This window comes from Stegastes partitus, unplaced genomic scaffold (genome assembly GCF_000690725.1).
Source record: "Stegastes partitus isolate 25-593 unplaced genomic scaffold, Stegastes_partitus-1.0.2 Scaffold91, whole genome shotgun sequence".
Classification (NCBI taxonomy): domain Eukaryota; kingdom Metazoa; phylum Chordata; class Actinopteri; family Pomacentridae; genus Stegastes; species Stegastes partitus.
The window spans coordinates 257,237-368,992 of record NW_007577822.1 but is presented as its reverse complement, the minus strand read 5'-3'; the positions used below and the strand labels follow the sequence as shown (position 1 = coordinate 368,992).

The following is a 111,756-nucleotide window of genomic DNA, read 5'->3' as shown; positions in this document are numbered from 1 at the left end:
ATTGCACACAAAAAAGAAAAGAAAAGGAAAGTCCGTAAAGTAAAAAAGAGGAGGGAGAAGAAACTGTATGCAATTGCTTCAGACCAACATCGGACATTGGGTTTGCCTTCAGATGGTGAAACTTGTGATGCAACTGGACGTCTGTCACAAAACACCGTTCATATACATTAGCCTTTAGCAGTCGGTGCTGCAGCTGTGTTTTTTAAACAAACAAACAACAAACAAAAACTGTCCCACCAGAAAAATCTTAGTTAACTAATTGCGCCAAAGTTTGGGTTTTTTTGCTGAAAAATTGAAGCAGTCAAACATTTGCATGTGAGAATGAGGGAGAGCAGCTCAGTAAATCCATACTTACAGTAAATCTGTCATATATACAGTAAACAAGCTGCGCCGCCAACAGTTTAAAGAAGCAGCGTGAGAGATTGGCCCAACAGAAAAACAACTGAAGATTATTTTTAGTAATGCGATGCAAAATAATACAGCCAGCGTGATGTGCCCTTTTCTCGCCAATTATCTGATATCCAGTTTACAGTTTCCCTCCTGCAACACGCAGAGTAATCAAACTTGTGAAAGCAAATATTTTTTCCTCAAGAGTGACAGTAATTGCAGTAAAGAGGACAATTAATAGCAATGTCAGTTTATGCCACAAATAATGTCCTACATAGATAAACCCCATTTCATTTAAATGAATGTGCCGAGTAAATCCAACGTCTTATTACCGCCTGCTGATAATTTTGAGTGTTTTCTAAACAATGTGTTGTGAAGCCAGGAGCAGAGCAGAATCTGCACAAATGTCCCCATCAGACCGACACCTTTTTTTTTTTTTATCAACAATCCTCTGCAAGAGCATTACATTTAGAGAGCAAACTTCTATTTCGATAATGACGGTAGGATTATAGAAATAGGAAAAACCAGATGAGTAGACTGGAGGGGACACCGATAATAAAAATAAAAAAACACAAGCACAATAATGTATTCATGTAGAATAGGAGAAGAGCCGGGATGTTGGTAGAAAGAGAAAAGGTGGGAAAAAGGAAAGATAAATCAGAAATTACTTCACACAAAAGGATGGGGAGCGTTCATTAGGATAACTCCGGCCATTTCTCATCCAGACGGAGACGAGCTGATGAGAGCAGCAGAGCAGAGCAGAGACTCACCTGCAAGATTCACAATCATTCTTCTCTCGTGTCTCATTTGCATCACAGTGAGCAGAGATTTACTGTTGATTCGGCTTTTTATGAGAATGTACAAACTGAGTTTTGCACATTTAGACTAATGTTTGTTGTGTTCTAACAAATCACTGCACAGCCTCAGAGCATGCAGTCATGACATCAACACGTCTGAATCAAATCAACGTATCCGACTCGTGAATATTATTAAAACACCTGCTCTCAGGCTCATACCTGATCCCAACTTTCTGATCTACTGCAAAGGCTTTCACAGATCAATAAAAGATGTGAAGTAATTTAATTGTGTGTGTTTTGCTGTCTTTACAGGTGTAGAGGGAGCACTAAGAGAAAAAAACCCACAACACACACACCCCGCAGCTTATTTACTGAGTGCCACAAATTCAACCAAATACGACGCAGCTTTACTCAAAGGCTGTAATCACTGGGTGGTCACACACACACACAGCGACGTGGCCGGCCCGAGTGAATACCCACAGTGCCCTCTACTGGGGACGCACAGACGCACCTCCTGTGTTGTTCTGAGCAGGAGTCCCCAGTTTAGCAAACAGGTGTTCACATCAATGGAAAAGGAAATTGTGTTCCTACCTGTAATTGCGCTGCCCTTTGCCTCGGCCACGCTCTGAGGGATCGGCGTGCAGCTCCACTGGATGCTTAACCTCTGGAGATCTGGAGAAAAACACTGTCCGGGTAATAAATATCACAGTCATTTAAACAATTTGATCTGTTTGTCGTGGCTGTTTCCTAAAATAGAAGAATCTCAGCAGAGTTTACTGTGAATGTCTAGATAATCCTGCAGTAATGTTATTTTTGTGCAACTAAAGCTCAGTTACTACACCATAAATATATATAAAGAATGGCAGCACTAACAGGTTCATACGGGTTCGTTAGAGTTCGTTATCGGAGACGAATTCTGTTCAGAAATTAACGTTGGCAAATTGGGCTCATGTGTGTAGCTTGGACAGAACCAACCATCATCTGTAGGTTTGATACCGATCTCTACAGTTTATATTAAAGTTCTAGCTTAGGTTATAATTATCTGAAAACGCTGGTACGTATACGTTCCTGTGTTTGTTGTCATCTTATTTTAAATCTCCAACAACATAATAAAAGTATCAGCGCATCCTGCAACCGCTCAGAACACAATATTCTGACTGCACAATGTGTGGTCCATTCTAGATGAGTAACCAGCCCGCTCAGAGGAAGGGAAGCTGATGTGTTAGTGAACATAACTATACTTTGACAAGACATCAATATACATAAGTCTATTTTAATGCAGGAGCCGTCTGACAGCTGCTGCCAGCACAGCAGAAGCAAATACCCCGCCCGCAGGACAGGGTGTTTCTCAGATGCTTTAATCTTAGATGTACAGAATGTGCAAAATTATGATCTTATGGAAATGATGCAAATAATCACGCTGCTGCCATCCTCCATTAGTATGTGACAGCCCTGCATTATGCAATGTTATGCATAGTGTTCTGTCCACCCACCAGTATTGCATTCAGAATGCAGAGTGATGGTGTGCATGTCTAATAAATATTGCAGGAGGATACATTTGGACCATCTACCCAACTGCATAAATCAAGAAGCTTTCCAAGCCCCACATTATAAAGGCTTCACTTGGCTGCATGGCTGCTTGGCCCTTCTGCTCTCCAGCAACTGTCAGTGGTTGCTCATAAGCATCTGTGTGTACCTCCGTGTTGGTCTGCTCGTCCTATGGAGTGGTCGCGCCGCCACACTACATAAAGTTCAACGTGCAGTCTGTTAATTTTCTGATTCAATTAAACCATAATCGTTAACTGGCCCATGAATGGACGTGGTGCTAATTTCCCCTCCACTACTTTACCAACTGTTTCAACACAACCAACGAACAAAAGATGAATGACGGATCCTGTAACGAGCAATCTGCCAATCAGGCAGCCAGATGTGACTGAACAGCATCACATGGACACATCTGGACATCCAGGAAACACACACGGCCATTAATGCAGCTTTAAGGAATAAAAGACTTTGTTTTACTCTGGTGTCCTTTTATTAATTCATTTTCTTGTTTTCCATCACTAACCTTTAGTTTGTCCACTAAATTAATTTTCTCACTTAAACATAACGAGCTGCTTCAGTGTTATTTAGCAGAACTTACAGGTTTGTGTTAAAATCATTCACCTTGACAAAACTTTCATGGCACCGTTTGATTCCTCACTGACAGAAAATCTAATATTACAGTTAAATATTGGTTCAGTGTCTCAATAACTAAACAAGTGCACAACAACAGGACAGACTGACAGACTGACTGACTGACACACCTGCAGCTGATTGACGCACCTGCAGCTGATTGACGCACCTGTGGCTCATGACACCAAACGCACCAATAAACTGCTAATGAGGCACATGGACGACACGAATTACTAAAAATATAAAACGCACAATTCACTGCATAAGAAGCCAGCTAGCTAATAACAGTGGACATTATTAACCTCCTTCACATGCAAAAACAATTGTAATTTAACGCACTTACCGCTGTGGGAACTTTATTCATCCACGTGAGATGGATAACTTCGTCACACTGATGCGCGTTCACGAAACTACAGGTGTGCTGTTACATTTACAACATAAATCCTCAGCAGCTCTCACTACATGAACAACCAAAAAAAAATGTTGTCGCTTTGATAAAAATACGTATTTGTCTCGTCCTTCCTGACCTCCTGGCCTCCAATCAACCAGTTACCTCTCAGGTGTGATGGGAGGAAACCGGAAGTAGCAGTTCCGCTATTGTAACATCACAATAAAATGATATCCTGTGACATTTATTTATTTATTTATGGTATTTTGAGAGTTCTATGGAGGTTTGTCATTAGTCTAAGAACATGAAAGGATTTTTGAGGCAATCAAGATGTGTCCCATGAACATAAATGGATTTTCAATACTGGTTCCTTGTAAATGTTCGATTTCCTTTAAATTATGCGTAAATAATGTAAAGTTCATTTTCTCTTCGGGTGTCTTTATGGACGACACTGGCCTTGTTAATCTTTAACTGACACCATTTTACTAGTCGTAGGAAATAAATACTGGTCGGTATGTTGGTGTAGAAACTAGTGCTTTTATTTTGTAATTATAAACATGGTGTGGAAAGTTAGTAGTTTTGAATATTCTAGCCATGCAAACGTCGGATTTCCAATAAATTCTGTACACCCTCATCTAATGCAAATATAAGAAAAAAGCATCATTATCTAAAAGGTTACGGAGATACCAGAGAACAGGTTCTGTAATAAATGAAAATAAATAGAGAAAGTGGAATAAACACAGCAGCTGGAGTGGACTAAACACCATTACATCCTACACACATCACAACAAAGTCAAACACAGCATCACTGTGCTGGAACACCTTTTTTAATTCAAACTAGGTCACAAACATCTCGCTGACCTCATTCATAGCGCCTTCACCGTATTTAGTGACTTTCTCCCTGAAGTGATGGCTGAAGTGGTTTTTGAACAAACTGAGAACCTGAATGCTGAGCTGGAGCTCAGAAAACACAAAGAGCTGCTGATGAAATCAGTCCTCGCCAAAGACGTTGCAGAGCTGAAACCGGCAGAGGCCACAATCAGGTGGATATTAAGACGTGCTTCAGAACGGAGGCAGCCAGAATATTCTTGTGAGGCAAAGCTGGATATTCACACATGTGCCCTTAAATCACCCAATCTACAGAACCTGTGGCAGGAATCTGTAGGAATAGTTCCTGTGTTGTTATTTACTGAAAGGAGAGAAAGTTTTGGGGAGAACTCAGCATTCAGAGGCTTCGTCTGCTGGTGTGTTTGGCATCATGTGTTTAATGTTAGCGGTGCATCAGTGCTCGGCTTCGAGGAGCTACGAGTGGGCAATTTTCTGGTCTGGCACAGACTTTGGCACCACATTGGTTTCCAGGCAGTTGCAGATGTGTAGCTCGTTGCCTGTTAACTGCAAATACATTGAGATGTTTCCACTTGTGGTCCACACGGGAGGCAAAGCTTCTCTGCAGGATCAGTAGACTCTGATACATACGTTGACCTCTCGCAAATGAAATGAAATTTAGATTTTTTTCCCCCACTGACTGTCACAGCGATATATTATCTATGATGCAGCATATTCAGCATGATTATATTCCTTAAATTGTAGCACAGATCAGGGGTTGTGATCTTTTCAGACTCCAACTCCAAAAATAATGGTGTCAGAGACTTTGCAGCCTGCAGCATCCCGGGGAGGTGGTTGAAGCATACAAACACTGTGCACAGCAGCACACATTCACTAACAGGCCTTTACAAAGGAAAAACAATGGGCATAACAACCACAGAAAAGAGCGCGACAGCCCTGCAACAGTAATATTATGTTATACTAACTTAATGTAGTATATCAATCAGAGTAATCTCCATGTATAGGTTATAAACATGAGTAAACAGTTTGCAGGAGCAGCAGACTCACAGATGATGTTTGTGTTTAACAAGACACAGACCTGTTTCTGGTAAAAAACAAACTTCCAATTTTTACTTATTACTATCAGGTCAACATGAAACTCACCTTATGAGACGGATAGAAACTAAACTTGGACGGTTCAAAAATGTATGGCTACTTACTGAAGTATTTCTCCTGCACTTGTGTTATGTAGAGGAGTTGTTTGTGAGCTGGTGTGCTTGAGCTGCAGGGTGCGTGCAGAGAGGAGGCACTTCATAGATCTGCACAGTGTAAAGTTCATGAGAACATTAGTAATATTAGTCTTTGATACACAGAGATGAATTTTAGTGGTTTGATCAACAGCGGGCGGGAGAGGATTTTTAATTCTGGAGGAGGCCACTCAGAGGTCACCCTCCATGTTCAGGTCAGGCTCTGATCTGCATTTAATGACCGAGTCCTGGAAGCCGTCCAGTGACCTCCAGCCCTCTGTGTGTCTCTCGACCTGCTGGGGAATTAGCCAGACATACAATAACAAGACGACCCGCCACTGGATGAGACCGCTCCTCACCAAAGGTTGCGCTCCTGACTCGGGTTTAAATTGGACCTCGACGCAGCCGTGGTTGAAAGATTTGGAAGCTGACAATAAAAGAGAAGCAGATTTATGTCACACAAACTGCAAGTGGAGGCAACAGATGTACAATAACAGCATACAGTGACTGGCAGAGCTCCAGAGCAAGATGCAGACGGAGAACAAAGCAGGTACACGATAATTTTCTTGCAAACACACCGAACACCTCTGGCTGAATTACTCACATATTCCAACTTTCCATTGTGTAGTGTAGAGACAGTGCTCCATCACTGCAGCTAACTGACAATAACAGCCCAACACTGGAGTCTTCTGTGAACGACCACAAGTAGGGATGCACGATATATCGGCGACCACATCGGTATCGGCCGATATTAGTGTTTTTTCCCGATATATTGGTATCGGTCCGATATTAGTGGTTTTCCTCCATACATCGGTATCGGTCCAATGAGCAAATTTAGCCGATGATTGTCTAACGTCAGCGCCTTCGTCTCTACGTTTGATATCGCTGCTATTTCACAGATGTTTGTACTTAAATGGTGCTGGACTTAAATATGTCAAAATATGTTTTAAAATGTTTTACTTTTGTTACGGGGCTTCTTTTGAATAGTTTTCACGTTCTCACAGAGCTGACTTACACTCATTTGTTGGTGTAATCAAAACTGAATATCAATATCGGTAAAATCGGTTATCGGCGATATCAGAAATCTTAATATCGGTATCGGCCAGAGATTTTAATATCGTGCATCACTAACCGCAAGTTAACTGCTGCTTTAGCTTTGATCTGCGGCCTCCTGCTCCTGTTAACATCCCAGATTTACTTCATCGATCCCTGCACCAGCATCTTTGCATCTTCAACAGTAATTTAAAAAGTAGCAGCAATGAAATAATAAAGAGCCGTTATCGCAGCATTATGCATCGTAAGTTTAAAAAACAAAACATAAAGAGTTTAGCCCATTTTGTGTTTATGCAGTTACGGCGCGCCACATTTGCTGATTTCTTTTCATTCCAGACATTGTTTGTGTTAAATCCTGAGCCAAGACGTATTTGACCAGAGACAGAAACACCCGAGTTTATGAAAGTTCAGTCTGCTGAGAAGTGGAACTAAGACCGTCTTCAATGCAGGGATTCTGACTTGGCTCAGCGTCTCTGTATTAAACGTGCCAAAGCATTCAGAGAAAAACACAAATGGAGGTACAAGAAGCACAAAAAAAGACGGTTTTTAATCAAACTGCAGCGCAACTTCCCGACTCTATGCTTCCAGAGCTGTAACTAATGCCGCGTTTAAAGTCCGATGAAAACTGTCAAACGGTGGAGGCTAATCACTATGACACCACGCAGACTTTTTAATCTCAGTATTTAGCGCTATGAAAGTATGAATCACAGCAATATTAGTCAGACATTGCAGCAAAAAAAAAAAATGTATAAGCGCTGTATTTATCTCGCTAGACCTTGACTCAGAATGCCCTGCAGAGGATGAAACAAGCAGATTGTATTTATATGTTGGTGCAGACGTCAAACACTGTTTTCCTGGATGCATCATCTTTAAAAACAAATTAAGATGTTTACTTGAAAAATTCAAGTTTATTTAGGTCGCTCATTGTGTTGCTCTTTGTTAGAATGAATTAAATGCATCTTTAATGCCATTTTACAATGTTTTCAGCTGCACACATGCTTCCTGTTTGCAGTGTTTTGTTATGAGATCATAAGAAGAAAACATATATGGCATACAACAGAGAAAGAGAGAGTTGTTTTTTAGATATATTCCAGGTCAGGTCGCACATAATAAACAGGTTAAATATACGCACGCTGTCATGTCTGTGACATAAATGCAGCTTAACATCTTCAGGCATGAGATGATTTTATATCGCCTCGTTTTGTGTTTCGGTGTTGCGTTACACTGCATTTATCAAAGTCAGAAGTCAAAAACCTCGAACTTAACATTTCCAGAACACAGCACATCTGCTGAGTAGGAACAAAAACGGCTGCTTTACACCTCTTGGGGGAACTGGGGAACTGGCGCTCTTTGATGTTTCAGAGCACAGTTTAGCAAAACATTAGCATTCACTGGTGATGCATGACAGCCAAATGCTATTTTTCTTTACCGTATGAATTTGAGCGGTGCGAGATGTCAGTTTCCATTTGACAGCTCATTTGTCAGACCTTTAGGCTTCTGTTAGGCATCATCCTTTCAGCGTACAGACATGCAAACCTTCCACCTGTCCTCTCAAGTGGAAACATCCCTGGACCTTCGCCCACAGTCAGCCGAGCCTCCACTGCCAGACCTCCTACATGCACTGGCCCAGTAGCTGGGGGCAAACGATGACCATCGAAGCTGATTTTATTTTGTTTACTCTTTAATATGAGCAGACATCGAGTTCGTCCGCTACGGTTGCAGCCAGCCCTCTCATTTCATTGCTTTGCTTTTGCAGAACCATTTTTTTTCCAGCGTGCATGTTCACGGCCTTATAAAGGAACATGTGTAACGCTGGAAATGCATCATATGTTTGCTTTGTGCTGCTAAGAACAGAAAAACACGAATGCTGTGGAGGTTTGTTTGGTGTTAACTACATGCTGTAAAGCTCTAAAAGATCTGCAGAGATTCTAATTGAATCGCTTAAATCTTGATGATAAATGTTCTTACTGTATTTTTCATTTTGTGTTTCACATTTCTGACCAGCTTGCATTGTTCCACCGCTGATCCGGCAGCCGTATTAATTCAGAAACTCGTATTAAACCGCATTGCGATGTGCAATTCTTTTGAAATCATTACAGCTGAAGAGTTTGAAAAGTTTTGTTCCTCTGAATGGATGCATGAGGAGATTACGCTCAGAGAAAGTGACTGGAGCAGCGACAGTGTGCATCCATTCCTCGTGTGAGAACCATAACAGCGTTTGATCTCATTCTCTTGTCGCCTGTCGTCGTCTTTTCCCCTCATATTTGAGAAGCGACTTCACAGAACGCCCCGGGGAGAGCGGTCGGAGCGGGAGGCGCGTATTGTTTGTGCTCGGCAAAGTGGACTTTAGTTTTCTGTGGCCTCGACTAGAATCACTTCAGAGGAAGGAGAGACGCCTCTCATCGCATTCCAGCTCCACAGCCGCTTAATAAAGGCGTCAGAAATGTTGTGTTAGTGTTTTAGCGTTAGGAGGTATTTGCACATCTTAAGCTGTCAAACACAAAAGGAACGGGGACTCTGTTAGCATGACTAAAAACGGAAAAGTCTTTCTAAGCAGCAGTTTACATGATTTATACAAACACTCACATCAGATACAATAATTACAGAGTGACTGGTTTTGAAAAGCCTCTAGAGACTAAAAAAAAAAGAGTTAAAATCCGTCTCCGGTTGTTGATTAAAACCACAAAAACTCATCCTGGGCATCAAAGTTAAACATCTAGAAGAAGTTTGTTCATAGGAAGCGACTGCCTGTTTCCTCAAATGTCGCTGATCTAACTCTACACTTCTTGGTAATGGACACATCTGTGAAGCCCCTTCCTCACTCGCTGCAGCTCCAGATCACCAGCTCACCTGCTCACACGCTGCAAAACAACTTTACACAATAAGAAGCTGTAATACTGGAGTAATCTGTGTTTCTGAGTGAGTACACTGCAGTTTAAATGTAGAAATGTTCAGTCATGACACGTCTTCTATCTATTATAAAAATACCATCTGAACATGTCAACACAGTAGAAATCCTGATTTTCACCAGAGGGCATCTTTAAGGTGGAGCTTAAGGAGCTGAACGCCTTATGAGACCTGTTTGTCTGGATAAATATACTTTTTTTTAAAGATTTATATCCCGATAGAGTGCACTAATCATGCAAACACACCTTCTCTGGATGTGCACCAGCAGCAACTTGGCTTCAGCTCTCACTTCTCTCACACAGATTAATGGCTGCTTAAAGAACAAGGAGACACCAACCTGGTCTCCGGCAGAAACCACCTGAGAGCGTTGGGAGTCCATTTGGAACACTTCAGGACTTTATGCAAAGCATTAGCTGCAGAAGTAGATGTTTTAAAAAAGCTAATTACCTGTTTGCATAGAACCTGCTACGTAAGGGCCCAGTGGTGATTTGTTTACTTGATGTTCTTCTTGGACAGGAAAGTATTCTTTATGTTTGTGTGATTAATGCAGTTCAGTGGATAAGGCTTGTTCCTCTGCAACAGATTAGAGTCTGGGGGGGTTTAGAGACTGGCTTTGGCTCTTGGTCATGTTCCTCAGAGGTTTTTGTGGCGTGGCAGAGCGCGTCGTTCTGCTGGGAGGGGAGGAACATCCACGTTAAGTCCACGGCATCTCAGCAGAACAAACAATGAAACTAAACATTTTATTCACTTCACCCGTCAGCGGTTTTCATGTTGTGTCTAATTAGTTTGCACACATGCGTTCAGAGCGTCCAGAGGTCTTCTCACCTCATACGTGTGAGCATGCATTCTGTTTGCAGAGACAGTTAGCTGCTAATTTGCATCTGTTGCCCTCAGGCAGAAACACAGAAAACAACCACAGAACAACAGGTGCGCTACACAAAAACAACACAAACCCTCAAAGTCCATCAGAGTGAGATAATAAACTCATAAGTAGAGAACATTTTGAGCTGACTTTGGCCAAATCAGGAGTCTTGTTTTAACCACTGCAAAGCTTCCGGCGATGGAACTCCATGATCTCAGGCAGACGTGACGTGGAGACCGCATCCCGACAACAGCTGCTCTCCTTTACAAACCGGCACAGATGCCAAACCAGCACCTGAGCTAATTCTGTGACCTCATTTCCTTTTTCTAGTTGCAGCATGCCTGTAGTGTCGCAGCTTATTACCCTCTGATCAGCTCATAACGTGTGTTCTCCCCCGAGGTTAAAAACAAAAACGCACCCGGTCCATGAAGACTTTCTGAAGACCTAATGGAGACACTTAGGCTTCCCTCATGCTTCCCCTGCAGAAGACCTGTTTTGCTGCACAGAACGTCCGCCGCTAAACACAACCTGTGGAACAACGGCGAGCTGTCAGATCGCGGAGGCTGTTAGTGTACAGGCCTGGAATGGAAACATGTCATGAGAATACAGGGGGCAAGCACTTACAAACAGCCTGATACAGCAGCCACACATCAAACACTGCTGTTTTCTGCACTTGTAAAGCCCCCTGCAGCTCGGCCTATCATTAGAGATTCAGCGTTGTGCTTCAAGGCATTGAAAGAGCCTCTTTTGTAATAAATGTGAGCCAGGTCATGTGGAACTCGATGTCAAATGGACCACACTAATTCATCATTTGTTTGCCTGTTACTTGAGCATGGGGTAACAAAGACGCCTCCAGTTTTCCTTGTTAGAGAAGTAAACAATTAATCTTTGAGTTAAGATGTTTAATCCGACCGCTGGATGCTGTGAGGAGAAGCTCTCTAGAAAGGCTTCAGTGTGAGTCTGGTGTTGTGATGTCGTGTCTTGTTCTCAGTTATACTTTTAAAAGTACAAGTAACTCCAGTTACAGAAGCAAGAGATTATCTATTTTCTTGTATAAGCATCATAGGAGGGCTTTGAGTCCACGTTTTTTTTTTACATTTCGTTGTACTTTTACCGAGTTGATTGTGTCTCAGTTTGAGGCGAGTTGTTCTCCCCTGAAAGGTGCTGACAACAAGTGATGGAGCCAGACGATCTTTGTGAGCGTCCACAGGCTGAGACTATTACTCACACCGCATCCCCGTCTCCACAAAAATACATTCCTACACAAATAAACTGCATTTCTATTTCTGTTTTGAAAGAAACACATTTTCTCCCTGAAAAAAACTGACATTGAAGTAAAGACTTGAGTCCACATAAGAAGGCAGGAGGAGAGGACGGTGGAGTAAGTCAGCAGAAGGACTTTCACCCAAGAGACCGCTGTCCATTATTCTCATATCTCATTTTATTTACTTTGGGTCTGTATTTTATGCTGGTTTGGTCGACACTACCACAACAATCACGACCTGTTAGAAACTAGTTTAGGTACAAAGGCTGCTTAGTTTAGTTTAGATTGAAATATGAGATTTTCACCACAAGTTGGAAGTTTCTGAGTCACCAGGATGATGAGTTGTGTAACAGGGAGACAATAAAAGGCTAAAAAAAAAAAAAATATCCCTATAAAGCCTGAAGCATGACATTTTGTTTTTTTTTTTTTTAAGTGGAATATTTATTGAACCTTCTGGAAAAAAAAAAAAAAAGATTTTTTTTTGCATATATCCATCGATCATCTCTACACCTTAATCCTCACCAGGGTCATGGGGGGCGGAGCCTATCCCAGCTGACTCAGGGTGAAGGCAGGTTCACCTGGACAGGTAACCAGTCTATCACAGGGCTACACTTAGAGACAGACAACCAAGCACACTCACATTCACACCTACGGACAATTTACAATCACCAATTAACCTCAGCATGTTTCTGGACTGTGGGAGGAAGCCGGAGAACCCGGAGAGAACCCACGCTGCACGGGGAGAACATGGAGACTCCACGCAGAAAGATCCCGGCGACCTTCTATCTGCGAGGCGACGGTGCTAACCACATCTGGCATTTTCGGTGCATGAATTACTGATGCATGGTGGATCATCTGTGCACTGCATGTGCTGATTGTATACATTAGAGGTTTTTCTACAAAAAAAAACATCACACTCATGATGTAGAGGTCTCAACAACTCATGTATCAAATATGACGGCGTTAGTGGCTTGAGAAACATCACAAATGTAATCTGGAAGAAAAAATGTTTCCCTCCAAACACAATTGAGAGTTTAGTTGTGTAGGAACATAGCTTTGGTCTGACAGGGATGGACACCGGCTCAATGAGAATGTTCGTTGGTCTCTAATGTGGAGCAGAGGCTTAAAAATCTGCATCTGCCACAAGATAGAAATAAATATAGAGGAAATGAGAATATTAAACTATTAAATAGTGCTTTGTGATTCTATCCTGTTCATATTCAGACATCTCCTTGACATCCTGAACGCTCTTCATTTAAGTAAACACTGTACACTTGACAAGTAATGCAGTTATTCTGTATTAACACTCACTTTAAGAAAAGGTGCCGTCTACATGAGCAAACAATTCATCTCCTTGTCGAGCGTCACATCTCATTTCCAGACTTAGCCTGACATAACAAAGCCTTGCACCAGAACGTGTTGCAGTGTGTCACATCATCCAGACTGATCACCTCTGTTCCTTCATGTCACTGATTTGAAATTCTAAATGTTAATCAGGATATCACTGCATCTCCTCGTCAAATGATGACAGTGAATGAAACGTACAGGCAGCCGGTGCTTAGGAAAGTTTGGAAAGAGAAGCTGTGGCGTCGAGTGTGAGAGCAGACGAGCTCAGATATCTGCTATTTAAAATCCTTGTTGAGGGGACGGGGTGAGGACAGACACTTTCTGGCAGCCGACGTGTCCTCTGACTCACCGAGCTGAGATGCCCTTCACGCAGACAGGAAAGGAAGGATTTGCATCCAGCCTATGTCACAAGTCACCGATGCTGTTTTTCTCTCCTCCTGATGGTGTAACGTCACTCTGTCCTGTATATTTCTGGACTCCCTCCTCTGCTGACCTGCTCAGAGATGAGCCAGACTTCCAGCAGTTTCTCAAAGAGGCAGGATGCTTTAAAAACAGAAACTGGACGAGCTTTCAACAACATGTTGTTATCAGGTCTCCAGTAAGTAATATTGGAATTTAGATTTACAAGCTCGACCCCCGCTGAGAGCCGCTCTCCGCATAAATAAAATGTAAGTCGTACTGTTATGGGAGTGGAAAGTCTATTTGATCTAATGAATTTTTAGGATTGCCTTTCATGTGAGGAGCACTGAGGTTCGGCTCAGTTGATGAGGATAAAAACAGCGTAATGAGGGCCCGCAGACCGGCGTGATGAGGCGGCTTTCTGAAGCAGCCAGGCACCTGAATCAACACCTAAAAGCGCAGTCACATGTGACGCCTGCAAATAAACTCATCAAGAATAAAAATGTACATTAACTTTGTGAGAAGAGACTTGATTAAAACATATTATGCAGCAATTCCAGGATCACAATTTACATCGCTCTTTAATAGATACGCTCGCCGCAATAATTGGAAGAAAAGTACCGAAGTGATCATGAGTGCTCGGGGCCTTAATAAGTAAATGTTAATGTGCGGTATACATAAATTGAAGCCGTTTCTCCTGTGATTGCGAGAGCACAACTTAAGCATCCAACGTTGCAGCTTCTATGGTGGAGTCTGGGGAGGAGCCCCCTGCCAGGTTCTGAAAGGCAGCGTTGCTTGATTGCAATGTAAATCTCATGCTGATTTATTGTCTTCATAGTCAGTTTTTGAGACTAACAATGAAGCTGCTAAAAGGCGTTAATCAGAGTTCCGCGCTAATAATCAACTCTAAACATTAACCACAGTCGGTAGCCAGTAATTTTTATTTTGTCATAATTCTTCTTCTCGTGTTTAAGTAACAAGTCAAGTTCGTCAAGGATGCCCTTGAGAAACAGCACACAGTTCTATAAAGTGTTTTTCTTTTTTTTACACAATATTACATCCAGCTAAATACATTACACTAGTGTCTTTAGTCATTTTACAGTTCGCTAAAATTGATAAAAAACCAATAAAACCCTCTGGCATGACAGCACTTCTCAAGGTGAACCAACATGCATGATTAGCTTTTCTCTAATGCTGCCGACACCCGATGTTGCATAAAGGCTTGAGGACAAATATATAAAAATCTATCTTTCAAAACTATTTAATGAATGCTTCATATATTCATTTCTGACATCTTATATACAGTAACTCAGAGGCAGCGTCGGCGGTCGACCAGCAGCATCCTTCATCGGTGACAGTAAGTGGACGGACGCGTGAGGAAGATTAACTAGAGAATAATTTGGTTTTTGAAGCTGCGGTTGAGGTCTTTATGTGGGAGGACAATCGAGTTCAGTATAATCACCTCGGAGGGGATGGTCACGTTACAACCTGAGGAGACAAAGCAAGGCAGAAATTAAGTGTGTGCAGCGTAGCGCAGTGCCAAGGACAAAGACATTACGCCGCAGCTTCAACTCCAACTTTCACTCCACACATATAGAGGATGTGGAGTATTTTACATTCCTCATTTGTTCAGAATGAAGAAAAAAAATCCCCAAAGACAGGCAGTTACCCTCCCAGGTGCAAAAACACCAAAACACTGGGCTGAAGATGGAGGAAAACGAGACACAAAGCTTCACCAGTGAAAATGTAAAGACGGCTGCATCCATCCACCAATCATCATTCATCTGTGAAGCACCTTCTGTAGCAGGTAAGTGCAAATCAAAGGGCTTCACAGGTGTCTGATGATCTAATTCACAGAGAATTTTGTTGATTCTGCTGCTATGTTCATATACTTTAATGTAAAAGAAATTTAAACATGTTTTAGATCTATAGGTGGACGGTGAGGAAGCTGCTCGTTCTTTGTTTGCAGGAGCGCCGAGCGAGCTTCAAACAAAGTGTTTCAGGCGGGTGAGGAGCAGAGCTTTCTGTGAGGGAGAATAACTTCCTTTGGCACGGACGTTGGAATCTGTCAGTATGCAGACATTTCATACGCACCCACACCAAAAGGAAAAGCGGAAACCCCAAAAAGCATTTTAAATTCATATGCAAATACGAGCTGTAGGTAACGGCTGGAACCGATTCCAGCACGGGCCCGGCAGTAAAGCCTCGTCTTAACAGCCAGGATTTGAAAAACAACAGCGCTTCCTCCGCCGGTCCGGTGTGTTCTCGTTCCTGAGGACGACCGGTAATAATGCTGAAATATGCCTGTTCACGTCGGGGCAGGCTTACCGAGAATAGTAATTGAGGGCGTAAGTTTTCCGTCTCTGAAGAGCGTCTCGCTGTCAATCTTTGCATACGGATCGTTTGGATTTGGGTCGCTCGGGGTTCCTTCCACTCTTGCCCACTTGCCGATGGTGCTGTCCCATCCCACAATGCTGTTCAGAACACAGCAGTGGTCCTTCAGGAAAAACCACAGAAAAGACCGAGAGTTTGTAAATGATCATCAGCAGATAAAGCGTTCCACATACGTTCTGTTAGATTCTGCTCCTACACATGAGGACGACAACGAGGAATGTTTGTTCCACAGAACAGCTCAACTAACAAATTGTCCTTGTAGGCAAGACGCAATGAAAACCAATAAGTCACCAGCTGCATAAATTCATTTTAAAAGGCACCCAGTCATCACCGGAGACACGGGATTAAATTATGCCAGCCTGAAAATCGTTAAAAATGACATCTTTGTGAGAGGCACGGGCAACAATATTTCTGGTGTGACAGATGAGCGTAGAGATAAATCTGAGAGAAGTCACCGCTGAAGTGTGAATAATGTCACTAATAAAATGTAAAGATGTCACCGACAGTGAATGGGGAGATAAATTCAGCTCCGACCCAACTGGTGAGAGGTCCGGTTTAATTCCAGACTTGATGTTTGATACTGTGAAGGAAGTTCAGAGTTATAACGAAGGTTGACCCTCTCCTTAAACCCAAAGCTCACCTTGAACCTGAGTCCGGTGGTTCATACGGAAAGCCAAGGTATGTACAGAACCAGAACCGGTGATAGAAGAGCCCTGGTGCAGCTCAACAAAATGCCACTTCATGAGTATGATAATGCACAGATTTACAACCCTTGGGTGGGTCCTGTTTGACTAGAGAAGGAAAACCTTCCTCCTGTACGTTGTGTAAACTGCTGTATATTAAAAGCAGCTCACCTGGAGATTGGCACCGTGGAGGATGATGGATTCTCGAACTCTGACTCCGGCACCAATCGTCACTCCAGTGCCGATGGAGACATTAGGACCCAGCTGCACACAGAGAAAAAACCTCAGGGTAGAATGGCTGGATTGTGAACACAAACGGAGCAAACAGCTCTGATCTATGTACAGATAGAGAGAAGTAACGGCGTCCTGAGCAGAAACGCAAGCCACAATCTGTAATCTGAGTTTCTCTGTTCAATATTTTTGCAGCTGTCTCGTGCATGTGAGTCCCTCCCTTTGAAACTGTTGGCTGTTGGCCCTACCTGTGCTTCTAAACATGATGAGAGGAACCTCATAGCCCAGTGTTCAGGCAGTGTCCCCCAAAAAAATAAAAACTGTATTTTTTAAAGAGTATTTCATTTATGTGATTCACCTAATGAATATGCTCACATGTCATTTCAGCACAGTGTGAACATCTGTTGCTGCGTTTGCCGTTTACAGGACATGACATTTATATTTTTAGCGTTATGGTGTCAGCGGAGACAAAACACAGAAGAGGCCTTACCATCGCAGTGGGATCAATATTGGCCGTCGGATGAATATAGACATTACCTGGACAAAAACAGGAAAGGCAGCGTAAACAGACTTGTTTGTGTAAATATGAGGAAGGAGCACAGCTGCAGAAGGTTCATAGACGGTACCGCTTATTTTGGGTCCTCCCTCCTTGTTTGAGGCCAGCCTTTCAGCGTGAGTCGTGTGATACTGGTTCAGGTACAATCGACTGGCATAAATAGCAGAGCTGAGAAGAATCACAAAAAGGAAACATGTAAGAAAAAAGTGGCTATGTTTTATTGAATGTGAATTCTGTAAAATCTTGATCTGTAACAGATCAATTTATAGAAAACTATAACAACACAGGACATCTGCTGCATCACTGGACTTCAATGTGTAAAATACTAACTCATACTTTAACACGTCTCGTCTCCTCTGACGTGCGACAGGCTAAAGGACGGCAGCTACAAACGCACGTCCTGCTGCATGTGACGGCCTTCATGACACTCACCCTGCAGACTTAATCTGGCTCCAGAAGCTGAGGGTTTTATAGACGTAGAGTTTGCCCTGTCCTGCAAGGGCAGTGAAAATGTCCTGCTCCAGCCTGATGGCCTCCGCTCGGTGCCAGCCGTTCGTTGGCTCCTCTCTGCAGGAGACAGATCATCAGTTTGTGGCACAGTTACAGACCTTATTTACTAAATTAAAACCCTGAGCACAGAGCTGGTGGTCGGAATGAGAACCGAGACAGACTTTGCATTTAAACAGAGTATATACTTTAACCTATAGACTGCATTTAATTTGCATTTTTGCTGCAATTACTAAACTAAACTCTGCCCCAGTTTTGAGTTGCACACTCTGCCACTAGATCTTCCTATTTTTCCAAACCTCACAGCCTAAAGGTGCATGTCTCAGCCTAAATCTAAACCTAAAAGCTGCCGTACTGATGATGTGCTCCTTTCAAACAGTGATGAGACACTGTTGTCCTCCTATAGCCATGAAAATGGACAGGATGTGCTGCAGCCTCGACCAAACACACACATGTAGAGACTCCCTGTTCTCAGCCTGACGAACAATTCAAAGCGTGATGTTTTAGCATTTTGTGTTTCTTAACAAAAATTGTGCATCTGATGAAAAGAGAGAATATCTTAAGAAGTGAGAAGAACTTGCTGCAGATTCCTCTTTACTCTTCTTGTTTTTTTATTTTTTTATTTTTTTTCTTAGCCGACTTTGAGATTCCTCAAATATTTAGTTGTGTACAACAAAAACCCCAGTAGCTCCATTACCTCAAAAGTCTCCGAAGAAAAACATGAATAAATTACTCCCCAGCCCCCAGAATGAAATAAGAGTGCTGAGTTAAAATGCATCAGTGATACTAACTTTGATGGTGTCAGTGCCGGGCTGAAACCAAAGCTGATTACCTAGTAGTGATCCAAACCTTAAGTAGAAGAGTCTGTGTGTTCCATATTAATCAGGGTCTCTAGCATAGTGTATTGTGAGAGCCCCAAGATGAAACAGAGTGTTAAATATTGATGAAAAGAATATTTTAAAGGATTGCACCCATAATCGAAGTTTTACCAAAAAGGAGGGGATGTGGTTAGAGGCAAAGTAGTCCCTGAGAGACTGCAGTAAAAGCCTTCTCATTTCTATCAAGTATCTCTGATGTGTTCAACAATTTTGCTGATTCAGTGCCCAGCTTGATTTAAGTGCTATTGATGTTAGCAGGTGAATTATGCACAGCGTGGTTTGACCTTTTGTAATATATTTCAAGTGTACTTGCTGTGCTAATTGTTAGGTCAGCGACTTTACAGTGGACATAAAAACACAAAGTGGAAAAAGTGGCAAAAAAATAATTTTAAAAAATCCATATATTGATCCCGTGTGATATTTTAGCTTCTTTTGAAAGCCCAGAGTGCTCCGTGTACACATGCACGCTTTCATATTCAGAAGAGAAGTAAAGAAGAAAAGGTTGTGCAAGCAAGAAACAAAGCAGGAGTCTGAGACATGACGGATCATTACAGTCATCACAAAGTTTCTCCAACTCTCAGCTGCCTAATTAGTCTCCGTTAACTAACATAGAGAGGATTACAATAACCATAAGGGATCAGTAAATGTTCTGGCTGCCTTTAACAAAAATGAACAGACCATAGGAAGATGCATAATGCGATGTCTGACACTCAGGAGAGCATATTACAACAGGGTCGATTTTCCTGGTCAGAGCTGATACAAGGCTATAGATTTTCTTAAAGCCGCGGATACGGATATCAATTTCATTTTGTCCTTACTTGAGGCAAAGCTTGACATCTTGGTAAAACGCATGTTTAATTTCTGGCAGACTTGGGTGAAAAGATCACCACCCTCATTAAATATTAAGCTCCAGCCAGCAGCCAGGTAGCTTAGCATAATGACTGGAAACAAGGAAAACACGAGTATGTCGAACGCAGCCACTCCCTTAATTATGCATAACGTTAAGCCTTAAAACTATTTAAATGGGTGAGTTGTATAAAAAAAATCCCCTCCTGTACAGTTTGCATGATAAGAGAAATTAGCTATGGGGATCAAAACTGTTCCGTGCGAAGCTGTGAACCTGTTTATGGCGGCTGTGAAGTTCTAACACGGAGGTCAATGACGATCAATTTAGTTTTGGAGCTGAACTGCGGTCTTTGGCACTTCTGCAGAGGCTCGGTTTTAAGAAAGCAAAATCCACTTACCAGCACATCCAAAATTCACTAATTAACATCTTCTATCTCTGGAGTTAGATCTCCACATAGAGGTTGTGTGTCGGACTGTGTCTTGGCTTCAATAAGTTGCCAGACAACCAAGAAATGAACCCTGGTAGGTGGAACTTCTCTGCTTCGACAGAGCGAGACTAGCTGGTTGGCCTATTTCCAGTCTTTGTGCTAAGCTAATCAGAGCTAACTATTTGCTGGTTGATCTTCTCCTGTGGCTCTCAGACAGAACGTGAAGATGGGTGTTGACCAAAATGTCAAACCACTAAATTTGCCAAAATACACAACAAGCAAAAATCAACTGAAAAAAAGGGAGGGTGCACAACTTGGGGAAAACGCACAGAAAAGAGTCCAAACTAACATTCACAATAATCCTATGCAGTCCCAGCATTATCACGGGCTTCATGTCTACAGCTCACACCATTCACTAAGTCCTCTATGAACACACCATGCAGCCTAAATGCACCGACTTACCCATCATATGGATATCTGATGATTGTATGAGGAAACAGAAAACATGGCAGGGAGGAGAAGGGGAGGAAAAAAAGACAAATGAAGAGAACCAAAGAAATGGAGCAAATGGTATTGACATGCATTCCCATGAGAGAGAGAGAGCACTCACAGCAGCATGTCCTGCTGGTTCTTCTGGAAGACGGTGCCGATGTGCTGGAAGATCTCTGGGTTAAAGAGGTATATACCACAGTTGATGATGTCACTCACAAATGTGCTCGGCTTTTCCACATAATGCTTGACCTGGATTAAATAGGGGGGATTATTTAGGGTTTCAGGTTTGAACAATAACGAGTGACCATCCAGGGAACGAGACGGAGACGCTTGATTACCTCGTTCGTTTCCTCGTTTTCCACAATGCAGCCGTAATTCAAAGACTGCTTCCTGTTTGCCTGATAAAACAAGTACGTCAGCATCATTTAGAATAAATATCAGATATAGCAGAGATCAAATATTATTTAATATTATAAAACAGCAAAACAAAACCATGAAGCTAAAGTTTTAAGAGTTTTACTTTCGCTGCATTTCACTAGTTCCAGAAAGTACCAGCTGTCAATAATGAAATCTTACCGTTGTCCCAAGGATAACAAAGCTGTTTGGTTCTCCATGTTCTTTCTGGAAGCTGAGCATCTCTGAGAGAGGAAACGCTGAACAAACATCAGCATTCAGTACAAAGAAAGCCTCTGGACTCCCGGAGACAATCTGATCTCTGAAGTGATAGATGCCCCCTCCAGTGCCCAGGGCTGCGTACTCCTGCAGATACCTGTGGTGCAGAGTCAAGAAGAACGGCAGACCTGCAGTCATTCAGCAACAGTGCACAATGGCAAGAAAAGTACTTTTACTGGCCCATAAAAAATGAACTTAAAAAGAACATTGCGACGCCACAGCAACACATTCTTGAACCTCCCACAAGGTCCCAGATATCACTTACATGAATACGTGTCACAGCTGTCAATATCCAACGTGAAGTAAACGTTTGTTTGTTCTTGTTTAGAGAGAAATCTAAGAGCTCTGGTGTTTACCTGATGGAGATTTTGAACTCCTGCTGAGCATTAAACAGGAATCTGGTCAGCTCTTCATTTGGCTGGTAAAACCCGATGAGCAAAATCTCCTTCATGTTCGGTACCTGCACAGAAAAGTTCATTATTAAACGGATTCTAACGAACACTACTGTCTGTGTCACACAACAACCGCACAGGAGTGATCAACACTGAGCAGCAACTGAGAGGAGAAACTCGTTACTGGTTTAACACCCAACCAGTACTGATTAAACTTACAGACACACATCAAAGCCACAAAACAGTTGCAGACAAACAGTGAGCCCTTATTTAACTGGGCTGCAAAGCAACATAATGAAGATGGTTGAAACTAGAATACTTCAAATTTGTTTATCTACAGGAGGACATTTAGACTGTCAAGGACCAACGCATCCCAGCTAAAGTAAAATCTACTAGTTTTCTACAACAACTACAGCATAAATGACTACGGTAGTGAAGTGACACTCACTTTGGCACATGCTTCGATGTGGTGCTGAAGCATGGGAACGCCAGCTACTGGAAACAAGGGTTTGGGGACTTCAAATGACAGCGGCCTGAATCTTGTGCCTGAAATGCAACGGAGCGGATTACTTGATAAACAGATTATGATGTAGATCACTTTTCCTCGTGTGTCTAGTGTGTGTCAAAACCAAGCAAAGCCCTTAGCTATGTTGTTGTGATGTCCTCTCCCCTTTAATATAAAAGGTTTTCTTTTCCATTTCAATTAATCCTTAAAAAAACAAACAACAACAAAAAACTGGCATCTGTACGGACAAGCAGGCACTCCACAAACTACTGGACCCTGGTTGTAGATTAGACACAGAAGTGATCCGATTTGATTTCTGTCAGGTCCCTGCATGGTTTCCACAAGTCTTCTCGAAGTCCAAACTGATTGTAAATTTCTTCTATTTGTTTAAAAAGCCATGTACGCCTCAGAACCTGGGACTTTTCCTCCTAGATCCTCAGACAAAGTGCTGTTAACAAAGCTGTGATCGAAGCTAAAGGAGACGGCAGCAGCTTCATAACAAATACACACACTTTCTTTCTCTGTTTACAGTTTTAAAAAAAATTTAAAAATCTTTACCCCTTGCTTTTTTTAATGGCTTGTTAAAAAAAAAAAAAAAAAAACTTAACACATGCATGTTTTAATGGCTTGTTTCTTCTTTTATTCTTCTAGTAGTGTTTATTATTCAGTATTTAAATTTGAGTTTATTTCAGAAATTTAAATTACAAGTTACTAATCTATTTTGCCTTGTAATAAATATGTTTGTTTTTTTAACAGATTCATTTTACTAGGTTTATCCTGTTTTGCTTTTTCCATATCCTTGTTCCTCCCTGTTTGATAACTTGCACAGTACTTTGGTAAATCCAGGTTGTTTTAAACGTAAATAAACTTGATGTAACGCTGCCTAATTGTAAAGTGCACCAGTATAATTATTTGTTGATCAGTCCAGTGCTGATCTTTAAAGGGTCCTGATGAATGATCCTGAAATACTTTGGAAATATGAGCACGTTGCGTTTAATGACGGAGGAAACAATGACATCACTTAAATTAGCAGCCAATAATAAGGCTAGACGTGGTGCTCGGTGTTATTTAAAATATTCAGAGTATATGCAGAGTTGGTATTTAGAAGGTACCAGGCTGTGCTGTTGTTATAAAATATTATGAGGATATAAACACATGAGTTTGTGTTTGTGTCATCAGCCCCGGTATTAACGTTATGCCACGTCAGTGATATAAACAAGTCCTGTTAGCATTAGCAGCCTAGCTCTACTCTAATCACACACAGTTGACTTCGGGGTGAAAAACAGAAGAAGAGATTCATCCTCACCTTTCTGGGGGCCTCCAATTAAAATGACCGCTTTCAACATTTTGACTGAGGAGCTGTTTTGTGACAGATAAGACCTGCCTGAGAACTACCTGCAAGTGCTCACTGGGTATTTCCGCATCCACTTCCGGTTTGTGACGTTGCCGAGATTACCGTGAAATCCCGGGGCGGATCGTTGTCCTGGAAACGGAGCAGAGAGGAGGAAGACCCGGCTCTGACTAGAGGAGCCGTGTAAATATTGTTCTGTATTAAAGTGATGCTTTCATATCATACTTGTATTTAATGGTGGATGAAACTGGCATTAAAAGGCACTAAAAATGAAAATAAACTGTTTTCAAAGAAGATGGAGCAAGAGCTGCATGGGATTGGACTTTGGGAGGCAAAGTAAAATAATTCAGGTGACTGAGGGAAACTAACAGCAAATGAAATGTGAATTGAAACTGAATGAAACAATTAAAAACAGTAGTCTCTCTGTGGCCTTATGTTCTGATTTTGATTTATAAAATGCTAACTCTCTCACAATCTTCCAAACTGTCTGCAGCTGTTTATCCATAAAATAAAATCAACCTTTTCAGACACTGCAGTTCAGTAAGGATATTCATGACTACTGAGATGTTGTTCTCCCTGCACCTGGTTATTCTGGATGTTTCTTCTTCCTGTTAAACGGGATTTCTTTTCTTATCGTTGTCAACAAGCACTCGGCCAAAGGGAACAGCTGGATTTGTTGAGTTTCTTTTTATTTTATTGCATTGAAAAACCATGGACAATTCCCTAAAATGACATTTGCTGGGAACTGGAACAATATCAGCAAAATGGAATGAAAGTTTTTTTTTACTATTTAAATGTGGAGACAAAGGAAAAGGCATTTGAAAGTCTCTACAATATATAAATGCTTACAGGTGCAGCAGATTTATGGTGAAAACAATTCAGATATTTCAGGCTTTTTGGGAGGAAAAGATCATCATGAAGGGCTCACTGATGGACAATATCACTACCATTACTGCAATCTCAAGGAAACCCACACAACAGGCCTGTGAATGATGTCAAGCCCACCCATCAAAACAAACAAAATACTTCAGTAAATCATAAACCTGCTTCTGTATGAATTGGAGCGTGGATCTAGACGTCTCACACGTATTGTAATGTTGATCGGGAAAAACCTGATCGTACCTGTTTTGGGACAAAAAATAAATTAAAAATACACCAAATCTGTCCCGGTCACCAAACACTGGTCTGTAATCCCACAGCTGGATGTAATCCTTCATTACAGCGATTGGTCGACTTAAAGTTCAGCTCACCCTCCTTCTTTTACGGAGTGTCTTTCGCATCTGCATAAAGTAGGTTATGCTCGCGTTGGAGTGGAGAGAAGTTACAGCAGTGGGGAAAAATAACTCGGCTGTCAGTTCTGCGCGCTTATAAAGACAACAAATAACACATACACAGCTCTAATGGAGGAGTTTACTTTCATATTTCCTCATTAAAACATAACCTGAAGTAAAACAGTCTCCCATGTGGTGGTATTCATAACTCAAACATATGCAAATAAGGTGCGAACTGGCATCAAACAAACAGAATAACATTTTAGTTAACAATCACCAGGGGACAAGGTGCTCTGGCAAAGGCTCCTCTGCAGGAGCAACAGAGAAATCTGAAGCGCTTTCATACCTCCTCAGAACTTTAAACACTCGTTTCTTTTTCATTCTGTCCGTTCGCCGCCTGAAAAGAGGCTGCATTACACTTCCTTTATCAAAAAGACACAAGAAGAAATGTGCGTGAGGAGAGGACCGTGTTTTTCTTGACACAGTTCAGGTTCAATGATATTTTACCAAATCTGTTCACAAAGTTTAACCGGCTTCATTTTCAGCTACATTATTATTATTACATCAGTTAAGCTCTGATCGGCAAAAAGCCAAAAGGTCGACTGTTTTTTGGTGACAGCTATCAACATTAATGAACTAAATTAATCTGAGCAGCAGAAGACGTTGTTGTTGACACATTGAGATAACAGCTGGAACACAGCAGAGGTCCTGATTCGAACTATGAGCTTCATGACCTCCAAGTATTGATCCCCAGCCGCAGATCTGTTCGTAGAGTTATGAAAAAACAACCGGTGGTCACAGAGTGATGTGGCTTCTCACTCACAAACAGCTGCTACAGAACTAACATTAATTAACTAATACGATCTAATCATTTTAACAGTCTGTACATGCACGTAAATGAGATGCATGCGAATGTTTCCAGCATATTTTCAACACAGAAGAAAAAAACAACAACAGCCAATAGATTCACTAAAACAGAAGCTTGGTAACATGTGGGTATTTGTCCTGATCCAGAATGCAACTCAAACGTAATCACAGCATAATCAATCCATCAGTACATTAAAAAATACAACATTTTGGTTTCCAGAGTTTCTATATTGGTCGTAAAAACATTTCTTCCTTTAAAGTGAGAGTCACAGCCGACATCAGGTCGTACGCGCGTGTTTTACAGAAAGCAGGAATCCGATCACCGCCTCGTCATGTTTGTGTCGAGATCGTTTGATTCAGCGCCACCCTGTGAGCTCATCGTCTTCATTATAACGGACTCCATAAGCTAATATTCCCTTCAATGGCAATTCAGTCACGCTTCATCGATCACGACACGATTATCAGTCAAACGTTTTGCAGTTCACATTCATGTTCTTTAAAAATATAGATTTAAATGTGGAAAAATCAGCTCAGCAAAAAATGATTGTGTGAGTGGCACGAAAGAGGTCCAGAGAGCTAGAAAAAATATCCCCTTTGGCCACCTCGTTAGTTTTCTTTTCATGAATTATAAAATAAAAATTGTAGAGAAAACCAAACAGGGCGAGTAGAACAGTCACGCCCGCCTCATGGAGCTGATGCTAGTCACCTTCCTGAAGTAAACACCAAGTTCATTCAGCACTGATTCAGCATTTTAACGTGCAGATTTTGTTTCCAGACATTGTGCTTACTCTAACGCAGAGCATCCACAGCAAAGCTTTATCTTAAATTAACGGCACCTTTACTGTTGAAAATAGCAAATCAAATATTCACAATCAAATCCCAAAGTCTCAAGTCTTCAAGGAGGGCGACGGATACAGCATGCGTACCGCAGATTGTCATGAAAAGGCCTTTTGAGACCGCGTATTACTCGTCGTACCAGCTAGTAAACAACTCAGGACCTAAAGTGCTGAATTATTCCACGTAGTGTTTCACAAACCAGAACTCTGGTCGTACCTACTTGTAAAATAACCAAACCCTACTCATGCAAACCTACAGTGTTTAAAAAGGCAATAAATGAGCGCTGCTCTGTCCATTAACTACTAATTACCAGAATGTACAGCATGGAGAGGTAAGAGGACTAGTATTATGTCATAATGAAGCTGTGATTATGTTCCTAGTGGTCGATGATTCAGGTTAGTAGAGGTCAAAACTGACTTAATGCCCTTTTACGGAACAGACCGGCCTCAGAGATCAGCTGCTTTCGTACCGCTGTCCAGTAAAGCTGAGCTCCCTCCTGTGTTCCCTGCTGTCTGTCGGACTTCTCTGTTTCACTATCTCCTGTTGTAGAGGTCTTTGCGCTTCCGCAGCTCCTCCAGCACCCTCGCTCTGAACTGGGTCCAGTCTTCGTCCTGGAACTGCTGCACGCCCAGAGCCAGGTGCAGCTCGGCGGCGTGGCTGCGCAGGAACGGGTTGTACTGCTTCTCCTCTCCGATGGTGGAGGGACTCTGAGAACGAAATGATGGATGTCAGAGAGGAACCCCGCACAAAACTGAGGCGCATAGTCTGTCTCACATGCCATTCCCTCATTTGCACAGAGGCATTATGGGTAATAAGCGATTCCTGCCAACTTAAATCAGCACGGCTTTGCACTTGTGCATCTCTGTCCCAGTTCAACTGAAGCAAAATGTCTCCTCGCCGACGATAAATCATCTTTTTATCTTTCCATTTTGTGCACTTAGATGAGCAGCACACACAGTGATTGCGGGTCCAGGTGATAAAACTCTGGATCACAAAAGCTAAGACAAGGACTTCAAATGTTAATGGGAATTTATGCAACTCCCTTCCTCCCCACGAAGCAAATACTAATAAACAGGCAATGAATATCCATCCGAAGCAGAATGTTCAGAAAGCTAGCCAGCATCACAGCGAGTGTAGATAAACCACAGTAGGTAATTCAATAGGTAATTATAATAATAATGAACAGAATTCATTAACGTGCATCGGGGTAATTATCAGGATGAGAGGCCTTTACGCAGCAGACGCATGTCACAATAGGAAAAGCACAGGTGTGAACAAAAACACGCATAATATCTGAGTCCCATTGAGCTGCTCCAGTTTCAGGGGTCATGAACGCTGGCTTACCAGCGCCACGGCTTACTGGGACGCTCACAAAGAATGGAGCCACTGGTAATCTCATTAGCAACACCTGTGATTTTCCTGCGATGACAAGCCAGGATGTCTGTCTGAAGTCACATTTTCTCTCCTTTTCCCGTAACGTTCACATGACATGAGCCATCTGGAATCATGTGTGTGTTTTCACTCTGTTAAGGATTTTAAACTGTGTCTGATAGTAATAAAAAAAAGACAGTCGTTGAGTCTGACACCAGAAAAAAAAAATCATTTTTCTTCACTGTACAGTCTGAAATGGTCACCTGACTAATGGCACATTACATCCTGTCCACATTCAGGATTTCAGGACTTAAACACCTTCCTCACTATTATTAGAATTCAGGGTCTGCTATAACATATATATATATAATATATAATTTAGCTCTGCTATAAGGGAAAATGTCTTCAGTGGTTCTCTGTGTGTTTTGTTCTTTGCTGTAGAACCGATCTGCTGAAAACAGAAAAGATCAAAATGTGTTCGAGAAAATCTCAGAGACATGAGTCGAGCAGCACTTCATGTACCAAACATACACGCTAGCAAGAGAAAGCAATAGTCAATCACTCAATACGCGTTGGGAGTGGAAGTTCAGGGAGGCGCAGACTCTTGCCATGCTGCATTGATAACAGATAAAAACTAATCTAAATTCTAGATAGGCACTTGACTGAACGGTGAACCTTTGTGATGCTGCCGACTGTATCAGCGTTGAGCCTCGAGTGTGAGGCTGGAGGAGGAGGAAGCGAGAGGGAAGCGTGCGCTCAGGGCATTGACAGCACATACGCTGCACGCAGGTGATAAGCCTCCCTTCCCAGGTGTTGGACAACATGAATCCTTTCCGGGAAGGCGCACTTGAAAGGCATAACAATGGTGATATATCATTCTCACCGTGCACAGCTTTTGGCCTCGCTGCTGCAGCACCCACTGATATTTGTTTTCCCTGGCAGCGTTGCGTGGCTCAACCTCAGCAGCAAACAGCAGGTTGTCCTCTGCATACTCATGACCTGTGGGATATGCAACATCTTCTTACGCTGTGACTGTACAGTATACGGGTGAATTGCTGCTACAGTAAACTGAAGGTTAAAAAAAAAAAAAGAAAAAGAAAAATCAAGCACATGCACATTCAAACCACATCCACAACAAACGCCTGACACTAAATCTGTGACGGCTGAAAGGACTCTCCTACCAGGCCATAATAAAGTATCATCACTTAAGGATCCGACTGTGTCCAGAGACGATAGCATTGTCGTGGCGCTGCCTTCAAACATCCGCCCTGCAAACAGTAAGAACGTGTTAACAGATGAGTTCAAAAAAGGGCATCTGTAAGTTTTAGGTTATAATATATGTCTGCTACTGTACTGACTCCATCCTCTGGAATCCAAACAGCACAAAAGACTCTGGCATTGTGTATTGCGACCAAAACAACACTGCTAATTATGCACATTATGACAGATTTAAGATCTTAATCTGGATAATTTTGTTTGTGATTCTGCACCCCTGCAGATATGCAGATTTCCTGTGATTAAATTCCTCATAACCTCGAGCAAACTGAGTAGTAAAAACAATGACTATATCAGCGAGAATGTGATTAAAAAAGCGAAACAGAAATCATTTGTATTCTTGGATGAAATAGGAAAAGAGTCGTGTTCAGTAAAGACGTGCATCGGCTGTTCACGAGCCGTGTTTCACTTGTGATGGAGGGCTGGGTGGTCTGTGTGCGCCGAGAACATGACTGAAAGCATCAAAGGAAGGCATTGCAGCCGTGAGTTCAAAAACGTCTTCCTCTATAACTGACACATGCAGGCTGGAATAAAAACATCTGGTCAAGAGGTCGAGCATCATTATTCACAGGAATGCATGTGATGTAGGTAAAACACGGCCGTCTACCCAGATCACATCTTTTCCATCTAAATGAGGCGGTACAGACAGGTCATGAGCCCTCTGCTTTTGTGTTCTCATGAATACACTTTCACACTGACATGTTTTAGCTTTCCGCCAAATAATTATCTCTTTATGCGGAGGGCTCGACAGGAGCTACAACGATCTGTTTAGAAAGATTGAACCCACAGTACGCAGTGCTGCTCTGCTTCCTTTTAAGTGAATGTGAGAATTATCCATCCATCCATCATCTCTACACCACTTAATCCTCACTAGGGCTGGAGTCTATCCCAGCTGACTCAGGGTGAAGGCAGGTTCACCTGGACAGGTAACCAGTCTATCACAGGGCTACACTTAGAGACAGACAACCAAACACACTCACATTCACACCTACGGACAATTTACAATCACCAATTAACCTCAGCATGTTTCTGGACTGTGGGAGGAAGCCGGAGAACCCGGAGAGAACCCACGCTGCACGGGGAGAACATGGAGACTCCACGCAGAAAGATCCCGGGTGTCCTCACCGGGACGTGAACCGCCGACCTTCTAGCTGCGAGGTGCTAACCACCGAGCCACCTTGCAGCCACCGCAAGAATTATTCATACACAAAAAAAACAAATTAGAATAATTCACATTTACTGTGCAACGTACCACATCCTGAGAGAAACACCAGGTCACCAGAGAAGAGGCTAGAAGGGGCGCCGACCGTTTGGCCATCCAGGAGGTAGATCATGTGGCCCACCGTGTGCCCAGGAGTGAAGAGGGCTTTAAAGTGCATACGGCCGACTGTTACTGTGTCTTTGTGTGAAAGAGGGCTGGGAAGAAAAAGAAAACATACACAGCATTGATTTACAACCACTGTGTTGTTACACATGTCTGTATTTTCAGCAGCTGGCAAATAAAACTGCTCTGTGTGCATATATACATTCAAATATAACGAGTTAGAAAACCTAAGAAAAAAAATATTGTCCAGTTCAAGAGCATAGTTAAATCAGTCAACATCTTTTTAAAAAAAATCCCCTTCAGCTAGTTTGGGATGACTCCTATTCTTAGGCGACAACCCTCCAGACGCATCGGATCAGTTCATCACACCACGATAATTTACTGTGAAGTCAGCTGCTGCAAGTGCCGACAGAGAGAACACGACAGGACTCAGAACACTACGAATGATTCTGTGAGGAGCAACGTGCTTCACTGTGCAGGCCGGGACTTACTGTGTGAGGCCAGGAATGTTATCAGCTGCATTTCCATAAACTCGGCACGAGCTGTGAAGCCTTTTCAACCCTTTGTTTCCCCCACTGTGGTCCCTGTGAATGCAGCAGAGAGCAGAGGATTGCCATGGTGATTTGGATATTATCCACAATATTACAAACGCACAACACAATTTAGTATTTTGAAGCATTTTGAACTACACACACTTTATAGTATTTGAACTTCTGAACTTCTAAAATATGAGAAACTGTCTAATGGAGTAAAAACACCATCATACTTCATATATCTACTCCTGTCTCTGTGTGTTTTTAAAGCACAAAATCTTAAAAACAAACCACATATTACAATAAGGAGGCAATTTAAAACCTATCGAACTCACCAGTGCTTGTGTGTACACAGTATTGCCTCCAACATGACTCCCTCTTCCTCAAGGACCGCCTGAAAAACAATAATAGATAATAATAAGACTTTCAATCACCATATGAAACCAACACTTCACCAACACTCCATTCAAACACACACAGCGCTATAAATAATTATGAATTTCAACACAATATAGCGTTAATAGTTTCACTGGTGTTCCTATAATGGATGCTGCTAAGAATGCACTTGAAAAAAAAATGCCCTGCTGAAAATCAATAGCTTTACCAGCAGCAAAGGCATATCAGAACCAGACACACATTATTGATTTCTGATTGTACGCCACCACAAAAAAGATGAAAGTGCATTAAAGGTGATACAGAGAAACCCAGCTAATAAGAAAAAGGGACAACAGTGAAAGGGTTAGGGAGCCTGCAGGGATTATAGAAGTGGTTTGTGGTCAAGAATTACAATCACACACACATACCACCAATATAGATTTAGGTTTTTACCCCTAAATGTTCCCACTACTACTAAAACTAAGTGTGCACTTTTTGGCCATGTCTCATCATTACTGTATAAACATTAATGAAATTGATCTTTGTCTATATTTGATCTCTTTCAGACAAAGTTCAGGTCGAGCCCTGGACAGGACTTCTGTGGTGTGGCACAGCTACTAACTGACATAGAGATAAGGCTTATTTTTAACTTAAATGATGACATCTGGTGAACACGTTTCAGCTTTTCTGCAGCAGCGTGTTGAGCAGAAAACCAATTCTCTCCTGTAAAGTCTGACTGTTTTATTTTAACTTAAATCTGAAACCCACGTACGGTGTGTAAGTGAAACCTACACGTCACACAAACCAGAGGCACACACCTGAACCGTCTGAGGGTCTGCGGGGTCCACAACGACGGCTACGCTGGAGGCCGTGTCAATGACAAGGTAACTGTAGTTGTCTGAGAGCACCGAGATGGGAATTATTTTAATACCTGTGGGCAGAAAGAGAAATTATAGATGAAGTATTCAGTCAATACACTCAGAAAGGTAGAAGAAGGCATGCAGCTATAGATACGATGCAGATATAGTAGTATGGCTTTAAATGTTAGCAACGCATTAAAAATAATGACATTTACTTCCATATGATGTACAGCACATGACACCTGAGACTCTTGCCTACCATTGAACTCCATTGGATAAGAGGTGGAGTGTCCAGCTGGGTAATGTTCCCGGGCTTTCCTCATCTGCCTCTTGTAGTACATGTAGCCCAGTCTGGTCCTGGTGTAGAGTGTGTACCTGAGAAGAGATTCATAAAGCCTATAAATGCTGAGTCTTAGTAGAGTTGGTTAATCGATGTGAAGCCCACGTTTCCCACTAAACAGCCCAAACTACGAGAAAGCTTCACCTTCAAGCTACAATTAGCAATAAGTTGTTGTTTAGCATGTAAACACCTCCTATAATAAAGTTGTAGCCTGTTGTATATACGCCGAATACAACAGTAGCCATAATGGGTTTTAAAAAGACTGCAGACCAAAATGTCAGTGGTTGTACTTTTAATCGACAGGTGACACACTTTTAAATTTGAACAAATCTGAATTGAGTGTGGTGGGATGGGCCTCCCTAATGTGAAGCCGCTAGGTGTTGCTAAGCTACGCTAAAGAGACACGACGGGAAACAACAAAATATTGCGCCATCAAAGGGAAGCCGTGGCGTACATACGCGATTCGGAACAAGGGCTTCTCCGTGCGGGCCATGATCCTGCTGAACACTTTTCTCCACAACACTTGTCCGTACCGTCTGTAACGAACACATAAACATAAGAAACAGAAGAAGGATGCGGCGGCCACCAGCGTTACCATCCAGTCAGGAAGCGCCATGGCGGAGCGTAATGACGTAATCAGCGGTACGCCAATCCCGGAAGTGCAAAGTGTTTTTTTTTTTTTTTTTTTTTTTTTTTTTTTAATTTTTATTTTGTTGAATTTTTTTTTTTACAATTGGAGGATGCCGAGGTCAACAGTCGTACAAGAGGAACGAATAGTAAAATAAAATAGGAAGATGTAATAAATGAATATTACCACGAAAGTAGTACTGAGATAATCATTTCTGCGTTAAACATTAAACATTAGAATCACTTTTCACCCCTCTGTTACTCTATATTAGTACACTTTATTTAGGCAAGCGCTCTTAAACAGATGCATGACGTGGAAAAAAAACAACAACAACAACAACAATAACAAAAACGCAACATGGTAGAAATTTTAGATAATTGCCTTTTTATTTCTATAAATATAGTTTTTTATTTACTTACTCGGTTTAATTTTTCACTTTAAAACTCACGGTATTAATTAGTATTTTGTGATGGAAAAAATATTAAAAACTCACATGACCCAAATGATCATTTTTAAGACTTTAGCACAAACTTTAAAATGCCTTTTTTGTCTCATGTACGATTTAATTTTTTTGTCTGAATTAAGTCATTGAGTATTGCATCACTGTGGAATCGAGCCAAGGTTTGGTCGACTTTTAAATATTTTAACGATTATTAACCGGAGACGTTACAGGGGACGTTCACTTTGGGACACTCAGTTCAAACGGGACGGGAGCATCTGGGTCGATTTAAAGGCAAATAAATGTAATTTAAGGGAATTCGTGTCTAATCAAAGGCAAATTATAATATACGTTAAAAACAAATAATAATAATATTTTTTTTTTTAAACCTTGGAAGGAGTGTGAACTAGATGTGCACACAGCAGTTTGTGTTGTTTGAATTTTATTTTTATTCAACCTGAACAGGATCCTGAGCAAGCAGTCTGCACCAGAGACCGTCTTTATACTCAGTCTGCGGTGTTTCTGAGAAAGAGCAGGAACAGTGTGAGTTTCAGTGAACATATCCAGTTACAACATATCTTGTGCTGCAAGGCTGCAAGCCTCAGAGGAGAGAGAGGACCGAAGGGCACAGCGCTCCCATCTGAGGCTACAAGGCCACAAGGCAAGTACCCTTATTGCTTTTTTTATTTATGTTCATTCATTTATTAAGGTTAGAGTTGATTCATTTTTATTTGTGACATTTTTCTGGTGTGACTGGTGGGAGTCTATTTACAGGGTTACATGTACACAGATGTGATATTTCAGAGGAGATCATTTTGAACAGTGTTTTACAAATTGTTTTGTAGTTCACCATTTTAGCATAATAATGGGATTTTATTCTTAAATTGTGACAATGAAAACTAGACAGTAATATTGGATATAGATGCTATTTGTAGTTAACACATTGTCTTGCTAATAGGTGTCATAATACTATTCAATGTGCAGAATAAGTCTGATGTTTACCACGTATCCTCTCCTCAAGGTGGTTCAGCAAAATAATGACTTCCAAAAATGACAGTCCTCCACCCTACGAGGACACGGTGCACCATCCTAAGTCTGGTAACTACCCCTACCAGCCGCAGCATGGCTCCCATCTTCCCCCACCTCCTTACAGCCCCAGTCCTGGCATGTGCCTCGGCCCGCCCGGCTACCCACAGGCCAGCATGTACGAGGGCCGTGGCTTCTCTCCATCTGGGATGCCCACCACAATACCGACTCTGTCTGCTGGAGTGCCTGCATCCAACCCAGGTTCTGAAGAAATTACACAGATGACATTTTTCACACCTTGCATTATATTTAGATTAGCTCCCAGGTGTAATACGTATAAATTGCCACTTTGCTCTTCCCAATTCTGCAGGAGACATGGAGGATTTTATCAGCGCCCAGTGGGAGAGCACATCTATTCGACATTCTTTCATCAGAAAGGTAAGGATTCTTATTATACATCAAGCCATACACGTGGACTTGTTCTGTTGCATAGACTACCAGTTCATCTCCTCTACATCTACTGTCATGTTCCTCCTTTGTGGTTTTGTGTTTGTGGACAGGTTTACTTAATTTTAACAGCACAGCTTATCGTCACCTTTTCCGTCGTTGCTGTCTTTACATTCGTGTGAGTGTCCTTCCTCATTCCAGTACAATTATTCCAGCTCTCTGCTTTCAGTCCCTGCTCCTCAGTAATCCTGTATATTTGTGCTTCATAGTGACCCAGTGAGACTGTTTGTCATCAGATACCCTGGCATCTACTGGGCATCTCTGTGAGTTGCTTTCTAGGAACAGAACAAAAAAAAAAACACACATATTGACGGTGCAATTAAATCATATAATACAAAAACATATGATTAGAAAACATACCTGGAAATAATTACATTCCCACTGCTGTTTTAAATAATATGCACTAACATTTATAGTGATCTGTCTCTCCATAGTGTGGTTTATTTTGTGGTTTACTGCATTCTCATTTGCTGCAAAGAGCCGAGGTAAGCAACAAGTTGGCACGAAAAGTTGGGAAAAGTTTTACTAATACGATGTCTTATTGAAGCACTCACTTGTATTTGTGTAATTTTTAAAAATGTTCATCTTAATTTCTGTTTAGGAGGCGTTTCCCATGGAACCTTGTGCTGCTGGGAGTATTTGTAAGTATTGATTGTTAGATTATAGCAGCTCTGCTTATGTAGTGAGGAGTTAGAAAACATTTGAGTTGGTAAAGACTAGAAAAATATTAAAAGAAAAAACAAAACAAAACATAGCCAGTAAGACAGACACTTCCCTGAAGAAAAAAAACAGAAAGTTAGATGTCATTCTGATATTCGTGTTTCATCCTGCAGACTCTCGCCTTGTCTTACATGACTGGAACCATTTCAAGGTTTGTGGGTTTTTTTTGGCTCCAATTCTAACAATTCACCCAAATACATTTTACTAACCATGTGCTACACCATGATACACTGTATATGTGTGTATTTCTGTTTGTTTTTAATTGCTCTGTGTGTCTTTTACAGCTATTATGACACCAAAGCAGTGTTCCTTGCCATGGGAATAACAGCGTTAGTTTGTATAGCCGTGACAATCTTCTGCTTCCAAACCAAGGTAGATGGAGATGTAGAGTGTCTCGCTGTAGCTCAGTAGCCTGTGGCTTGTCAGAGGATGTCTTTGTTGTCAGTGTAAAAGAACTCCTTTGTCTCGCATTACAATGGGGCACTGAGTTCCTTTAAATATTTATAACATTTTGGGATAAGATGTGAATCCAACGTCTCTGTCTGATGCAACTCCAGATACATAAGTTACGTTTTGGTACACGACACATTTCGCCTTTTTTATATTTATTTATTTCTTTTTAACCTTATTCCGATCCTCCTTCAAATTATCCTCGCTGCTCTTTCATGTAGCTCGAAGCACATTAACTTCGCTTTCATCCCGTTAATGGTGTGTTTCTCATCACAGGTGGACTTCACCTCCTGCGGCGGGCTCCTCTGTATTGCCGCCGTTTTGCTCATGATCATTGGGATTGTTACGGCCGTCGTGCTCTCCTTCCAATATGTGAGGACTCTTCTGGTCAAATCCTTTAATTTATTCTCTCTCTACTCGTATTTCTCAGTGTGAGCAGCAGCAGCAGCCCAGAAGGGTGTATCTGTGTGACTGATTTCACATTCAGAGGCCTTTCTTATGTCACTCAACAGGTCCCTTGGCTGCATATGCTCTACGCTGCAATTGGAGCCATCGTTTACACTCTGGTGAGTCGACACTGACATGAATTCAAGGAGAGCATTCCAGTTTGGTATTACAGGGCTGTCCTTGAATAACAAGACGCATAATAGTCCCTACACCCTGAAATACACAGTTATTGTGTAGACCAACATAACATGCTGACGACTTGCTATCTCCAGAGTCTTGAATTCATCGTGTTTGTCTTGATGTTGGCTGCTTCGGTCAAATTAAGACCGGATTTCTCAGAAAGTTTCATGGCAGTTACTTTATTAAATCACACACAGGATCTATGGAAGTCACTCTGAACATCATCAGATTTCATGGACATTTCCTCGACCCACTTTGATAGTTCTCTAGCTACACTTCAGGCTCTGCAGGCTTCACTCCATCCACCACTTTGAGGCTGAGATACCTCAGAAACTGCTGGAGGTCATGAAATCTTACAGACATTCGTAGTAACTCAGTCAATGTGATGCCACAGCCTGGTTGATGTTTGTTGTTTTGACTGAAATGTTTTAACATTTTATGGATAATATTCTGTTATTCACACATTCATGCTCCCCTCAGGTCGGTTTGCAATAATGTTGGTCGTCTTTTCGCTTGCATCATCAGAACAATCGTTGATTTCTTTTTTGACCTGTCGCCATTCTTATCAGCTTCAGTTGTACTTTGTGTTTAGTGCTAATTATCAAATATTAACATGGCAACGCTCTCGGACGCTGAACATCGGTGGAAGCTGTAACCTTCAGGTCCCACAGGATTCATTGAGATGGTCACAAACTTTAGAATCAGTGTCAGACGTTATAAACATCTGTTCAGCTATGACGTTAGGATATCTTGCTTGATCAGTGCGCAAGAAGGACTCAACAGTTTTGCCTGCTGCTGTTCAAACCGTTGCTGCTTTGTGCTGCATTTACTGCAGCCCAGAAAAAAAAGCCCACTCCTCCTGTTTCTATGACGATCCTTCTCCTCTGTTCTTAGTTTCTAGTGTACAACACCCAGCTTCTTATTGGAAACCGGGAGCTGGCCATCAGCCCAGAGGAGTACATCTACGGAGCGCTCTCCCTCTACGTTGACATCGTTCACATCTTCCTCTTCATCCTTCAAGTCAGTGGAGCTGCAACCGACTGAGCCAGTGGTCAGATTTGGGCTCACAGGATGTCGTTTGTTGACAGACATAATGTAGTAAATATGTAAACAAGTGTGTAAATCAGGACGCATCATTACTATTTATCAAAGCTCTCAGCTATAGTGTATATAGATTTATTTTTATGTCGGTAACACTGGAGCACTTTGCGTGGTATGAACCAGGGCTGTAGGTGTGAATGAAGAGAGACACTCGTGTTCTGTATAGTTTAATATTTATGTGCATGTTAAACACTGTCTGAACTGTTACCCCTTGTTAAGAATAAACCACCACCTCTGCCCCCAAATGATGGAGACAAAGCAATTAATAGTATAAGAGCTTATTTCTTTGTTTTTTTATTCCTCTCAGTGTTTAATTCTTGTAATTTCTTACAAAACACCTGCTGGACAAAACAATCATTAGTCCGACGTCTGTGCTGGTAGTAGGATGGACTAACATCTGTAGAACATTAGAATTTTTTAACCTCTCCATAGAAAAAAAAGAAAAGAAACCTTAGACAAACAGTGACTCAATTAAAAGATGAATGACAGGTGTGCAGCCTCCCAGTAACCTGCTACAACTTTAATGTGTCTGTTACTGTTTGTTGTTAGAAAACTATGCACCTCCATCAATAAAGGCCTGTTACACCTGCGCTATTCATCCGTCCTCATGGTTAATTATAGTGGCACGTTAGGAGTCGTAGGGTGGCACTAGCTCCTATACTCTCTCTCCCCTTCTTGACTGTGGATTAGTTCTGATCCCCATCACCAGCATCTGTGTGTTAGTCCGGCCGTGGAGGGTTCAAGGCGTCAGGCGCTTGGGGTCGCGTGGGAACATGGAGGTCTGACGCACGTTGTGGAGGCCCAGGTACAGCATGCAGACTCTCTCCAGGCCTGTGGAGGAGGACAGATCGCTCACTGAACACTTTAAATGAAACCTCAAGCCGTATTAATCCTGACGATTGCTACAGGTTCCCCAAACAACACGCTATAGTCCTCACCAATGCCTCCGCCGCCATGTGGTGGAGCTCCGAAGCGGAAGGAGTCGATGTACGACTTGATCTTCTCCAGATCTACAGTAAAAGAGAGGTGCAGTTAAAATTAAAACTTGACAGAAAACTCTACTTGCTTTCACTGACATTCACAACTGTTAATCCAGCACATTCCTTTGTATGTGAAGTGCCACCGTTGGCCAACAGAGGGAGACAAATCATTCACAATTACAGTGACGTCCCTCTAACAGAACCATCTCTTTAGCAGAACCACTTGCTCTTACCGATCTGGTGATGGGTGGCCCTGTCAGTCAGCAGCTGAGCGTCGTGGATCCTTTGAGCTCCAGACAGGATCTCCTCTCCCCTCATGAACATGTCGTAGGAGTTGGAGTATTTCTAGAGTTTAAAAAAAAAAAAAAGACAAGAATAACAATCAGGGTCTCCTCACATCTGGTCATCAAAAGGAGGGAAAAAAAAAAGACATGGAAAGTTAAAAGAAGGACGACAAGCAGACGAGATGGTGTCTGGAAGGACTCGGCTTCACTCAAGAAAGACGATTTGTGATAACCGGCAGAAAAGGGCAGCTGATGTAGGACTGATGTTAGCAGCCAAATGTCATCCTCGCCACTGGTTCTGACATGCAGATTCGACAAAGATAATCGGAACACAATTTAAAAACTTGTGAGCAGTTCAGCAGCACTTCTGTGACACTGCTTCTATCAGGACATCATAAAACGGTCCTAATGTTTAAATTCTGCTCGACTCCACGACATTTTAAGGCCTCAACCACAAACCATCTGAAACGGTTAATGCTAAATTTATTACTGGATATTTGTGTGTGTGTGTGTGTGTGTGTGTGTGTGTGTGTGTGAATAAGCGACAGACTTACGGGGTCGTTGGGATCAGGCATCGTGTAAAACGGCCTCACAGCCAGCGGGTACTTATCCAGCACGTAGAAATCGGTGTCGTACTGAAAAAGGAAAAACAGGAGCTCGACATAAACAGTAAATCGCGGCACACATGAAGACTCAGGTGTTTCCTCTGTTCCTGTTTATGTAACATCACTGTGGGCTTGAATAATAAACGACAGGAGTTTTGGGTTCTGTTGCTGTGTTCTGCAGCTCGGGGAGACGTGAGTCGATGATGTTTGTGTTGCTTATGAAAAGTCTAAAAAAAAGCGCCTTAACTAAGAGCTGTATTATGTCCAGAGATGATGAAGGGTATATTCTGCTGCTGATAAGTGGAGAATTCCCCGTGGCTCAGAGGATTCGATCACCGTAAGTTTTCAGACAGCTGATATGCATAAGTGCTGATGGTCTAGTATGCAAAAAAAATCAATTAATAATGCGGGTTTCTCTATATGCTGACACTATTTTCTACCTCCAGTGTTTGATCGAGCAGCGTTCATATTTCTGAAGTTTGATGTTCAGTGAGTGAAGCACATGTGGACGTACCTTTTCCTTGACAAGGCGGCCGAGCAGCTTCTCATTGGGCGTGCTGCACAACAACAACAGACAATCACGTTAATACTGATGACTGGATCTCACACCTTTAACGCTGCTCCAGCTGGATATTATAGTTGTTTAATTCTCGACTACTTTGACTAATGATCCATGTGTGTTCCAGCTGTACTGTAAACAGTTAAACAGAGAAGCTTTCATCACATGAATTAGCTCAAAGCTCAGCTACTGATCTGACGTTTCACTTCCCTTCATGCTAACTCGTGTGAAAATGCACTTCTGTTTCTATCGAATGAAATCATCTGACATGATGAGTGGGATGTAGGCCACAGGGCGTCCAGAGTGCTCTGACCTGAGGTCGTCCTCGTCACCCATCTCCACGCCGGCCTCGCGCAGCATGGCCACGCCCTCGGTGTACTCCAGCCTCAGAGTGGGCTCCAGGAATTTGAAGGGCTCGCTCGGAAACTGCTTGTTCACCGTCTGGATCTCTGTCTGGAAGCTGCAGCACATAATCGAGTTTCAGTTATTTGGAGGAGACGTTACATCGACTTCAATTAATTTCTTGCAGACTTATTACCATAACGATTCATTTTCTAACCCTGACCCTAAACCGAAACATGATTTTAATTCTCTGAAACGGAGTCCATCCATCATCTCTACACCTTAATCCTCACCAGGGTCATGGGGGGCGGAGCCTATCCCAGCTGACTCAGGGTGAAGGCAGGTTCACCTGGACAGGTAACCAGTCTATCACAGGACTACACTTAGAGACAGACAACCAAGCACACTCACATTCACACCTACGGACAATTTAGAATCACCAATTAACCTCAGCATGTTTCTGGACTGTGGGAGGAAGCCGGAGAACCCGGAGAGAACCCACGCTGCACGGGGAGAACATGGAGACTCCACGCAGGAAGATCCCGGGTGTCCTCACTGGGATGTGAACCGGCGACCTTCTAGCTGTGAGGCGACGGTGCTAACCACTGAGACACCTTGCAGCTCTAAAACGTTATTAAAGTTATTCATGTACGTTCTTGGGGACTTGTTCTTTATGACAACTTAAATAATACAGGTGCTCTAGAACACAGGTACACATGTTATAACCTGTCGTCTACACCCCGACTCACATTTACAAACATGACCGCTCATTTACAAATGACAACGTCCACATTTCATATTCAAGTCCTGAAAGTTTTGCAAAGTTTTTTTGTCTCTAAACTCATTCATTGATCTTTAACTAACTGTGTTCTTTGCAGTTAAATGTTTTTATTTAAAAAAGGGGACAATTCTAACTAAATCACAATAACAAACTCTATCATAAAAGACACAGAAGTTGCACCATTCGAAATCTTTGTTCGAACGATCAGCATTTTAAAATGTTGTCAAAGCAACACGGGACGACAAACGGAGCTCAAAGACGCTGCCGGAACATCAGTCAACAAACACTTGCAAAATAATTTAATACGTCAAAGGGAACAGTCTGGAAAGTCATGAGAATGAAAGTTAAACAGTCGAACCTCCATGAGAAAGAGGAACAGCAGTCACAAGCTGAAACTAGACGGTTACGGCATCACATCAGCTAGTTCGCTTGTAACCTAAGACGACCTCCAGAAGTGGTTCAAGAAGACATTCAGTGTATTTGATGTTTATTTAGGAAGTGATAGTTGTCAGTGGTGCTCGTCTCTTCTGCCTCTCCTGACTCTAAAAACCACCTCCAGGCTCAGACATATGAGGCCTAATATGAAAAGCAGCAGGTTAAGGAGAGAGCGCTACCCAACATTAACACCGGGTCATCGCCTGTTGAAGCTCTGTATGCCTGCAGCTCTGATCTACACCACCAGGAGGCAGTAAAGCCACATCACAACCTGTTCCTGCTGACAGTTCATTAGACAGAGTGCAGGGAGGGCACTGAACTCCATCAGGGCAGGCGGCACAAGGTGACAACACTTCATCTGGATCCAGCTATTTAAATGCTGTTACTCAGACAGTTTGCCATCCACAACATATCAACGCCAGCAACGGATCCTGTCAACATTCAGCTCTCATCTGAATAGGAAGGAGCAACCCGAGCCTCCGTGGCATGTAATTTCCATCACTTTTCATTCATCGCCTAAACGCAGAAAGTTCTGAGAGCAACAAATAGCCTGCAAACTTATAGTCTGAACAGAAAAGCCCAGCGTGAATCCTGACGGTGTCTCACTTGTCTCTCAGGCCCTTGAAGATCTGCACCATGGTGTCGGTGATGGAGTCGATCACCTCGTGGTAGTGGTAGTTGAAGGCCATCTCAATATCCAGACCCACGAACTCAGTCAGGTGACGGTGGGTGTTGGAGTCCTCTGCCCTGAAAACTGACATAATAACAAAGACAACAGAGGAAGAAGGAAAGTTTTGACACATCTGATGGAGAAACGGCCTTTCATGCTGCGTCACTGTGTTTTTGAAATCCTGGATGTGCAGCTGATCAGATCACAAGTCGTTCTAAAGGTTGATCCAGTTCACGGTCTGGCCTCGGAGTTACCCCGTCAGGTTTTAAGAAGCAAGGACAATGAGTTAAAATGCAAATTAGTGCGTCACTGAAGAGTATTTTTCTCCAAAAGGAAAGATAATGCAAATCGAATGCTAATGTCATCGCCGAGAGTAACTGGAGCTACTTTGGTTTTATTGTACTTTTCTCTGTAGCCTTAACTGTGAAGCTTTTAGTGCACTTTGTGTGGATGCTGTAACCCGAATCCTCTCTGATGAACAGTCTGAACTTTGATCACGATTAGGACATGACTGTGCAGACATACATGAGGAGGCTGTGTGGTTACTGCTGCCTCCATGTTGTGTGACTGATCTTTTCTCTTTGTTCTGGTCCAAAGACGGCTGCAGGAGTCTTCGGTTGATTAAGTGTGTTTCTGCATCTGCATGCGGCTGAATCGTATGGAAATCAGACATGTGCACAAGCACACAATTTCACAATGATTGAAATTTATAAAACGCAACCATGCATATAAATAACTTTATCCAAGTGCGTGTGAATCTGCATAGTTCTGCTTTTTGTATGCACACGGTTTTAGTCGTGGGACCTACAGTGTTTTATGTGCGTGACCCCTGCATACATTTCAACACACAGGAAAAAACACACAAACAGAAATGTGATGCTGTTTGCTCCTCTGCTCTACATCCGCCTGCTCCCTGCTGGACCTGTTCGGCTGATTTCAGACGGCAGCACCTTACAGCTGCAGAAGGTAATTTTAAACAGACTTTCACTTCTGGCCAATGAGATTTTGAGGAGAGTTGATCCCAATTCTCCTCAGATGCTGAATCAGTGTGACTGTAACTACGGCAACAGTGGTGAGTATATTGCTGCCTTAGAAGCAGTAATGACCTTAAGCCCTTTGATTTCTCTGGTGGAGCTACACAGAAGCAAACAAAAAAAACCACAGTCCAGCCAGCAGAATACTGAATTGTGCATCCTTCTCCCAAATGCTTGGCTTTTATGTCGGGCGAGGATCCTGCACAGACTGAAAATCAGATCCAAGTGGCAGTCTGAAGAGGACGGCCATGTTTAGGATAAAGACTGCATGTATGCAATCAGATGGTGGCAGTGTTTGCTTAGCTAAAGAGCTGGCGGCTCTCAGACTCTTTTACAAGTCCCATTGTGCCACTAACACACTGAGCTCTACGGCGGCTCTGACCACAGTGAAAGCAACAGAGGGAGGTCTATTAAAGTTTAACAATCTAAACGCATTTGGAGCCATTTTAAAACTGTCATCTCAGTTAATAGGGTCTACATTTTTCATTATACTCTTGCTGCTCATTTTGCTGTTTGCCATAAGTAGTTTGCCGATGTACGAGGCGACAGATGGGCGGCGTTCTTACCTGGACCCACACAGAAGACCTTGTCAAAGTCAGCGCAGATGCACATCTGCTTGTAGAGCTGCGGAGACTGGGCCAGGTAGGCGCTGGTTTTAAAGTAAGACACCGTGAAGACATTTGCTCCCCCTTCACTGGCAGCTGCAAGTGGACCACAACAACTTTTAGAAATGAAATGAGATTTTTACTGCCCCGCAGAAAGAAAAAAAAAAGACCATTAACTACAAAGGCTGATGGAGTTTCTGATAAACACAGCTGCCTCGCTGAGGAAACTTCTCATTTCAAAACCTTGACCCACCTAATGATGATATCTGTCACTCGCTCAGTAGACGTTATCGTTAATTAGCCATCTTCAAGTCATTTTCAAAAACGTTTCTTTCTGGCATACATTTCTCGATTCTCACTAACTTAATCAGAAGTAATTGATTTTTAACATTTCATCAAATAAAAACAAGTGCCTGGCATGTTTTTCAAAACAATCAATATAGGTGTCAGGGTTACGCAACATCGGCCAGACTTATATAACATCTGCGGTTCACCGACGTCAGAGGGATTTATCTGATATTCTCATGCCGTCTACATTCGGGTGGGGGTTCACACGCGCTGAACAAACAGTTCCCCGTATGCACGCTGGGTGTTGGCACGCAGGAAGACGCGGTTTCGCAAAAAAGGACAAGCAGTTCACAGGTGCCGCCAAAATAAAACAAAAAAAAGAGCGGCAGTTTTGAATTCAAAGTCACACGGGAAGTCATCATCATTGGCTCTTCAAGAAAAGAGGAAGCGAGAGCGACACGGGTTTCACTACAGTGAAGTTTAAATTTTTAGAGACACGTGGGAGGCTGAGAAATGCACAAAAAATACAAAAACTGTGTTGTAAGAATAACCAATAGTCTGCGGTCCAAAAAGCTTACTTTCGCTTTTTAACTGTAAGTACGTGTCACAGCTGCTGTCATAAAGTTTCATGTCGTGTGCGTACAATTAGGACATGTGCCTATAAATTACATAACACTGACATTTAACCGTCGCAGTGTGACATGGGCGTTGATCTGTCTGTGAGCTCTCAGCAGCTCATGTGCAACGTATGCATCTCTTCACAGTGGATTGTGGGTCAGAAAGACCAGAAGAGCATGCTGGCTTGCATACTGCAGAATCCAACGGGATGCAGTAGAGCAGGGGTGGGCAGTCCTGGTCCTGGAGGGCCACAGTCCTGCATGGTTTAGATGTTTCTCTCTTCCAACACACCTGATTCAAATGATCAGGATGGTTATCAGGCTTCTGCAGAGCTTGATGATGAGCTGATGATGTGAATCAGGTGTGTTGGAAGAGGGAAACATCTAAACCATGCAGGACTGTGGCCCTCCAGGACCAGGACTGGACACCCCTGCAGTAGAGCATCCTGGTATTTTTGGCATGTAATGGGATGCACATTAACTTCTTCTACAGCTACTGGAACACACCCGTAATCCTCACGTTTGACTTAAAATGTCTGTAGTTGAAGTCATTTAGATCATCTTCCATCCCTTCATATGCAGCCATTTATCCATTATCAACAACATCCACCTCATTTAAATGTGTCTCTGTGCTTTAAACAAGAACCTACACTTCACCTAAGGATTTGAAGATTTTTCACAAGCTTGTCGAGTCTCCTCTAACACCCGATGTTGAAAAAATAATGCCAGGATAAGAAAGACACGATTCAAGGAAAAGCTCAAATAACTGTGTCTTCTGAATATTGGTGAGAAGATTTCTGTCTGATTTTTTTTTTTTTTATTCAGTCTTCCTTTTCTTCAGTAAAGTAAGATGAGGTCTTCTGGGAATGATCTTAAGGAAAGCCTCCCTTGTCCAATTAGAAAGGCGTAGTGGGGAAATGTGAAAGCAGACGGGGCTGATGTGAGAGTTGGTCGATGCATCAGAATCCCCAGTGGGCTGGATTAAAATCCTCATTGGACTGAAACAATAAAATTCTGTCTAATATTGCAATGTCTGTTGTTTGCTTAAAGACAGACGTGCATGACTGTGTTTTGGGCTTTTTTTTAAAATTCGGGAACCGTTTGTGAGCTTCGACTGAACTTCAAGTTTGGTTTCTGATTTGATTTGTAGTCTGGAGCCGTCTGTGGAGGAAGTCAAGCTTACAACTGTCACACGACGACTCCTGGGACACCTGTGGGAGGTGATATGGGAAAAAAAAAAAAAAGTGTGCCTCCGCTGTAATATTTAATGAAAAATGATTCGATACATGCTAGTCTCAGCTCCCTCCCGGGGCTGGATCAATGTGACAGGGAGTATGTTTTTACCTGATATTATTTTAGGGGTCTGGATCTCCACGAAGCCCTTGTTGGTGAGGGTGTCTCTGAAGAGCTGGCACACTCCCGACTGCAGGCGAAAGATGGCCTGGCTGGTGGTCGTCTTTGGGAGGATACACACAAACAAACACAGCCACAAGCGGAGGGTCATTACCACACTCGCTGTGAGTCACTGGATTTATTACACAATCATAACAGATGTGCAAAAACAAGACTGCCAATTTTTTCTTTTTTTTTTCTCTTCTCTCTCTTCAAGCACCTCCCGTCTACACGAAGGGTGAAACGTTTATTTGTTGGCAAGGGCAGGATATGCATTTAACCCCCACAAGAGACAGAACCCATCATTATCAATGCAAATACTGAAACCAGGGCAGGGCGCAAAACTAGCTCAAAGTGAATCAGGAGATTACTGGAAAAACCTAATCCCCCAAAACCCCCCAAAAGCGCTGCAGTTAGGCAGCGAAGCACGTCAACACGCGAGAGGACACTCCCTACAATCCACTGACTCATTTGAAATGGCCACAAGATTTTCACAATTGAGTTTTACGGGCTTTCAGCTCCAGTTATTACACATCATCTCCAAGACAGATCCCGGTCCTTTTGATACAGAACACGCAGGTCTGTGTTAATTAAAAGGTTTCATTTCTTCCCTCCTCGCCATCTCCACTGCTTGTCCGGTCCTGAATAGGCTTCATCTGACGAACAGTTGGCAGAATGGAAAGGTGATAATGTCTAAATACCGGGAAGCTCATTAATCTGCAGACAATGCTTCAGGGCTGTCTGGCTGAAAGTTTTCCTTCATTTGCAATCTGGAGATGTAGCAAAAAAAAGAAGAAGTGAAGAAAAGTGTAAAAAATGTTCTTGCTCAGAAACACTTTTGCCGAACCCGTGAAGAAGCAGCGAACCAAGTGAAGCATTCTTCCCTCACCTACGCCTGTGACTCATCTGTGTCCCGTATTACACATCGGGCTGTACCCCGTGTCAAACATGAGAGAACCAACCCTAAACCAGCCTCTACACGACCACACTCAGAAATTAGAAAGCACTTCCTGTTTACAGCACATGTGCAGCGAGTGGGTGACGGGTAAGAAGCAGCAGCAGCACCGGCTGATGTGTGGGGCCTCGTAAAACGCACCTGAATCTGACACCTCTGTGGCAAACAGGACTGGTTTGAAACCCGGCTGCGGTGGTGGATCTACCACAACCTGGTTTTGAAGCCTAAATGTCATATGTGCCCATCACGAGCTCCCCTCTCTCCCCCCAGTCCACCAGTACGCTTTTGTAACAGTGCGTACGCGTCGACCACATCACCGCTGACATACTTGCTCGTGTACTTTGTGTATATTTAGAGTGTCCCCAAGAGCGAAGGTTAAAGCCTGAACATCCCTGGAACGGTTCTGTTGTGGATTTCTGCTTTTTCAGAAACCATGGTGACACTCGAGGAACTTACGACATGTTGAGATGGCAGAAGAGAAAGTGGCAGAGGTGATGTTGTAAACGGTTATTCAGCTGTTTTAGCTCGATATGTTGACTATAAGGTGGCTGAAAACGACTGACTTCACTTCTCTAATGACTGAGCAGTAATACCAGTTTTCTAAACCAACACTCCTAACAAACACCAGACACTTGATAAAGCCAGGATCCACACACACGCAGTTAAATTACGAGCCAGCAGATACCTTCATCATCAGCTGAACGCTCAGGTTCTTTGTCTTGGGCATTTTGTGTAATGAAGTTTACAGGATATGTGTTCTCAGCGTTTGTATAATGGACTACAAGTCATTAACGGAGGCAATACGACGGCGCTCTGGGATTGCATCAATGAAAATTCTCCCTGTGATAACAAATTAGCCAGAGCCAAAACAATTAACTGATTAGTCAATCAACAGAAAATTAGAAATTATATCGCTGGTTGCAGCTTCTCCACCGTGAGGATTTGTTGCTTTTCTATTGTGTGATAATAAACTGAATGTAGTATGTTTAGATTTTGCAACGTCACCCAAAGAAAACAGGCTTTGTTTTCTACAGATTTATAACATTTCTGACATTTAACAGATCAAAAAAATTAATGATTAATTCAAAGAATGACTTGCAGGTTCACCCAATGAACTACAAACACATTTTAAAGGCTTAATTGCCGACAAAAAAACAACAACAACAAACAAATTTTTAAAAAACTCATCACCAGAAACTACTAAAACAGAGTGATGGAGTTTCTGATAAACACAGCTGCCTCGCTGAGGAAACTTCTCATTTCAAAACCTTGACCCACCTAATGATGATATCTGTCAGTCGCTCAGTAGACGTTATCGTTAATTAGCCATCTTCAAGTCATTTTCAAGAACGTTTCTTTCTGGCATACATTTCTCGATGCTCACTAACTTAATCAGAAGTAATTGATTTTGAACATTTCATCAAATAAAAACAAATGCCTGGCATGTTTTTCAAAACAATCAATAAAGGTGTCAGGGTTACGCAACATGGGCCAGACTTATATAACATCTGCGGTTCACACAGAGGGATTTATCTGACACTCTCATGCCATCTACATTTGGGTGGGGGTTCACACGCGCTGAACAAGCAGCTCCCTTGAGAAAAACAACAACAACAACAAGCAAACTAAAAAAAAAAAAAATCATAGCCACAAACTACTAAAACAGAATGGTGGGATTCTCGACTTTCCTGATGTGACCTGTAGTTTAGTTTTGGACAATTAACCAAATCTAAACTTAAAATTCTAACTAAAATCCCTTTATTCTACATGTTTGATTTAAATGTTTGCCAAAACATAAAGTCTCTAGCCAGATTCTTATAAAATAAAAAAAGCCCTGCTCGGTGCAAACTGTGAGGACAAACATTTAAAAGCACAACATTTCAGATAAACTTTGCTGAACTACAAGCTGTGCCGACACCGAGCGTATAGGAGACAAGTACGGACGAGAAATGAAAATTGAAGTCGTAAAATATGTATTGTGTCGTCAAAGTTTGTTTTTTTCTCTACTATTGCCAAAACCTGTATGCACTCAGAAAAAAAGTTGGACATGTCTATTCCAGTCATTGTAAACTAAATAATGGAAGAAAATCGACCTTTGTTTTGTCTTTCTTATGATTCATGGCATTATAACTCTCCTTTCCAGCACCAGAGTCCTGTTTGAGTCCTCTCTACTTCTAGCCATCGGTGTGCTGTTTCCATAGAGGTGCAGGACTTCATATTGCAGCGATAATCGGTCCACAGTGAGTTAAAACGGGAGCAAGAAGAAACACAGAAATTGCTTGGAGTCCAGAGGGTTAAACCATAAAACAAAGTCCATTAGTTACAGCCCTAAAAAAGTCATACAGCACATTTAACCTGGACTGATGCTTGAAGCAGTGGCAGCATTTCTTCCACTGCTGATACGAAGCACCAACATTCAGGCGGCCTGTCCGAGAAGTCCAGCTGCCTTATGCAAACTTCATAAGCACTTCCACTGTACTTTTGGGGGAAAGTGTCTCATGTTTAGGGAAGGTCGAGTTACAAGGGGAGTTTCATAGCGGCTCAATTATTATTGGAGAAGTTTTACCGTTCCCTTTTGGAGTGTCTGTCTGCCCGCGGTGGGAACCACTTTACAGCTTCACTGGGCTCTTAAGTGCAAAACTGATGACAGACCGGCGTCCGCGAGCTCAAAGTGCTCGGCGCTACAGAAACAGGTGTTGTTGTGAAGCTCGCGAGCTACGTGGCTCTGTGCTGTGGTGTCGGTGCCTTCCTGCCAGCCGCACCATCACCGTGGGAGGCACATATCAAAACAATGAGACACTTTGTGGTTTGGTGTCTTCTGCTGCTCGCGTAAGTTTAGCTCGTCTCCCACACTGCACAGGATTCACAGCATCAGCGCGACTAAATCACAGACCGTCCCTTTCACTTTAAAGGTCTGGAGGTGTGCTGAATCTTTCGACGCACTGAGGCAGCTCGTGTTGTTTGTTTCCTGTCTCTTTACTGTAAAAAGGCTTCACATTAGCTCTGCAAGTGCTTTAACGTTTTAAATCTGATGCACAAGTTTCCCATATTACTGGACAGATTGTTAGTGGCATTGGTCAATTTAAAAAGCATCGATTAAAAAAAACTTCAATGAAAGAAAAAGAATAACTTGCTTTGACAAAGAGGTGTATTTTCATCTTTATCATGTGTCGTACATCGACGCACATGCAGCCTTTTTTTCTTCACTTTGTTTACCTGAAGTCTGTCAGAACTTACCCTGAGATCGATCACCCTGTTGTCCAGCTTGGTGTCCTGGTTCACGGTGGCTCTGCCTTCCTGAGGAGCAAACGACAAACACAATCACGTCACCAAAAGCCTACAGATTATGAAATATTGAGCAGTGTTGAACTGTTCAGCTCCTGTTCTTTACACAGAAGTGTTTCTGATCAGTACATATTTTTAGAGGCTTTTCAAACCTCACAGGAAAGAAAATATATGGCATGTGTAACAGTACAACCCTGAAATACCGACAGCTAAAAACACATCTTGTGACTTTGCTCCATGCAGTGACTACTGCAGGGTCAGCTGCAATAAAAGACATCTGCAATGTGGGACAACAGAGTAAAAAAAAAACACACAAATGAAAAAGTAAATGTTTCATCGCAGGAGGAACCGCTGCTTCCAGGGTCATGGATGTCAGGCTTCCTCAGAGGACCCGCTGGGGTTTGAGCTAATAGCCTGTGTCGCCACATCCTGCTCCAAACAGCCCCACGCAGAGGGACAAAGTGTTAGATGGGCAGACAGTTAGACAGACAGGGCTGTTGAGGCCCGTGTCTCTGGGGAAGGCAGGTGCAGCTACAAATGTGTGACTGACACGCCGAATCCGTTCAGAAAACACCTGGGATGCTGCTGCAGCTGCACAGATTAGCTTACTGGATAAACACGTACGCACTTTCAGCTGTCTTTGGTATGGGGACACCCTTATGTTCATTTGCTCACAAGTAAGATGCTTAATCTGATACTGGATATGATGGAGCAGCAAACAGAGAGGGACACTCGCTGTTGGTGTGTCACATTTTGTTTATTGCATCCACGACACATTACGGATTTAACAGCTTCTGTAGGAATGCTACTAAAACATTTAACCAGCTGTTTAAAGGATGCAGCGCTTCCACTTGCACCTTTAGGGGCTGTAGCTAGTCCTGTTCAACAAGACACAACATCTTCTCATTAGCTTTTAAAAGCTCGATGTGAGCAACACACACTGGGCCAAAATCCACACAACTGGTTCCAAAAGAAAAATAATCATTTGGAATGAAAGAACAAACAATGACACCTAAATTACTAATAAGCCAGAGTTTAACATCCTCAACAGCAGCCTCAAAGTTTAACAACCACCAGAACTGTAGCTGGGAAAAAGAATGGTTAAAACGCATGATGGATTTCCCTAATGATTCAACATCAATGCACGATTTCTTAATTTAATTGGAATTCAGAGAACTCCCTAAACACTGGCTGCTGGCTCTCATAAACACTGCGTGATGAAATCACCATTTGCATGAGTCAAACAAGGTGATTAGGTTTAATTAGCCAACGCTTGACTCTGCCAAAAACACAAATCTCCATCCTCCTCGCTGAAAAATGCTTCACTTCGAAGGGTGACGGTAGTTCGCTGCATGAATATACTTCAGTTTTGCATTCAGATAAACCAGAACTTAATTGTTAATTATTCCGTTATCACTTCCAAGTCAGACTGAAGCGATCCGTGCACACCAGGAGTCTCAGTCAATGGACTCGTGCACAGAGACAGTCAGCTCTTGTTTCTCACACGGAGGGCTGATGTCAGAATTTTTCTAAGCACAGCGTCTGAGAGAGTCTGGAGAACAACCTGCAGCAGCTTTTTTTCTAGCTGAAACTGAAACTGTCTGAGCCGAGTGTTGCATCATAGATCCTTAACAGAAGCGTAATCATCTATTTCAGGTCACCAACGTGTCCTGTGATCGTTCTCGTCAACTCTGCTTCATTGGGCAGAATGAATAAACCAATACTTCACATTAGGGAGAAGCTGGAGAATCTCCAGTAATGAGGTGAGGTGCGCTTTGCATTCCCCCTCATCCATCCCTACAGTCCCCCTCACCTCTTCTCCCTCTCCATCGGGCCTGACAGCGTCTTCCAGCTGCAGGGGGAGACGAGCCTCTGCCTGGCTGACGACGAAAATCTGAGAGTAGGCGAAAGAAAACAAAAAGCAAAAAGTTAAGTGTGAAACAAACCCCCGGTGTTTCCACATTGAGTTCAGAGAATGGAAAGTACCTGGACTTCACATTCATATACACCAAGGAAGTGAAATACAGTGAGAGCCTCGTGTGTTAAAACCTCATCTAAGTGTGAGATTACACGTTAAAACAGGGGGTTGGATGTCAGATAGCATGTGGTGCTGCTATTGACATCTGATTACATTAAACCAAGTTAGCAAAGTGTCACCTGCTGTACGAATACAGGTGATGCTTTGGAGCACCTAATGATCATGTGCTGTGTTAAGTGAAGAGTTTAAAGGAAGAACTAAATGCCGACTGCACTGCTGTGAGGGCGTGTTAATATACATGCATGCTTGTCTGGGTGCTAATACACTGTATGTGCTGGCAGACAAAGCATACAGTATTGTGTGCTTACATTTAGTTGGTGCATAAGACGGGACTGTATTGTCTTCCCTCTGTTTATATCTGTGTGTTAAGAGCTGTGTGTGTTTAAGGAGTGCAGTGAAAGCATGCCAACCCTCTCAATGTGGAGCTCCACGTCCTGCTGGGAGCAGCTTTCGATCTTCTGCTCCACTTTCCTCACCGACGCCTCCACGTCCACGATGCTCTCCTTGGTGATGCTGGCGGAAGCGAAAGAGGGCGGAGTGTAAACAACGCGCAGCACTTAGAAAACAAACTCAATCTGTTTGGGAGGACGACTGTGCAAAACCCACATTTCCATTAAACTATGACCGATGTTTGCAGACAAGCTTCTACATTTTTCATGGTGCGGTGTGCAGGGGGATAGTGTGGGATCTGCGTGAGTGATTTTTAGACTGGGCGGTGTTCTTTTTTTTTTGTTGCTCTGCTTCAATGACATTCGGGTTAGATACTACGAAAGGTTGTGGCTTTCATAACACAACCGATATCCCAGCTTTCCCAGCTCAACACAATCGTGCGTCGACTTTCGTTAGGCTCGAATCAACAGACCGCAAAGGAGCAGAAAACGTTTCGCTGCTTCTACACGTCTTGTTCTAGACAAACGGCCGTCTGTAATGGAACGGCTCATCTTGCTAGAGGAGAAAAAAATAAAATAAAATAGACCATTACACCACAATTTTACCCACTTCAAAATAGATTCCAGGACTCGAAAATGTTTCCTGTCACCACATTATTTCTCAAAGGGTGTCTGTTTCACTTTTTCCCTTTTAGAAAAACCTCATCTGGTGGCGTCACACTGTGATTTCTAGACGTATAAAGGTCCTATTTGGCCCAACTGTCTATCAAACAGTTGAGCAATTAAAGCAGCTAATTTCAAGGCAGATGAGGGGGTGCGGTATAGTAATGTGCACAATTGCAAAAAATACGAGCGGCTTAATAATTTTATATCAGTCACAGGGGACGAGAAGTAAATAAAGAGAAGCAACTGAGCTCAAGGGGGATTTGTGAGCTTTTGAGAAAGCTTGCATCATCCTGCAGCTCCTGGGAAGTACCCCGCTCGCCAACAACAACAAGTCTTATTTTCAGAGCGGGGGTTAGAATTTCCCCATCACACAATCAAGTGAAAGCAAACTGCAGCATTCGAGGGGAACCCGTTTTTAATTCTGTCACAGTGGGTTTCCGAAACAATGCGCCACCTTCCTACGCGGGCCTCTCTGAAACCAGAGCATCATCTGAGACACGAGGAGCAACGCCTACTGTCAGACACTGCAAGGCCAGATGGGGAAACCTGCTGTAATCCTTCACTCCTCCTCATTAAAAGGCAGTAATGAGGGACTGAACGCTGGCGTACTGCTGTCCCTTCAGCTCCACGACAGCTGCCACCATAGTCCTTCTCCACTAGTCGGGGATCAGTTAGATAAATAAATCCCCGCATTAATAACCTCCTCCACAGGGCCCAGAGGCGGGCGGCGACACATTGAGCACAGACTGAGGAGAAAAGACTTATTAATTCAAGTTTGAAATTTGACAATATCACATGGAGGGGAGACGTATGAATCAGAGAGGAACAGGGAGAAACAGGCACCCAGGACAAACAGGATGGTCGGTGATATTGGTCGAATAGTATAGGATAAAAGTTATTTAATACAGTCGCTTTGGATCTCTGGAGAGGAGCAACAGTTTGTTTTATTTTATCATGATACTACACTGGGCTGCAAGGTGGCTCAGTGGTTAGCACCGTTGCCTCACAGCAAGAAGGTTGCCGGTTCTGCGTGGAGTCTCCGTGTTCTCCCCGTGCAGCGTGGGTTCTCTCCGGGTTCTCCGGCTTCCTCCCACAGTCCAGAAACATGCTGAGGTTAATTGGTGATTGTAAATTGTCCGTAGGTGTGAATGTGAGTGTGCTTGGTTGTCTGTCTCTAAGTGTAGCCCTGTGATAGACTGGTTACCTGTCCAGGTGAACCTGCCTTCACCCTGAGTCAGCTGGGATAGACTCCAGCCCCCCACGACCCTAGTGAGGATTAAGCGGTGGAAAGATAATGGATGGTTGGTACTACACTTTGAATTGGTGCGACTTCTCTTCAGTCACGATACTTCAGATTTCTGACACAAAAAGCCCGTTAAACATCAATATCGTTAAATAACGCATGGGCTGAAAAATACGAAGGTTTTATACTTTAAAATGAGAGGCTAACATATACTAAAGTGAGTCTAAGCCGCCCTACTGAGCATAAAATGTCAACTCCACACTATCCTTCGAGGCTTTTACCAGCTGTTCACCCCAACAAAGATCGAAACGGCCAAAAAGAAATCAAAGAACAAAGTGGAAGAAGCCAACACTGGTTTCCCTGTTTCATCCAGGACACCTGCTGTTGTCTGACGCTGGCTGAGATCAGCGCTGTTCTGCAAGACGTGACACGCCAATCACCGCATTCATCATGAAAATTAGTATTATTAAGCTATTAACGGGTCAACACACTCATGTAACTCCTGTAGTTACAGTGAATAGTGTGGGTTTTACACACCAGACACTGCCGTGATTGTTTAAAACGTGCCGCAGACTCTGCATTGAGTCAAACCAGCCGACTGCGCGGCGCACAACACGACTGATGCTATTCCAGTCTCAGCGGCCGGCTCAGCCAGCAGCTCTCATCTGCTTTACACTCGGCACTTTGGAGGCACTTGAGCAGAGTAAAGGTCGCGGCGCCTGGAGATCACTTAATTAAACCGCGTGAGTGAGAGGAGGATGACTTGGACATACAATACATGAAATGACACTTCCTCTGCAGTGTCATCTCTGGCCTCGGCGTGATTATGAGAGGATTTTCTTGTAATCCAGGGTCTCGCTCAGCTTGTCAATCATCACGCCGAAGTGTGTGAAACTGAATGTGGGCCAAGAAGCCACAGGAAGCGATAGTGCCGACTGTTCTCAAAGACAAACATGAAAAGCACGTACCGTTATGACAGGAACAGCAATGTCCAGAAAGCCTCCTGTTGAGCCATTAAACTGCAACGTGACTCTGCTTTTTTTTTTTTTTACTTTTGATGTAAGACACTGTTGTCTTGGCAACTGTGTCATCACTTTCACTGGCTTGCTCTGTTGTTAGGCGGCAAGATTTTGCAACACAATCTAACTGTCCAACCACAACATTGCAGAACCAGATTGAGGAACTGCTGCACATAAAAGAAATCGCCCGTTACAAAAATATACTAACATGTGAGTGGAAACAAAAAGAGCAATATGTTGTGACACACAGCAAACTTTTCCATAATATATTTTTCAAAACAAATCACAGTTTGGAATGACTCGCCCTTCCACGCCACCGCCTTTATGACGCTAATGGCAATAATGGCAGGGGGCAGGTTGTCTCGGTGGCTGTTTAAAGGGAACCAGGGCACAGTCTGGGGTTTGTGACACTTGTTACAAAGTGGGGTCGTTGCGTTCAGTCAGCTCAGGTCAAGACTCGGGTCTGAGCAGCGGTGACCTCGCCCTCATTAGAAAAACCCACTTGTGTTTGGGTTAAGTTCCCTGTCAAGCTGGAAACAGTGCGACAGCCAGCCACGAGGCTCCTCGGGTCTCATTTATGAAACATGAATATAATAAGTGTAAGTAAAATGGTAATTTATGCACATGTGGGTAGTCATCAAACATTTAGTAGCGCTGACTTGTTTACATACGACTCAGGCAGGTGTGTGCATCAACACCGTCATTCATTACTTACCTCTTTCATTAAGGCTGGTGTTTTTCAATAAATCAAGCTGTAGTGAATTAATGCCAATGTTTATATAAGCATTACATGAAATGAATATTTATATCCTTGCTTATGACACATTCTCTGGAATAAAATAGCTTGCTTGTATATTCTCGTGATACAACAGAGTGTTTTGTGGGTAAAGCTGCTCCCCTGATCGCTCCGGAGTGATGAGGGGAAGACAGGAGCTGGGGAGAGACACTTTGGTCAACTCGCAGAGGCACTTCAGTAAAGTAAAGCTAGCGGAGGCTGCTGCATGTGGTATTGAGCACATCTCCGCAGAGCTTCGACGCTGCTCGTGTTGTGCCGTCTGCTTGACAGCTTTCAATCAAATCGTTTTCTGATGCGATTCTCTGAAGGAATAAACCGGCACGCGTGGTGTTTGTGAGCCTGCAGGCCACCAGCAGCAGCAACAGCAGCAGCACTGAAACTCGGTTATGTTTTAAACAGCAGTTATTTCTGCAATCTCTGCATTGCTCAAGTTCAGCATTATCCAATGTCAAAACTGCCGTTTTGGTCTGGCAAATTACACTTGTGGGTGTTACGCTTTGCCAAATTTAGCAATATCGAAGGAGATGCCATTTAAGCAACGCATGATAATTAAGGTCTTCCCCATCAGAGTCACTAAACCCTGGGCGTACTGTAAACCAAATGCTCGTTTTGACACGAATGCGCTGCACGTTTTAGTAAATTACCTGAATTGCATCATGACCGCTCGTCTATGTGAGTTTTAAGTCATAATACTGATTTACTTTCACATGAGAGTTGCGAAACTCTAACAGCAGCCTTAAAGCAGCTATAATATCAGCCTTAGCGGCTTTATTTCTTTTAATAAAGTCCACATCTGCTGATGGTTGAGTCATTCATAGACTACCAGTAATGGGCTACAATTTGGCTGCGAACATGACAAATGATGCTTGGCTCTTAAGTATTTCTTCCTCCTCTGATCCCGACTGCCATATCTGCCATCTCGACAGGAACTGCTCCATTAAAACGCTGCCGTATTCCACCCTGTTAAAAGCCAGTTCTTGCTGTCAGAGTGAAAAATGATTGATTTCCCCACCCTCCACCTCACCAGAATGTGTGAAAATGGATCGGCGGACGATTAGGGCCCAGCATTTTCCCACCATTGTTTCAGCGCTCTCTGACAGGAAGAATAGTCTCTGTACTCACTTTGCGGCAAACTTGACCATCTGCTTGCTGGCACGATCTCCCACTGCGACCAGCGCCTGCACGTTGAACTGCTGCTGACGCAAGACCAAGAAGCATTGCTTCCCTGAAAGCAAAACAACAACAACAAAAGACAGAGCGGGGCTGTTAAGATGCAAACTTAACTGGCTTGTCACAATAAAACCCTGGGCACTCCGTTTGAAGCCGAGGAAGCTCGTTCAGTCAAAGAGACCGTGTGTGTGTGACTCAGGCTGAAGAAAGTATCCCCCAGCTGTAGGGATCAGGTAAAGTGTCAAACATTTGTGAACAGAGCCTTGTCTTTGAAGAGCACTGTGTGGAGAAAGGGTGATTGCTGCCTTCCTATCAAGCATACGCACACACCTAGGAAGAGTGTAAACAAGTTAGCCAACAAAAACTCAGGGGCAGCAGATAGTCGGACCACCCAGGTACTTTGATGTTTGTTCCCTGTGAGAATGGGGGCGGCTGGTGGGGATCATAGCCGCGGCAAAATCCCACCAACAGATGCACCTCATCCCACACTAAATCAGGATGTTATTCTGCTCACACGGACATCCTACAGCGAGCAGAGAGAATGAAGACACGAGTGGAGGGGAAGTGACTCTTGACTCTGGAAGTTATTGTGAAAGGAAATGGCTAAAAGACCATCAGCACTGTGGCCCGAGTTAATTTATAATCACAATTTTAGCACAGCAGAAAGAAGGCTTGATGTTACACCCAGGGGAGTAATAACCAGGCAAAGTGCAGCGGGTTCCTCGTATTCAAATAGAGCAGCTCCACGGCTGCCAGTAGCGAGAACCCAGCAAGACGGGGATATCTGATCTTCCAGTTGGCAGCAACATGCTAGTCTGACAATGATATCAAAAACAGCCTCAGGTTGTCAAACTGCTTAACATGGAAGGAAAAAAATGTGCAAGTGCACACAATCCTAAAAAAAAAAGAAAAGAATCTCAAAAATGTTGCTAAAGTCTTCACAGATCCTACATTTATTCTGGGACTGTTTGGTGTGTAATCTCACAATCAAAGCTGTTTGGTGTATTTTTCTAGTTGCTTGAACCCAAAGAGAATAATGTCAGTCATTTAGGTCCTTGGAAATCAACAACAGCACTGAGGCGAAGCTGACTGCTGCTGCTGTTTGATGTTGAAGAGAAAGGAGCGCTGTGGAAAAACTGGCCCAAGGGCAGATGTTTCAGACTTTTCAGTATCGTATCCTGAGGATTAGAACAGAGGGCATCTAATCTTGGCCGTTCGCCTCTTTCACAGTAAAGAAAGTCACTCTAAGCCAGAAAAAGGTGAACAAAGGGGGGGAGGTCTCACCTTTTGCTCGGCTGGTGTGGACTCGGGCACGCAGCCAGATCAGCTGGTCAGCTTTCTCAGGAGTCAGGTCTTGGACCCGCACCAATTCCCTGTCTGGCTCACACAGACACACACACAAACATTTTATTACTTCAAAAGACTTTTCTTTCTCCATTTCCCCGCCTCTGTGTAAAGAATCCCACCTCCACCCCTCCTGCTCTTCCCTGCGTATTCCCAAAGGCAGAAAGAAATGTGAATAAGCATGCATGTGCATGTGGAGAAGCACGCACAATAAAATACTCAAATTACAGGCATGCCTAATAAATAAGACACACTAGGAGGCCTGCTGAAAGCTGTCGAGCTCACCCATTCTCTCTGGGCTTTATGACAAATTGACTCTAGTTTCACCTGTATCACTCAGAGGCATGCTTACTCCTTATTATCAGCGAGCAGAGGAGGCAGACACCAAGGCTACAGCAGAGAAAACAGAGCCGCCCTTTTGGCTGAGAACTCTGCATCAACCCACATGAAAGCCCTCACCCTTCTCCTCCCCCACGGCTGAGCTTGGCATGCAGGTGAGGGAGGCCCCACTTTGTTTGCTGCCACTGGAGCTGAAAGAGCATCCAGACAGATGGACGACGTCGACAGGTCTGCCTGCTGCCTCATTCATCGGGGGAGCTATCAAACACTATTAGTTACCGCAATTATCACTGACATCGCCATAATCATGACGCAAGATGACACCTCGAGCATTTTTTACGATGTTTATCACTTGTAATCGTGTTAAATCAGCATGTTTGACAGCCAAATGGAGGTCATCTGAGAAGTTCTTGATCGGGATGTCAACCTGTGGCAAACGTTCTATACAGTGAAATACGGCGTTCACGTCTCCATACATCCACGCTCAACCGTGTTCCTCAAGACATGAAAGCTCTTTCTAGACGTGAGATACATGAAATTGCAGATTTAACAGTTTTCTTAAAGTCTTATTTTGTGGCTCTAAACGTCTGATGTTACGTGTTCTGTGTGCTCAGATGCCATCAGATTAGAAGAAAAATGTGCAGAACATCAATGACTTGTTTCTTAACACAACATGAAGACGGTGAACAGCTCAGCAACATCCAGTGCACCTCCAGCATCGTCATCATTTCTTAAACACTCCCACAAACACACGGTCGACTTCACGTTTAGATGAACTACCATCCTGCTAAGAATCAATTAGATGATTTTAAAACACTTGAGTTTTCAGGGAAACTTTTTCTTCTTATCATCACAGGATTGGCAGGAAACTGAGCTGCACACTAAAAAACGTTTTTTTTTGTTTTTTTTCTTAACTTGAAACAGCATTAAAACATCATTTGTTCCCATCAAAGGAAGTCTTGGGGTTTGCTGCACGCGCTTCAGTATCTCACTCTGTGAATCTGTTGTTCACACTTTGTAAATGAAGGCTGTTCTTTCACTGTGGCGACACTTTGCAGACCCGAGTTGGAAAAGAGGCGAGAGAGGATTTACTCAGTTAAATATGTCCGAGTCGAGTCTGATGCACCGACACGGGAGCATGTTCTTGACACACTAAATACCGCTACGTATGAGAGAAAACTGCCCTTTTTACTGTGTGAGCGAGTTCTGGGGTGAAAGAAGCAGCAGCCATACTAACCCAGTTTCTGCTGGGACTGGACCATAGCTGGCACGCCGTACCGGTCCTTGGCAAAGTCCTGAAAGAACAAAAAGCACAACAGCTCAGCACTCGAGATCATTTTACTGAAACAATAAATAAAACGTGACAGCTCTTCAAGCATCTCCACGTGAAATCTCTATTGTTCCAGAGACAGTTTGATTTCGTAAGAGTCCGACGTCTGTCTGTCTGCTACATCTGAGATAACAGACAGACAGAACAAATATCGGGGCTTATCACGATCTCACGGAGGGAAAAAAAAAAAAAAAGCCGTGGAACAGAAAACACAAAAACAAGTTGGAGAGTTAAAGGAGAAGGTATTTGCATGCAAAGGTGCAAATGTGTGAAATCAGAAGGAGAATCAAAGTCTGACAGAAAGCAACTGGTCTTGCAGGACGAGAGCTGTGATCTGTGGGGTATACTTACATCTTCCTCTGTGGTTTGCTGTTCTGCAGTCTGAAACACAAAGAGACAACGGGGACTTAAAGGGCATTGCCAGTAGCCAGGAAACAGCAACAACAACAACAGGACTATCCATTAAATTCAAAAATAAAACATGTTCCAATGGAGCAACTTAAAACGCTTTGCTACAACAGTCATGCAAATTGTGTTTTCATCTCGTGCTATCAGGGATTTGAATAAAATTAATAAATCATAGCTCAGTCATGGAGGCGAGCCTCAGATCCCTCAAATGCACAGCTCCTCCACACGTTGCCCCAACACATCATAGACAATGAGTAATGGCAGCAGGAGATATTGCTTTGTAATAGAAACGGCGTAAGTGGACAGATATTCTTTATCTCCGCGCTGACTTCTAGGCAAATGACTCCCAGAGTGCGATGAGATCGAGCCTTGGCAAAGTTACAGTTCCATTTCCTATGCAAATTGATATTGGTGTATGGAAATGGCTGGTGGCAGTGGAGTGAATTGGAATCACCCATCCTTCACATTATAATCCAGTCACATGATGGATGATATTGCAGCTTATGATCAACCGAATATAGATCTGCCGTAGCCACGGAGCAACCGAGACACATCGGTCCCGCGGAAGTGACAAGTGTTAGCAGGGAAAGTGCACGGCAGAAAATAACACGGGCAACACTCAGTCAATAAACATTCAGCTCAGCTTCCAGGTCTTCCCCTAGGCAATGCTTACTATGCTACAACCGATGCAGGCAGCAGTAGCCAGTGGATTAAACAGTGACAGCGCCGGCTCCCTCCATGAAACATGCTGACTGGGTGAATTCAGCTGGAAGACAGGATTCTTTGCTGCTCTCACCTCGCAGTGCCACTGGAGTCATGACACGGCGACGCACAAGGTGTCAAACCAGATGACACGCTTTCAAAAGATTGCCTCATTTATATTCGGCAGATTTTTCTTTCAAGGAATGCCTCAGGAAAAATGTGGACCCGCACAGATCTGGACGCTGATACATCGTTAGGCTAATTGGGTATCAGACAAACGTTATCAGTCCACATCTCTGATGCTTTGAGCTGCTTGTTGCTCTGCAGGGCTTCACAAACAATTCAAATGAAAGCAGCGCCGAGCCTTCACTGTAAAACCAGGTGTGTTGATGACGTCATCATCACGGTTAGCTCAATAAAGAGCGACTCAGTAGTTTGTATTTTTTTAACGAATGCTTGTGTACATTTTAGCATTTCATCGTGTGGAAGTCATCTGGGCGGCTGTGGCTCAGGTGGTAGAGCGGCTGTTCCTCCAATCGGCCTTCCTGATTTTCCTGATTTTCCTGATTTTCTAGCTTCTTGTTCTATTTGTATGCTTTCTACTTTTATCAACTATTCCGTGTGCTTATTTTATCTCAATTTTAATTTATTCTAATTGGAAAGCACTTGTCTTGAAAAGTGCTCTATAAATAAAGTTCATTATTATGATTATAATCGTGACGTTGGTGGTTCGATCCCCTCCACATTCAAAGTGTCCTTGGGCAAGACACTGAACCTGAAGTTGCTCCCAATGGCAGGCAGCACCGTGCATGGCAGCTTTGTTGGTGTATGAATGTGATCGACTCTCAGATGTACGTCGCGTTGGATAAAAGCGTCTACGAAATGAAACTGTAAATTTAGAAACGCTGCACTGATAAAGAAATATCAGGTTTTTTTTAGTTTTTTTTAACATGATTAATAAAGAGCAGGAGTGATGCGGAAAAGAGGACGGATCTGGTTTAATTTAGTACCTGCAGAGGGAAAAACTGAGGAAATAGAGTCAGGTAAAAAAAAAAAAATAATAATAAGTACATCCCAGTGGAAATCGTTGACTTCTTCATCGTATTTGAACTAGGAAGCACTCCACCTTACAGATAACGGGGATGTACTCAAACCAATGAAGTTGGAATTCTGCAGATATTTTCAGAATAAAAGCTCATTCTCTGCCAAGGCCGATGCCCTATCTTACGTAAAGCGGTGCAGACCTGCATCAGAATGTATTCCTGTGCTCATGCTCCATCCCATTTTATGAAACAGACAAACCAACACACCTCCACCTCGGCTCTGGCCTCGGTAGGGGAATAAATAAAAACCACATCAGTCATTTGGGAAAAACAGAATACTCCTGCATTTATCACACCTTCAAATCCATAAAACTAGAATCAAATGTTCCGTATTAGGTGCCAATAATTAAAACCTCCTCATAGACTGGCAGGTGTAACCCGTCTATTTTAAACTTCTAGGGTCGGGCGTTCTCTTGAAGCTGTTCGAGTGTGTTGCCGAGATCTAAAGAGCTCTCTAAGGCTTTAAGAAAGAAACGGTATTGATGCCTTTGAGTCTGGCGAGAGATTTAAAAACATCTCCAAAAGGTTTAAAACTCTAGTGTAAAGAAAATCATCTACAAGTGGATTTCAAACGACTGCTAATTGGACCGCCAGAAAAGATTCAGGCCCAACACGGACAGACTGACGCAAGAAGTTTTCCAGAACCCCAAAATATCACCACAATGTGCAGGTAACCGCTGGAGTCGAAGTCCATGCACTGACAAACAGAAAGAGGCTGCACAGGTCTGAGCTTCCTGGGAGGGGCGCCAGGAAAACGTCTCCGTTGACCAAAAAGAGCAAAAGTAGAGCTTCAACACAGGCAAAAACCAAAAAATGTGCTCAGTGCAGACGAATCAAAGACAGAGTTGTCTGGCACCAACCAAAGACAGATTTTTTTTTTTTTCTAGAGAGCAACTCGTACCAACTGGTGGAAATGTTTTAGTTTCACTACCTCAGGGACAGTCATTGATTCCACTATAAATTCTGCATCATATCAAAGAGAGTTTAAAATTTCAGCAAGCCGATGTCAGAAACTGGCAGACAGCTATTCACAACGCTTATAAGAAGATATTCCTGTCAAAGAGGGCAACAAAAGCCTTTAAGACCAAACGTGTACTTGCAGAAGAATGTTGTATCTCTTGACATTTTTGTTTATTGCTACGATGGTATTTTACTATATGATGTTTATCAGTATTTACTGTTTTGATGGATGAGATTTAAAGTTTAGGAAACAGACACCACCCAACGCTTGTAAAAAAGAAAATCAGATAAGCAAAGTTTACAACAGTTCAGAAATGTCTGAAACAAGCAGCATCCATTACTGGGTTGAGCAATGTCAGCACAACTGGTCTATGACATGACATTAGAGGTGCAATCTTTAATTCAGCTGGACTGCAGCTCGTAACTGCAGGCGACTATCTTATCAGGCCTGAACTTTGCATCCCTGTTTTGCTCTTCAGCCTTGGCACATGAACCAGTTCTCAACCTGAAGTTCTGGTCGGATCATAACTCCAGCTCACAGCAGATCTACTGGAGGACAGTACAAGGTCTTCTGGTGTCGGAGTCCATCTGGGAGATGAGGACTCGCTTGAGAGGCAGCTGAAGGACATTGAGAACCACCACAACAGCAAACTAACACCGATAGCAAAAAGAAAACAGCCATCACATGTGGCTCAGGTGGTAGAGCAGGTTGTCCTCCAAGGTTGGTGGTTCAATCCCCAGCCCCTCCACAGTCTAAGTGTCCTTGGGCAAGACACTGAACCTGAAGTCGCTCCCAATGGCAGGCAGCACATTACTTTGGATAAAAGCGCCATATGAATGCATCACCATTTACATCTCCTAACTATGTCAAATTTTCCAGGAATGATGAGGCCACAAATTATTTTTTGAAAACTTGGCTGCGTTAAAAAACTGGTAGCATTATAAAAGTACAATTCTACTAAATATCTGTTTTAAAACATTGCTAATACGGTCGCTAAACCTGAAAAATAGTGCTCTTGAGTTTATGATCCAACACAGGACGAGTGAATTTTAGTGTGTGTGTGTGTGTGTGTGTTAATCGTGAGCTTTGCACTCAGCGTAGAAGAAAAAAATAGCACTTTGTTTGGGTGGACATAAACATAGCCAAAATGACAGGAATACTCAAACAATGGACGCCGCTGCCCCCCCGTCGGCGAACCAACCCTGCTGAACCCACAATGCCCAGCAGAGCGGCACGTCACAGCCCAACCAGCTGTGGAAGGAGGTGGCGGATGTAAAACAACGAAACGGAAGAAAAAAAACAAAACAAAACACACTGACCAGCTTGGCCTGTTTCTCGGCCTTCTTCGCAGCTTTCTCTGCTTCCTTCTGCTGTTTCTTCATGGCTTTCTTTGACTGAGCCTGCTGCTCCTCCTCCGTCGCCCTGAAACAGGAAGAAACACACAAAACGTAAACATTTAAGTCCACTTCCACCTCCTATTTCTCCTGCATCCCACCAGGAAGTAGTTGACCGCCTGGGAAAATTAATTCTGAGCCTTCAACACCTCCAGCTTTCAAGTCTGCACTACCTTTAATGCCATTGTTGTTCCAAACCAAACAGCTGTAGCCGGTGTGAATGAAGGGATGGGAGTCTGGAGAGTAGAGGCTTCAGAAAGTAAGATCAACTAGATAAGCGCTAAGTGGTCGTCTGACATACCCTTTCTAATGCATTTGAGAATTTGTGAAGAATACGGATGATCCAGTTATGATAACACGTTATCTTATCTTAAAGTGACGGCGTCTCTATTTGCTAAACAACACAACACAATGTGAGTGCTGCTGATAAGCTTGTGGCATTTGTCAACCAGGGCAACAGACAAACACAACACCACACTCTCATCTAGATGTACAACTACAACAACACAGCATAAACAGCCACGCGTTTACACAAGCTACTTTTTTCATTTGATATTGGAAATCATATTTTAAATCTGTCTTTGAAACTCACTGATTTACGCTGACCCCAAATCAGAGCAACTTCAGGGCAGCGTCTGTAGATTATTGGTAAAAGTGTCACACCTACGTTTTGATCAGAGACCAAAAGGCTGTAAAAGATAATTCAGCAGTAAACCGGCACACAGTGGACCTATTATTACACACAGTCTGAACTTTACTGTAGCCGTTATAATAGCGTATTAAGACTGCAGGTGAATGAAAGAGTGCTGTTTGGTTTCCCCAAAGGCCAGGTGTCCAGGCCTGAAGGAAGCCTCTGAGCAACACGGGAGCTGCTCCTATTTAGTTACAGGAAATAACAAGGACCAAAGGCTGCCTATGAATAGCAATAAAACCTAAACAAGACACAAAAACCACAACATATTATGACTTTCAGGCAGGACTTCAGACTAAGTTTGCACTTCCCCTTTTGCCAAATTTAATAATGACACGACTGTTGTTCCGACAGCTGTTCCAACACAGCTGATGGGAGCACAGCTGTAATTTTCCATAACAGTAAAAATTAAAATGATATTTTCCAAGTTTGGGGAAAAACAAACAATAGAATCAGGTTGTGATGTGATCATGTTCTGACAGCGTCTGCATCTATGGAACAAACCACCTACAACACACAAAGAAGTGGCCTCCTGGCACGACGGGCTTTGTTTTTAACCTCGACTACAACGAGACAGAATGTGAAGTAGAGCAAATAAGATACACACAGGCTGGATTATTTATATGTTCCACCAACTGGTTGAATTCGTTCAACCGGATCAACAATCTGTTTTAGCCCCAGGCAAGTGAGATCAGCCTTTGCTGCAGACGTCCACAAAACACCTCCAGTCGCCAGACAAACCAGTACACAAACAGACTTTGTGGCTCTCCACGCTTTAAACGGCTAATTTAATATGACACACATCAATGATTAAACGTTGTACGCTCAAACACAATCGGCTTATTGCAACTGTCGGTTCAGACACATTTCGTGACGGCACGTGAGCGACAGGTGCAACAACACAACACAACAGAGTCCTTTCACAACTCAGCGGTTACACTATTGTTAACATTTCACCATATCATGAAAGAACCGCAACTGTGACAGCTGAATAAAACACACAAAAAAAATGAGTGAGTAGTAAGAGGCTCGATCTGAAGAACACCAAGGTCTTTGCATTAAAATGCATTCAAGGCTTCAAGGTCTTTATTGGCCACAAACACAGCTATACCTGGTGTAACGTGCAGTGAAATGCGTTGTGCACCTGTTCCACACCGAAACAATAATAATAAGATAAATACGAATAAGGAATAAAACACACAAGAAGTAAAAACATACATATGTATGTATATATATATAGCGAGAGAGAGAAAGATAGAAATAGCAGAAATAAATAAATCAAATTTCCAAACAGTGCAAAACAGGAATAAAACAACTAAACAAACTAATAATAAGATTCTGTACATGTTTATATATGAGGTGAAAAGTGCAAAGTGAGCAGTTGGATTGTTGTTATTCTGATGCAACAGTCATGTCATACATTACGCAAATATTAATCACAAAAATCATGAAACCGGTTGGTAGTTTACGAAGCTTTTGTTTATAATGTTTTTGCATTGGTTTGTATTATATTGTTGGCTACTTGTGAGAACAAAAGATTAGAAATATTTGATATTACACCACAGTTCACCTGCAGGATTGCAGAAAGACAAATAACTAAACTGGTCGCCTTCAACACACACGGGATCATTTTAAGTGCTGCAACACTTGCTGAGTTTTGCATTGCATCTATTATTATTTTCTGTATTTTCAATAGCACGCTAAAGTCTTGTTTAAGTTATGTGAACCACCAAACCAGCTGCTTCCACACAGTCTGGACCTGGTTCATAACAGCAGTACAGATCTGCAAGCTCCATTCATACAACAGAGAGTTTAATAATGTGTTGTATGCGACAAACTTGTAAATGTGAGAAGTTGATGCTGTCTGAATCACAGATTTCAGCTCGACATCTTTGTCAACACACATCACTTCATTCACATTCTAGCTTTGAAAGCGCTTTAAAGAATAAACAGAAGTTATCTCCTATAAATACAAAATGTTTAATGATGCTGTTTTTAACCTCATTGTAAGACCCCGAATTCCCCAGAAACCCCGAAATATCGTGAGCAACATATTGTCATCTTACATCTCCTTAAACTGGGTCACCACATTTGAAACGAGGCCAAATTAAGGGGATTTTTTAATGCACTTTGGTACAAAGTTGATTAGCTACTCAGCATAAGTTGGCCTCCTCTTGTGTTTAGTTGTATGTTGCTGTTGCTTTGTTGTTGTCTTTTGTTTACTTTTCTGTCCTAAGCAGCAGAACTTTGTGATGTCTGTAGTTAAAGCTGTCAGCTGATGCAATCTAGTGCATGTTAAGGTAATGCTAACTAGCTGCTAGCCGCGTTAGCTCAGTCATACTGCTGTAAACGGCGCCGCGGAGTCCGAGCTACGGCGGGAACAACTCCCGCTCGGTCTTACCCCTGGACTGCCTCTTTCGTCATGTCGAGCTATATTCTTGGAAAGTTTGAAGAAACTGTATCACGAGTGAGTGACAGGCAGAAGCAGCACATCAGCTGTTCGCAGCATGGACGGGAACAAGAAGGAAGGACCTGTTTTGACGGAGCACACGATGCCGGATGCGTGGGGTTCCGGCTAGAAACGAAGGACGCAGTGTAGTTCCGGCAGGTTTGTCCTGCAGGGACACGGTGTAGACTAAACAGACCCTATGTCACCACATAAATAAAACATGCTTTGTTTCAGGAGGAATTAACATATAGCGACAGAATCTGACAATTTTCAGCATTTAAAATAAACTCTATCTATATGAGTAAACTCTGTTATAAATGATGCTGAGTGGCACAGAACATATGGCCCCGTAAACAGTCGTCCTCAGATTTATTCATACCCTCCCCTTAAAGAAGGAGAAAAAAAGCTGCCACTGAAATAAACTGAAATTGTCAAAATTTATTATAAATTTTTTTTAGAAAAATGTTGCTTTTGAATTGTGGTTCAACAGAAATATATATTTTTTAAAAACAACAAAACAAGCAAACCAGCATGATGGGACCTGTAGACTAATATTTAGTTGAACAACACTTTGAGCCAATCACTGCAATCAGGTGTTTCCTGTAACTTTCAATCAGACTTCTGCACCTATTTCGCTACATTATAATTTAGCAAATTTTTTATTTATTATTGCTTTTTTCAGTTTCTAGTGATTTGAGTGACTATTGTGAATTTTGCCTTTCCTTAAATGGAAGGGGATGAATACATCTGAGGACGACTGTTTTTTTAAGGTGGTTTGGTGGGTTCTCTAACAGCAGCTTACACGTCACAGATTGGACAGACTGCAGGTTGTGGTTTAAAGTGTCCTAATTCGATAGCAGTTGCTGCTGAATAACACATTTTGCTTCGTACTCATGACTATGATGCTGTTGGGTGAAGACTTTAGTAAGTAAGTAAGTTAACATAACTAACCTACAACAGAAATGCACATGTGATCCCATGTGTAGGCGGTTTTACACACCCCCATAGACACAAACAGAGAAGCTGTCCGTGAAACTGCTTTCACACATGTGGGAGTCCTGCAGGTACCTGGTGCAGAAAAAAAAAAACTTGTGTAACATGAACATATGATGTAAAATTACTTTGACTCTGTAGTAATTAAAAGTATGAAGTAGATATAAACACTGATACTGATTTTTTTTTTAAATAGTTGTGCTGACTGGCATGGAGGTTTGGTATATACAAGGACTTTTTTTATTTTTTTTAGGTATTTTTGTGGGTTTCTTAACATATGCCTGCCATGATATGGACAAATCGCTTGCTGTGGTCTAAAGTGATTTGTGGATTCTTTGCTGCTTTAAAACCTTCTGTACTGGTGACTATTATATATTCTTAAGTGATTGTAAGATTTTGAAATGATGTCATGTGAACTAATGAAATAAGTAAATGCCACAAAATGCACACAAACACACATGTGACCACGGTGTGTGGGCTGTTTTACACGTCCACATGAACACTCAAATGGACACTCCATGAAATTACTTTCACGCCTGTGGTTGAGTGCACTAAGTGCAGTCAGGTATCCAGTGACCTTTGCAGGAGCGGCCACGCACAGCGAGCGCCGGCGCTTTGAATACGGTGGGGGTGTCATCAAAGCCTTTCTCAGGCTGTTGGCCGCAGGAGCTCCTGATGCAGGAAACAACCTTCCTGCTGCTCACTTTCCAACTAAAACAATGTAACCTTTAGTGGAGCGTGTCACCAGCCAAAAGGAGCTCGTCTAATCTGTGTTCCTTTATCTTTAGTTTGCTTTCAAATTATCGCTGCACTTTTTTTTTTTTGGTCCTGTCACTCATGATTTTAATCGCAACACTTAAATGAGATCCTGCACAGATTGCAAAGTGGTCTGCAGCTCCAGTCTGACTCTGGGATGCGCCGAGGTAATGAATCAGCAGAAGAGACAATTTCCTGCCAATTTCAACAGCTTTGGCCTTTAACCCAGTAACTCAAACAAGCAACTCTTGGCTGCTGGAACATACATGCATGTGTTTGTTTTGACGAATATATCAGATGTGAGAAAGGTTGAATTTTCCCATTTCGCAGGAAGAGGATATTTATATTCTGCAAGACAGGGTGGCTACAGTATCATCATAATCATATTAGACAGCTGCAGTTTATATAACATAAACACTTCTGAAAAAGTGATATGACAGAAGAGACAGCACTGGAGATGTGTGTTGACGAACGGTATATTTTTCTCAGCACAAAGAGAGAACAATGCCTTTAATAATAAATGAAAGGGCACCTTGGTACACCCAAGACTGAGTTCCTTTGGGGGTTGAGCACTTAAAATTTATGCACTCAAGTGGACACTTTTTGTCAGTCAGCCATCCGTGTGTCTTTATTTCTAAGATGATGATGCTTAGTATTTTGAAAATGTCTATAAAAACACCCATAAATTCAGTCAAACCCTGTATTAAACTGTAGCTCTGTGTGTGTTTGTGGACCATGTTCTTGACTGCTGCTGTTCTTAATGAGGTCTCGCTGCATTAACTAGGGTGCACACGAGAGGTAGAATCCTGTTTTTGCTGGTTAAAATGATGCCAGTCCAACAACAAAGGCAGCGGAAGATTCATCCGAACCCAACCCAGAGATCTCTCGCTGCACAGGCCGAAGCAGCCAAACTGTTATGCTAATTCTGGATCGTTTGGGTACATTTCCAAGTGAAAAAGCACCTCTGGTTTTATCCTGTTTCACTGCAAGAGGCCGAGTACCCCGACATACCCATTAGCCTCGTAGCCTGATGGGAGCACTTCACACCTTTTTTTTTTTTTTTTTTACATGTAAAGGGATGGAAATGTATCTCCATTGTGGTTTTGAATTGATGCCAGTGCTGCGGCCATTTGATGGCTTCATTCTCCTTGACATGCATTGTTACCGGCTTCCTTTGCTTTCCAACCTTAACGTCAGTCTGTCACCAGCTCAGGCTAAATCTCTCGCATGTGTTGCAGATATAAGATCCCACAGAAAGATTGATGTCTGTGTGTGTTTGAAACTTGTCATCCTGGCACTACATAATTCCAGCAGATTTATTGACAGTGATATATTGCCTGAATCCTCAAGAAAGACAACGGTTGCCTATTTGCATGTTCAGACTATATAGCCCCAACTTTGAATACCATTATTTTTGTTTTGTGAGACCAGGGATGACCCAGTTGACCCACTGACCCGCTCTATGAGCTGAATGAAGATAACACTTGTTTACAAGCTGAACATAATGGAAGCAGTATATCTTGCAAACTGAAGAGAAAATAAAACGAGTCAAAGGAGAACTTAACACGCCGTTTTCTTTGTTAAGGAGACATATGGGTGCTAATTATGGCTAAAGATTTTGGCTTTTGTGCCACGGCTGCTTAAGATGTAAAAGTGCACAGATGTTCTTGCAATTACAGGCCTGTCTGCTCAGGGCTGCTGCTTTTCAGCCAGTTCAGGTGGTGACATTTGTGTTAAGGAGGCATCCCCCCACCCCTCCTCCACGACACACAGCCCGAGGGGAGGAAGAGCCAGTGAAGAGGCAAAGCACACAGCGTTCATAGGAAACAGAATGCTTTTATTGTCACATTAAAAACAAATTTTAAAACGGTAAAAAAAAAAAAAAAAAAAAGCAGCTTGCAGTTTCTTTATTTTACAAACTTCCAGTGTGAAAGACAGAAATAAATAATAGCTTTCAGGTAATCACGCAACTTAAGTGCGAACACACAAATGCTACAAACTATGTACAGGTTTGTGAAAGCAGCTACAGTAAAAGGGCTTTGTACGCCTGAGCTTTGATACAGCATCACAGACTGTAAAGATGAACACAGACATAATGGGTCCTGATTGTAAAGCTGAATGAATGGAAATGAGGCACTGCCTGAGGACACAATCTGCTTTGAGGAGCAAAAATCTGGCATAAAAAAACAAAAAATCTCAATAAAAAAACCCTCATTAAAAACACAATTGCAGTAAACAAAGCAAACAAATCCAAAAGTATAAAAACTCTTTCTTCTTTACATCTGTACAAAATGTAGTAAGTCCTTTGAAGTTAAAGCTTAGCTTCTTTGTTTTCTCCTGAGAGTTTCAAGTCACAGACGCTGAGGTTGGCCGTTAGTTAACTCGACAGAACACTTGAAGACTCGGACTCGGTGGACACGGATGAAATTGGCCCGCGCTTTTTGGTCATGAGAGTCACTTTCTGACTTGATCTGCTGTTGGGTGTCAGGGCGCTCCTGGCTGATTTCTTAAATTTGACTCCCAGGAAAGCATAGAGGATGGGGTTTAGGCAGCAGTGAAAATAGGCCAGCGCTTCAGTAATAGAAATCCACTTCTCCACCGCCTGCTGCAGCTCACAGGTGACGGGGACCACATTCAGCATCATGAGGGTGTCTAAAAAGATGCCAGCACAGTAGGGGAGCCAGCAGCAGAAAAAACACAGGATGAGGATGACTGTGGTCTTCAGCACTTTCTTTTTCAGCGCCTGTCCCTTGGTACCTTGCGAGAGCTTGGCTATGATGATGCAGTAGCAGATGAGGATGACCAGGCCGGGCAGGACGAAGCCCACCAGGATGTGCTGGAAGCGGAATATAACTGTCCACGTGAGGCTGGTTGCCTCTGGGTAGATGCGCTGGCAGATAGTCCTGGCGTCTGCGGTCTCCACACTCTCGTCTGTGAAGAGGAAACTCGAAGACCCCACACTCTGCACCCTGGCAAACACCAAGTCAGGCACAGTGAGTATGGCTGCAGGCAGCCACACACCCACGTAGATCACCCGGCTCGCAAGCAGCTTCCTCGTAGCTTGGCTGTTAGTCGCCCGTACCACTGCCAAGTACCTGTCTAGACTGATGAAGGCCAGGATGAGCACGCTGCTGTACAGGTTGACTGTGTAGATCATGTGCACAGACACACAGAGGAAACTTCCAAAGTACCAGGTTTTGACCGCATCCACGGCCCAGAAGGGCAGAGTGAGGACGAACAGGAGGTCGGCCACGGAGAGATGGAGCCGGTACTTGTCCGTCATGGTCTTGACCTTTTTCTGGTAGCCCATGACAACAACGACTAGTCCATTGCCAATGACCCCCAGGACGAATATTATTCCGTAAACCGTGGGAAGGAAGATTTTGTTGAAGTCGCTGCTCAGAGCGCTGCCACATGGCTCCTGGAAGTCCAGGTCCAAGTCTCCAGACCCCTCTGAGATGTTGTCAGTGATGTTCTCGTCAAAGTCGTACACAAACTGGAAGAAACAACACGTCAAAGTTAGTGAACAGCCAGGAAGGTTTCAAGCACTTAAAAAAAAACATATATTCTGTTAAAAATGTAAATTTCTAAAGTTTTCTAAAAGTTTTCTCCAAGTTGCTCATCTTTGGAGAGTTGTGAAATGTACTAGTATACAGAGAGGTAGAAAATAACTTTAAAAAAAAAACATGTTAAAAAAAACATCCTCATAAAAAAAAAAAACGTGATTAGAAAAAACAAAAAACCGAGAAAACACTTACGTCCATGTTGCCACTCGTGGATAACGCTGTTAGGACCAGAGGTTGTGTGTCTGTGTGAGGAGCTGGGCTATCAGTGGCTGCTCTGGAGCGACCACCTCCATAAATACCGCCGGTGCGTCTGAACCCTCCCCCCGCAGGAGGAGGAGGAGCCGCGGGACGCGCCGCTCGTCTCTAAAAACGGTTTGACTATAAAACCAACTCCTGTGCCTGTGGTGAGGGCGTCAGTTTGTGAAACTTTCTGTCTGTTATATCACTGCGTTACAAAAAAAGAAAAAAAAAGAAATCGTCGTTTCCCATTCTGACTTGCTCACTGTTAGATTTAATGAGGATCAGTTATTCTAAGTTAATAGTATTTTTTTTCTTCTTCTGGTAATTTCATTTAAACATAAAAACAATGGAGCATGATTATAAAAAGGGTGTTATTATAGAGATAGAACACGTAAAAAAAATCCCCACAGATGTCCCCTCTGGGAAAGTTATTTGAAAATTAGAGCAATTGTAAGATTACAGCCTCTCTGCTGCTTCATCATATCTGCGGCTCACCAGCTTCACATTTTGCATGAAGTGAGGCTTGACATTTACATTGGTCATTCAGGATCTTCCTCCCCCCCTCCATCGCCTCAAGCCTTACATTTCTCCCTACAAATCACTTTATAACTGTGTCTGATGACAGTTTTCATCAGCAGAGGCCCAAATCTGTCTTCACCTTTATACACACTCTGTCACTTCTCAAGTGCTGTTATGTCTGCGCTCCCAAGTGCTAAATGAGCCCCGGTGGATTTGAAAAGAGCCACACACACCCTATAATGTGGGATTTCTATCAAACAGCCTTCGAGCTTCAGTATGTAGAACATCCATTCTCTCACGACGTTTGCAACCGTCTCTGATTTCAGTTAAGGCAGTGATGACAGGCCCGGGCCACACGAAACTCCCCGCCCTCCTCTCAGACGACGGCTGTTTGAAACCCAATATCCTCCGTGTGGCGTTCAAATGCTATTTCATGTCTTTGATATGTGAGAGCAGTGATTGATTCAATGAGCTGACCTGCATCATTGATGAACCTTGCGGTTCAGAGGGACTCTCTGTTTCCGTGCATGCAGTCTGGGTTATGACTTGACAGACAGGTGATGTTTTTTTCTATGTCAGACAGAACATTGATTTGTGCCAATCAGCAATGAAGACATCCTTCAGGTGTCCATTGCGGTGTAATCTGAGGGGACGTATGACGGTATTATTGAGATTTGGCGACTCAAACCGCTCCGTTCGGGCTACAGCGTGTTTCAAAAGCAGAAACTCTGCACAGTTTGACAGTTGAGTTGCAAAACATCAGCAGTGAGCGCCTGGATTATAAGGTGCTTATCAAAAGGAGGAAGTTTAGGGAGAGATTGCAGCCACAGATTAATCATAAAAATTTCTACGATTATTAAACCGTGCGATGAAACCGCTGACATCTGCGTTGTGGCGGTGCTGCCGGACTTTCTTATCTCCAGTGCAAAAAACACTGTTTATCTTGCTCCTAGCTTATGAAATGATTCAATAACCACTTCACAAAGCTCGTACGTTTTCTGTTTCACATATCTAAAATCCCCCGGTGTGACAGTAACAGCGCATTGTTCATTTCCAGTTTCCTTGGAGCTTCTGCACAAAGCAGCTGGACTTTATTTCTCGAAAACGTTTCACTTCTCATCCTTTTCTGCGCTGAAGAAGCCTCTTGGACGAGAGGTGAAATGTCTAGTTGTTGTTGTTTTTCACTGAACTCCTGGGATTACCAGGACTCGGATGACTGAGAGTCTACGCTGACACATTCTCAGTTTCATTACAGTACGTGGAAGCGAAATACTTGTGCAACTTGATTGACGTGTAAAAAGTTGACAATGCAAGTGCTGAATTGGAAAAAAGAAAAGGCAGCAAAACAACTGGCAGGCTCAGTGATTACAGCTTTAATATAATAACAACACATTCATGAATGAATACTCTTATAATGAGCAACAATGCAGCGTTTGCAGTCATATTAATCACACGCGACCGGATTGAAATGAAACTGATAAGTATAGTTGGAGGCTTATCCGAGTAGTTGTAAATTAATCCTGTGCTTGTCGTCCTCAGACTCCCCCTGCAGTGGAGCTCCGGAGGAGACGAACCAGGAGGAGGAGGAGGAGGATCTGCAGCTCAGAGAGAGGCCACTGTATTGGTATGATGCTCTTATCAACGCCATTCAGACGCAGACAGTTGCTCCGTTATCAGTCTGCGAGCAGAACTCCTGGATTTCATCTGTGTGCCGAATTACACGCGGCATTTCATTTTTAACATTCTCCAAATCACTTTCACTACAGAGGGGGAATTCCACTGACTCACTTGTCTGATGTTGTTTTTTCAGAAGCAGCCTCTCTTGAAGCAGACGAGTGTTTTGAAAAACTACAAAATTTTCTTTCTCAAATTCCCCCAAGGCCAGTTATTTTTAAGTTCAGCGTTATCTGTCGTGCATTGTGATCCAGCTGCATGGCGTTGGATCACATGTTTATAACTGTGAGAAAAAAAGGTTGTGCATTGTTGTAAACTACCTTAAAAACCACCCACAACACAGGAGCAGAGCATCACAATCACTTCATTGTTATCTTTATCACTCTTTTACCGAGTTACTGGGGTCACACGAGTGCATTAAGCAGATGTTCAGAGATCTTGTAATAATGCTGAAATCATATAGTTCAGTGTTTTGTTAAGAGCATTTCATTATATTTGCATGTCTGTGGTGGATTATGGGAATGAAAGCTGCGTATCTTAATTGTGCTGCGTTTGTAAAAGACCAACTTGGGACCAAATTAGCAAAAACTACCGACTCTTTGTGCAGCGCATCAGCTTCATGATCTGTATTTGAACTACTGTTCCCATCAAGGAAAAGTAAATGAGAATCCTCCGGAGGTTAGTGCATTTAGGTGTGATTTTAATCTAAAAACACAGATTCATCAAAACACTGTCCCCTCTGGTGATCAGATATAAAAAGTTCTGCAAGTTTTCTCCTTTTCTGGGCGTTAAGTTTGCACATTTTTGACCTTAGAACACAAACAGCATCCCTCCTGCATTCGTGCGTCGTCTTGCAGCGTTGAGAAATAAAATGAGACATAATCGGTGCATTGCAATCAGCCCACTTTTGCAATTTACCTTTTCATCATTTGTGGAGTCTGTGTGTACATGGAGCTTATCGTTTTGTCGGATTTCCACTAAAGAGATTTCACTCCTCATAATAAATAAGACCTTTTCTTTTCTTTTCTTTTTCTTTTTTTTCTTTTTTGGGGGCTCCAGGAGGATATCTGCAGCCTCCCATGTCAGCACGGGGATTCAGATTGCTATCAGTCCAGAATACAAAAGATCTGCGAGCTACTTAGAATACAAATCACAAGAAGTGTGAACGGCAGCGAAGGGGGCTCTTCAGTGAAGAATGGCTATTGAAATGAGGCAGAAGAATGCCGCCGAGATAAAGAGAAGAATGAGCAGCGCTGTTCAGTCAACACCAGCCCTCCAGTTCCAACCCATCCCGGCACCCCCTCAGCAAGTCGGCACGGGATAATTTTTCATAATGATAGCTCTGCTCAAATATCACCTTCACGTTTTTTAAAATCACCACATAGAAAATAACATCCAGGCTTTGTTATTGAAGCTGACTTTGGGTGTCGCCTGTAAATGCACAAAAGGTTTTGGGTAACTCAAATACCGTTAATCTCTTGTCTGAGCACTGGAAAGTGGTCGATGTGTATTTCAGCTGCAGAGAGTGTGTGTGTGCTTACAAATGCACTTTTATTTTGTTGGTGAGAGGAAAGGAGGTTTTTTTTTGTTGTTGTAAGGTTTAAAAACAGCGTCTACTTATTAGAATAATGTTGCTCCATCAGATATTGTTCCTCTCGTGTCATTATTCACACTGTCAGAGCCACAGAAACAATCTGCTGCGAGCAATACATCTATTCAGTTGCATAGATTGTGTATTTCTGCCTCTTCGTGAAAGACTTTGACCTTCGTGTGGACCCTGCAGCTTTTACATGACTCAAGACGTTCTGTATGCATCCCTGCATGTTTGCACATACTTACGTTCATTACTCACTTTGGAATGCTTTATCTATCTATCAGTCAGTGCACTATCTGGGTGCCGTTGTTTTTCTGCTCTCGACGGTCTGTTCAAGGCAGAGGCTCTGGCGGTGGGGGCCGGGGTGGTCGGTGGCTCTCGGCCAAGACGAGAGATCCATCCTTCATCCTTCATGCCTCCTGCGCCTTTGTTTGGGTTTTGTCTTGTGTCGGGACAAGATGCATCAGGCCTCAGCGGCTGCAGAAAAATGATACTCTTAACTTTTTCACAAGACTTTAATCATGAATGCAGATACTGTGCAGGAGTGACCACGTCCTCGCTCACATTATTATTTCTTTACTCGAGCGACATGCCGGAGCTGTCATTGCCAGAGGGAAGGGTTTTTGTTGGCAGGGAGAAATATTAATGATTATATTTCCACAGAGAGCATATAAAAATATTTGTAAAAGCATCCGGGCTTGCTTGCTGTTTATGTTTGAGTTTGCAGAAAGAGCACGGATTGGAACAATAGAGGCACTTTAACGACAAAGCTTTCTCCTTATCTGCGGACGGCACCCTCTTAAACTTCCTACGTTGGCGTGGCGAGCGCTGGTGGCCCTTTTAAAACACTCCTTCCTTGACCTCAATCAAGGTCACAGTACCTTGGTGAATTCATTGTGATGTGCTGAAAGTAAAGACAAAAAATACATTATTATTTTTTATTATTATTTAAAAATGGAAAAGTGCCGAATGCCAAAAAGCAAATGAACATCAGTGGCCCCTCTGCGCGGTGTTGTTAGACATCCATAATAGATGATAAACATCATATAATGGCCTGCACTTACAGCCCACTTAAGCCACAGTGATTTAGTTTTATGTGCATTTTTCTTGAACAAATTTCCGCCTTTGTTAACACACAGGATGGATGAACGAGTTTACTTCCCTGGACAGAATTAAACTGCTAATTTAGAAAGTGTCATGGCCCGCCACTTTACTCTGAAGTCTTTTTATTCTTTTCATGCACCAGAAAGTGACACCAGAACCTCAGCTGAACAAAAAAAATAATGTTTTGGATCCTTGGCACACAATTAAAGACGGAGTTTATCCACCTCAGTGGGTTTCAATGGAAGCCTTAAACATGTTTCTGAGTTACTTTATAATATATTTATCATTCTGGCTGTATGGAGAAAGTTAATTTGAGGTCACAGCAGAACCGCAATGCGCGAGTATCCTGCCTTCAACGTGAGGCCCGAGTGATTTATTTTCTTTTTTTTTCTTCCCTCCTTGATACTAACAAGCTTACTCCTCAGCCACCAGTCTGACAACGTTGGTGGGCGACAACTGGAAGCAGGCAATTTTTTCCTCCAGAACATTTTCACGCTGATTACCCTGAATCCTGCTGCTGCCTGTCCTGACATGGAGTCCCTGCAGAATTAGACATAAGGGCATGAACCAATAAAAACTGAAATGGGTGACACTGCCCCGGAGCAGTTAGGGGAGAAAAATATCCACACGTGGCACCGATCCAAAGCAAGTCACAAGGCCGCTTGAGAAATGCGGCTCGTTGTTGCATAGGAAGGGTGTTTTCTATGAGTCCATGATAAATGCAACCAGGGTTCCCTTTCCTTTTTCACCAACGTCTCCACTGTGGTTTTGCTCTGCAACAGCATGAAAACAGTGGCGAGGCGGCATCCAGCGCCTCGTGGCGTGCATCTGATAGGAGCACGCAGTTATACAAAAGCAATGCAAATGTGCATGTTTGGAGGATTTGGAGGAGCGTGTTAATTTGCATGACAGTTTAGACGCTCCATTAGCAGCCGGTTCGTTTAGCTTTTAAAACAAAGCAACAAGGTTATATAACTGTCATCACCCCGGCACACATCAGAGACCTACCATGGCAGGAATTCAAATCGTTTTTGCTGAAAGAGTTCCCTGAGTTACTTTTCTTTTCTCCCGACGCCGGGAGATCCCTCTCCTGCATTTGTATACGACAGAAGATCACAGCGAGTGTTCTTTCAGCCTCTCTGCAGGTGGAGCTTCTCCATCTGGCCGGTGTGGATGCTGAAGGAGACTTAAATGTGAACAGAGGCTCAGCTCGGCCCCGATCACCTCAGATAACAGGGACAATAGGCCAGATGACAGGAGATAAGCTTTCCAGAGTCGAGTGACCAGAGGAGGCAGAAAGATAATAAACCTGCTGCCTCTTCTGTCGCCGCTACAACTTCTACCATCAAAAGTACTGGAGCCTTTCTGGATTACATTTCAGCAGCAGTTTATCATTGCCCAGTGATAAACTACCTCCTTTGACCTCTTATACTTTTTTATGCATCACCATAAATATAATTGGAAGCTAAATTGATTGGATGAATTTATAACTGCAAAGAATAAAGCTGCTGCTAAGCCGGACCACCTCGACTATCACTGCCAGTTTGAACATCCAAAATGTAGAAGAAGAATCTTTTTGAGCTACGTGTCAGCAGCACTTAATCACTATGCAGCTGTTTTTGTGTCTCATCATAAATATAACTTCAAACTAAACTGATTGCATTTATTATGGTACATTTAAACCAAATCTGCACCTCTAATAAAACCAAACAATGCACCTCAACACAGTTTTTTTTTGACAAATGGTGAATTTTCAATCAGAATATTTCAGCGTTTCTTTCGAGGGTAAAGCAGGTGATGTTATCCCATTACTCAGCATATTTTGCACCAGACTAAATATAGCAAAGCTTAAGCACTACCGCTCAGTGTCAGATTGTTGTCGTAAACATACCGTTTTAACCTTTCCGGAGAGGCTATGTGTGTAAAACCTATCGCCGCTGGCAGTTTTGCTTTTAGTGCTGATTTATAGCCCCACTCAGCACAAAAAGATGAGCTTCATTCATTATTTAAACTCACCGATGGAAAGCTGACAAGCCGGATTTGTCCACGCGAGCATCCTCGTCGATGGACAGAGCTTTCCCGCTGATGAGTGACACCGGGCTGTGGTCTGGAGCGAGTGTCCAGCACCAGACCAGAACAAAGCACCAGTGGAGGAACATATATCAGCGGTGGCCAGAGGGAAGCCTCGGCGCCCCTCTGGTGCCTCCTCGTCTGAAAAATGACACCGTCTACACTCACTGCCTGGAGCCAACGCAAAAACAAATAGTTATTTTATTTTTCTTCTTCCTACAAATCTCCAGAAAAGGGCAGCGGGTAGTAAAATACAAAACTGTTTTGTTTTTCTCTTCTCACTCTCAGCTGATGAGTCAGGCAGGTTACTCACCGTCTACTGATCAAGCTGGAGCCTCTCGTGAAGCAATTCAAACTATGTGCCAACTTTCTATTTCACCTGGAGTAAATACAGGTACACTCACTGCTGAGTGTTTTCTCTCCGACGCCGCCGATGTCGGAGCTTTTCGGCTAACACTGAGGATGTGGAAACAAAAGCAGGCTCTTAGTCTGAAATGTGTATTATTTCACAAAAGAAGAGCACCATAATGCCACAGAAAGGAGTCACGCATTGTTTCTACTCATGTTTGCTTCCAGGCAGACAGGGAGTGCCCCTCGTGAATTAAAAAATACCAGGATTTATAGCTAAACAAACCAACCCTCAGTACTCCCTTAGCCCTATGATAGAGTTTCCTCCTCGAACCAACTCTGCGGTTGAATCCTAAAGATGCTCGCCTGGGACCTGCGGCCCTTTGTACTCGGCTGCCTTTGGGTTTATTTTCTCAGCACAATTGAATTCTTTTCTTTTTCTAAGGGCTGTAGATCCCTCCGCTGATACAGTGCTGCCTTTCCTTCCCCCCCACTGCCCCAAATCTGTGAGGATTATTGTGTTTTTGTGTAAACAAAGACGTGGAGTAAATAATACATCAGGATTTTCTGTGCCTACACCAGCATCCGGTCTTCTGACTTTGATTATTTAGCAGGCCCGTGCTTTAGACGTGTTTATGACAGGATGTAGGACGGGCACTGGTCACTCCGTCAGCATACCAATAACACGGCATTCCCACAGGAAGGCTATTGATCAGGATGTGACAGGTGCTCTTTGTTTTACTGTTTGTTTTGAGTCTTACTTCTGCTGGCAAACACTATTGTCTGTTCTCTTTTATGCTTCTGGAAAATTATAATGCGGCATCCCCTCGTCCTCAGCAGGCCCATTTGGTCAAAACACGCTCTCCTCCTCCGACAAGCAGGGAGGCAGGAAATTTCCATTAATGCATGATTTGCAGCAGGTAAACACTGTAGGCCTGAAGAGCAGGATGTGATGAAGTGGCGTCTTAGCGGGGACAGACAGCGGTTTTTCAGGCCTCAGGTGGGAGCGAGCTCCTCTGAACTCATATTGTTTAGACTGATTATTATCTGTCAAGCAGCGAGACACTTAGATATTTGCTTTGAGCTGCGGTGGCCGGAGAGGACGGCCCCCAGGCAGGTGGCAGAGTGTGTCATTATCAGGAGTGTCAACAGAGCTTCTGGGTTATCATCAATAACATCTGTATGACAGCGAGAGCCGAGCGTTTCGGTTAGCGCCGTGCCTCGCTGTGATTCACTGTTTGCTTTGGTCGTGTACCCAGATAAACCTCGTGTGTTTTCAAGTGTTTATTGCACACCGACCGGTAACCTCCCCGTCCTACTTCTTCCACGTGCGAGTCCTTGAAGCCTTTTGTTTTTATTTCGTCCCCATCTTGCCTTCTTTTTTTCTTTTTTTCTCCTGTGATGTTTCCGCCCCGCTGCAACGATTATCCGTCAGTCAAACGCTGCAGATGAGATGATTCTTGCGTCAGTGTTTCTTCTGGTAAACTTTTGGGTTTCCTTTCATACAAATTGCTGGTGCATCGGTGCATCGGTTCCTGGGCATCACAGGGGGTTTCTAAACTTTTCTCAGCCGGCTGTCGGTAACGTCTTCGCTGCAACAGAAAGCAGATTTAGAAACGAAACATAACAAGTCACAAATAGCCAAGCTGACTAAACTGCTGCATTTTTGAGTTATTTCAGTTTTACTGCTACTTACTGTTGTGTTGTACTCTTTATTTCACATTTCTTTGGCTGCTCACAAAATATAACCAGCTTTGGCAAATTAGCTCCACATGGACCAACATTACAGCGCGATAGATAATACGCTATTTTATAGTTCAAAACATTTAAATGATGTGCTTAAATAAAATGCGTAAAGGAGTATTTTTTTGCTGTGTTTTATTGGCACAACAAAATGAGCTGAATTCTTCTTCCATGATTGCAAACAGCCTGTTGGCAGCTCAATTTGTCTGAAACGCTTTGTATGAAAATATGGGAAACGGACAAAAGAGGCTCTCACAGTGGTGGGTACAGTGGGGCTTTTTTTTTACCTCTTCACTGCTGTTTAGGAGATAGATTTGGATTCCGCTCGGTGATTTATTGTTGTGTGTAGGCGGAGAAGATTTCAGACAAGTAACCCAGCCGGCACCACAAATTTTTATTATGGGTAAACAGGAGAAGCTCAGGTAGGGCCGGGGCACGCTCCCCGCAGGTAGAACACTGCATATTTAATAACTGCCGCGGAAAAATAAAATAGTCAAACAGTTTCTGGTGTTTATACGTGTGTGTCCAAGAAGAAACAAAGTCGGCGTGGTAAAATAGCTGGCAGCCCGAATTGTTCCACTCAGTGAATCAGCAATTCATTTCCAGCCGATTTGTACAAAAGGTGATTGTTAGCAGCAGGTCCGGCCTGTCCACTTACAGTTTCCTGAGTGAACCCTCTGGACAGCCATTGCTCAATCACGGTTCACCTCTCTGGCAGAGGGCACGGACGGCCGCTTTCGCACTCACTTCAAATCAAATCAATGTGTGATCCATCATTGGGCCTCTCTGCCTCCGGGGCAGCTTCGGATCTGTAAGAAGTGCTCTCTGTGGTGTCCGCTGGCTGCTCCGTGTCTCGGACTGATGCGTGTGTTTGTGTGCGGTAATAGAATTAAAGGAAGGGCCCCCCGTCCCTCTCGGGAGCTTTCCATCTGGTTTTATATGTTATCTGACAAACTTAGCCCACTTTGACGTATATATTAGCAGATGTTGAGACAGGAAGCTGGGGAATAAGCCTGCTTTGAATACACCCGGCGCTTTAATGCAAAGACTAGCGAGCCGTCATCTGGATGCCGAGAGGAGAAACCGCTTTGCTGAGATGTTGTGGATGACGATGCAGTTTGCTGGAATACCCCTTCTGTCCTGTGACTGTGGGTCTTCTGCGTATATTTGTGGATTCATTCGTTGGAAAACAAAACTGTAGACATGGCACTTCAGTCACACCCAAACCGTTGAACTGAATAAACAAAAACATCAGTTCCTGTTTGCTTTTATAAGCACTTTTCCACGTCTTCTCTGGAAAATGTCACAAGATGAGATGTCATGCGATTCGAATTGACGTCAGGAAAGACTGAAATAATAAAATAAAGTCCGTGAAAACTCCAATCACGTCATTTTCTAGAATAATCTAGAACAGCACAATCATATAACTGACTGAATGATAATAACAACTGACTGAATGATTGTTGTTGTTGTTGTTGTATAGAATATATATTGATTTTAAAAAAAAAAAGTGAGCTTTTACAAGATTGAATTTTCCTTCTGGGATAAATAAAGTATTTTTCATTTCATATAAGATCCTAAACTGTACCATAGAGTCAGGGTTGAGTTTCATACACAAAACAAATCCACCGTATTCTGGAAATCCTTGAAAATTCACAGATATTTGTTGGAGGAACTGAGGGAGGCCCATGCCATCCTGTTCCCTATCATAAAGGAGGACTTGATGTGTCCTTGGCGAAGACAAACAGGAATGGAAGCGCCTTTCTGTTTCTGTTTCTGACGTACACAGATGGCAAAAAAACACACGCACATGCGATGTCACTGTGTTACTTCCCATTTCTATTTAGAATCTAATCATCGTTTTATGACATCGACTCCAATGACCGTGCATGACGAGGTGAGGACAATGACCTGAAGACAATAACCACCTCGATCTGCAGCTCCCCCTCGGCTCGCGGGCTTCGTAACGAGTTTCAGCTCATTGTTCAGCTGTCTGGCCCGCGACCACTCGCTCTGCCTGCTCTCAAAGTGTTTGGAGTCATAGCAGAAAGCCAAGCTAGCGCTTTCCTCCTGCTTCCAGTATTCCTGCCAAATGAGGCTAATTGCCCTTTGGCTGCGGCTCTGTAATTAGGGCGCAGACATGAGAGCGGTATTGATCCGCTCATTTATCTTTTAAGCCTTGCCATGGACTGGCGACCTGTCCGGGGTGCAGCCCGCCTCCTGCCCAGTGTCAGCTGGGAGAGGCTTCTCTAAAGCATGGATCTAGATGATGGATGGATTATCTCTCAGCAGAAAGTGATAAACACATGTCAAACCCTTCCTTGAAAGCAGCTCCGGCTCATCTGGTACTTTACTGGTATTAACGGAGACAAGGTGCTGGTTCTCTGGTTACGTCTGAGTTGGCAATAGTGGATCCAAACTTTTAAGGTTCAGATGGGACTTTGTTCGTCTTGCACAGGATCTTATGTCACAGGCCCTGACAGGACGCCAACTTTCTCCTGCACCTGTAACCTGATCTCACTCACCTTTCTGTTTTTCAGACTTATTATTAGTCTTAGTCACCAAACGTCGTCTGTTGTTTCTGACAGGGCTCCGGTAATGATGACTCATGCGACACCCACTACATTTTACATTTTACCTTCCTGGCACCGCGCGCAGCAACTTTTTTCTTACGGGCTCGACTCTCCTCAGCCCCCGTGATTCATTAGATTTACTGTGCTGGAATGCCCGGCGGCTGGCTGCCATCAGAATAGGTTGAGAAAGATCGTTTCTTCCATCATCAAGTTTCTAAATCATCTGCAGGGCTTCTCTCCTACATAGATAATGATAGTGCGCCTGGCTTTGTAACACTGAGGCAGCGAGACGTCATAAATCAAGCCTTTAAAAGAATCCGTTCTGAATTTGCTCAAATGATATAATGCGTATCAGCGACAACGGCTCCGATCCATCTCCAGCCTGTCGCTCTTCTGTCCTTCATAACAATGTGATTCACACAAGACGCTTTCATTTGAAGCTCTCAAAACATTTGTAAATCGAACCCAAACTTTCCCACAGAGGACACTTATTGAATTGTTGTGTTGGGGGGAAAGTCGGCACCGCTGTTTACCGACGTTACACGTTTTCATATAAGCAAGATAATCTCTTCAACTTCAGGACAAAATCGTTTTACAAATATTCACACATGTTGCCAGCAGTTCGACTGCATCTCCAAAAAATGCAGCAACCCGGCGTTACAAAAATTCTTTGGCATCATCTATGATTTTTGGCCCATGCAGGCCTATTTTCCACCGCCGCGATAATTAAATGATAACTGCAGATGCACCGCTTATCTGCTGGAGTGTTGCTTCTTCTTTTTTTTTTTTTTTTTTGCACAACTCCAGCACAGCTTGTTAACTCCTTGAGTGCAAGTAAACACTCTGGGTTTAAGTGGGGACTGGGAGGAAGGGGGAAAAAGAAAAACAGAAATAGGACAGACAGAGAAAGAAAAACAAGTTTCTAATGTCGGACGGGTTGAGGAACAGGGTGAACTTTTAGTGAACCTGTTTGTCTTGCTTTTGTTGTCTGTCTGCTGCATCACACGTACGCACATAAACCACTGGGCTGCCCTCACTTCCCCTCTCTCACCGCTGACAGGCCTTCTGATAGATGCCACAGATGTCCACGGTGAGATCAATAACCTCCCACTCCTCCACCTCCACCCCCTCTATATCACGAGACGACGGCGGCGGCGGCGGCCATACGCTGCCCGAGTCGCACTTCCCCTCATCTCGGATTGCGTGAGAGGGAAAAAGATGAACTATGGGCTTGTGCAGAGGAGCCTGTTTTTGTCTCCTCACGCTGCCGTGCTGGCGTCAGACTGTGTCAAAACACCAGCGCTTTCTCGTCGGAGCGGCTGAACAGTGTTTTGTCATGAATTCTTACACAACGTACGGTTTCGTGTCTTAGCCAGCGCCGAGTTGACCTTTGTGATGCGTTGCCTAGAAAAACTAAGCCGCAGGTGATTAAGTCATCGGCACCTAAGCGACTCAGCAGCCTTTGGAAACAAACAGACCAGCCCTCTCATGTAAACCCTGGTTGTCACAGCTGCATGCGGTTGCGGAGGCTGCTGGTTGTTTGACAGCAAGAGGCAGCGAATGAATTTTTAACAGCAGAGAAGTCTTGCTCATTAGTGGACTCCTCTGATCTGGTCATTGTGTTGCTGCTGCTGAGGGCAGATGGCCTCTCCTCCTGTAGTAATGGGGGAGGGTGTGTGTTTTCTTTGTGTGTCTTCACTTCAGCCTCCGTGTGTGTGTGTGTGTGTGTGTGTGTGTGCTCTCAGTTCATTCTCATTATGTGCAAACAGGTCAGCGCAGTTCATTGCTAGAATAAAGCTGCCGATAAAGGGTTAATTTCACCAGTTTTCGCCTCTTTGAGACAATTAAATGTTATTTTGCTGATTCCTGGTCGATCTGCCGTATTCCTGCCAACACCGCTACACTCTCTTCTTGTAAATTTCTCAAATGAGGGGAAAATGCACAAGAAAAATGTAGAATTTTGTCACTCCGCTGACAGATTTTTTTCCCCCGTGGTTTCGAGAAAGATGAGCCTTAAATGCCGAATATAACAATAAATGACAGTTTTACATTGTTCAGAGTGGGCGGGGAAGCGGCAGAAGCGTTAATGGCAGCGTATCCCACTCGGAATGTGAATACCCTACAAGCGCCGAGCCCGGTGTGTGCTTTTGTTGTTGCCGACAATACGGAGCCGACAGCACATCTGGCATCATAGCGGGGCCACAGTGTTTGTCTCCCCCACAGGGATATGCTCTCTGCACCATTAGCTGCTCACAAGGCAGGAAAAGACCTGCTACAGTGCCGTCCTGCTGTCAGTCATTCATGATGCATCACTTTGCCGCACTCAGCCCACGTCCCCACCAGTGTGGATAAAAGAGACGTATCCATATTTCCACATCCATGTGTTCTCCGAGTCGGCCATTATCAAGGAAATGACAAAGAGGCAGAAGAGGATCCCTCCGCCGCCGCCGCCACCTGAGGCAGCGGCCATTTCCATCTCGTGGTGCCCGTCAGCTCTGCAAGTTTGGTTCTCATTCGCTTCATTTAGGCAGGAAGTCTCATTTAGCCTAAAAATAATCAACGACATGACCCAGTTTCATGGCACAATTACAGACGCGGCAATTAAAAAAATCACAGCCACAAATGGAGTGCAAACAACAGGATGTGCCACATCGTCAAAAATGTTCAAAACACACCACAGCGCCATTAGATTACATCCACACCGCAGCACCAGACGTACACTTTTCACTTGTACAACTTCGCTTACATCCTGTAGCAACAGGTTTTTGGATGCCAGCAGGAGCCAAGCGGAGCCAAATTTATCCGTGCAATTAGGTTGTCACAACAAAAGGTGCTGCATTCATTACTCCAGTTTTTATTTTGTCTTTGTAACCATGAGGTGATTACTCCACCGCTGCTTCGTTTGACTTGTTTTGTTGTGTTCTTGGCTGCCACTGCAATTGAAAACCTGAAGAGGCTCACGCTGAACGGTGCCACTTCAAGAACAAAGACGTGTTTTTTTCTTTCTCCTCCTCATCGAAATAGCACAGCTACCCATTTTGTTCACCGACAAAGGTGAAATGTCAGCGACAAAGTGCTAAATACAGAAATACAAACACAGCACTGTTGATTATTGCATAAGCTGCTCCTCGTCGCTCCGCTTTCCCCCAGAAACGAGTCTTTTAAAGGTAATTTGGGACCTTTGGGTTAATTGAGAGCCCTAATCCAGATTTAGGCTGATGTGCGTTTGTGTCAAATCCTGTGTTAAGGGCCCTTCGAGCAAACAAACAGAAGTGACCCCTTAGTGAAAGAGGGAAAGGAGAGCTGTGTGACCTCCTCTCTGGCTGTGTTTGTTCAGGGAATTCCAGCTCATTAAAACCCTAACAAGCACAGAGCAGCGGCGATCTGATAGTGAGCAGTTAAAGTGACCAACATCTAATAGCTGAGAGGTGGGCAGACATTCGGACAATGACTCTGTTTGGTCTTTTACACAATAATTGCCAACAAGCCGCTGCAAATTGTTACTGGGCTCAGAGCTGAAGTCTATCAGGCGCTTAGGATTCGCTGCACGGGCCTATCAGGTGCAGTTATTTCTCTGTAATTTCGAAGTGATGCATAACCCCTTACGGCAGTTACACTGACAAAATACAAAGCAAATTGGGAGGCTGATGTGAACAGCACTCAGCAGCTACAGCCTTATTTAAATTATTAAGGCATCCTCAGGTTTATATCACACATTATTACCGAAATGGCTGAAAAAATGCAATCACATTAGCTATGAAACATCATGAAATATGTCGGCGTAGAGAAAACCTCCTCACCTCCGCTGCGGTTTTTACTCTCCCAGCACACAGATTTTATGGCGTAAAACCCAACATTGTGCTGTCACTACATTCACCAAAGTGGCTGGATTTATTGGCCAGTAAATTTTGTTATATGCTTCCCTCCAGAAGCTTCCTGGTTTCAACATGTGACATTAGCAGCATGAATAAGTGCCGCTGTGACCCTTGTCAGACTATTATATCTCTTACTGGGTAACTAAGACAGATCAGGGTCAGAGATGCTTGTTTGGCCCACTGCTGATAAAATTAGAGTCCTTTAAAAGCGGCCGCCTCGCTTTTCCTTCAGCGGGTCACGCCGGCGGACGCCCACGGACGCACGCTTCAGTGATACGCTTTTGCCAGCTGGAGAAAACCGACTGTCACAAAGTCAAGTGTTTTCGTGTGCTTAATCATCCATGCTATTTCTCTCTTTCTATAAATAGAGCCCAAACGGCGCTGAAGACCTAAAGGCTGCTGCGGGTGGTGTTTTATTAGCCGGCATTGTGTTGTAAAAGGGAATCCTGTGTGAGCAGCTAGTGACCTCTCCCACTGCTGCAATAGAGCCTCATTACAAACACAACGCTCGTGGAGTTTTGTGGGTTTTCTTCCTCTCATCACACGCAGAGTGAATTAAGGGCAACTAAGGCCATAAAAACAAAATCCACCAGATGGTGCTCATCACTTCCTCATTTGACTCGTTCTCGCTTTTCATATAATCTTTTATTAATTTCAAGGCGAGCATCAGTCTCACCTTGCAATCCCTCGTCTTCCTGCGAGCGGCTCGCACTTGAATCGGAGACGACCGTGATTGTCAGTGTTCTTTTTTCTGGGTCTGCATGTCTGCTTTAATGACTTATTGATGGACGACTGCCTTTCATCTGAGTGGGCCTTTCTTGCCCACTCGAGTGTCCAGCCGTTCCCATGTCTAAGGTTTCGCTTCGGACTTTCTCCTTTTTGATCATCCCCCGGTCTTTTTCCATCTATTTTAAGTCGAAAACCACCTCCCTGCTGCAGAGCCTCTTTGAATTCTCCGTGAGGATAAATGTGTTGAAAAGAAAGGGGCTCGAGGAGGGCTGACAAGCTTGTGTTACCGGAGAGAGATTTACATGGGGCCATAAAAGCCAGGGTGAAAGGAGAGGAGATATAACCTATATTAAAGGGTCAGTGTGTGGGGACACGGAGGTAAACTGACCCAGGCGGGACGGAGGCTGAACAGCCCACACACACCACCTGCACACACTCCCATTCACGCCCTGCCCTCTGGTCGGTGACTTTTCGGCTTTGGACGAAACTCCCCCACCCAGCTACCCGCCGCCTCTCACTCACTTAGCTGTCTACTGTTTCCTTCAGGAGACTGTTCGGCTTCTATGTTATTTTATTATTGTCTCCGGCCCATAAATCACCAAGAGAAATGGTACCAGCTCCACCAGTACTGCTCAGCTTGTGCCTTGAAGCCATGTCAAGGCTGAGCAGTCCTCTGACACCCAGTATCCCCATCTGGGCCAGTGTGGATGAATCCCAGAGTGCCACGCTGCCAGAAGAGACAAAAGAAACCTTGTAGTATAGCGAGCGAGAGCCCACAGGCTGCCATGTGAGGGTGGGGGGGTAAAAAAAAAAAGAGGCGTTTAGCTCTGAGATGTTTATGAGAGGCCTTGGGAGGGAAATCCATCATTGCAGAGAGAACAATTTATGTGCAGCACGAGATACAGACTGACATCTCCCATCCAGCAAAGAGACTTTCTCGGCTTCTCAGCGTGTTGAATTCGTCTGCACAGGCCGCCGTTGATCCGGGCGGACGGCTGCAGGGAGGCTGTTCTTGCCCACGAGCAGATTATTACAAGTTGCTCAGCGAAATGATTTCAATATCAAGCCCTAAATGAGAAGTGCGTGTGATGCAGTCTAGTGAGCAAACCACTTCCTCAAACGGAGAGAACATATTGTGCTCGGCATTACACTGCTGTTGTTTTCAATGAGCGAGGGCTATTTCTGACTTACTACGTAGTTTGTGTTGTTTACATGCGAGATGCTGATTAAAAAAAGTGTTGCCTATACACCACCCATAGCGGCACATAACTCTACATAAATTAAATCTTTCGGGCTCCCGTCGAATAACTAATTGGGGTCTTTAAAGGTTAAGCTCTACCACCAAAATTCCAAACAGCTTGCGACCTACCGCAGCTATAAGAGTTCTTTATAGTGCGTTTAAGACAAGAAATAGCACTGCAGAGTAAATAAATCTAACGTGTTAATGTCCACATCAGGAACAACTGGCCTGTAATTACCGGCTCTTTGAATTAGACGACCATCTGCCTTTGAGCTGAAATATGGACTCTATGGAAACATTTCATTTTATTGTTCGTTTATTATTTTTTTCTTCCCGTTTTCTGGGATAAGAATTAAGCAGCAATCAGATCAAGCGCTAATGAAACATGACTTGTGAAGAGGCAGCACAGCTGGGTGCAAGGGCCATCTAGTGGAAACATGCACGTCATTACACAGATGGATTGTCTCACAGATTACAGATTCACAGTTAATTATTTTTCACTTTACAAACACGGTTCCGTGTGAATGGCCATTCAAAACGCAGCCACTCGCCGCGTCCAATCGCTCCATTTGTGAACCTGCAAAGCGATCGCTCATGAAATGTTCCACGCAGAGAAAATAAATCCACGGTTGTGTTTTTGTCACAGGCCATTGTTGTCCACGGGGTCCAATCATTTCAGTTTTGGAGGGGATAATGGTTTCCAAGTGTGCGCTGGCAACGTATGAAGGTTTGTGATAGATGTAAAGTGATTATTTTTGTTGTATTTAGGTGGTTGCTAATTAGCGGTCCCTCCTGGGAACAATATCAATTAAGAGCAAACAAAAGAACACTCAGATTTTCAGAACAACTGCTTTGCTTTATGGAATATAAACACAATACCTGCTTTATAGTTTAACAAATGCTCCAACAGCACCAACTGGTGCATGTGTCTAAAGTAAGAAATACATGATGGTCTGTCTCATGCATCCAGCGCCCGGCGCCCAGCGGAGGACCTGCCTCTGAATTATACAAAAGTTTTCATTGTGTGAATTCGTTGCCTGTGGACACGTGCATTTTAAAATGAAATGAATTCAGCATAAATGATGCAGTTCAGTTTAGATTTGGACCTGTTTTAGCAGATGAGTCATTCATCCAGAGCACAGTAATTTCTTTGGCTACCCATCATTTGCTCTTGTTCTCTGGGAGGATTTTCATCATCATTTCCAGCTCAGGTTCAGATAGTTTATTGCCAAAAGTGCATGAAAAGAGCTAAAAATGGTTTCTTCAGTACCAGTGCATTCACAAAAAAACAATAATTTTACCCCTTAATTATTCACAGAATAGATTCCCCAGAATGAGCAGACCCGATGAAAACTGGTGACTGGCTGCTGAGTAAATTATCCAGCACAACCAGGACACCGGTTGTGGAAATGAAGCTCGCTGTTAAAGTATTAAAAAATTGTTTTTTGATGCTGCGAGCACCACAAATTAAATTTCATTTACCTCTATTGCCTCGGGGTAAAGACAAATCTCAGAGAGTGATGTCTGTAAAAGCTGGAACGAAACGTTAGTGAAGCATCAGTGGGGAAGTTCCTCGAGTTTAAACTGGGAGAAGTTGCCCTTTAGGTCATCAAAGCAGGAGTGATGATCTGGGATGGATGCTACCTGCACCGAAATGTTCTTTTTTCTTCTTCTCCAGTGTATGTCTGAAATCTTTAATGTCCTGCTTTCTTCTTCCATCTAGAAAGGAAAGGTAGCGGACTGCCTCTGAAATCACTGCCATGTTTTCAGGAAATATTAATCAGGCTTTGATGGAAACGTAAGAAGGACAAAGTCAGCATTTGTTAAACATAACTTGCATCAAAAGTGAGATCTGTAGGAAAACTGCCAGCGCTAATGTTAGACGGCTTAACGCTCTGAAAAATTCAACACGCGAAGCCGGCACGAGAGCGTATATGATTACATTAGCGTAAATTGCCAGTGGTAGACATCTACGTGCATGGCGTCTCCTAGCAACGCTGGATCTAAGTTTTTACATTAGCAAAAATTCACTGCAGAGGAAATATGTAGATGAACATGACAGAGAATGGCCATTTTAAATGTGTGCAAAGTACTCAAAGACATCCCGTTTTTCTGTTTTTGCTTCTGTGCTGGAAGAGGATTTAAAGGAATCGGCCAAACTTAGAAAAAGATGGTGGTCCCAGTAAGATGGCACCACCCAGAGTTCAGTCCGTGTCTCCTGTAGTGTCAGCCTACTTCCTGCTTTGCCACTGATTGTTGTGTGAGTGGCGACATTCTGCTTTTTTTCTTAATTTTTGTCCGTTTGCTCTAAATAGAGGATCGAGACACTCAAACTGCAATCCATCCATCCATCATCTCTACACCTTAATCCTCACCAGGGTCATGGGGGGCGGAGTCTATCCCAGCTGACTCAGGGTGAAGGCAGGTTCACCTGGACAGGTAACCAGTCTATCACAGGGCTACACTTAGAGACAGACAACCAAGCACACTCACATTCACACCTACGGACAATTTACAATCACCAATTAACCTCAGCATGTTTCTGGACTGTGGGAGGAAGCCGGAGAACCCGGAGAGAACCCACGCTGCACGGGGAGAACATGGAGACTCCACGCAGAAAGATCCAGACAGGAACCGGCGACCTTCTAGCTGCGAGGCGACGGTGCTAACCACCGAGCTGCCTGGTAGCCTGACAATCTGCTTTTTCTCTCTTCATTTGTATCCGTTTGCACCAAACAGAGGATTGGGAAACTCAAACTGCAAAAACAAGTTTGGCTCAGACCCACTGCATTTTGCAAATTAGTCAGCACATCATGAGAAAACATATGACTAACATATGACTAACATATGACTAACATATGACTGAGCAGACACGATTAGAGATTTTGTCTTTCAACATATTGACAGGAGTCTGAACCCAAACCAAATCCGTAAACGGGTGTCAAAATGAAGCCTGCTCGCTGCTCTCCGGTGTTGTCTCCGTCTCTCTGATCTTTCTGGTTGTTTGGCTCTTTGCATCAGTACATTTGGAGCTCCAGGGGCTTAATAAACCAGGATAAACAAGAAGTGAACAGTCTTTTCTTCCCGTCCCCGCCCACACGGTGTGATTGACGAACCTGTTTGTAAACGGAAATGCAACGGGAGAGTTTCATTTGTACTCAGAGTGGATAAAAAGCAATGCAGCAGTAATCATGTAAGCTGATTGGATTATTGAAAAACTTCTAAAACAAAAAGATGAAAATGAGAAGTTAATTAGCTATTTAAATTTCTGATTTACTTTTCATTGCACTATGTTACGACCACGATGACAAACTGGAGCCTTAACGTATACCGTAGACAGGATTGTATAATGGATTCGGTTTATTTTAATATTTTCACACCTAGAAGCAACATGCAACTGCTGATCGGCATTTCCAGATGACATTATCACAGTTCCACAACGGGCAGCGAGGAGACATCATTATTTGTTGCTCATTAATTCATTTCGATGTCCGCTTCACGCCGGCTTCTGCAGACTACATTTGTCACTTGGACAGTGCGCTGCAGTGGGAGGAATTCCATCTTAAGACAAAAAAAGCAGACAAGGTTTTACAGCGCATTATGATGAAGTATTACCCAGCTGCATCGCAAACATCAACAAAGCCTAAGTGGCAACTGTAAGTGCCGCTGATACACTCTGTAATCCAAACGGATGCTCTGGCCTGATTCACTGAGGCATTTTTTTCCCGTGTTTCCACTAACGGCTTCGTGTTTATCAGCCGCAATTGAGATAAAGTTCTCTCATTTTACTCAGCGTCAAGGAGGACTAAAGACATTAAGTACATAATGACCCCTGCATCCATGATTATTTACTTCCTTTATTCACTGAGAGGACAAGAGAACAGCTTGGATTAACTCATTAATCTCTTTGTACAGGCGCTTTGTCCATGAAAATAGCTTCACACAAATCAAGGTAAATGCAGATTGTTTTTCCTAATGTCAGCAGAGCTACTTGGGGAGCAGTTGTCTTACCAAACGGTTTTGTCAAAGGTTACACAAGCCTTTAAATTACATTGTCAGCATTTATATCTGTTGTTGTTGGTGAAATGGCACTCATTCCTCCCGCTCTAAACCCTGTCTGGGAACTGCCACCATTTGCTAAACTGCCATAAAGTCTCCAAAAGGAGAGTAAAGTGATGAGGACACGGTGTTGGAGGAGCCCCAGGAGCATTTATTTGAATGAAATGGGAAAGTGACAGGTCTACGCCAAAGTGACTGTGTAGTAAACCACGCATCAGCGTCCGCTCCATAATAAAGTCACTCTCTTGCATCTAATAGATGACTCTCACCTGACACCGCTGGTACGGGATATCAGGGTTTTAATTTTTATATGCTAATAATTAAAGCTGAACATCCGGACATGACATTGCTTTAATAGCTCCGCTCCTTTCTGCATGGATTGAGATGCTCTTAATAGTATTGAGGATTGAAGTGGGCAGGTCGGGGAGCACAGCGAGCCGGGATATTGGGAACAAATTGACAAGGCCGTCTATTCTGTCTCACTCTTCATTTAGCCCAGAATGATCCAGACCAGCTGGCTGGCAGCCAATTTATCTCAGAGAAGATGAGAATGTAAGGGAGGTTCCTGATGAAACGATTCCAGAGGACATCCTGAAATGTGATGAGGCCGACTGGGGGAACATTTTGCTTCTTTTTTGTCGGAGCTTGCCACCTTTGTCCATCCGTCAATTAGCAATTCTCTGTCCTACAAATTTCAATTCACCTCAGCTGCACGGTTTTGCTGGTGCTGGTTAAGCTGCGTGCTGAGTTACAGCTTCTTAATCAACAAGGCCGTTAAGATCTTTATGATGAATAATGAATAACATTTTTCCTTTGTTTTCAATGACAATATCTGCTGCTGACAACTGAAGTGTGAAGGTTTCAAGACTTATCGTTATTCAACGTACAGCACCCGTAGGGTTACAGAAACACACGTGTCGTGATTCATAGACAGCTTATATAAACCCGACTATTCAAATAAACACGGATAAGGTATCACCACCATTCAGGACCGCTGCTGCTGCGCGTCAGGTGGTGAATGACAAGCACCGAGGGGGAAACAGGACGGCTCAAAAGTATAGTGCTTACTGCAGAAAAGTTTTCCACACCAACAGTGCTGCTCAGATTGATTTAGCTTACAGTGAATCATTCTTGCAATGCTTACACTGCCATTATTGGCAGTGTGTGTTTAGGTAATTTACAGGAGCCATTTGTCTCCCCACTAAGGCTACACAGAGAGAGAGCTAAGCTTGCTTGTCTGAGTAGGAGGAAGGCAACTAGCTGAACAGAGCTGCAGCCGGACCAGGAGTGGGAGGATCGTGGCAGAATGCAGCACCGCAGACCCGCTGATGAATGGTTTCTACAAATGACTCTTATTTATTTATTCTGAATCTTTTATTTTTATCCACCGCTAATAAGCGTCTGGTAATCGGGGCCTCCTTACGGACCGCGTAGCTGTTCATCTAAAATTTATGTCGCCACCCCCCGAAGAGCTCCGTTCATTAACGAAGCTAAATGAACTCAAAGACAGTCAGCCTCGATACCTTTCGCAAATGGCGCGGCGTGCACGCTAAGTGATACAAATGCTGCTTATTTAAACACCGGCAAGGTCAGCGAGCGCAGGGCTCAGGGAGAGCAGCTCTCCCAGCATAACTTTCTATCTGCTTGTGTGTAGAATGGAAACCGTATTACAGACTGTAAATATTCTGGAGAGGTGATTCTATATGCCCGCAGCCATCTACTTACTTAGCTGTGGCGCCTGGTGACACCTACCTGCAGAGTTCAGTAAATTTCATTAATTTGCCTATTAGGTTTTGACAGGGCTACAAGCGGAGCGTTTGGCCTCCGAGTCGAGGTCGAGGAAGTGTCGCCGGGTCACTGCAGTGATTAGAATCCATCTGTGTGGACCGTGAACGTTCTCACCAGGTTTACACCCAAGACGTCTTCCTCCAGATAAAACCGCCGGACGGATAGAGGAACGGACAGAAAGACAAATGAAGCTGCTTACCGAGACACAGAAACAAATTAGCATACGCTGAGAGGATCATTCCTTTAAGTTCAGTATAAATCGTCCAACAGGAACAACACGATGACTAAAGAAGAGACGGAAGGAGGTCCAATTACACAACGCTTCCTCCCCAGAGATTTGTCCTGTTTTGCATATTGCTATACAGTAAAACAAAAGGTAAGAGCTGCATTTGTGACACCTTCCTTTTTTATAATTTCTGAGTCACAGCTTACAGCTCACATGCAAAGTGAACAGAGCTGCTTTAACCTGCATGTGCTGTGAAAGAGTCTGAGTCACTGAGAAAGAGGAAACAAATCGAGCTTTTTATCTTGTTAAAATGTTCGGATGTTCTTTTTATTTTATATGTTAGCAGACATCATGAGAGATTTGTAGGGTAACATACATTACAAACTACCAACCCTGTCAGTTTGCGAGGCGGCTCTTCCAGATCATTCTTCTTCTTCAAAATCGGTGAAACATGAATTACTCCAACTCTCAACAACAACAGTTTAGAGTGACAACTAAGCAGTTATAAGGCAGGAAGGGCTGATTTCAATGGATACGAGCTTCTGAATATGTACCTTTGGTACACAGCATTAAGGTTTTAGGGGTTTAATCAGTGACCGAGGAGGACTTTGGAGAGGATGCCATGAACGGTTCATCAGTTAACTCGGACGTACAAAGACATGGTCTTAATTAAATCAACATGCGTCCTTTAAAACTGCATGACAAGCAGTTTATATTCGTTTCGTCTGTCTCTTCAGGAGAACTCCTCTACATCTCCTACATCTTTTTCTCCTACATCTTCTTCTTCTACATCTTCTTCTGCACCTTCTACATCTTCCACGTTTCCTTCGACATCATCTTCTACATCTTCTACATCTCCTTCTTCTACATCTTCTTCTCCATCGTCTACATCTTCGACATCTTCTTCTTCTTCTACATCTTCTTCTACATCTTCTTCTACATCTTCCTCTACACCTTCTACATCTTCCACATCTCCTTCTACATCTTCTCCTACATCTTCGTCGTCTTCTACATCTTTTTCTACATCTCCTTCTTAGTTTGCAGGAGGTCTGGTAGCATGCTTGAGGTCATCATCTTGCTGCAGAGTGGATCAGGGACCAATCAGATGCCTCCATGCTAGCGCTGCATGATGAAGTGTAAATAAATGTGTAGGCTGCTGCGAGGCGTGGGCGTTACGAACTGTGCATCACAACGCTAAATACTCGGGAGCTGATTAACCATAAACTCATTCTTCTACCATGTCATGACCTACTTGTAAGATCACAAGCTAAATCTTTCATACGCCGTCTTAAGCTCCTTCTGTGAGCATCCACGCTGAGCGAGTTTTTAATATCATCCTCTTGTGTTTGTAGTTACAAACCAAGGCTTTTCCGTCATCGCTTAGTAACTCCTACACGGTTATATCATTGGTCCCTGGTGATTTCCATCTCCTTGTTTGTTGGCCCTGTCGAGCAGCGGGCTCTTTATGAAGGGGCTGTTTGTTTTCTGAATGCTAACAATGACCTGCCAGTCATCGCTGCTGATCAGAGTACTGAATGAGCTTTTCCTTCCTGTCTGTACCCTCCAGTTTGATTTCCAGCTCCCCAGGCAATTACAGTTCATTTGGCTGCATGCGAGGGAAACGGCACTGCCCTACTTCTCAGGCTCTACAGCTCTGCTAAAGGGTAGACACACTGTACTTAAAAAGGCTTTATTTATTCCATTTTATTCCTTTTCTAGTCCATGTGTCTGCATCCAAGTCTGGTCATATTTTCTATGCTGAAACAAAACCTGGAAAAAAAAAAAAAAGAAAGAGAGAGAGAGAGAGAGAGAAAGCATTTCTTCCGCAAATGATCTCACTGAAGCACAAAAGCGACACCGAAAATATCCGCCTTTGTATTTTTTTGCAGATGCTGTTATGAATTTGTGCTTCAACACCATGCAGTATTAAAATGCCACAGTCAAAGATTAAGGAGTTGATATGCAGAGAGGAGAATTCAGCAGAAGCGCAGTGGGCTAGACGCTTGTCAGGAAGCCGCTGCCATAAACCACGAGGAGTGAAGCTGTTCCTGTTTAATCACAAAAGGTTTATGTGCCGTCTTTGTCCCAGTGGCTGTGGTTTGCTCCAGTACGCCTTTTTCAACACTTTTCCCCCCAGCCTCTCTCCCCCATTGTAAGGCTCGGTGTTATACATCTAAGTGCTGTTGGTCCTCTTGATGCATGGGAAATCAATGATGCTGCTCAGAATCTCTACGAGTTTATCTCCAGGCCATGATACATATTAGCAGCCCTCCTGCCCCTGCACCTTTATTGTAATGATCTGTCATTTTTAGAAACTGCAGCCATTTGTAAAAGATACGTCACGTTGATCAATGTTGTTTACGGATTCAGCAGGTAGGTTTGCAAAAAATTTTCCCTGATAAATCATGCAGTCCGCCCGCCGCCGCTCCCCAAGATCTCCAGATAGATCTCCACTGGCGATGGCATCCCTGACAGAGACGGGGGAGAAAAGAGGAGCTGGCTGCCAGAGTCAGCTTTCTGTATTCTCAGATGTCTTCTAATTAATCTGGACAGCTTCCAACAATGTGAGAGGCCCACTCTGGTTCATCTCTCACCCCATGAGAGTGAGAGTGAGTGCTGGCCAAACTGTCACTTTTCGACACAGTTCTCCGTGCAGACAGTCACACTCTTTAACCTCGCCCATGTCAGCCTGGCTCCATGCCCAATTCTGGGAGCCAGTGTTTAGTGGCAAACCTCGTGCCAGTGGAAAGCAACAAGATCTTCAGCGAGGAGGGGAGAGGAAAAAAAAAAAGTGTGTGTGTGTGTGTTTTTTTTTCTTATTAGAGGAACCTGTTCTCAAGTGTTTATACCCGGGAGAAAGAGATTGAGAAATTTCGGTTATAACATTCTACTTGGGAGATTTCAGCATGGTTTTATTGACTTGTACTTTTCTGCTGAACATGATTCAATAACCTCTTTTCTTTGTCCTATACATATCCCATTACAGCGGGAAAAAGGAAACCTTCTATACGAGAATCACAGGAAATCCTTCTCAGTCCTGCACCACTGGAATCAGCAGCACATCTCATAGCAGGATTCTAATTTTGAAGATTGACTTTGTTGAGGTCAAAAGATAGGGATGTCAGTGTATATCTCAGATATGAATTGTCAAAGCCTGAAGGGAAAACTCTATAACTAGAACGCCATAAATTACCTCAGGTTCATGTTGCTTGGCAACAAAGAGTCTCAGAGAAGATTTGAATGCAGCTCAGACACGACTAAATGAAAAGCTGCTTGAGGTAAATATCTGCCTTAGCTGCGTCTTCTCTGTGATGTTCTCTAATTATAAGGCAGCCGGGCTGCTGAGTTTGGAATATGCAGGCTGCATCACACCAGAAAACTTGGCTAATCTTTCCACCTCACCCCAGCCGTTCATGATGAAGCAACTTTGCTTTATCTCACAGAGGCTGGAGTTAAGGTAATTAGCTGTTTGCTTGGGAAGCGTAATTAGTATTGTTTAATTACCTTCATCAGATGCAACACTCCACTTTCAAGAACAAATTTGGCACACTTACTTTGCAGTTTGTATCAGTCAAAGGGAGCAGAAAAGTTGCTAAGTGTGTCGACGGATGGGGTGTGAATGCGATGTTTAGGGACTGAGGTTACAGCACAACAAACGCTGTGTTCAGATCCAGATATTCAGAGCTTCCAAACTGACTGTGAGAGGTGACTTAATGCACACTGTGAGGACACCCTACTCTCCTGGAAACTAAGCAAACACACATCAGCCTAAAATAAAAAGGAGAATCTATTCTTTGCTTACAAGCAAAAAAAAAAAAAATGCAAGGGATAATTCGAGGTGATGAAATAGAGAGAAAACCATCTTCACATTGAGACACACTCAGAGGCCGCTCCGCCTCCTCACTTACATTCCCACATTCTCAAGCATACTGACAAATCACCTTCGGCTGCATGCAGAACGAACCGCCCTTCCCCCTGCTGAGCTGCCCAGAGCTTTATTACGCTCAGAGAATCGGTCTCAGCGATCTACTCTGCTGAGCACGATGCTGCATGTTCTACCTCCTGCCCTGCACTCCAACCAGCCACTACAAGTCACATGCAATTCTCCGATCTCTGCTCACTGATGCAATTAGAGGAGGAATTACCCTGGAATATGCATGCTGCCCCCGTAACGCGCAAGGCAGAAAGTTTGGTCCCCAGTCGAGTGCCAAAACGGCTCGAATTCAGACATTGTAATGGAAAAGAGTTGGCGCCCGGCGACTGCCCCCTCTTTGATTATTCTTCATTCTTCTGTGAAAGAAAAAAAGCAGAGCACATGTGAATAGCTTCTGCACTGCCAGGGCTTTATTTGACTCAACCAAATTGGAAGCCACACAAAGCAAGTGGTGTGCTGACGAACGCTATCTGCGATTCTCTGAAATGGTGCCAGTGTAATTCATTATTATATGACATAATTATCTCTCTTTCTTCTTGCTCTGTGGGTGAAGGCTGCCGTAAATGCTCGATCAGCAGAAGCAGGGCCAGCCGGCATGTGTGTCAGATAGCATCTTAAGACTCCTGGTCTACATCTGCCAGTCCCTTATTATATCCTACCTCCAATTTGTCCATAGGATCTTATCTACATTTCCATTAGCCTCGGGCTGAGGCTTTGCCATGATTGCTAATTGGATGCACTGGCCAGGACAGGTCCACTGTCTATTTCTGTGACTCAGGTCTGCCTGCTGCTTCCCATTAGTGCCTCGTGGGATGAAATCCACTGTGAATACATATAGAGAAAAGATCAGGCCAGAAGTGTACACCATTATAGCTCCTCTTGTTTGACATCTCCCCCCTGCTTTTTTTTTTTTGCGCCTCTTAAGTTTCTGCACTCCTGCGACTCAGCAAACAGCACTCCATTAAGTAATAAAGAACCCATCCCACTACAGAGCTTCATGATATGTAATTCCACTCTCTGAACAAGCCCGCTATTGAACCGAGTGAATTACCTCTAGAGCCCCTGAGTGCAGAAGTTTTGATGCCGCTGACCTGCTGTATATCTCTGCGTAAACCTCTTTGTGTTTTTGTTTGCGCTACATAAAAAAGAAGGAATGAAGTTAATTCTTTCAGCCAGCCTTGTAAACACAATCAAGTCTATTTCAGCTCGAAGAAAGCAGCAAACCCGGAGGTCAGCTGACAGTGCAGTGGCTCAAGGTAACGCACCGCCCGTAACCAATATGCATCTCTTTGTGACGAATGAAGCAGTTCGTTGAAAGCCTTTTCACTCGCCCCTCTCTCTTTTTAGTCTGGCACAGACAAGTGCTAGTAAATGCTAAAATTAATTCCAGTTTCGATTCTCTAAATCTGATTGGGTAGAGCGAGGCGGCAGCATGCTCTGAATAAACTCTGCCTTTTGTTTTCTACCTCATCACGTCAGTAAACTGTGTCATTTAGTCTTGTTTTGCAGAAGTGCCTCCTAAATAAATGCAAATCTTGAATGTGCTCAGCTCCTTGTTTACTCTGTTATTGGGATTTGAAAGGTGTAATAGAGGGTGTTGTTCCACAGCCGGCCACTAGATGGCACAGTCTCATATAGTTTCTATGATGCAGCAGCAGCAGAGGAGGAGGAGGAGGAGGAAGAGGAGGGGGCTGCTCTCAATTCAGTAACAGGAGCCTATATCCACACGAGACTCTGCAATCCAATTTAAACCCTTTGTGTACAGCTAACTTAGTTCCCCCAATCATACTAGTGGATGAAGAATCATTCTGTCACCGTATGGACTCCATCATAAGCAGATCTCCCCTGAAAAAAAACAGAAATCTTTGTGACCTTTATTGCAAGGGACAGCTGATGAGTCAGTTTATTTCACGTCACTCTCATTGTGATGCTTTTGTGCTGCTTTTCCTAAAGGTTTGAGGCGTGCAGCAGGACGGGGACGAGCCTGTCACAGCCGCCGTCACACGCTGCAGGAGTAATGCAGGTAAAGTGAGGCGTTTCACACGGAAAGCACTCCTCTGTTCACTCCTTCCTCTGTAGGCGGCCCGGTCTGGCTTTGCACAACATCTGGAACAAAGTAGCACCACATCGGCTTTCTTCGTCTGATTTTCAGCCTCGACAAATTGTATTATCCTCGGCTCGCTGTCAGGTGCTCTCACAAGTCTGGAGCTGCTTCTGCTGTCTGAATTTACAAGAAGAAAAGAAAAGTTTTTTATTATTTTTATTTTACTTTAACTATGGCTGGCCTGAGAATAACCTTTCCTTGTTAACAATGCGGCGCGGCATCTCGTCAAGCTGTAATGGTTCACCATGTGTCCTGTGGCTGAGTGTAGCTACCACTTTCTCAAAGATCATGACCATAGAGCAGATGCTTCATAGTCATGATTGCTTTGGCTGAATCTATGTGCGGACAATTGGGTTTTGGCTGAGGAACAATACAAAACCGAAAAAAAACCACAAACAAAAAAGCCCAGCAGATGTTTATTCAGATACTGATTGGACTCTGTGAATGCACCTTCCAACTGATGACATCCGTCCCGTTCTCTTCTGGTTTTAGCTTTTTCAATCGCTCGTTTGCTCGTCTCCAAAGGCGCCTGGCGTTATTGCTCTGTTTGGTTAGTATGCAGCAATTTTCCAGGCTTGGCGCTGGAATCTGGGGAGACACGCTGGAGTCTACAGGTGTTTAGCTGCACCAGCTCAGTAAGCCTCGGCTCTATCTCATGTAATTAGGAGATAATGAACCTCCGCCCCCCTCAGCTCAGCCAAATCATCTGCCACTGTTGAACTGTCAAATCTACACGGGTGACTCCGACAGATCTTCCAAGTGACTTCGCTCGGCTCCGACTTCAAACTTGTCAAAATGTCTTCTTCGCAGCATTTGCTTAAAAGAAGAAAGATTTATTTTCTCCCAACATGCAGAACGAGGCCTCACACAGACACGTCAGCCAGCATTCACAATGAAACCATGGCGTTGTTATTATGCTGCTGCTGCTGCCCATTCCTTATAATATTCAATCATTATTACAATTTTCTAGTGATTTGCACACAAAAAAGCGAGCGATAATCGCGTCTGCCATGTTGCTCTCTGCTGCTCGGCTCCAGGTTTCGGTGTAGTGACATCTGCGCGCTGAAGTTGACGATTCAAGAAGGAGCTCGAAGGAAACGCGAAGACCTGAAACGAGTACAGCAGCTGTCAGGGAATCTATCTGCCTGGTAAAGACAGCGCTGGTCCAATTTGGGCACAGTTTGTGCTTAACCCCAACACCACTCAGCTTCCAGAGGAGCCATCAGCAAATCCTCCACTAAGATGATGACAAGCAAAACAGCGATTTGAGAATGACGGCGACGGGAAGGCGCTCTCCGGTAATGGACCGTACGGAACGGAGAGAAATTTGGGACCGAGTTCTTTTTTAGAGGAGTTCCACAAACAGCCTCAGCCCCTCTGAAAGAAAACAAACGCGCACCTGTCAAGGAAAGCAGGGGACTGTGCTTTAAGGCATTCTATTCTCTTTTTTTTTTTTTTGACTCGGCATGAAACTCCCCTGCTACTTTGTACAGCCTGGGGATAATTTAAACACACTGTGAAGATTTGATTTTTAACATGAGAATACTTTGAAGCGTTCCTTATGTCTCTCCAGGAGGAAGCGAGCGAGAGACGAGTGTGTGTGTGTGTGTGTGTGTGTGTGTGTGTGTTGTGGGGATATTTATACTCGGAGCCAGACTGAATCCACATTACAGATTGTTCTACTTGTGCTTTTTAGTAATTTATTTTGCTAAGCTGTCAAAGACAGACGGGGGAAAACGGTGGTTGACAGGTGACAAAAGACGTATCTGAGTCCTCATTAATGCCGTCACATGGCGTTCACCACAGAGCACCGGCTCACAAGTATAGCTGTGAGCAGTTTGTTATGTAATAGCTAACGAGTGAGCACCAGAAATCTGTCAGCGGGTAAAATAATGACTCCTCTCTTAGAAGTATTATGGCTTGGATTTGGAGTCATGATTATTAACATGCTATTAATTTTGCAGACTATACCAAAGCAGAAGCTGTTGTGAGTCCCTGATGGATGGAAGTCTGATCCGTGACTGGAAGCAGAGCTGCTAAAATGGGCCAGCAGAGAATGTGTACAAATACATCTTGGATTCTGAGCCTTCGCTTGAGCGTAATAAAGCGCCGGCTTTGCAGATTATTCTGAAAATGCAGCTACACAGAGGCCGGAGTGCACGCTCGGGCTTTCTGATAGAACCCGAAGCGGGTTCGGGTTTTCATCACGCACTCAGACGGAAGCAGACACGATGACTTTAAAGAGCGGCTGGAAGCTGTGACCTTCGTGCGGCGGGACGGTGTGCGTAACCGGCGGCTAAAGCTGCACATTGATTTCATTGACTGATAACGTGATATACTGTGTTTACAGAGCCAGGAGATGCCGCAGAGTGCAAAGCTCTGTTTGGACTTATCTGCACAGCGTTAGCCAAAATTTAGATCCAACAAAAGCTTTTTAAACCGCTTTGGTGAATGTGCTCCATTAAAAGTTTGTGTTTGCTGCTTTCCCCACTTTGTCTATAGGCAGCTGAGTCTGGCATTCACTTGAAGAACTGCGTATGAATATGCATATGAAGGCTTAAAGTCAAACTTATAAAAAACAAAAGGAAGCAATTAAACATTGGTCTGATTCATCTTTACATTGCTTTTGATGTAAATGTGTTTACGCCCGGCGCTGCTTTAATGTCATCTATCCATTAAGTGCAGCAAGAGAACTAAAAGCAAACCAGTCTGTCAAACTAATAACCAAACAAATCAAACCTTTACTGATCTGAGGAGCATTGTGTGTTCGCTGCTAACACAAGACTCCTCAGAACAACATTTCTGAGCATTCTCTCTCATTTAGCCTGCAAAATGAATCAGACCCCAAGGAGCTTTCGACTTAACGCAGCACTTACTTTTCATTCAGGGATGCTAAATGTTAAACATTCATGTGAGCAGCAGAAGAAAAAAAAGAGAGAGAAAGACTTATCACATTAGCGGTTATAAATTTTAAAGTAGGGAACAAATGCAACCCCATCCACCAACAAATACTTAAATTTACATGAAAAAAAAAATCTCCAGGCATTAGAGGGAGGATGGAAGGAACATGGCATCTCAACTTTAGGACTTTAGAAATTAAAATTGCATGATTTTCACTTTCAGACAGCTGGGGTTAGACAGCTCTGTCTCCGCACAACATGGATCCACCAACATGGATTTGTGTGGAAGCGTCTCTTCAGGGTCAGCACAGTCACATGTAACACGGCCCGATCCTTGGCACCAGAACCCGAGTCTCAGGATTTAAGTCCGTTACGCCGCATGTATTACTAATCTGCATGTGTTTCTTTATTTATGCCCAGATTTTTATCAGCGTTTTGAAAAGCGCCTTGTGCAAAATGTTCATTGTTCACATGATTCATTCATTTCCTCTAATGTTTTTTAATGCTAAACCAAAAGTTTTTCTCAATACTAAAAAAAAAAAAAGAGTATTTTAGCAGCCGAACTTTAACAACACATGGACAGAAGTGAACCCGGGTCTCCGGTGAAATGGTCTCCCAGAAACCGGCGCCTGTTAAAACCACATAGAAGAAAATAACAGGAACAGAACCTGAGCAGAGAACAGAGAACATTAGCAGCAGCAACAATTGCATTAGTGAGTAAAAATACATCAGAAGTGATATGAATAATGCTCAAAATGTCAAAACCAACAAAGGAGGACACCAACATAGCAGCAGCTCATCCTCCTCGTATAAATCAGCCTCCCTCCGCACTAAATGCATCTCTCATATCGCTGTGGAGTCTGAACGGCTTATTTTTATCCTTATCATTTGGGTATTTTAGAAAACAAGTGCGTCCGCATTAGGGGAATCCACCTTTTAAAGGTTGTGGTAAAGGGCAGCAGCCACAGGGGTGGGCAGGGGCCCAGCTGATATTGGCAGCATCTCTAAGTGATGTCTCCAGATCCTTCATACATTATTCAAACATCGACTGGGGGGACGACTCTCCCCAACTAGACTTCCCTCAGAGATTTCACACCGGCCTGTGTCTGTGTCAGCTTTGTTTAGGTTAAAGAGCATACCTGGAGGGAAAATACACTATATTTATCTTTTACATATTTATTGGAAGTTAGCATTCAGAATAAAGCGCGCATCCGAATCTGCTGTTGCCGTACATTCAGCAGAAAAGAAGCGCGGTGGAGCCGAATGTCATCAAGTATCAAACAGGATTTTTGGATTCCTCTCACTAGTCTACAGTTGTAATACCATTATAAACAGCGCTCTTCATAGGTCACCCCTGTGCTAATTAATATAGATAAACGAATGAATAATCTGCCCTTATCTCAGACACCTGGTAATTATGTATAATAGTTCAGAATTGCATTCATTTAACATGCTAATTAAAGGCTTAGAATTTATGGCTGCGCCTCAGAGGCTGATTTTGTTAAAGAAATGCGGCCGGACTAATTTTTAGGCACTTATGAGCCTCAGGTCTTCTCGCTTTAGATCAATGTTAGTCTTTTGTCAATTGATGATCTTTTAGCTGCCACACAATTGTTCATTTATCTCAACAAGGGTGATGGATACAGCTGACCTTCTCCTCCTAATGAAATGGCATTCGTGCTGCCAAGTTGTGGACAAAACATTGTTGCTCTCAGGACTGTGCTTGTTTGCTGCAGTAAATTCCCTTTTTTTCTGCTATCAAAGGATGGGGGGAAAAAATGAATACCTTAACTATGAGTGGCAGTAAAATATACAGTCCACTTGTGCTCGATTGTTTTGTGGAAAATTGCTGATTTACGCTGCACAAGACTAAACGTTCCTCCTCCCACAATGAGAGAGATTAAATACACCACCGAGGATCATGTGTCACTCCGGAGACTCTGCACCAGATTATGGTTAAATTGAACATGTATTACCGTTAGTAACTATTGATTTGTACATGTGAGTGCTTTGTATTGGTGCAGAACGCTCATAAATCCGGTGCATCACGTTCTCATTTACTATGAGCTTCTGCATCCACCCCCCTCCACCCTTTGTAAGGCTGCACAGAATAAGCAGGTGTAGAAAATGGAGAAATGGATGGAGGTTAAGTGTTAAAATGAGCTCTATTATACTTCAAGATCATTTTCTGTTCTTTATGTGCCTTTTTGCTCTGGGAGAATGTCAAGCGAAACAGGTGTGTGCCGGTGCCAGAAATGCATTTTCTATGATGCAGTCCCTCTTTTCAGGTTAATACCTTTAACATGCTGTGGGAGGTGGCAGTGGCGGAGTGGTGGGAGGTGGAGGTGATAACTCGCTTTTCCTTCAAAGTGCTGATAATCAGGGCCGCGGTGCAGCGGGTGCATTGCCATCTGGCGTGAATGGGGAAGTGCATGGATTAATATTGATTTTGTATGTATATTTCAAGACAATTTCCTATTATAATTGTTGAACAGTATCGCATAACCGGATTTTCCTCGGAGGCAGCCATTAGCCTGCACAGGCTCTGGTTTCAAGCATTTTGTGTAGCCAAAGTAGAGTCTTGTTCTTTACCCAGCAGTGCTTTTAGCTAAACGGTAATGCCAGCATGTTTATATTCTTGTAAACGTTATAATGTTCAACAGGTATATTGTTAATTACATTATGTAAAGCTGAGGCTGTGGGGACTGTCAGTAGTTAGCCAGTTACAGGTAATGGACACACTGAAGTTTTGATCTGAAGATGGATCAACATTACTACAATTCATCCATCCATCATCTATATATCCATCAATGCTCACTAGGGTCATGGGGGGCGGAGTCTATCCCAGCTGACTCAGGGTGAAGGCAGGTTCACCTGGACAGGTAACCAGTCTATCACAGGGCTACACTTAGAGACAGACAACCAAGCACACTCACATTCACACCTACGGACAATTTACAATCACCAATTAACCTCAGCATGTTTCTGGACTGTGGGAGGAAGCCGGAGAACCCGGAGAGAACCCACGCTGCACGGGGAGAACATGGAGACTCCACGCAGGAAGATCCTGGGTGTCCTCACCGGGATGTGCACCGGCGACCTTCTTGCTGCGAGGCGACGGTGCTAACCACCGCTCCACCTTGCAGCCCACTACAATTCATACTAAAGGGAAAATGAATGCCTGTGTCAGAAGTCATGACAATCTGCCCAGGAGTAATTCACACATTTCACTTCAACCTCATAATTGCACAAAACAAAAGTCACTTGGACGAGTCTGGACCAAAGCGGTTAAAGAAAAGTCCGACACTAACATTCCTGCTGCACTGTCAGTACAAAGGTTGTGAATAATTCCTGCGATTGTTCTAAAAAACGTTCTCTCATAATGTCGAATGAAGAGCGATTCTCCAAAATGTCATAAAGACTTGTTATTGCTGTAATTGTGCAGAGGGGAAGATGGCAGGAATTCAATCACGCTTCAGATCAGCTGTCAGGTGCACAGACATCCTGCCAGACGCCAACCAGCTAAACTCAAGATGTCCTGGCTGTAAAGTTTTATATTCCACTGCTGATGATGTGTTAATGAAACGTCCGCCACCTGCGACGGCGACGACGCTGATTCCTGCTCGGGCCTTAAAATAAGTGGCTGAAGATTGAGACTTAATTACTGTACGCTATTCAGGGAACCTTTTAGCTCCAGATAGTCTCGTGGATTTCTTGGCACGTATGCATCAACTTATATGTTCTCATTAAAGCAATAAATATTCATGATGACATTGAAGGGCTCAGTATATATTTAGTTTGAGACAAATGTCAAAAGGGGAGAAAACTGAAGCTCAAGATGAAGTTTTCAGTGAGGTCTTAGGTCTTTTTTTTTTGCATCTGCTCCAGTAGAACAGGTTTGCCTGAGAATCTTGGTCACCCACCTGTTGGGATTTTCCTCCTGACAGATGGAGACGTCACCGTTTGTTTGGTCAATTTACAGCCTGGTGGTGGAAAGCCTTAAAAACACGTTGCTCATCTGATCAGTACAGCTTGATTAAGTCGGGACAGATGTAAAGGATCACATCGTCGGTTATGTTTGGAGTTTAAGGGCGTATGAACCAAACTCCCCGACACGATACTGGACTCTGCAGTGACTCTGTGTCGCTTCAGTGTTAATCATTAGATGCACACTCGCCCCCCAAAAAATCCTTTCCTCGCACACAGTCAGTGGGTAAGGAGCAGCTGTAAAACTGCAGATTTTTTCCCCCTGAATTTTACAAACCAGAATGAGTCCTTTTGTTATCCAAATTTGATCCATTTGGTCCAATTACATTTGGAAAGTCTGGATGATTATTTTTATGTCGCCCCGTTGGTGTGTGCGGGGAGGCGACGCGACGCCAGCCAGCTCACGTCTCCGTCACATATGCCGTCGGCTGGCTTGATGGAGAAGCATGCTGACGTGCATGCTCGATGAACTGCAGACGCATGTGGAACAATTGGGTACCTCGTGGAGGAGGCTGGGAACGTCTTTGCACCGTATGCGCCTTTTTTTTAATTTAAATGAATTAATACGTTCGTGGTTGTTGCACTGAGAGGTGTCAGGAGTGAGCGCTACAGCTACAATCAGCCCCAGAGGAAAAATACCCATCAGTTGCCACCTGCACCGCTTAAAGAGAAGCAGGTTTAGTCTCACACAGAACTCAAGTGTCATTTATTCTCTATTTTATA

General features: G+C 43.3%; 5 protein-coding genes across 6 annotated transcripts; 1 reads left to right on the top strand and 4 right to left on the bottom strand.

The window, feature by feature from the left end:
- Positions 1-14,569: 14,569 nt before the first annotated feature.
- gmppaa (GDP-mannose pyrophosphorylase Aa) lies at positions 14,570-23,689 on the bottom strand. 2 transcript variants are annotated; one of them, XM_008277191.1, is made up of 13 exons: positions 23,542-23,689; positions 22,179-22,276; positions 21,695-21,798; positions 21,243-21,435; positions 21,005-21,064; positions 20,785-20,915; positions 20,637-20,651; positions 17,948-18,082; positions 17,586-17,683; positions 17,450-17,496; positions 16,900-16,992; positions 15,980-16,148; positions 14,570-15,139 (listed from the first exon to the last, which is right to left on the bottom strand). In XM_008277191.1, exons 1-13 carry the CDS (start codon positions 23,579-23,581, stop codon positions 15,039-15,041), a joined length of 1,284 nt encoding a protein of 427 aa, XP_008275413.1. In that variant the 5' UTR covers positions 23,582-23,689; the 3' UTR covers positions 14,570-15,038. The 2 variants fall into 2 exon arrangements, with proteins under 2 accessions (XP_008275413.1, XP_008275414.1); XM_008277192.1 differs by lacking the exon at positions 20,637-20,651 and having other exon boundaries at positions 23,542-23,688.
- A 569-nt stretch (positions 23,690-24,258) lies between these two features.
- pnkd (PNKD metallo-beta-lactamase domain containing) lies at positions 24,259-33,262 on the bottom strand. Its single transcript, XM_008277190.1, has 9 exons — positions 33,098-33,262; positions 32,559-32,674; positions 32,258-32,370; positions 31,400-31,458; positions 31,023-31,115; positions 30,460-30,623; positions 29,114-29,200; positions 28,816-28,931; positions 24,259-27,268 (listed from the first exon to the last, which is right to left on the bottom strand). The coding sequence occupies exons 1-9, from the start codon at positions 33,253-33,255 to the stop codon at positions 27,095-27,097; spliced, it is 1,080 nt and encodes a 359-aa protein (XP_008275412.1). The 5' UTR covers positions 33,256-33,262; the 3' UTR covers positions 24,259-27,094.
- Positions 33,263-34,743: 1,481 nt separating this feature from the next.
- Positions 34,744-38,577, top strand: LOC103353973 (protein lifeguard 3). Its single transcript, XM_008277188.1, has 11 exons — positions 34,744-34,993; positions 35,103-35,170; positions 35,293-35,357; positions 35,449-35,502; positions 35,674-35,724; positions 35,841-35,880; positions 36,073-36,110; positions 36,244-36,331; positions 36,686-36,781; positions 36,922-36,975; positions 37,931-38,577. The coding sequence occupies exons 1-11, from the start codon at positions 34,744-34,746 to the stop codon at positions 38,078-38,080; spliced, it is 954 nt and encodes a 317-aa protein (XP_008275410.1). The 3' UTR covers positions 38,081-38,577.
- dars1 (aspartyl-tRNA synthetase 1) lies at positions 38,292-69,094 on the bottom strand. The gene is made up of 18 exons (XM_008277189.1): positions 68,964-69,094; positions 65,797-65,899; positions 61,655-61,684; positions 61,211-61,268; positions 59,575-59,667; positions 58,243-58,345; positions 53,418-53,520; positions 52,783-52,863; positions 50,922-50,981; positions 46,682-46,793; positions 44,394-44,528; positions 42,730-42,877; positions 40,879-41,025; positions 40,521-40,563; positions 39,956-40,036; positions 39,351-39,462; positions 39,076-39,147; positions 38,292-38,968 (listed from the first exon to the last, which is right to left on the bottom strand). Exons 1-18 carry the CDS (start codon positions 68,984-68,986, stop codon positions 38,877-38,879), a joined length of 1,596 nt encoding a protein of 531 aa, XP_008275411.1. The 5' UTR covers positions 68,987-69,094; the 3' UTR covers positions 38,292-38,876.
- A 3,558-nt stretch (positions 69,095-72,652) lies between these two features.
- cxcr4a (chemokine (C-X-C motif) receptor 4a) lies at positions 72,653-74,592 on the bottom strand. Its single transcript, XM_008277186.1, has 2 exons — positions 74,519-74,592; positions 72,653-74,256 (listed from the first exon to the last, which is right to left on the bottom strand). The coding sequence occupies exons 1-2, from the start codon at positions 74,522-74,524 to the stop codon at positions 73,138-73,140; spliced, it is 1,125 nt and encodes a 374-aa protein (XP_008275408.1). The 5' UTR covers positions 74,525-74,592; the 3' UTR covers positions 72,653-73,137.
- Positions 74,593-111,756: the final 37,164 nt, after the last annotated feature.

What these genes read in the sequence shown, in the direction of transcription:
- gmppaa (XM_008277191.1), bottom strand. Translation starts at nt 23,581, where the DNA reads ATGTTGAAAGCGGTCATTTTAATTGGAGGCCCCCAGAAAG. An exon ending in GAGTTCAAAATCTCCATCAG is followed by an intron (nt 21,436 to 21,694) that starts GTAAACACCAGA and finishes TCTGCACCACAG; the next exon opens with GTATCTGCAGGAGTACGCAG. An exon ending in TCCACGGTGCCAATCTCCAG is followed by an intron (nt 16,149 to 16,899) that starts GTGAGCTGCTTT and finishes TTTTTCCTGAAG; the next exon opens with GACCACTGCTGTGTTCTGAA.
- dars1 (XM_008277189.1), bottom strand. Translation starts at nt 68,986, where the DNA reads ATGACGAAAGAGGCAGTCCAGGG. An exon ending in CCGAGAAACAGGCCAAGCTG is followed by an intron (nt 61,685 to 65,796) that starts GTCAGTGTGTTT and finishes TTTGTGTTTCAG; the next exon opens with ACTGCAGAACAGCAAACCAC. An exon ending in GCCGCCTTGTCAAGGAAAAG is followed by an intron (nt 40,037 to 40,520) that starts GTACGTCCACAT and finishes TTCCTTTTTCAG; the next exon opens with TACGACACCGATTTCTACGT.
- LOC103353973 (XM_008277188.1), top strand. Translation starts at nt 34,744, where the DNA reads ATGACTTCCAAAAATGACAGTCCTCCACCCTACGAGGACACGGTGCAC. An exon ending in GGCATCTACTGGGCATCTCT is followed by an intron (nt 35,503 to 35,673) that starts GTGAGTTGCTTT and finishes GTCTCTCCATAG; the next exon opens with TGTGGTTTATTTTGTGGTTT. An exon ending in GAGCCATCGTTTACACTCTG is followed by an intron (nt 36,976 to 37,930) that starts GTGAGTCGACAC and finishes CTCTGTTCTTAG; the next exon opens with TTTCTAGTGTACAACACCCA.
- pnkd (XM_008277190.1), bottom strand. Translation starts at nt 33,255, where the DNA reads ATGGCGCTTCCTGACTGGATGGTAACGCTGGTGGCCGCCGCATCCTTC. An exon ending in TTATCCAATGGAGTTCAATG is followed by an intron (nt 32,371 to 32,558) that starts GTAGGCAAGAGT and finishes TTCTGCCCACAG; the next exon opens with GTATTAAAATAATTCCCATC. An exon ending in TGATACTTTATTATGGCCTG is followed by an intron (nt 28,932 to 29,113) that starts GTAGGAGAGTCC and finishes CATATCCCACAG; the next exon opens with GTCATGAGTATGCAGAGGAC.